Source organism: Meles meles, chromosome 12 (genome assembly GCF_922984935.1).
Source record: "Meles meles chromosome 12, mMelMel3.1 paternal haplotype, whole genome shotgun sequence".
Taxonomy (NCBI): domain Eukaryota; kingdom Metazoa; phylum Chordata; class Mammalia; order Carnivora; family Mustelidae; genus Meles; species Meles meles.
In genome coordinates this window covers 45,188,940-45,307,863 of record NC_060077.1, presented here as the reverse complement: position 1 = coordinate 45,307,863, position 118,924 = coordinate 45,188,940, and the positions used below count along the sequence as shown (strand labels likewise).

At 38.4% G+C, this 118,924-nt stretch overlaps 1 protein-coding gene and 1 non-coding gene across 4 annotated transcripts; one reads left to right on the top strand and one right to left on the bottom strand.

Annotated features, from left to right (window-relative positions):
* Positions 1-9,483: 9,483 nt before the first annotated feature.
* YES1 (YES proto-oncogene 1, Src family tyrosine kinase) lies at positions 9,484-79,758 on the bottom strand. 3 transcript variants are annotated; one of them, XM_046025671.1, is made up of 13 exons: positions 79,558-79,758; positions 41,522-41,605; positions 33,641-33,913; positions 30,433-30,532; positions 27,415-27,513; positions 26,060-26,163; positions 25,825-25,974; positions 23,966-24,121; positions 23,628-23,807; positions 17,272-17,348; positions 16,080-16,233; positions 11,663-11,794; positions 9,484-10,727 (listed from the first exon to the last, which is right to left on the bottom strand). In XM_046025671.1, exons 2-13 carry the CDS (start codon positions 41,526-41,528, stop codon positions 10,519-10,521), a joined length of 1,641 nt encoding a protein of 546 aa, XP_045881627.1. In that variant the 5' UTR covers positions 41,529-41,605; positions 79,558-79,758; the 3' UTR covers positions 9,484-10,518. The 3 variants fall into 3 exon arrangements, with proteins under 3 accessions (XP_045881627.1, XP_045881628.1, XP_045881629.1); XM_046025672.1 differs by lacking the exon at positions 41,522-41,605 and having other exon boundaries at positions 79,558-79,757; XM_046025673.1 differs by lacking the exons at positions 41,522-41,605; positions 79,558-79,758 and adding an exon at positions 79,128-79,240.
* On the top strand, positions 66,987-67,090 carry LOC123954774. The gene has a single exon (XR_006821147.1). It is a non-coding gene; the product is annotated as a U6 spliceosomal RNA (small nuclear RNA).
* Positions 79,759-118,924: the final 39,166 nt, after the last annotated feature.

Below are 118,924 nucleotides of genomic sequence, written 5' to 3'. Positions count from 1 at the left end.
TAAGCTTGGTTCCTTAGGTGTTAATTTTTGGTTGTTGATTTCTTTCCTTTATGGTGGTTTTCCTCACATTAGTGTTCATATGTCCATTAATATTTATTGTTGAGCATCACATTCTGCCTTTCTAGGAAGCTAGGACTTGACGCCCTGTATTTGGTGGTTGTGGAAGAGAGGAACACATGGCCCCACATGTGTGTAGCTTTTCTTCTAGGTGAGGTGGCTTGTGTCCCTTCTGACCTTTCAAAATCATGTTCAGAGCTGGATCCCAGGGATACATTTCAGAATAAACGACTCCATTTTCTGTTGCCCCTGTGGTGATCAGAGTTTACTTTAGAATCTGCTTTCTTTCCTCACCAGCCCCCAGAGTCCGTCTAGGACTCTCCCAAGGCAAACTGTGAACTTTGTTTGGAAAACTGTTAGTACTGTAATCAGCTTATTATACCAGGGCAGGCCTACCCAGCCATTCCAAATGTTGTCCTCTAATTAATGACCCTAAAAACAAAACAAAACAAAACACTACAATTAATAGCTCTGTTACTTCTAGGAAAAATAAAGTAACAGGACAGGATTTATACTACCATCTTAGCCAGAAAACCAGCTCAAATATTTGAAAGGACTTCAGACATGGACCAAGATTGATCTTGGAGAGAGCAATTGTACCAACTCACTATCTATAGGTTACAGTGCAAGGGGCACCAGCGGGGGGAGAGCCAAAGAGAGCCCTGCAGTGTTACTGAGTTGAGGAGACAAAAATGAGTGTTTATTTGTATTAGCCGAGGCCAATGTGGCTATAGTCTGAAAGGCAGAGAACAGAAGGACCCCTTCAAATATTTGATTGAGCACTGACAGACACATGAATAAGAGAAAACTACTCAAATTTGAGAAGAGCCACTAGAAAGGAACAGGCAAGAGAATCTTGGCCCGGGGCGCCTGGGTGATTCAAGTCAGTGAAGCGTCTGCCTTTGGCTCAGGTCGGGATCTCAGGATGGAAGGATTGAGCCCCTTATCACATCAGGCTCAGCAGGGAGTCTGCTTCTCCCTCTCCCCTTCCCCTGCTCATGCTATCTCACAGGCTCTCTCTCAAATAAAATCTTTTTTAAAAAAAAAATTATTGGCAGTTTCACAGGGTTAGAAATAGTTACATGTTCCTAATTGTATATTCTTGGCAACAATACAGGGAACACTAGATAGACTCCTCAGCAAGGTAGAGATAAAGTCTTCTAAGTTTAAAGATTGCTTTGCACCTAACAGACCTTTAATGTAAATCTTGAAAGGAGTCAACTGATTCCAAGTAAGGAATAGATAAAACAATCCTTAGAGGTTGAACAGTGCTTAGAATAATTCCTGACCCCACCAGCCAGATCAGGAAATGTGCAGGAAATCAACATTCAACATTATTTAAAATAATTTTTAAAAAATGTCAGCAACCCAAAACTATAATGTACAGTGTTTAGCACAAGATCAAAATCACCAGGCATATATAAAAATAGAAACACATAGTCCATACAGGAGAAAGTTTAATAAAATAATAAAAACTGACCCAATAGTCCTAACATCCAGATAAAAAACCTTCAAGATGGTAGAGGGAAATGTAAGCATAATAAAGAGAGATAGGAAAGACATAAAAAAAAAAAGCTAGAATTTCTGAGATAAAAAACACATATACCGCATGGGATTGAAAGAATAGACACTACAAAGAAAAGATTAGTGAATATGAAGACAAAGCAAAAGAAACTATCCAGAATGAAGCACAAAGATTAAACAGAAAAAGAAAAATAAAGCATCCATGACCGTGAGACAATATTAAATGGCCTGATACATGTAACTGAAGTCCCAGAAGAAGTGAATTAAAAAAAACAAGTTGTGGGGTGCCTGGGTGGCTCAGTGGGTTAAAGCCTCTGCCTTCCGCTCAGGTCATGATCTCAGGGTCCTGGGATTGAGCCCTGCATTGGGCTCTCTGCTCAGCAGGGAGCCTGCTTTCTCTCTCTCTCTACCTGCCCCTCCGCCTACTTGTGATCTCTGTTTGTCAAATAAATAAAATCTTTTTTAAAAAAAAGTTGAGAAATAATAGGCCTAAATTTTCCAACTTTGATAAAACTGTAAACCCACTGAATTAGGAATCTCAAAGAACCCCAAGTAGAATAATCTTTAAGAAAAGTTGTGCAGGGGCGCCTGGGTGGCTCAGTGGGTTAAGCCGCTGCCTTCGGCTCAGGTCATGATCTCGGGGTCCTGGGATCGAGTCCCGCATGGGGCTCTCTGCTCAGCAGGGAATCTGCTTCCCTCTCTCTCTCTCTCTCTCTCTCTGCCTGCCTCTCTGCCTAGTTGTGATTTCTGTCAAATAAATAAATACTTTAAAAAAAAAAAAAGGTTGTGCAAAGGCATATCACAAATAAACTGTTGAAAACCAAAAATAGACTATATTTTTAAAATACGGGGGCGCCTGGGTGGCTCAGTGGGTTAAGCCGCTGCCTTCGGCTCAGGTCATGATCTCAGGGTCCTGGGATCGAGTCCCGCATCGGGCTCTCTGCTCAGCGGCGAGCCTGCTTCCCTCTCTCTCTCTCTGCCTGCCTCTCTGTCTGCTTGTGATCTCTCTCTGTCAAATAAATAAATAAAATCTTTAAAAAAAATAATAAAATAAAATACGGGGGGAGAAAAACCCTTTATATATAGAAAAATAAAGTTGAGAACAACAGACTTTTCGACAGATATAATCCAACTTAGAAGACAATGAAGAAACTTTTGTAAAAGTACTACAGAAAACTGTCAATCAAGAATTCTTAACTGAGCTAAAACATTTCAAAAAAAGAAGTCAAACAAAACTTTTAAATGCAGTGCTATGTGATTCACAGCTGTGAATCTGTGTACCTAGAAATATTAAAAGGAGCTCTTAAGGAGAAGGGAAATGATACAGATGGAAATTCGGTTTTAGCTAAAGAATATTACCAGGGATAAAGACAGACATTTAATGACGATAAAATGGTCAGTTTATCATGAGCACAACAATCCTAAATGGAAATGGACCCAATAAGGGCTTCATAATACATAAACAGACTGAACTAAAAGGAAAAGTAGAAAAACCTACCAGTATAGTTGAGGATTCTAACATTCCTCTCAGAAAGAAATTGATAGAAAGAATAGGCAGAAAAGCAATATGAATACAGAAGATTAAGCAACACAATCGACCTGACCAAACTGACCCTTTTCCTGAAAACTCTAGCTAACAAAAGAAAGATGCAAAATATGTTCAACTACTCGTGGAACATTCATGAAGGTAGAATATTCTGGACCACAAAACAGAATTTTAATATAATTAATACCTTAAGAAGGCTAAAATTATAAAAAGAATGTTCTTTGACCAAAACAGAAATAAACTATAATTAATAAAAGAAAAATATGTGAGGGCACCTGGGTGCCTCAGTCAGTTAAGCATCTGCCTTTGGCTCAGGTCATGATCCCAGGGTCCTGGGATTGAGCCTTGCACAGGGCTCTTTGCTCAGCAGGGAACCTGCTTCTCCCTCTCCCTCTGCCTGCTGCTCCCCCTGCTTGTACTCTCTTGCTACTTCTCTCTGTCAAATAAATAAAATCTTGAAAAGGAAAAAAAAAGAAAAAGAAAAATATCTGGAAAATCCCCAAATACTTAACAATTAACACACATATAAATACCACGTGGGTCAAAAAAGAACTTGGAAATTAGGAAATATTTTGAACTGAATTATGATAAAAACAAAACACATAAAAATATATGGGAGGCAGTTAAAGCAGTATTTAAAGGAAAATGTACTGCATTAAATGTTCAGATCAGAAAAGATGAAAAATTTCCAATCAATGACCTAAGCTTCCATCTTAAAAAAACTAGAAAAAAGAGGGGCGCCTGGGTGGTTCAGTGGGTTAAAGCCTCTGCCTTCCGCTCAGGTCATGATCCCAGGGTCCTGGGATCGAGCCCCACATCGGGCTCTCTGCTCAGCAGGGAGCCTGCTTCCTCCTCTCTCTCTCTGCCTGCCTCTCTGCCTACTTGTGATCTCTGTCTGTCAAATAAATAAATTTAAAAAAAAAATTAAAAAAAAAATAGAAAAAGAACGGGAACTATACCACAAAAATAATAAAGCAAATAAAACCCAAAAGGATGGATTAGTAAAGATCAGAAATCAATGAAGTAGAACACACTCATGTGCATTCATACAAAGTGGAACAAATCAATGAAATACAATGTTGCTTCTTTGAGAAAAATCACTAAAACTGATAAACCACAAGCTATACTAATGAGAAAAAAGGGGAAGACACAAATTACCAAAATCAGGAATAAAACTGGCAGTATCCATACAGATCATATAAACATTAAAAGGATAATAAGGGAAGATTATGAACAAACACCAAAGCTCATTCAAGAAGGAATAATCAACAAAATGAAAAGGGAACCTAAGGAATGGAAGAAATTATTTGGATTAATATCCAAAACATACAGAAATCCTACAACTTCTTTTTTTCCCCCAAATTTTATTTATTTGAGAGAGAGAGAGAGACAGAGACAGAGATAGCGAGAGAGCATAAGCAGGGAGGAGAGGAAGCAGCAGGCTCCCCCTGAGCAGGGAGCCCGATGTGGGACTCAATCCCAGGACCCTGAGATCATGAATTGAGCTGAAGGCAGATTCTTAACCGACTGAACCACCCAGGCATCCCTTTTTTTAAATTTTATTTATTTGACAGAGAGAGAGAGAGAGAGAGAGAGAGACAGACAGACAGCAAGAGAGGGAACACAAGCAAGGGGAGTGTGACAGGGAGAAGCAGGCTTCCCAAGTAGGGAGCCCAATGCGGGGCTCTATCCCAGGACCCTGGGATCATGATCTGAGCCTAAGGCAGATGCTTAGCAGCTGAGCCACCCAGGCACCCCAAGAAATCTTACAACTTAATAACAAAACAAAAAAACACCACAAATAATCTAATTAAAAAGGATAGTTCTGAATAGTCATTTTTTCCAAAGAAGATATAGATAGATAGATAGCCAATAAGCACATGAAAAGATGCTCAACATCACTAATCATCAGAGAAATGGCAAATGAAAGCACAATGAGACATCACCTCACACCTAATAAAATAGCTATTAACAACAAGACAAGAAGTAACAAGTGTTGGCAAGGATGTGGAGAAAAGGGAACCCTTATACACTGTGGGAATGTAAGTTGGTGCAGCCACTATGGAATTTTTTGGTGCCTCAAAATTTGAGGTGCCTCAAAAAATTAAAAACAGAACTACCATATGACCCAGCAATTACACTTCTGGGTATTTATCTGAAGAAAATAAAAGCATTAACACACCAAAAAAGTATATGCATTCCTATATTCATTGCAGCATTTAGAATAACCAAGATGTGGAAACAACCTGTGTCCATTGATGGATGAATGGATAAATAAAATGTGTTTATATATAATGGAATGTTATTCTCTCAAAGGAATGGAAGACATTTTTCCAGTCAAGACAACATGGATGGGCCTTGAGGGTATTATATTAAGTGAAATAAGTCAGGCAAAGAGAAATACTGTGTGATCTTACTTATAGGTGGAACCAAAAAAGCAAATAAATAAACCAAGCTCAGATACAGAGAACCGACAGGTGGTTACCAGAGGTGGGGGATGGAAAAGGGTGAGGAAAGTCAAAAGATATAAACTTCCAGTTATAAAATAAGTCATCAGGATGTAATGTTCAGCTTGGCGACAATAGTTAATACCACATTACATATTTGAAAGTTGTTGAGATCGATCTTCAAAGTTCTGATCAGAAGAAAAAATGTCTGTAACTACATATGTTGACAGACGTTACTAGACTCACTATGATTTCACAAAATATACAAATACTAAATCATTATACTGTACATCTGAAACATGTTGTCTGTTAACTGTACCTCAATGAAAGAGGTCTCTCTGGTTAATAAGGTCTTGCAGTAATTTTACACTTAATATTTTAAGTTGCTATTACCAATAATGTTACTATTTTGTATAAACTGTCACTTTGATGCAATAATGTAAGTTTGTTATTTTCTACTGATAGTTATTAGTAGCATGAGGAATATCAGTCAGAGTCCTAGCTGGAAACAGCACAAATTAAGAAGAATCAAAGATATTTACAAAAGGGCAGGCAGGATAGGGGAAGCACCCTACCCCTTAAACAGAAAAGATAAGAGATGAGAGCTGTTATCACTCCCCCAAAAGAAAAAAGAGGTATACTGAAAGGAACCTTTGGTTGAAGGACATAGGCAATCCAATCTCAAAAGGAGGAAATAGGGAAATACTTTGATCTTGTCGGTTTCCTCCCATCTTCTGCTAGAGCTCCTCACTGGCTTACCCCAACAGGACTCCAAAATGAGGGAACCCAGTCAGCAGAGTGGATGTGGAGGGGCCAACAGATGAAGAAATACATGAGCGGCTTACTTTAATAAGTATTCCTTTCTGTATTGACAATTTGAACGTTAATCAGGACTGTGGTTGCTGGTGACAGAAACGCAACTTGATGCCATTTAAACAAAAAAAAAAAAAAAAAGGAAAAACTGGAGGAAGGGCTGGAGGAGCTGATTTTCGGGAAACAAATGCTTCTGGGGCACAATTTTCCTCATGTCTACAAGTTGGTTTCTTTTGTAACAAAGTGGTTCTCCCAGTGGAGACCCCAAAGGTCTCCAGCAGTGACTGGGGTGACATCTTTAGAGCAGTATAATGAGACGAGATGAAACTCAGCTTTCAATTCCATAGAGAAAAGTCTTAGAGAAGAACTTTACTAAGAGATGTAAATGAAGATTTGCATAAATGGGCTAAGAAGATGGATTTTAAAGATGTTAATTCTTACCAAGTTATAAGCATAATCTAAACCTAAACATCACTTGAATTTGGGGGTAATATGAAAAATAAAGTCTAAACTTCATCAAGACTTTGCCTCAAAAAAGGAATACCAAAGACAACGTGTTCAATTATTAAAATGCATTATCAAGTGACTGGCAATTTAAAGTGATATTTTGATGGAAGAATGGCAAGTTAACTGAACAAAGCTGGTATGTGTAGGTATGTGCATAATAAAAGTAAAGAACCCAAACAAATGGGATGGGAATGGGTTAACCAATAAATGGTGCTGGGAAAATTAACTATATGGGACAAAACTGTGCTAGACCCTTAAATCACATTTTATACATAGATAACTTAAAAGATAAAGATAACTTAAAGAGAAATGTAAAAAAGGAAAGCATAAAATATAACAGAGAAGATGATTATTTAATCTTGGGATGCAAAAGACTTTTTAAGTATAATAAAGGAGATTTTACAACATACAAAATATACAATTTAACTGAGAAAAAATTACATGTAAAATTAAAAGGCAAACAGCAAACTAGAAAAACATTCTTAAACTGAGGAACTATTACTACACTGTATAAAAATAGTAAACAAATGTTTACTAAATGATGTTTTTGTTGGTTAAATGTACTGTTCTGAAATCATCAGGGAAAAACAAAGCTGATTATTTTAGATAATAGTAAAAGAAAATGATATTACCTTATTGGAAATAAATGCTTTAGATTGACCATTCATAATTTAGTATAATTTTATTTTCATTATACCTATAATAGAAGAGTAAAACACACACAGAAGCAAGGATCACATATTTTTCATTTTTAGAAAATTAAGTCCATTATGGTCAAAAGTGGTCATTTTATGTTATATCCTTCACACATATTCATTGTGAATAGCTTCACTCAAACTACCTAGGTTTTGTTGTACAATACATTTAACTGTAGTTGCTGGTATAATTAAAAAAAAAAAAAAACAGAAGACAAAAAACTTATAAAAATATCACTCACCTGACATGGGATTAAACACACAGAATGAGTTCAATAATGATCTGAATTTAATAAAGAATTGATTCAACTCTGCTCAAGAGTTATAACTGAATACTTTTTTCCTAATGGAAGAACAAATTCAGAATATGCTATAAATACCAATTTTTAAAAAAACTGATGAGAAAATATGAATAGTGGCTGGAAAGATAAATGGGTGCATTCAATGAGAATTTTTATTTCAATTATCCACAAAACAATATTACAATACCTTATAAAAATATTACGTTTTAGGTTACCATTATTCATTTAAAAAAGTGTGCTGTAAAGGTTGTTTTTGTCAACTTCCTTTTCTGGTGAGGGTTGAATTCCACATTAAGACACTGAAGATGAAAAGCTGCTGGAAAAAATAATCTTCAAATGTACAAAGTTCTTTATTTCTCTTGGCAATTTAAAAATACAGAACCATTTAAACTGAATACACATAAAGTTAGTATTTTGTTTCCTTACTATACAATTGATATAAGGAACTGCTCCATTTAGTTAAAACCTAATGAATACCATCAACTTTTCCTGACTTATTTTTCTGAACACAATTAGTACATAATTTTGTTATCCTTTTTTAAATGCTTAGAAAAATTATAATACCATAGTTCACATAAAGCCCTTTAAAAATCTGACATCCCAGGTTGTAGATGTTCTGGGTAAATGATGACAGGAGTCTCAGGAAGACTCTCTTGGAAGAGAGATTCAATACTAAACAGGTTACGTAAACATTAGAAACCTCCACAACTTTTAGTACCAGAGCTATTACCAACCTAAATGAAGCTCATTTGTCACGTTTTAAAATTGTCTGAATTTCAATACAGTTACCATGGCACAGAATTTTAAACTTAATGATGAAATCAGATAAGTGTGGTAGTTAAAAATTGTAATTACAGGGGCTGTTGGTTTTCAAGGTTACAGTGGAACTTGGTTGTGAACAGAGCTAGTACATGACAAAGCTCACTGATCTTACTAAGATTCAACCATTTTTCTTGAATAAATGTTGATCAGAAAAAAAAAGACTTATAATTCTAAAATATGGGAACCTGATGTATTGCTTTAAAAGTGTGACTACAAAAGAGAATATTTTAAGACATAAATACTTTTATTTGTCAGATTCAGTTGCTTTGCTACACTTAAACCAGTAATAATGCTATTTAAATTCCTATTTTGGAATTTCTTTTTGAGTCAGTCATAAAACTTTTGAGTTTCACTTCTACACTTTGGGCAAAAAACCTGTCGCTCCCTTTCCGCCGCTGCTACTATTCTCAGTAAGTTTTTCCCCCCAAATCAACTAAATTCTAAAAAGGGGAAAAATGATCACCATTAAGCATATTTAAAAAGTTAATACAGATTTGAAAACTGGAGTTCTAAAAATGTTTCACATAAAAGCTCTATCACTGGAATTAGTGGGAAGCCTTAACTTAGCTAGTTGAGGCTGAATGCTCATTTAGTGTTTACGTTAAGAAAGATTAGTTTTAGACATACCTTGTAACTCTTAAAATCTCAGAACAAGTGAGTGAGGAGCTGTGAGTGCCAGCAAAGCCATTCATTTGTCACTCCTTAACATGAACATTAAGCATAACATTCCATCCCTCTACCTGTAAAATTTTCACATTTTCTTATATTTCTTTTAAATATTTTCCTCTCTGTCAGTCTATATTCAGGAAGAGCAAAAGTGCATTCAAGTCCCTGATCTAGTGAAATTTCATATTTGTGGCACCCATCACCATAAGTACATACTAGAAATATCTCACAGTACCAGTCTACTTTTTCAAAAGGACTGTTTAAATATCGGGTCTTATTTTTTCATGTTATCTAAATATTAAAAGATTTTTCCCTTGGATTGGACAGTACAACTTCAATTATATAGTGCCTTAAAGAAAATCAATACAACCTTATAAAAGATTAACTCACTTTCTAGTTACCTTCATTATTCTAAACTGAGCTATTCAGAAAATGATTAATCAAAGTGAAAAATTTCTTCTACTTTCCAGTTCCACAAGTATGAGTATTAACATAGTGCATTATACTCTCAAATGTCACTACTGTCATCTAACATTTAATCAAGTTTTAGATGCTGTTTATATTCCTTTTTGCTTCTAAAAACCTGGTGCATTTCCATGCAAAAGAAGGTAGATATTAATAAGATTGTATACTAACTGTTCAACTTCGAAAAAGCTTGTGAGAACAATGAATGGAAGACATCTTTAAAAACTGGAATGGAATTGTTTGGTCCTATAAAGTTCCTTAACTTTAGATTTTATTATGGTATACCTGTTTTTATCTCCCAAGTTTTGTCTATAATGATACACACTTTCCTCTTAACAACTCTGAGTTTGGGGAATAAAAGAAACGAAGTGATTTATAAAGAAGCAGCCTTGCTGCTCTTCATGGTCATGCTATCACTCACACGGTCATCAATATCATAACTATCCTTTCTTTGGACCCTGAAATAAGTTGGAAAATTCATCATTGGTATTTTAGAGTTTAACACTTAGAAAAAAAAAAGCGGTTTGTGCAACCGTATCTGGAATTCCAGTTTACCATTAAAAACATGCAGAGTAAAGAAGACTTTCTTCTTTTGATTCCTGTATGTAAAGTAAGGAAGTCTACACAAGTTCTTTACATTTTGGCAGATCTGTGCATATAAAAGGCTACTTGGATTATAAATTTTCTCCTGGCTGGTACTGTGGCTCTGTAGCAGTGAAGTAGTCTTCTAAGAAGGACTGAATATATTCAAATGTTGGTCTTTCATCAGGGTCCTTCTTCCAACAAAGGTTCATCAATTCATGTAGGGATTCTGGGCAGCCCTGAGGGCAAGGCATCCTGTATCCTCGTTCCACCTGTTCTAGCACTTCACGGTTTACCATACCTAACACACAAGATACAAACATTAGAAAAAATGATCCCTAACACCACTAGCAAGACAGAACAAATCCCCTAGCCACTAACTGATTCAAGGTATAGTAAGTTTATCAAATGAAAGGATACTTTCAACAACAACAAAAATAAATTCTAAATGTCAAGTATATCAAATGCTTAGAAAATGCTAATCTGTTTCAACATGTCTAATTTTTTTTATTCCACCTGAAACCTTAATTTTAACCCTAATGCCTTCAAAACCCAACCCCATTTGATTAATGAGAATTTAGAGTACTACTTTGAAGTACTGATACTTTCTGATATTAACAGTTCACAAGGACCAAATTTGGGTTAATGAGGGGCAGTGGCAAGATAATGTCTGAAAGAACTTCCAAACAAATTCAGAAGAAAGTTCTGGTCCTGGTTTTGCCAAATGTATTAACTATGAAACTATTATCAATGCACTTCCCTGAAAGTTTCCTTATCTCGTATCACCTGTTTGCCTTTCTTCAAGTTATTATATACAATTTCTTTCTTGTATTTCTTTGTAATCCTGCCTCCATTGGTAGCTCACCCTGTGTTATGATAGGCTAAGCAGACCCTCTATTATTGGGGAGGGAAGGAGGTTGCTGGGGGAGATGACCCAGGATATTTAAGATATGCTTATTATCTGAGAGAATAGTAGAAATAAAAGGCCCATTTGGAAAATGTCTTGAGAAAGCTGAGGTGAATATGGGTCACACCTCGTGTGTTTGCCCTATCTCAAGAATCATGATTCTCAAAGGCTGCAGTCTATCCAATGCCAAAATAATGAGAGGAAGAAAGGGAGGGAAGGGAAAACAGAGAACAAATAAAAGTTTTTATTCCCCTTACAGTTTTTGCTCCTAATAAACTCTAATTAAGGATCTTGGAATAACAAAGAGCTAAAATGAAATGTCAGCTTACCTGGATATGGCACTCTGCCCTTTGTTACCAGCTCTGTCTGTAGAATACCAAATGACCATACATCAGACTTTATTGTAAATCGACCATATAGCGCAGCCTCGGGAGCTGTCCATTTGATTGGAAACTTTGCACCTAAAATAATGACGATCTTGCTTAAGTAAATTGTTCATTAAAAATCTATTTTGGGGGCACCTGGGCGGTTCAGTTAAGCGTTTGTCTTTGGTTCAGGTCATGATCCCAGGGTCCTGGGATTGAATCCCACCTTGGGCTCCCTGCTCCTCCTTCTGTCCTCCTTCTCTTTCTGCCTCCCTCGCCTTGTGTTCCCTCTATCTCCCTCTCTCAAATAAATAAAATCTTTAAAAATATATATATTTTTATAAATATGGCATAAGCAGGATTAATCTCTAGTCAATATCTTTGTTGTATGTGCATCAATGTCAGATTCTTCAAAAGTACAAGATACATGGGAAAAATTCTTTAAAATTTAGAATTCATACTACAATAAATCACATTTCTTTCTCATGAATCAATGACATAAGAAAAAGAAATGTTGGGGCACCTGGGTGGCTCAGTGGGTTAAAGCCTCTGCCTTTGGCTCAGGTCATGATCCCAGGGTCCTGGGATCGAGCCCTGCATTGGGCTCTCTGCTCTGCAGGGAGCCTGCTTCCCTTCCTCTCTCTCTACCTGCCTCTCTGCCTACTTGTGATCTCTGTCTGTCAAACAAATAAATAATATATTTAAAAAAAAAAAAGAAAAAGAAATGTTGGTGGGGACAGAAAATTGTTCAAGAAAATAGAGGTAGAAGGGGGCCTGGGTGACTCAGTCAGTTAAACATCTGACTCTTGATCTCAGCTCAGGTCTTGATCTTGGGGTCATCAGTTTAAGCCCCATACTGAGCTCCATGCTGGGCATGAGGTCTACTTAAAAGACAAAAACAAAACAAAAAACAAAAAACAAAAAACCCACAAAGGCAGAAACTCTGATAAGCAACTAAAAACATGATTATAGGATCTGTAACTTTTAAGGAAGTCTAGCACCTATTGGCTATACCTAACTGTTGGTTGATGACGGTCCATTCTGTTGAATTCTAATTTTAAAAGCCTATATTTAGTGTATGTTTCTTATGCACAAGGCATTTGCTAATCATTATGGGAGTCATAAAAACACAGCCTTTGTGAAGCTTAGACATTTAGAGTGGAAATAAGATTACAGGTGTCTTATATACTTAAGCATATACACAACAATATAAAATAGTTCTTTAAATAGGGGCGCCTGGGTGGCTCAGTGGGTTAAGCCTCTGCCTTTGGCTTGGGTCATGGTCTCAGGGTCCTGGGATTGAGCTCTCTGCTCAGCAGGGAGTCTGCTTCCCCCCCAACACTCCCCGCCTGCCTCTCTGCCTGCTTGTGACCTCTCTCTGTCAAACAAATAAAATCTTAAAAAAAAAAAAAAAAAACTTGTGCTAAAAAAATAGTTCTTTAGATATTCAGAAAAACAGATCAATTTTCACTAGCAGTCACTAAAAGTTTCATTTAAAAAGCAGCAGCTAGAGGCGTCCAGGTGGCTCAGTCTGACTTCTGATTTTGGCTCAGGTCATGAACTCAGGGTCATGAGATCAAGCCCCCAGACTCCAGGCCCAGTGTGGGGCTTGCTTAAGATTCTCTCCCTCTCCCTCTGCTCCTCTTCACCCCTCTCTCCCTCTAAAATAAAACAAAAATAAAATAATAAAATAAAATAAAATAAAAATGTAGCAGCTAAGTTAAAGCTTAAAGAATGGTTAGAATGCTTAAAGTATCACAGAAGAAGAGAAGATATTCTAGCTGGTGGGAACTGCACAAAGATATTGAGGCCGAAAGGAAAGCCTTATGTTGAAGGCAGGGTTTCTTAATCTGGCACCACTGGCATTTGGGGCTGGATAATTCTTTGTTTAGGTGGGGGGGTGGGGGCTAGCTAGTTTGTACATGGTAGGATGTTTACCAGTATGCCTGGCCTCTACCCACTAGATGTCAGTAGCTGCCCCAGCTGTAACAACCAGAACTATCTCCAGACATTGCCAAATGTCCCCTGGGGGAGCAATATCACTCCTGGTTGAGAACCTAGTTTAGGCAACAGTTCCTAGTAGTTTATGTACTAATGTAGTCACTGACAAAAGAGACTTTCCCTGTCTGCCGGGGGAAAAAGAGAGAGAGAGAGAGAGAGAATCACATATCAATTCACAAAGCTAAAATTATTACTTTATAGGTATGTCCTTTATCCTGAGATTATGTCCTTCCTACTTGGATAGTATTAAAACACTCATTCTTTTATGAAATAATGGTAATAGTTGATAGCTAAGAAAAAAATTTTTTGGTGTGTCTACTCTTTACTAATCTTTATGTTGGGCTTACTAGATTGTATTGAAATAGTTTGTTTACAACTGAGTCTTAGACATTAGTCAATGAGCTCCTCGATAGCAGAAAACAAGCTCTTCTACAGCGATGCCCTCTTGCCTAGCACAAACATTTGTTAAAGGTGAGCCAGCACCTCTCGGTAGGAGGTGTAGGAGACTTGGCATGCCAAGGCATTTTTTTTTTTTTTTAAGGCCTCTTTCTTTGTAGGTGTGTGGAAGGTGACTGAAGGTTTTCAAGCAGGATCAACAATCTATGTAGTGATTTGTTTTGGATCTTATTCAATCTCTGCCTGTCAAAGTTACTCTCTTTCAGGGTGCCTGGGTAGCTGCTGGTTAAGATCTGACTCTCGATTTCGGCTTGGGTCATGATCTCAGGGCCCTGAGACTGAGCCCTATGTGGGGCTCCGTGCTTAGCACAGTGACAGGGGGTCTGCTTGGGATTCTCTTTCCCCCCTCCCTCGCCCCCTCCCCTCACATGCTCTTCTCTCTGATAAATCTTGGAAAAAAAAAAAATTACTGTCTCTCTCCAAAGCCCTGCTCTCTGAGCCATCCCCTCTATGAAGTCCTTCCTGTTCTTTCCTCTTTTCCACAATACTTTTCATATACTCTTTTGACATCAATTACAAAATAACTTGCTTTATAGTTTTATATATATATTTATATATATTTATATATAATATAATATAATATATATATTTATATATATATATATATAGTGAAATAAAGTATTGTATGTATATTGTGTACATATATATATATATATATATATATATCTCCTATTAAAAGATAGCCTTTATCTACTGGGCATTGACTGTGTTAGGTAATGTCAGGCGCAATACTTTATTTCACTAAAGTTTCACAACAATCTTCAAGAGCAGATATTACCCGGCACCTGGGTGGCTCAGTTGGTTAAGTGACTGCCTTCAGCTCAAGTCATGATCCTGGAGACCCAGGATTGAGTCCCACATCAGGCTCCCTGCTCAGTGGGGAGTCTGCATCTCCATCTGTCCCTCGCCTCTCTCGTACTCTCTCTCATTCTCTCTCTTTCAAATAAGTAAATAAAATCTTAAAAAAAAAAAAAAAACTTTGACTATAAGAGTAGATATTACCATCTAGTTTTTGTAAGTAAGGAGACTGAAGCGCAGTCAAAAAAGTTAGATAACTTGGTTGACATCTCTGGGGTAATAAGAGATGGAACTGGGATTCAAAAACCCATACTCTTTCTGTATGCACATACTGTGTACATGTTCAGTAAATAAGTGCTGGATGAAAGTCTGGAGAACAGACATCAAACAGAAGAGTCAATCTTATATTAATTTCAACAAGTTCCCTTCCCTCTGTACAGTGTCAAGTTTCCAAACATCTTTATTTATCACAACTACAAATATAACATAAAGAATTATTATAAATCTGGTGTAAAGATGATTTCCAAGTCCTTTATAAAACTGTATGTTATTACTCAATTTATTAACTTCAAAATACCTTTTCTGAGCCTTAGTGTAGTAAAATATGGATGGTCCTGAAGTTTATAACAAAAGGAATTTAAAAATATTTATTTGTTGGCATGACAAAAGTAGTAAAGAAAAAAAAAAGAGTGTACTGTTTGCTATATTTATAATGCAAAAAACATCAGGTCGAGTTCTTCCTTAAGGGAAAAAAGTCGTGGCAGCATGTACTATATATGATTTTATGAGTAAGATCAATGTTTCTATGACTCCTCTGAACAGACCTAGAGCTATTCTTATTCTGCAAAACCCTGAATACTCAAAAGAATGGTAAGAAAATCCAGTGACCATTAGGTTACAAGCATTTATTAAAAAGTAATTTTGGAGCGCCTGGGTGGCTCAGTGGGTTAAAGCCTCTGTCTTTGGCTCAGGTCGCGATCCCAGGATCCTGGGATTGAGCCCCACCTCCGGCTCTCTGCTCAGCGGGGAGCCTGGTTCCTCTTCCCTCTCTGCCTGCCTCTCTGCCTACTTGTGATCTCTGTCTGTCATATAAATAAATAAAATCTTAAATAAAAAGTAATTTTACCTTGTCTTGCTGTATATTCATTGTCTTCAATTAACCTTGCTAAACCAAAATCTGCTATTTTGCAAACAAGATTTTCTCCTACAAGAATATTAGCAGCCCGAAGATCTCGGTGAATATAATTCATTCTTTCAATATACGCCATACCATCAGCAATCTTGAAAAGGAAAACAAACAAACACATATGATACAAAGGGAAGGAGGAAAGGGGGAATCAGAAAAGGGAGAACAGGAGAAGAAACAAGAGATGCATATGGCCCACGAAGCCTAAAACATTTATATGGCCCTTCACAAAAATGGTTTGCTGAACCCTACTGTCGTGTTTAAGAGGCTTGAACACAGGGCAATGGACTAGGCTTGGCATTTGCCAAATCCTCACATGGGTAGTTTCTTGGTATAAAGCTTCTCTAAACTGAGAGTCTGTGGACATTTGGATGCTTACCAAAAAAGTGATCTTAGAACTGACAGGTCGACTAAAGCCAATCAAAGGCCCCTCGAACACCTCCCACATTTCTGAACAGAAACTGTTAATAGTTTTCACTCACATTTAAAAACTAAGACTCCAGGGAATAAAAGGCACAGCATAGAGAATACAGTCCATGATGTTGTAATAACATCATATGGTGACAGATGGTAGCAACATTTGCGAACACAGTATAAAGTATAGACTTGTTGAATCACTATGCTATATACCTAAAACTAACATAACACTGTGTCAACTATACTTAAATAAAAATTCTTTTAATATATAAAACTGCTCTACATGGTAATTTAAAATTCAAAAATAAGAACACAAATTCAGAAGAATAAAAATATCCCATTTTTCAGTGTATATTGCCATCTTCATTCTTGTTTTCGACTATATTAAATAAAAAGTTCAGCACATTCTTTAGATTTCCAAAATTTTCTTTGGAATAGCAATCATTCATTATCTTAAAATTTATCTGCTGAAACAGAAATACATATAAATTTCATATTTGTTAAATCAGGTTTCTAAATAATATAATCACATGATACATGACAGCACCATACTGGGAATTACATGCTTGGTTCTAATACTATTAAGTTATATGAATCTGTTAGATACTGCAGGTCTTCAGATACTACGTTATCTGTAACATAGTTCTACTATGATTATTTTACATTTTTATGTACACTATCAATGTAAATTGATGCATGTGCAATACACAAATACCTGAGCAGCCATATCAACCAGTTGTGGGAGCTTCAAATACTTTCCATCTCCCTCCTTCAGGAAATCCAATAAACTCCCTATAAGAGAGAGAAAAATGTTCACAGAAAATAAACAAATCTTTTTTTTTTAAAGATTTTCTTTATTTGACAGAGAAAAAGAGAGATCACAAGTAGGCAGAGAGGCAGGCAGAAAAGGGGCAGGGGAAACAGACTCCCCACTGAGCAGAGAGCCTGACGCAGGGCTCGATCCCAGGACCCTGAGACCATGACCTAGGCCGAAGGCAGAGGCTTAACCCACTGAGCCACCGAGGCGCCCCAGAAAATAAGCAAATCTTAAATTAGGATTGAAATGAACATTCCCCCACCTCCAAACAAATCACTGCATCACAATACAAAACTTAAAACTTGTCGTTCTTTAATATTTATTGCAGCTTTGGAATTTCTGAATAATTAATTTAATATTCTAGAAGAGGTCCCTCAACTGAAATTTTAAAAACTTCTCTGATAACTTAATGGAAAACTGAATAATCTCTCTAGATTGTAGGCATTCCTTCTTTGCTTTGATCATGATCAGCAATCCTGATTTTGATCCAAAAGGCAGTATTAGATACCTGTGTATTTTTAAGTCAATATGAATCAAGGGTGTAGACAACTGGGAATATCTTGGGGTACTTAAAAATAGACCTAGGTGGCTGAGCTGACATGGGAATGTCAGTCGAATTAACTCCTCTCAATTTTAGCAGAAGATACCATGAAACAGCAAACTACTATGAATAATAGCCAACAGAAAGGCTAGAAGTCTAGTTGCTGTTCTTGTAATACTAGTTAAAAACTTCCCATATACCTGAAGTTAATTAAGGAAAAAATAGCAGATAAACCAAAATTAAGGTACATTTTCAAAACAAACATAGTGTTCTTGTCAAAAGTAACAATGTCATCAAAGACGAGAAAAGCTAAGAGAGAGACTGCTCCAGATTAAAGGACACCAAAGAAAACTGACAACTAAAAGAACAGATTAAAACCTGGATGGGGGAAAAGTGCGGTTAATTAAGGACATCACTGGGACAACCGATGAATGTGAAAAATGGACTGGTATCAGATAACAGAATTGTATCCAATTTTGTCTTTAGGAGACAAACATTGAAGTATTTAGCAGTAAAGAATATGTTTGCAATGTGCTCCTCAGTTTCAGAGAAAAATCCTTATATTTTTATGTACTGAAAGATACATATACACTTAACAATTGACAAATCTGGCTGAAATATGTATGAGAATTCTGTGTATTATTTTTACAACTTTTCTCAGGTTTAAAAAAAAGTATTTCAAAATAAAACAAAACAAGACAAGACAAAGAGAGCCCTTTCCACGACAGGATTGTGAAGCAAAGGAGAGCTATGATGTAGTCTCTTCCTTTATAAAGATTCAAAGTCAGAGAATATCTATATTTCTTCTGGTCCATCTACTGCAGATGGAACATGGTATTGTGTCTTTGCCTTTATCTGTCCATTTGAATATGTGCTGAGCATCTACTCCATGTAAGGCACTATTAAAGATACAAAATACAAAGATAAATATGTCATGGTCCCTGACTTTGAAGAGACCTTGACATAGTAAGAAAGTATAATACAAAGATCTAGAAAGTATATAAGTAATATATGAAAACAAATACTGTATAGGAGGTGTGATAAAATGTATTGTAAAACCTATAATTTTACAGACACAATGGATATGGTTAATTCTATGAAGAAGTAGGAAAAGGCTTTATGGAGGAAATCGGTTTCTAAGGAAGAATGGGGGCAGACAGGGAATTCTAAGAAGAAAGATTAACAAGTAAAAAGGCAGTACTGCATGTGACATCACAGTTCATGGAAATGAAAACAGTCCTTCATGTGCAAGAACACAGGGGACAAAGATGGGAACTGATGAGGAAGAGGCTACAGAGGAAAAGAGAACACAGAAGGCAAGCATCAATGGACTTTACATGAAGTTTTATGCTGAAAAGAAATACAATCAGATTTATGTTTAAAAAGCAATCATTCCAACAGTAATATGGAAAATGAAATTGGGCCAAAACTGCATAAAAAGATTAAGTTTAAAAGTTCCTAGAATAGGGGCACCTGGGTGGCTCAGTGGTTTAAGCCGCTGCCTTCGGCTCAGGTCATGATCTCAGGGTCCTGGGATCGAGCCCCGCATCGGGCTCTCTGCTTGGCAGGGAGCCTGCTTCCCTCTCACTCTCTCTGCCTGCCTCTCTGCCTACTTGTGATCTCTCTCTGTCAAATAAATAAATAAATAATCTTTAAAAAAAAAAAAAAAGTTCCTAGAATAGTCTAGGAAAGACAGACTATTAGGTTAAAATCTAGCAATGACAGTGGGAAAGGAGAAAAGGTGGTTCTTCCAGAGAGATGTGACAAATGGGATCAATGGCACTTGTGTGACCGTTATCACACAAGGTGGTGGGGAAGTGAAGACTGGTGGGCCCTCTCACCATAGTTTGCATCTGTAAGTTTCCAGGTGATGTTAATGTTGCTGCCATCCAATGCACTAGAGACTCTTGCACATAGCAAGAAGAGGCAAGCACAAGGACATTCACTGCAGCACTATCTGTTACAGTGACAAACTAGAGGCAACCTAAATGTTCACTGGGAAAGGAATGAATAAACAATGGTATATTCGTACAGAATCTCATCCAACAGTTACAAATAGACAAATTAGATCTTTATCCAGATGAATAAATCTCAAGAACATAATGTTGAATGAAAATAAAGCTAGTTAGGTTTACATAAGTTAAAAACATACAAATACTGTTAATAGACATATATCAATAAAAAGTCCATCAATATGAAAAACACAGATGGAAAAGGTAAGCATCAACTTCAAAATTAAGGTTACTTCTAGAAGGGAAATGGGCCCAAAAGAACTTGAAGGGAAGGCTCAAATGAGAATGGGCTCAAAGAGGGGTAAAAACAAAGATGGAATTAGATCTGTAATGTTTTGCTTTCTTAATAGAGAGAACTGAAGCAAATACGGCAAAGTGTAAACATAAGTTAAATTTGGATGGTAAGGACATGGTTGTTATGGAATTCTCTGTATGTCTGAAATATTCCACAATTTAAAAAAAATCTATGAAAAGTGTTGACATTAAATAAACTTAAGTAGTTTTTAAAAAGAGTATATGGCTGGTTAGGAAGTGAAGACAGAGAGTATTCTTTAAAAAATCTTGGCTGTGAACAGAAGCAAAAAAGCAGAACAGTAGGTGAGAGAAGCAGATATTGAGATCTAAGAAGGATTTTCTTTTTAGATGTAAGAAAGGATTAAAAACACAAGTTGAGAAACTGTCTTTAAACAGAGGAAGAGGTACTTCTTTTCTTCACTTCCTTTCCTGTAAGATAAATTGACATTACATAAATACTCCACATTGTAATGCAGAGTATATAGAAATAAACAGATGATACAGTTCCTTTGTTTTAGGATAAAGAATTTAAATAGGTGGCATGACCGATACATTAAGCAAAATAACATTTTTCAGTGTAACAACTGATAATTGCTAAAATAGTGTAGAACTGCACTGCACAGAATCTAAGACTTGTTACTGTCATTCTGACAATTCCTTTTCTCTGATCTTTAACCAACGACAACAAATCCTACCCCCTCCCATGTGCCTTATACTCTCTTTCCAGGAAACACATATAAATAAGCAAGTTTGACACCTAACTTCAGAGAAGTTCATGGACCCTTTGATGCTCATTCATGACTCTGTCAGAGGATAGGTACTCAATAAGTAATAGTGAAATCAATCAGAGGAGTCTTAAATTTCTCACATACCTCTCCAGCCTTATTTCCAACCAGCTACCTTCTGCACTTTCTACTTCTCATGGTTTTGTTCCCCATTTCCTCATATCTTCTTACCTCTGCAGAAATACCCATACCTTTCCCTTTACACATCCATAGCCTTTATAACCTTAAAGATCAGTTTAAGACTTGACTAATTTTTCTCAATTTATTCCAGCCTATGTGACCTCTTCCTCATCCCTATTCTTAATGAATGTGTTAAACACCTGGAAATTCATTATGCTTGGGCCTATAGCTTATTTGTTTATAGTGAGCTATTATTTACTTTGATACTGAAAATTAACTCATCAGAAGGTTAGGTCTTTTCTCTGCAAATTCAATATAAGTTTTTTCAGTGCTTTAGTTCTTTGATACCTTGTAATGAGTAGGAGAGTGTCCTATAAATTAGAAGTATTTCATACATTTTGGTTGTTAATAATTTATAGAATAGTCTGTTTATAAATATTTCATAGGATATAATGATCACGACAGATATGGATACTAATGAATGGCTTCAAACACTTAAGTATAATATGAAGGAAATATGATTGGTGGCCTGGTTGAGAGACAGGGAAATCAAATTCCATATGAAGGAATCTGAACAGATTCATGGAACCCAGAAGAAGGAAGAAGATCTATATAGCAAGGAAAGTAGGTTTATCTGGGAGCACATGACACAGTGAGTTTGAATGGATTACTGGGAATCAAGTGCTAAGTACCTGAAATAAAATGGGAAGTTATGGAGTTTTAAAACCAGAAGGGTCATTTATGATCTTGCATTCTAACCTTCCAACTAACCCAGCAATCTGACAACATAAGATATCTATTATGTTCCCCCAATTAAATAATTCTTGAAATCAATATACAAAGCTAAATGTACCATTAGCTTTTATCTCCATTATATTCTTATGCTATCAGTATCTTGATTTAAACTTCCTCCTTGTCCCTTTCTTCCCCTCCTTATATAGTTCAACCAGCGCACTCTGGAAGGGATTATTTGGCAGTTGTTTGCATTGAAGAGTCCTTCCAAAAAGTGCCATGTACCTTGGGGCTTTTAGATATGTTTTGGCCACCAATTAACAGGCTACCTCAATTCTTTTTTTTTTTTTTTAAGATTTTATTCATTTATTTGACAGAGAGATAGAGAGTACAAGTAGGCAGAGTGGCAGGCAGAGGGGAAGGGAGAAGCAGGCTCTCCGCTGAGCAGGGAGTCCGACGCGGGGCTTGATCCCAGGACCCCAGGGTGATGACCTGAGCTGAAGACAGCCACTTAACGACTGAGCCACCCAGGTGCCGGGGCTACCTCAATTCTTAACTTTTTGGCTTTTCTATTCCTTTGGGAGGTTTCCTATAGCAAATATGTAGCTTGTAGTTGGCCCTGTCACCACTAGATGGAACTACACTATTGGCCAAAATGGGACTACTGGAGAGGGATGACATAATGGGTAGCTTTAATTATGGAGTGACTCATTAAGAGTTGGGAGTAGGGGCACCTGGGTGACTCAGTTGTTGACATCTGCCTTTGGCTCAGGTCATGATCCCAGGGTCCTGGGATCGAGCTCCACATACGGCTCCCTGCTCAGCAGGAGGCCTGCTTCTCCCTCTCCCACTCCCACTGCTTATGTTCCCTCTCTCACTGTGTCTCTCTCCATCAAATAAATAAATAAAATCTTAAACAAAAACAAAAACAAGAGTTGGGGGTAGAGGGACACCTGGTTGGCTCAGTGTTAGGCGCCTACCTTTGGCTCTGGTCATGGTCTCTGCTCTGCTCTGCTCTGCGGGGCGACCTGCTGGAGGGGAAGTCTGCTTCTCCCTCACCCACTCCCCCTGCTTGTATTCCCTCTCTCACCATGTCTCTCTCTCTCTGTCAAATAAATAAAATCTTAAGATAAATAAATAAAAATAAAAAGAATTGGGTGGGAGAGATAAAATTCAAGAGGGCAAAAGCAGGACTATCAACATACTTAGTGCTTACTGGTTCTTCTTCTAATGTATCACCTGTCCTGGCCCTAACCAATTCTGTTACTAAAGATCTCACCTTAGGGTCTGGAGTTTGAGAGAATAGAGAAATTTTAGTGAAAGATAGTGGAAAAAAGTTTCTAGGAACTCTGACTATGAAGATTGTGTTAAAATAAAATAAGATTTCCTTAACTTGACCTGATTTCTTTGTTTTAGGAATTAAAGATGCAAGCTTCTTTCTAATTGTATTATTTTAATTTGTAGAAATACTTTTTCACTTTCCTAGCTATTTCATTTCCTTTAGTCAAATGGAGTAAAAACCCACTTACTTTCAACATAAATTGAGCTGGCCTAATCTTCCTTTTAAACTTTGAACTATCCTCTGGAATAACTGGAACTAATCACTATTGCATTACACAAAATGTCAGATTTTCTCTTCTCAACATCTACATAAAAATCTTAAGTTAGAGAACACTACACAATAAAAAATTTGTATGGATGAAAATAGAAATGAAGAATAAAAAAAAATTATCAACATGAATACCCTAAAAGAAACTCATATACACATACCTTTTGACATGAACTCAGTGACAATGTAAATTGGCTCTTCAGAAACAACAGCATATAGTGGAACAAGTTTATCATGTCTTAATTTTTTCATTATCTGAGCCTCTTGAAGAAAAGCTTCTGGCATCATTGTACCTGGCTTTAGTGTTTTGATTGCTACTTTCGTGGTTCCATTCCATGTCCCTAGAAAAACACAGTCCACTATTTTAATCTAGAATATTAAGAGATTTTTTTAAGCCAAACCTTAATGAGCAGCAGTTACCTTAAATATTTCAACATAAGTTAATAGTGTTTTAATCTATGGCTAAAGAAATGACAAAAAAACAGTTCAGGGTTCTTACCCATCCATACTTCACCAAAACATCCTTGTCCTAATTTAACCTCTAGTCGCAAAGATTCTCGAGGAATTTCCCAAGCATCTTTCGCTAGACCTTGAGTCTGGGGTTTCACAGTTGGACACACAGTTGTTAACTTATGGCATAAACCATCAGCATGTTCTAGATAAATAAAAAAAAACTATACTATAAAACAAATTAATTACAAAAATTAAGGTACATACAGTATATTAATGTTTTTAAAAGTTTAAATTGAAGAAAACAAAACCAAAAACATGATGTCTCAGTTTTACTCTAAAAGCACAAATACCAAAAAGGGAGCTGTATGTTGTAAGAAGCAAAACATACAAGAGGTGAAACATTCTTTGTTAAATACATTTTTGAAGTTATAATTTAATGAACACTTATTATGTCTCAGCTATTGTGCTAATTCAGTACTTTACAAATATCTCATATAAGTAAGTCTTGAAAAACTTAAGTGACTTTCTTAATGTCACTTACACTACTTACTTATCAGTAAGTAAGTGAAGGAGACGGGATGCAAACCATAGTTCTGGCTGCCCCCTAAGTTCTCTTTTTGATCACTGGGTTTTATTTCTTCCCAAAGAGAATGCTACCATTAACTGTTATTCCTAATAACCATTAATGTAAGAAGCATATCAAAAATTAAGGAGAAAACTTCTTCATTTAAGAGATTGGTTTTCAAATAAGGGAGACACAAAAACAGGAAATCCCAAATTCACAAAGGCTTGACTTGTGAATCCTGCTTATACTCTTTCTTATTATAAATAAGACATGTTCCCTCCCATGTTCAACAAGTAAGCAGACAAATCAAATTCTAAAAAGTGCGATTACAACTGATGCCACTGCTTGGTAACATGTCTGATCAATGTCAAGACTGGTGGTTGACTTGATAGACTGTACCTGTCACTGAAGAAGAGACTGCCATTGCAATCCTCTCCCCTAGTATTAATAATCTAAAAACTTTCAGGGCACCTGCATGGCTCAGTGGGTTAAAGCCCCTGCCTTCGGCTCAGGTCATGATCCCAGGGTCCTGGGATTGAGCCCCGCATCAGGCTCTCTCCTCAGCAGGGAGCCTGCTTCCCCCTCTCTCTGCCTGCCTCTCTGCCTACCTCTCCGCATACTTGTGATCTCTGTCAAATAAATAAATAAAATCTTTAAAAAATAAAAAAAACCCAAAACAAAAAAAAACCACCCAATGTTTAAAAAAAAATAATAATAATAATTTTAAAACTTTTGGATGCATTCATGTATCAAATTGGCAATGCAAAATTTTGAGACAGAAGAATCTAATACTGAATACCTTTCAAAGGTACTTTAAAGACTAGAAGAATGTCTACAGTTGCAATGGGTTAATTTTTCAGGAAAAGAAAAATGCACCTTTAGATTAAATTTCATTGGACTTAAACTTTAGGAAGTTTTATGTGGTCCATTCCATGCAGAAGAAGGTAACCCAAAAGGACATCCGACAGAACTTTTTACATTAAGTATTTAGTTTTAACCACTTAATAAATGTCCCTAAAAAATACAAGCTTTTGTGTTTTTATTTATTGTCAAAATCTATCTTGATACTTAGCCACTATGAAAGTCCAATGTAAACACTATGTCAGTAAGATATAAGGAATCAAATAATGATAGTCATATTTTAGCATATCTAAGAACCTAACTCAGGTAATAAATAAGTACTACCTGCTCCTCATTTTAAACCTAGAATACAACAGATTCTATCGAGCACACTCTTGTGGGTAAAGTACCATACTAAACCTTAACAGACATGAAGACAGAGATTCTGTCCTCATAAAACATACCAGGAAATAATTTTCACGTGTGAAATATTCACATACCTGTGTAGTGTTTTACCAACTTCTGCAGAGTATCAAATTGTGCTCTGGTTGTGATATAGTATCCACCGTTGTCAAGTTTCCTAATTTTATAGTGTTTCACATTGTCACCTCTTACTTCATCCCAATCACGGATAGAGAGAGAATAAGCACCTAGTGGGGGAAACAAATACTTTTTTGTATCTTTCTCAAAATACTGTTCATGAAAATTTTTGTACTTCTATTACATTATAATTACCTTTAGTAGTTTCACTCTCTCTTACTAAGAAAATACCTCGTTGATTCCCAGGATTCAGAAGTAATCTTTCGGCGTCTTTTCTGCCCATTTTGCCAAAATACCATCTGAAAAAAATAGTGTCTGAGTTAGAAATGTGGAAGGTTCAGAAAGATTATAAATAAGGATCAGTAAGAATGGAGTGGCAGGATGACAAGAGAGAGCTACACAGTTTAAAAACACAGCAAAACAAAATAAAGGGTCTTTATTAAATAGAATTATTAAAAATATTGTCAGAATATACTGTGCTAATATTTCCGTGTATTGACTACTCAACCAGTCTCTTCAGTTCCACCTGCAAGTTCCATGATCAGTAAATGGAGAAGGAAAGGCAATAGTAACAGAGAAGCTCCCAGTCACTGACAGATGGAGATATTAAGACTGAAGCAGGAAGAACAGAAGTGGGTCTCTGGTAACAGTGTGATCATCTGTATTCAGTAAGGTGCAAGTGAACTACATCCATATTATTAGCAACTCTACATTAGCATGGCTTTGATTTAATACAGATTTGTGAATAAAAATGAATATCTGCTATGGAGAAGCTCACAGTATAAAACAGGAAGTAATGTGTCAAGCAGAACAGAGTTATGGAGACAAATTATCATAAAAGCAACAAACATTGATAGAGCATCTACTGTGTGCAAGGCACTGTTAAGTGTTGTGATATGAAGACAAAGTAATATTTATGAATCCCAGATAGCCTTGGTTTGACCTAAAAAATATATCACTGAAGGTGAATTTTAATTTTTTTGAAGTTGTGAGAATAGCACACAGAACTCTTATATACCCTCCACACAGATTTCTCAACTGTTAAAATTTTACTTCGTTATATTCTCTTTTCCTGTGTGTATATTTTTTTTCTGAACTGATTGAAAGTAAGTTGCAAACATGCTGAAACATTACCCCTAAATACTTCAGTGCGTGTGTTTCCTAAAGACAAGGGTCCTCTCCTACATAACCAAAGAGCAAGCACCTAAATCAAGAAATCTACACTGATGCAATACTATCAACTGAAGGTAAATTTTTGAAATGAGTCTGCAGAATATAAAAAGGGTTAATGTAATTTTTTAAAGTGAAAATATAAAGGATACAGACCAGGAAAACAGTATTATTATTGCAGATTCATTTATGATCCTGCTGTAAGCAAATACTATGGCATTAATTATTAATTTTCAAGTAACATCTCCTATTAATATGATATATTAGTTGTATTAGGACTGGTATGTAATTGTATGTGTGTAAAATTGTGGCTAAGTAGAATGTGCATTAAAACATTTTTAAAATCAACATAATTAATAAAATATGAAGTAGTGCCATACTCTTCTGCCTGAATGGAATCTGCAGGGGCTACATAATTGCTAGGGATATAGCCATTCTTTCCTGTAGCAATAGATCTTGCTTCCCACCAGTCTCCTTCCCTGCAACACATAAAACAACAATTACCACAAGGTAGACAACTGCTCGAAACACAATTTATGGCAGTGTTGCCTTGTATCTATGTAGAAAAGAGGTTTGTCTAACTTCCATTTTTTTAATGCATTAATTTGATCAAAAATTAAACTCAAAAGAGTAATATTTAAAAATAGGTTAGTTGAATTAGGGAATAAGGCTAAGCAAAAGCACAGTAGCATACATATTTCTGCTCCAAACAAACAAAAAGGTTTAATCTTACTTACAAGATTGCTCTTTTACATACCTATCTTCTTCAACCTAAAACAATAAACAATACTAACTAGAACAATTTGGGAGGTAAATCTTTCAAATTACTCAGTTTCAACTGGATGTTTTCTTTTTTAAAAGTTTTATTGACATAATTTGCATACCATAAAATTCCCACTTTAAGATGTACAATTTAATGGATTTTAATATATTCATACAGTTGTGCAACCATTACCACAATCAATTTTAGAACATTTCATCATCCCCCAACCAAGAAACCCTGTACCCATTAACAGTAACTCTCCACTCCTCCACCCACCTCCCTCTGACATCGCCTAACACTACATCAGCTTTCTGTTCCTATGGATATGACTATTATGGGCATTTCATATAAATGGAATCATACAGTAATCTGGTGTGGTCTTTTGGAATGGTTTCTTTCACTCAGCATAATTTTTTCATAGTTCACCTATATTGCAGTATGTTATCAGTAGTTCATTCTTTTTTACTGTCAAATGCTCTTAACCATATATAAAATGATAATGCTCCTTTTTAGTCATTTTCGGAAAAGTGTCCTAGAACTCCTGTAGCAAAATATTTTCAACAGACAAGAATAAAAAATCTAACTCCTAGAATAAAGTATATTTATTAAAATATTATCCATAAATATTCAAATAAGACTAAAATCAATTCAGAACATGAAAATTATGTGCAGTTTGCAATACATAAGTCTTGACTTTTCCAAAATTAATGTGAAAGAAGCAAATATTATCAGTCTCTAATGAGGAAGATATATATGGGTTCTGCCACTAAAAATTAAATGCATGTTTTGCTTTGCCAGAGAAAAGTACTGAGAGTATCTTATCTAAATTGACATTTTATAAATGATCGAGGGGAATTTGTTCTCTAGAAAATGAGATGAAAAATCCTTTGGCATTTCAAATATTTATACTCATACACTTGGTTTGTAGATTCCTAGTATACATTAAGCACTTTCAGATATACAAACTGAAAACTGCATTTGTGCTAACCATTCATGATTCATTCAAACATTTATTGACAACCCTTTAAGTAACAGACTTTATGAGACAGTGTGCTAGAAATAGAAATAGGTAAAAAGACAGTCTGTAACCTCAAGAAACTCAGCATAGAGCAGAATTTCTCAGCCTCAGCCTCACTGATTCTTTGGGTTAGATGACTGTTGTTGGGGGCTGTCCTGTGCACTATAGGAGGTTCAGCAATATCCCTGGCCTCCACCCACCAGAAAGCAGTGGAGGCACCCTGCCTCCAGACATTACTAAATGTCTCCTGGGCATCTTTCCCTTGGTTGAGAACCACTGGTCTAAAGGAATGACAAGCACACAATAAATTATAATTAGAAGTAGTGATGGCAGCTATGATTGAGGTTTGCACGGGGTGCTACATCAACATGTAAGACAGACACCTAATCCAGTGGGAGAAGGGGTGTGACCAGGAAGGAGAGGAAGAATGTCAAGAAAGGCCTCCTTGAGAAATAACATAGGAATATACATTTTGAAGGATGAACAGGGTTGGACAGATTAAAGAAAAAAAAAAAGCTGAGACAGGAAGTCATGTTCCAGAAAAAAGAAACTGTACGTGTCAAGGCATGGGAAGGTGAGAAATCCTAGTGTATTCATAAAATTACAAGCAACTCAGTATGGCTGGGCAGTTAAATGAGGAAGGGGAAGCAGCTGGATGACTGATGTCTACCATTGTTACTGCTTTTCTTTTATCTTGACAGCAACTGGTAGCTACTGAAAAAGGCTTTTAAAGCAGAGAGCCATGATCATATTTTATATTCTGGAACAATAATGGATAGCAAATGGGAGCAAGAATGTTAGGAAATATGACTGGAAGTAAAGAGACCATAACATACGGGATCTATTTTCTATAAGAAGTACTGAATCTTCAATTCAAACACTGAATTTGTAGTAGGCCACTAAATGGTTTTTATTACTGAGTGGTCCACTAAAAGTCTAAGAGTCATCTCAAACTCAAAGTCTTAGACAAGGGGCTCCTGGGTGGCTCAGTGGGTTGAAGCCTCTTCATGATCTCAGGGTCTTGGGATTGAGCCCCACATTGGGCTCTCTGTTCGCAGGGAGCCTGCCTCCCCCTCTCTCTCCCTGCCTGCCTCTCTGCCCACTTCTGGTCTTTGCCTGTCAAATAAATAAATAAAATCATTAAAAAAAAAAAAAGTCTTAGACAAAAACTCTAAGAGTCACCTAAGGAAAAAGCAACTTAATGTGGTCAGGTTGGGACTGCAGGAGCTCCTTACTTGGCCTTTTCCCTTTTTTGTTAAGAGAAAGAAAGAAGATCCTTAAGTCACCTTATATTCAAATAGGAACAAAGAATCTCTTTATAAAGATTTTTTTTAAAGTGATGTACTTACTTGCATATATTCCCTCAATCTTCACTTTCAAATCTCTACCATTTATGGAAGAACCACACACTACAGCACAATTTGTAGAAGTCATAACTCTGGCTACAAAAGGAATTATTATGCCATGTAGCTAAGGAAACCAAATGCATCATCCAACCCAGTGGGCAGAGACCCATGCTTCACCACTCTCATCTTTAATATCAACCAGCTAAGTAGTTTCAGCATGAAGATTAGATTTCTGTCAGTATTTCTCCCTCAAAATATTCCCAACACTTACGTGTTGTTAATTATTTGAAACCGTTCACCTTTCTTGAATGAAAGGTCTTCTGTAGTTCTAGCTTCATAATCATATAAGGCCACAAATATAGTAACACCACCTATTGGAGGAAAAAAAAACCACAAGGTAAATTATATATATTAACAGAAGAGGAAAAAAAATGTCAGAGCTTAAGCATAATTTTCTTCCTAGTCTCCAAAATCTATTTCTGAATGGAGACTTGGGCAGTTGTAGTTTAAGCTAATAAGATGCTCTCTGAAGACCTTCCATGAAACTGCTGCATGCTACAAATTCTAAAATTCTATACACCTACAGAAACAAATTTAAGTTTGATTTGTAGTAGCAGTATCTCTGACTTGGAATCACAGTTCAAGTATTAACAAGTACTACAAACTGGCACTAATCATCTCAATTACTTATAAACAATGGGTGAACATTTCCATCCTTAAAACTGATCTGTAGCAATAACTAGGGATTTAGCTGGATTAGTTATTATAAAAATACTCAAAAATGGCTTGTTTTTCTTAAAAATTAAATGATATGGCTGATATGAATCATAAGTTCCAAAAATAATTATCATACATAGAATTATACACAGATGCTTAACATACCAGGACACCAAACAACTAAACTATTACCTGCAAACAAAGGAATAGAATGGATTATTTACTATTCTCCCCTGAGTTTCAGTCATGTATTAACTGCCTATTTAACATTGCTACTTGAATGTCTAAGCAAATGGCACTACCATCTACTCAGGTACTCAAGCCAAGTCCCTTTACTAGTACTGTTATTCTACCTCTAAAATACCTCTTTATCTACTTTCTTTCCCATTTCCACAGTTGCCACCCTAATCCAAATCCTTGTTACCTCTGACTGAGTCTGCTGAGAAGTAGTCTCCTAACCCACTTCTGTACCTGCTTGCTATATCCATTCTCCACACAGCTAGTTGCCAGAGTAAGGTTTTTTAAAAAAAGAAAATTCAAGTATGCAAATCCCTTATTAAAAACTCTTCAATTGGGACACCTGGGTGGCTCAGTTGTTAAGCGTCTGCCTTTGGCTCAGGTCATGGTCCCAGGATCCTGGGATCAAGACTCACATCAGGCTCCCTGCTCCACAAGAAACCCACTTCCCCCTCCCCCACTCCCCTTCTTGTGTTCCCTCTCTTGCTGTCTCTCTCTCTGCCAAATAAATAAATGTAATCTTTAAAATGAAACAACAACAACAACAACAAAACCCTCTTCAGTTGCTTCTTCTTGTCTTTGAATAAAACCCAAACTTCTTACCAGAGTATATGAGGTCCTGAGTAATCCTGACTCCTCAATCTCATATTATATAATTCTACCCTCTGGTGTCCTCACTAGTCCTCAAAACCGCCAGGTTCATCTGTACCTCCTAAACTCTGCATTTGTTGTTCTCTCTCCCCAGAAAGCTTTCTTTCCAGCTCTGCCCAAATTTAGGTCAGTCTCATCAATCAAACCTCAGCTTTAAATGATTTCTCTTCAAGACAGCTTTCCTTTATCTTCTAAAGGGCTTTCACCAAATACTTTGGTCAGTTCCTTCAGAGCAGTTAAGAACCATTAATCACCCTGTTTAATTTTTTATTCACTAATTATTGTCCAACTTTTGTTATAACATAAATTCCACTAAGACAAAAACCTTGTTTCTCTTGCTTACAATTCTCTATAAGCAGCACACAGAGACTCCATATGTGTTAACAGACGTATACTATGAATGGACTTTTCACATAAATAAACTGTTTAGGTAAGTATGTCCTTAAGTATCAAAATTTACTTGGATCATTTTGGATTACTGTCTTTCCCAAACATATAATCCTGAAAATAACTTAAACTTGGCTGATCACTGAGGACACTATCGTGGTCATCTATTACTGAGATAGTTAGAGTTGGGGGTTAGAATTAAAGACTGTAATCGGCCTTTTGATGTCCACAACTCCTCAAATGAACAGTCTCATAGAATTCACTTATGGCATTCCTCTAGCACTATTACTCGTCTGGAGGTAAGCAGACTGAAAGGACAAAGTTATAGCCCAAGCCTATAGAATAGATTCCTTTTTTGCCCCCTCTGGTTGATAGTAAGTACATGTGTTGCTCAGTTTGATGCTTGCAGCTGTTTTGCCAAGCCTAAGATTAAAGCTGATACTCTAAGGGCTACCGAAAAGAGATCAAGGACTGGAATCCTTGATGACATCAAGAAACTACTGCTGTATCAAGAAATTCTAGAGCTCACCCTACCTTTTTTAAGCCAGTTATGCTTTGTTACTCAAGGAAAAAGTATCCTGATCTGGAAACCCCACAAAAGAACTCTTTCTAAAGTTTCTGACTACCTTTTTCAGAGCATTTCTGGCTCCATGAAAGGTTGTCAGCTGTCACTTCTTGTTCTCTGAAAGGCGATCATAAAGTGATAAATGGAGTTCTGGCACAGGACATTAAACCGGGGCTCCCCTGCTTATTATCTGTGACTTCGAAAAAAAAGCTTAACTCTGAGCTTCAGGGTTTTCATTATTTTTTTTAATTTTTTTAAAAGATTTTATTCATTTATTTGACAGACAGAGATCACAAGTAGGCAGAGAGGCAGACAGAGAGAGAGGAGGGGAAGCAGGCTCCCCACTGAGCAAAGAGCCTGATTCGGGGCTCGATCCCAGGACCTGAGATCATGACCCAAGCTGAAGGCAGAGGCTTTAACCCACTGAGCCACCCAGGTGCCCCAGGACTTTCATTTTTTAAATCAGTGTCTGATAGAAAAACTGTATTATCATCACAACATTGCCATTTAATTAATATTAAGTAACTACTATAATATTTTAATATTGGATAGTACTTTATAAACCTGAAAACACTGGTAAGTTGTAACATTAACGTTCTCGAGGGAGTGGTACATGTTTTTAATGTTTTTAATGTATGTGGCACTGCCTGCCACATAGTAACCACTCACTACTTGAAAAAAATAAATTAATGAAATAACTAATGGTATAACCAGTAGATAATCACCAGATTATCACCAAATTTTCAGAACAATATTTTGTATAATTTAAGACTATAATTTTTATGTTAGAAGCTTTAATTTTCACATAAACTTTTAAGTCCCCAAGTAAGTTATTTTTCTCACAGCAGGTAAAAACTGGATGCACTGCCTGCCTAAGGTCATACTGTCAAGCTGACAACAGAATTGTCCATTTAGATCTCACCTGTTAAACCAGCAGGATATGAACTTGGCACCACTGAGAATGAAGAAGATGCTCCTCCAAAAGGTGTCACCCCTGAGGATCCTCCAAATGGTGTCATGGAAAGACTACTAAAATTAACAGATGCTCCCTTTGTTGAAGACGATGGTGCCACTGCAGTGTGTTCTGCTCCATAATGGCTGACACTGCTACTGACAGGTTCTGGAGTGTTTTCGGTTCTATATTTAATGGTTGGACTTTTGTTCTCTTTACTTTTAATGCAGCCCATTATCAAATCTACAAGGAGATAGGCAAATATTTTGAGAAGTGGTCAATATAAAGTATACTTCAAAAAAACACAATTGAAAACTTCACTTTAAACAAGGAATTTTTCTCCTGCAAAAAAGTAACATTAATAAAATAAACAAAAAACTAGACAGCAAAAAATGAAGTTTCTTCTCCTCATTTATCTTTATTACAATTCTGCTGAAGTATCATTACAATCATGTCATTCTCCAGCTCAAACACCTTTAATGGTCCAATGACAACATGCCACAAGTGTGCTGGGAAAGCCACTGGGTCTGACGGCAGAGAGGCCTTCGTTTGAATCCTGGCTTCTTACTCAGTAGTGGAGTGATTTCAGATATGTTGCTCGACCTCTCTGCACCCCAGTTACTTGAAAAAGAGGGATAATAATAACACCTACTTCATAAAGTTTTCTATGAAGATTAACTTAAACTTACCACAAGTTCTAGACAATATGTGGTACATAGTAAGTACAAGCAAATATCAGCTGTATTCTATACTAGCCCTCTGAATAGAAATATAATCTGAGTCACATATGTAATTCTCAGTGTTCTAGCGGCTACATTAAAAAAATAAAAAGATAAAATCGATTTTAATAATATATTTTATTTAGCCTAGTACATCTAAAATACAAGTATTTCAACATGTCATCAATATAAAAAAATTTAATGAGTTTTCTTGTACTAAGCCTCAGAAATCTGTTGCATATTTTAAACTTACAGTACATCTCAATTTGGACCAGGTACATTTCAAGTGCTCAATATCCACATGTGGCTAGCAGCTACCATATAAAGGAGCGGGTAGCTCTCTAACTTTTCCTTATCTATAGTCACACTCCCACTGCTTATCAAATTTGATCCCAATCTATCTTTCCAACTGTATCTCCTATTATTTCCTCATGCTTATCTACATACACACACTTTCCTGTTTCCCCAATATATATGACCTGTGCTTTCCCAAGTCTGTGAGAATTTTACACCTAAAACTTTCTACCTGCTAAAGTTCTATCCAATCACTGAAGATCATTACAAATGCTACTTTTCCATTCAAGCTTTTCCCCATAATTGGCAAAATATCGCTTTCCTTAAAACCTCCAATGTACTTTCGGGGAGCTTTTTATATGGGACTCTCTCACCTTATTCTGTTTGGTATCTTGTTTTTTGCTTACTGGCCTATTTCCTACCCTATCCCCAAATTACTGGCACTATCGTTCTTAAAAATCAGGAGTTACTCATCTCTTACACACCATCCAACTTACCAGTGCGACTCATATAATAGGTTACCAATATTACAAAATCTGCATTATAATTCACTTCCTGTGAGAGCACAAATTTTCATTAATTCATTTACTTTTATTTTTTTTTTTTCAAAGATTTATTTAGTTATTTATTTGACAGACAGAGATCACAAGTAGGCAGAGAGGCAGGCAGAGAGGGAGCCAGGAGGGGGGAAGCAGGCTCCCTGCTGAGCAGAGAGCCCAATGTGGGGCTCGATCCCAGGACCCTGGGATCATGACCGGAGCTGAAGGCAGAGAGGAACCCACTGAGCCACCCAGGTGCCCCAATTCATTTACTTTTAAAGATCATTCTCATTTTACAGCTTTTCTTTTTTTATGTGGCATTCAAAAGGGAGTAGAGGAGTGATAAGACAACTGCCTCATAAATTCTCAAAGACTGGACATTTACAACCTTGACTATGGAACATTTAAAATGCAGCTATATGGCAGTGATCAGACAAGAAATAAAGGGCATCCAAATTGGTAAGGAAGAAGTGAAACTGTCACTATTTGCAGATGACATGATACAATATATAGAAAGCTCTGAAGACTCCATCAAAAAACTATTAGAACTAATAAATGAATTCAATAAAGCTGCAGGATACAAATTTAATATACAGAAATCTGTTGCATTTCTACACACTAATAATGAAGTAGCATAAAGAGAAATTAAGAAAACAATCCCATTTATAGTTACACTAAGAAACAAAAATAACTAGGAATAAATTGGCCCAAAGAGGTAAAAGACCTGTACACTGTAAACTATAAAACACTGATGAAAGGAACTGAAGGCAATGCAAACAAGTGGAAAGGTATACCATGCTCATGGATTAGAAGAATTAATATTGATAAAATGTCATAATACCCAAAGCAATCTACAGATTCAATGCAATCCCTATCAAAATACCAATAGCATTTTCCTAATATTTGTTGGATGGAACCACAAAAGACCTGAATAGCCAAAGCAATCTTGAGAAAGAACAACAAAGCTGTGATATCATAATTCCAGATTTCAAGATTGGTTACCAAAGAGTTACAGTACTCAAAATAGTATGTACTGGCACAAAAACAGACACACAGGTCAGTGGAGTAGAATAGAGAGCCCAAAAATAAACGCATGCTTATAAGGTCTATTGATCGATGACAAAAGAGGAAAGAATATACAATGGGGAAAGGACAGTCTTTTTAATAAATGGTTTGGGGAAAACTGGACAGCTCCATGTGAAAGAATAAAACTGGTCCACTTATACAAAACATAAAAATAAACTCAAAATGAAAAAAAAATCCCTCAAAATGGATTAAAAACCTAAATGCGAGACTGAAATCATAAAACTCTTAAAAGAAAAACAACATAAGTGGCAATCTCTTTGACATTAGCTTTAGCAACATATTTTTGGATAGGTCTCCTGCAAGGGAAACAAAAGCAAACATAAACTACTGGGACTACACCAAAACAAAAAGCTTTTTGCACAGCAAAGGAAACCATCAACAAAACAAAAAGGCAACCCAGTGAATGAAAGAGGATATTTGCAAGTTACATATCTGGTAAGGGGTTAGTATCCAAAATATATAAAGAACTTATATAATTCAACACCAAAGTAACAAATAATGGTGGTTGACAAATGGGCAGAACGGAATAGACATTTTCCCAAAGAAGACATACACGTGAAAAGACAAAAGACACATGAAAAGATATTCAACATCCGCTAGTCATCAGGGAAAGGCAAATCAAAACCACAATGAGGTATCACCTCCCAGCAGTTAGAATGATTAGTATCAGAAAGAAATAAAAAGTGTTGGTGAAGATGTAGAGAAAAGAAACCTTTATGCACTGTTGGTGGTAATGAAAACTGGTGCAGCCACTGTAGAAAACAGTATGGAGGTCCCTCTAAAACTTAAAAATACAACTACTATGTGATCTACTTTTTTCACCATGGGGTATGTATCCAAAGAAAACAAACACTAATTCAGAAAGCTTTATGCACCCTTATGTTTACTGCAACATTTTTTACAATAGCCAAGATATGGAAGGAACCTAAGTGTCCATTAATAGATAAATGGGGGCACCTGGGTGGCTCTGTCTTCGGCTCAGGTCATGACTTCAGGGTCCTGGGATCGAGCCCCGCATCGGGCTCTCTGCTCAGTGGGGAGCCTGCCTCCCTCTCTCTGCCTGCCTCTCTGCCTACTTACTTGTGATCTCTGTCAAATGAATAAATAAAATCTTTAAAAAAATAGATAAATGGATAGGGGTGCCTGGGTGGCTCAGTTGGTTGAGCATCTGACTTTTTTTTTTTTTTTAAGATTTTTTATTTATTTATTTGACAGAGAGAGAAATCACAAGTAGAAGTAGGCAGAGAGGCAGGCAGATAAGAGAGGGAGAAGCAGGCTCCCTGCTGAGCAGAAAGCCCAATGTGGGACTCGATCTCAGGACCCCAGGATCATGATCTGAGCCACCCAGACGCCCCGAGCATCTGACTCTTGATCTCAGGTCTTGATCTCCAGACACATGCTGGGCTTCATGCTGGGTGTGGAGCCTACTTAAAAAAATTTCTTTAAATAGATAAATGGATAAAGATGTGACAAAATACACAATGAAGTATCACTCAGACACAAAAAAAGAATGAGATTTTGACATATGCAACAACATCGATGTACCTAGAAGGTATTACACTAAGTGAAATAAATTACCAATTCAATATCTATAACATACATGGCTACTCACGTTCTCAATTTTTGTGACACTTTGTAACTTAGTTTTTGAGATTTGTCTAATTATCCAAAGTGTTAAGTTTATATTAGCATGAAGTTATTCATAACATTTATTAATGTACTTTAGTACCACAGCCCTTGGGGATTTCTATTAAAAGTTCTCAATGGTCAACAAGGACTTTACCCTCTAGCTATAAAAAACTCAAATGCTTCCCCACCCGCTATGACCTTAAAAGGGCTATTAGCTCCTATCAACCTGATCAACTCTTTGCCTGGCTTTATAGTTTCATTCTACACACACATTCCAGAACACAGAGAAAAATAAAAAGTCAGAGACACTCCTATTGGAGCTTTTAGAATTATTTTCCTACACAGTGTCCTTCTTTTGGAATTTTGCCCTGCAACTTTCAGTTGCCTCAGCCTCCATGAATCCTGGTCTCTGTCTCCTCAACTTGTTGAGACCACTGTCCTTTGCCCAAGATTCCTCTCCCTGCTCTGTTATTCAGACTGTGCCTCTAGGCAGGAAGTTGGGGTGATCAGGTGACCATATGGCTCACTTGTTTGTTTCCTTTATTTCAGGAATCACAGTCCTGCACTGTTGTTATCCAGTATCTGAAAACAGTTGTTTCAAATATTTTGCTCAGATTTTCAGTTTTTAGGGTTTTGGGGGGGGGGGGGGACTGGCAAATCCATCATGGCCACTTAAAATGTTCTTAAAAATTAATTCCTAGAAAAAACATTTCACTCCCTGGTTCTAATGTCATTAAAGTGCAGAAAGTATTAATTTCCAAATAAATTTGTACTTCAGTTTGTATAACAGATTTATTCTTTAATAATGATCACTTTAAACAAATGAACATTTTAAATATTTTACTATAATTGGTTAAAGTACTCTGTGGGATTTTCCTTTTAATTTTAAGAAAGAAAAATAATTTTTAAAGTATCATTTTCCTTATGTGCCCCCATGGTAAATCTAAAATTTATTATTATTTTTTTAAAATTTATTTATTTGACAGAGAGAGATCACAAGTAGATAGAGAGGCAGGCAGAGAGAGAGAGAAAGGGAAGCAGGCTCCCTGCTGAGCAGAAAGCCCGATGCGGGACTTGATCCCAGGACCCCGAGATCATAACCTGAGCCGAAGGCAGTGGCTTAACCCACTGAGCCACCCAGGCGCCCGGTAAATCTAAAATTTATACTCAGCTTAAGGCTCAGCAGGCTGTTTTCAACTCAAGAAGGGGTTTTTTCTAAAGATAAAAATGGTAATGGGGAGAAGTTAAAAATCTCATAAAGTCAGAAACTATAGAACAATCTGATCATACAGATTAATCCCAAAAGGCTGGTGTTGCACTCTCAATGCACATCTTGACAGCAGGTTATCATTACTTTATTGCTAGGAGTTTATTACTTCCCTATCATGATGTGGATTCAGCATCGCTATTTCAGTATTCCTAATGCTTTAACCAACTATTTGCTCTGCTGGGATAGCTATTCGTACCTCGTATCTTCTACTTACAATTTTGATTCAATTGTGGTCTATTCCACTTTCCCACAATTTCCCACAGCCACTGCTTGAGGTGCCTATTTCTGAGTGTGCACTGATATGAAGGAGAGTAAAAGCAAAAGTCCTTACTTGGGGCGCCTGGGTGGCTCAGTGGGTTAAGCCGCTGCCTTCGGCTCAGGTCATGGTCTCAGGGTCCTGGGATCGAGTCCCGCATTGGGCTCTCTGCTCCGCAGGGAGCCTGCTTCCCCCTCTCTCTCTGTCTGCTGCTCTACTTGTGATCTCTCTCTCTCTCTCTCTCTCTGTGTCAAATAAATAAATAAAATATTAAAAAAAAAAAAAGTGCTTACTTGAAGACCAGTTATGGTTTGGTCACCAGGTGCCCACCTCATGGTTCTCCTGAAGAGACTGTGAGTCTAGAAGGTACCATCATGTCTGCTCAGCTTAGCATAAGTTCTTGCTTTTAGCTATATATATATAGCTATATATATAGATGCCCATTTTTGTAAAATATACTTAAAGTGAAAACCTTTCAAATTGAAATAAATTTCTGTGTTAGAATCAGGTTAATACAGTTGACTCTTGAACAACACAGGTCTGGTTGTGCAAGTCTACTTATATACAGATTTTTTTTTACAGTTCTGTAAATACTTTCTCTTCCTTATGATTTTCCTAACATTTTTCGTTTTTTTTTTTTACTGTAAGAATACAGTGTTTAATACATGTAACATACAAAATATGTGTTAATTGACTGTTTATGTTATTCTAAAGCTCCTGGTCAACTGTAGACTATTAGTCATTAAGTTTTGGGGGAGTCAAATTTATACATGAATTTTTTAATGTGTTGGGGCTCAGTACCTCCACACCCTAAGTTGTTCAAGGGGCAAATGTATATGCAAAGTTTTACCCTGATTCCTCATCACACCTCAACTACTTTCTCATCTTCCCTGGATAATTGGGCAAGAAAAAGTGTGAAACTAAAAATATTGAGTTTTTCTGATGAGGGAAGTTCTCAGGAGCAGAGAAGTAAAATGGTCCCTTTACTGTTTCTCATATGGCTGTCCTGTCATCCCCCAAAAGAATGTAAATTATTGTACTTGAAAACCAGGGCCATTACATTTGTCTTTTGTCTCAAATTCCTGTAGGAAATAAAGTAGTGACAAAGTAGTGACAACAAGAAATGCTACCAGATTTTTCACTCAGCCATTCTCTTTCTTCAAACCACTAGACTTTGATAATCCTATTTCAACTTTCCCACTTCTTTTCTTTCCATATACCTCCCAAATTATTTTAGCAAAATTTATTCCAACTCCCCTATATTTCACATACTTGCTTAAAATGTTGATTGCTGACTATGTTTGCTGTTTCCACTACATTAAAACTGCCCATTAAGGTCCCCAATAAACTCCACATTGCTAATCCGATAGTCAATTTTCAGTCCTCATCTTACTTGAGCTGTCAGCCATACCGGACACAGGGATCATCTCTTTTCCTAAAAACACTTTTTCTACCTGGTTTTCTAGGACACACACCCCCTGTCCTCCCCCTACTATGTAGCCACAGTTACTTCTCTAACCTCATCTCCTACTAACTTGGTCCAGGGCTGCCACAGAGACTTCTTCCTATCCTTCAGATGGGCCATCTCAGATCACTGCACTTTCTTCTTCCTGCCTAGAAAGCTCTTCTACCAGATACTTACACGGCTTATCCCTCAGCTTAAGTCTTTGTGCTACTGTCACCTTCTCCATGACACCATCTCTGACAAATCTGTATGAAGCAGCAATACAACACACTCCCCAGAACACTGCCTATTCTCCTTTAACCTGGTTTATTTTTCTTGATGTCATTTATCACCATATAAAACACAAAGGTTAAGCACACAGACTGTTTTATTTGTTTACTGGATGTACAGCACAGTAGTTAAGAGCACAGACTTTAGAGACAGAATATCTGGGTTCAAAGTCTGAGTCTGCCACTTAGCTGTGTAAGCTTTGGCAAGTTACTCAACCTTTCTGTACCTCAGTTTCCTCAGCTACAAAATGGAGATAATAAAAGTAAGCCTCCTAGAGTTGTTGAGGGTTAAATGAGTTATTTGTAATGCACCTAAAACAGTACCTGGCATATATTAATGTCTGCTATCATGGTGATGATTTTGATGATAATGATGGCTCCCCTCTCCAGAATATAAGAAAAAGAAAACTGAAAAAAAAAATATTAAAGTGTAACACATGCACAGAAAAGTAAACATAACAAAAGTACACCTCAATGAAGCAGCAGAAACTAAATACCAATGTAACTCAACACTAAGATCAAGAAACGTACTGCCAACAACCAGTCTACTGGAAATACACCTTACAGTAGACTGCTGGGTCAGCATATACACAGCTGAACACTGCTGAACAGAATATACACTGCTGTTTTCCGGGGTGGCTGTACCAGTTTATACTTCCAACAGTAGAGTATGAGAGTGACCATTGCTTCACATCTTCACTAGTGCTTGGCATTTTCAACCTATCTGATGGATGTCACAATTACTAATGAAGCAAGGGCCTTTACATGTTTATTGGCCATTCTCCTTTGTCAGATGCCTGTTCAAGACATTTGTTCACTTTTCTATAGGGTTATCTTTTTCTTATGATCTACAGGCGTCTCCGTATTTTTTAAATATCAGAGGAGTAAAATTTTTATCCCCTTCACTCCTCGATCCCCCTAGTACAAAGCTAAGAACATATGAATGAATGCTTATTTCATCTTCAGATCACCTCCATTTCTACAAGTCTGCTTCATAATCTGCAATTTATGGTGATTCTCAACCTCTAATTCTACTGAAAGAGGTTCTAACATGTTGACTATCTAATAATCTTTACAAAGTAAAGATTTATAAAGACTTTATAAAGATCTACTAAAGTATTTCAGGTTAACCTCCCCAATTTACTTACTAACCTGCTTTCCCCGTCAATACTAAGCTCCCAAAACACAGGCTTAAGGGCTGGGGAAGGTAAAAAATAAAATAAAATAAAAATAAATTAAAAGTTAACTACAGAAATCAAATACTGTGTTTTAGGCAGAAATAGCAGGAAAAGCCCACAGACAAGAGAGAACAAAGTGAATTTTGAAACCATAAGTAGTTCAGTGCTGAAATACAACATAGAAGAATGAGAGGAAAGAGGAGGCCAAAATAAACAGCAACAGAGAACAGAGCCTATATCACAAGGATTTTTTTTTTAAGATTTTATTTATTTATTTGACAGAGAGAGAAATCACAAGTAGGCAGAGAGACAGGCAGAGAGAGGGGGGAAGCAGGCTCCCTGCTGAGCAGAGAGCCCAGTGTGGGGCTCAGTCCCAGGACTCAGAGACATAACCTGAGCCGAAGGCAGAGACTTACTTAACCCACTGAGTCAACCAGACGCCCTACAAGGATCTTTTTTTTAAAGACTTTATTTACTAAGAGAGCTCTAGTGCGCACATGAGTGGGGGGAGGGGCAGAAGGAGAAAGATGCAGGGAACCTCAAGCAGACTTGTGCTGACGTGAAGCCTGACACAGGGCTTGCTCTCACGACCCCAAGATCATAACCTGAGCTGAAATCAAGAGTCAGGCGCTTAAATGACTGAGTCACGCAGGCACCCCATCACAAAGATCTTATATCTCCTTCTAATTAACACAAACTACTTTAGATATAAAGGATATTCATTTCATTTTGTTGAAAGAAATAACTTGGTTCTGAATAATTCTATCCAAAAACCCAACGAATTGTTTTCCCTAAAAGGACCAAGCATAGAAGAGTTCTATAAATACATGCAGGTTTTTCAACCATTTCCTAACTTATCAATTCCATAAGTCAGATAAAAATATATTTCATCTTTATAATATATATAGATGGTCATGTATCAGAATTACCCTATTGAACTTACTGTGTAACAGTGTGACTAACAGAGCTGGAACATACTTAATACATCTCTTAATGCATCTGGCTCAATCATTAGCAGGCAGCACAATGCAGCATGTGTTCAGGTATTTCATTTTAATAATTTTAAACTTTGACAATGCCTTGTTTCCAAAGTACTTTATCACTTAATCTGATCCCATGATAATCCAAACATGTTACCAGCAAAAGAGTAAGGATAATCTCTACATCATATAAGGAACCTGAAGCCTGGGGAGACTGACTTGCTCACAGAGATGAGGCTGAGTCTTCTGAGTTCTAGATTACCTTCTTTCCAATACCCACACAGAGCCTCTAGGGAAGCCTTGTGTATACCATTTTCTGTTCTTTGATAAATTATTAAATATTAGCCCTTCAGAAAATGTTACAAACATGATAACACTATTGGCATTCAGCTTCACTGCCCCACCTATAATACAAGCTAAATGAAAACAGTACCCCACCCCTCTGCACCATGACCATGTTGCTTTATTAATAGTAGTGATTAATATTTCTCAGACAATTTAACATACTTTTGAACTGTTAAAAAAATTAAACGTACATTTTATCTATACACTAATTCTAGGAAGCTAAGCAATTATTACATCATATGCTGTATCCAGTGATGGGGTGGGGGGGGGGGTGGGGAGGATAGTTTGGCATTTTGCCCAGATGGCTCCAGTTTACAACTAAGTTTTAAATCTGTAAGAAATCCCAAAGAAATAAATTAGGTAATAAATAATTATAGAATTAATCATAAGATATGAAATGATCAGTTCTCCACAGGTCACAGTGCTCTATAGACCATAAACATGAGGGATGATTTTTCTTTAACTTTCACTTTTAAATCTCCTCCCTTTAGCATAAAGCACAAAGGCCAGGCAGGACTAGGAAAGAATAGAAAACATGGATGGAAAGGAGGAAACAGCAGACTACTAAAGGGCGTGCACTTTGTCTTGTAAAAGCAAACAAAGAACTTAATTTTCCAAGTCAAAGGAGAACAGAAAATGTGAGCAATGGAAAACTGAGCTTGCAGTGCTCACTGATAGCAATTTTCTACCTTTTGTTTTGTTTTGTTTCATTTTAGATACACTAACAATTGACTTTAAAGAAAAAGTAAGTCTGCTCATTCTAAATTCTTAGTGGTTCCTTATGGTTATTTTAATGAAATCTGGCATAGATCAGCCATAACAAGAATCTGATGTAAAAAATATGTAAAGAATTGTGAAGAAGGGGTGCCTGGGTGGCTCAGTCAGTTAAGCATTTGCCTTTGGTTCAGGTCATGATCTCAGGGTCCTGGCATCAAAACCCAAGTTGGGCTCCCTGCTAAGCAGGAAGCCTGCTTCTCCCTCTTACTCTGCCCACCACTCACCTGGCTTGTGAGTCTCTATCAAATAAATAAAATCTTAAAAAAAAAAAAAGAATTGTAAAGAATACTTTACAGTATTTTACTACTGTAAAAATACTTACAGTATTTTACTACTTTACTACAGTTCCTAATACTGTAGGAACTGTAGTAATAAAAATCACTTACAACTTAATGTAAAGTCCCAAGATTTTTAAAAAATTACTATGTTCAACATGGAACAGATCTGAATTATGAAGATCCCAGGTAAAAGTTAATTACCTTTGGCCACTTCAGGCAATTATTAAAAATAGTTTATTGGTAGAAAAGCACATGTAAATATTTATGAGCCATCATTCCCTCTATAAATTCAGTCAGCTTTGAGGGGGAAAAAAAAAGCTGATTTTATACCTATCATAAAAAGATTTTTTTAAAAGATTTTATTTATTTGAGAGAGAGAGGGAGAGCACAGAGAAGCAGACTCCCTGCTGAGCACAGACTCACCCCTACCCCCATTCCCCATGTGGAGCTCCATTCCAGGACTCAGATACCTGAGCTGAAGGCAGACGCTTAACCAATGAGCCACCCAGGCACCCCCTCTCTTAAAAATTTTTATCCTTTCAGATTTTCACTTTATCTACTACTGTCCTTTACCAAAATTTTATACCTTCAAATTATAGTAAATCATTTGATATTACTTAACACTAAAGAGCAGGAGAATTAGATACACATTTTTAGAAAGTTTATAAAATTGACCTGAGTCTTGTAATTTTCCCCTAAATTCCCACATTTAATTTCTTTTCACCACGCTTTTGCTGTAACAATACCCTGATGTGTTTTGGCCAATACATTTAAAACTTAGAAGCTTAACTGGTAATGTAAATTGAATATATGACTATACACATGAAATTATAATACAGACAATTTGGGGAGAGGAAGCTTTCAGCATTAGAAGTTAACAAGCAAGGAATAATCAGATGTGCTTCAAAAACCAAAAGTCGTCACATGAATCACATGAAGGGAAGCATAGCTGGAGATGAGCTGGGAAGTAAGGCAAGGAGTAATCAATTTAATCTGTTATAGTTCTCAAAAGCTAGGAACCTTCCTGATCTTTGATACCTTTTGGTACAGGTCTTGTATTCTGTTCAACTACTAATCTTTTCTCAGGAATTAGCAGAAGCTATATATTTGCCTCTCATACTCAAGCTAATATTCCTAGTAATAGGAGTAAGAAAGATGTTTTTTTTTTAAAAAGTAAGTTTTGATACCCAAGAATTTAATTTGTGCATATTATATATATCTAAAACCACTTTTTTCCAGTTACAAAAAACTTTGTTTCGAATTTTAGATGTACAGAAGTTATAAACACATTTTTAATGTATGTGCTGCCAAAGAGAACACAAAAAACATTTTTTTTAAAAGATTTTATTCATTTCAGAGAGAGAGAAAGCATGAGCAGGGGTGGGGCAGAAGGAGAAGTAGACTCACCACTGGGCAAGGAGCCAGATGGGGGACTTGATCCCATGGTCCTGGGATCACAACCTGAGCCAAAGACAGATGCTCAACTGACTGAGCCACCCAGGCACCCCTAAACATGTTCTTTTAAAACTGTCCTTATTAGCTTATTTTCTTACATAATACCCTTTCTCAAGCAAGATGATATATTACTACATGTAGTTTATTTTGTTAGAATTTGATACAAATTAAATGCTTCAAAATTTTAATTACCAAATGTTAAAAGATTTTTTAATTAAGAAAATTCTATCCTATCCTCAACAAATAAAAAAGTATGGTTTTGGTATATACTCGGTACTTAAATGTATATTGTTTAATTTTCTTAGCCTGTCTCTCAAAATCAATGCCAATACAATTGCCTGTAGATCTTCCAGGTAATGGATATATTAAATACCAATTCTGCTTTAAACAGCCCTCTTTTTTCTTCTGCAGTCTACAGAATAATGGTAATTATACAGTAGAATGGCAAAGACAAGCAATGACTTTCTAGCAATTTGTTGCAAGAGAACATGGTTTTACTTTTAAATTAGCAGGAAAAGTCTCCCAGATTTTCTAAAATAAAGAAACTTATTACATATGTACCTGCAGGCATTCTCTTCCAAAAATGAAGGGTGAAGATGAAAGATTAGTTCTAGTTTTGCCAAAACACCCATTACTCATTATAGGAGGCTCTTTTAGCTGGGCAGCCATTGGAACACCTTCCAGGAATCTCAAATTTACCATCTCCAAAATGGGACCTGTCATCTTTCCCATCAAAACCCACCCTCCTTCTCTGTCACCATGTTTCAGTGAATGGTAAGTGCATAATGCCTTAAGCAGACTCCTCAGAGTCATTCTTAACTCATACCTCATATATCCAATGAGTCACCAGGACCTGACCATACTACTCTGTAATCTCCAAAATTCTTCCACTTCTCCAACTAATTACTACTTCACTTGGCTACTAGTCATTTACTGTCTGTACTATTGCAAAACTTCCTTAACTGACTTCTATACCCCTAGTGTTTAAAAGTTTCTCTAGTCTTTTATGGTTGCAGTGTTAAGATGCATTTTCTACAAAGAAAATGTGATAAGGAGTGTGAAACTGAATGGAGTTGGGAGGCCAGAGGGGGAATTCTTGGCCTAGGGCTTGAGATTGTGGGTCCCAAGAAGAGACATACCTCACATTCCCAATAGGAAGAAGCTTACTTTACTCCTTCAATAGGAGAAGGGAAGAATTTCTCCATGGCACAGCAACAAACTCAGACAATAAAAATACCACAACTCAGCTATGAGAAACCATCACCACTGACTTCTCAATTTCCTATAAAAGACTTTTGCTCAACTTCCAACTTTCTCCTTTTCTCTACAAAGTAAGGTTCTTTGCCTTTGATCTTGACTTGTCCCTGGTGCCCCAAATTGGAATGCTCTGCTATATCCAAATACACCCATTTTCCTGCTCAAAATAACTGACGGTTTTAAAGGTTAACAGGTGCCTTCAATGGCCCTAACCTCCTCTTGCTCCCCAAATAAAGAACAAATAACTTAATATGAAATAGAAGGCCCTGAATAATTTGATTTATTTACCTCTCCAGTCTCATCTCTTTCCATTCATCTCCTACATTCTATGCTCCCTACATACTAAATTTCTTTTAGATCTTCAAACGCACCATGTTCTTTTCACAAATGTCTGGCAAAACCCACCTTCCCTTATGCTTATGACTACCCAAACTTCAGGCCTTAAACATTCGAGGAATCTTCCCTGACCTCTCAAAGTGCTCTTAAAGCACATTTTATTCCCTCCCCCAACTATTCACTACCCTGAGCTGTCACTGCCTGTTTGTCTCTATTCTCCTCTGAACGGTAAACTCTGGGACAGCAAATTTTTTATCTCTTTTGTAGGTTGGCCTACTGTCTAGCCCACAGCTGATATCCAGTATTTTTAGAGTGAATGAGTTAAGAACTAACTTTGGAGTTAGACCTACATTTCAATCCTGGTTCTTTCACTTTTGAGCTACTGTGATCCTCTATCAGATTACTTAAATTGCTCCTAAACCCTAAGTTCTTTTTCTTTTTCTTTTTTAAAAATCATTAATAATACCTGTCTTGCAAGGTTGTGACAATTAACTGACATATAGGGAACAGCTAACACATACTCGAACAAAGGCAAGTGTTTGCACTGGTTAAGACTCTTCTGGCTACAAAGACAGAATCTGACTAAAGGTAGCTGAAGCAAAAAGGGATACTTTTATAAAGCCTACAGGACTTTCTTGTGGAATTCAAAGTCATAGGGAAAAAGTAGAACCAGGAACTTAATATAAACTACATTTGTTTTCTTTTTTCTGGTCCGTCAGTCTGCCCCACTTCCAAACTTTTCTTCCTCCTCTCCTCCTCTCCTCTCTATTTACTGATTCCTCTCCTCCGTTTCCTTCACATGTGTTTGTTTCACTCTCTCTCCATCTTTCACTTCTGCTACCGTGGTTCATCTGTGTCATTCTTCCTCCGATGGCAAAATGGCTTTTCCAACTTTACAGGGTAGAACATGGCTGCCAATAGTTCCAGAGTTATAGATTTGCATTTTAGAGCTAGACGAGGGATTCTAAATATGAACTCCACATTCCTAAAGGACTCTAGCCCAGAACCCTCAAGCCAATGGGATCACCACTGAAACATGGCAGATGGAGAAAGTCTTAGAAAACGAGGGAGTCTAGGCAACCAAAACACTCAGGGCTTACTACTCCATCCATTAAGTAAATGCTATTAATGTTTCACAAGAATTATTTTACTGCAGTGAATTAGCTATGATAAGAATATATTAGTAGTTAGTCAAGTTTTAAGTTATACTTCTCTGATTTAAGTTCTATATGAATGGGAAATGTGATATTGACATGAAACATGTAAAAAGGATTATTCTCTTTATTTCTAACTCCCTGAACTTCTGATCTAAACAGCTAATGATACAAGACAGACTAAAGGGACACCAGGTGGCTCAGTCTGTTAAGCGTTTAACTCTTTGTTTCTGCTCAGGTCATGATATCAGGGTCATGAGATTGAGCCCCACACTGGGCCCCATACTCACTAGGGGTCTGCTTGAAGATTCTCTCCCTGTGCCCCTTCCCCCACTTGCTATAGTGCTCTCTCTGAAATAAATAAATCTTAAAAAAAAAATGCAGACAGACTATAAAGGTATGTATACTATATATACACATACATACATGTGTATACATATATACATACTATGTATGCATACATATATGTATGTACATGTGTATATATGTATATATACATATATAGTATGTATATATACATATATAGTATGTATATATACATATATATACATACATACGTATACTACACATACATATAGTATACATACTATATGTATATTATGTGTATGTGTGTATATATATACACACATATGTGTGTGTATATATATATGGAAAAACTTAAGGATATTCTAATAAAGTTTCAAATTATATAGTATACTTCCACCTAGAGATCCAATGAGAGTTGGGATTAGATCTCAAAAAACACCCTTTAAAATGTGAAATAGCACACTCTAAATACCTTTCTCCTATCTTGTTCCAAACTGAACAGAAAACCTTACATAAAGCATTTTATATAAACATTTGGGAAAAATCATCACATAATCTTTTATAGTTCTCTAGCAATAAATATAGATCCAAGGTTATAACAAAACTAAATCTGAGAGCTCAACTTATTCAATTGGAAAAATCAGCATAAAACAGAGTGAGTTAACATATCTACTTCCCTGACTCAACACAGATTTTTCTAAGCTTCTTCATGTAGTATCATTTACTGGTTAATTTTTCACCTGATATTAATATTTGTAATATACAATTAACAAAGTTTTTTAGCTGTTTCCTTTAATAATAAACAAAATAAACAGAAGTTGTTTACACTAAAGAAAACAGGAATGCTAAGTTAACTAAGTCTTCCCAAATTTCTTATTGGCAAAAATGCCTATGTTGAGACACATTTTGTCATAAATATGGCCAAACTTTTCTTGCAATTTAAGTGTCTATAGGACATTTATTTATTTATTATTTTTTAAAGATTTTATTTATTTGACAGAGATCACAAGTAGGCAGAGAGGCAGGCAGAGAGAGAGAGCGAGAGAGCGAGAGAGAGAGAGAGAGAGAGAGAGAAGCAGGCTCCCCGCTGAACACAGAGCCTGACACGGGGCTGGATTCCAGGACCCTGAGATCATGACCCGAGCTGAAGGCAGAGGCTTTAACCCACTGAGCCAGCCAGGCCCCCTACAGGATATTTATTAAGCAGAATTTCTAATTTCTTCTTGGATTAAGAGCAAGTTTTTAAATTTTGACTCTTCTGCCTTTCTCTTCCACTCTTAAAACCCCTTGTTACTAAACTGGACCCACCTGGATATATCCAAGCTGCTCTTCCTACTTTAAAATCAGAAATTAGCCACCTTAATTCCATCTACAACTGTAATTCCCCTCGGCTATGTAACCTAATACATTCACAGGTCCTGGGAGTTAGGATATGGATTTTCGGGGGAAGCCATAAATTCTGCCTATCACAGTGCCTATAATCTGTAAGAAACAGAATTAGTATTCACTAATTTGGTGTAATAAAGATGCTACCAAAATCATACTGATCTGTTACAGTTTAGATAGTGAGCATGTTTTGACTCAAAATGTATGTATGTTAATTAGGTACTAAGGAATGTAACTTTTCTAAATTAGGAGCATGGTTTCATTTATTTAGCTCTCAAAGTAAAACAAAGTCAATTTAGTGAACTTCCTCATCTAACCAGGTCTTAGAGGGAATAAGCCAGTCAGAGATACCATCTTCCTCTTCCCCTATCAAACCTCTGAAGAACTAGCCTTGGCGGGAGAAAGAGAAACAAATAAAGTTGGCCTCGTTCTAAGTGGCTGGAAGGACAGAAGCACTTTATGTAAAAGGCCTGAATCCTGGTAACAGGCCTGTGGTTGGCATAAACCCATAAACCTCTTTGGATGACACTGGACCCAACTGTTCTTCAAGTGAATCTTAATGAGAATTCAACAGGAAACTGGTCTCAGCAATGACCAAAACTACTAGGGATTTAAAGATGGGAGACTTTAAGTACATGGATGACTTCCTTCTTTATTACACCAAACATGGAAGGATTTTCCTTTTTTCCTCTCCCTGGAGAGGAATGGGTGATTGATATAAGAGAACTTCATTTGAGGGAGTTATTTGTGAATTAGCCTACTCTAGTGAGATTTATCTGTAAACCCCTAACTCAATGCTCCTGGTGTTTTTATGGTCATTTGCAGATATGTGCAGAGCTGTGAAAATTTAAGTTGCCAGAACCACATGTCCCCCAGCTCAGGTCAAACAAGGCTTTCGTACTGTAAACTAGTGTCCCTTCTGCAGTCTATTTAGTGTCACTTTGGGGTGTGTGTGTGTGTGTGTGTGTTGTGCTAGTGATGTCACTGTTTAAGCACTGAAGTGCTGTCTAGGGTTCTGAAATTAAAAAGGCTGAGGTGTGCCTGATAGAGAATACGTAATACAAGCTTCACTTGGACATCAGTTACAATGCTATTTGTGAGTTCAATGTTAATGAATCAACAGTACACATTAAATAAGCTATCACAGGGGCACCTGGGTGGCTCAGTGGGTTAAGCCGCTGCCTTCGGCTCAGATCATGATCTCGGGGTCCTGGGATCGAGTCCCGCATCGGGCTCTCTGCTCAGCAGGGAGCCTGCTTCCCTCTCTCTCTCTGTGCCTGCATCTCTGCCTACTTGTGATCTCTGTCAAATAAATAAATAAAAATCTTTAAAATAAATAAATAAATAAATAAATAAATAAGCTATCACACATGGAAGAGAAGCACACATGGAACAAGATTATGAATTGATCAGTTGACAGAAACGTGGAACCTAACCTTGTAATTCCTCTAGGAACAATTATTCAGTAGTCATTAATTCGGTGTTAACAGTGACTTGCTAAAATATTACTAGTGCAAATAAGGAAATTGACTATACATGAATACTTCGATAGAAAAGATTTCTAAGAGACAAAAGTTATGCTTTTCTAAAGTTGTGATACATACTAAAAAAAAATCCCTTTAATAACAAAAAATTTTTTAAAAATCTAAAATGTACTTTTAAAATTTTTTTAAAAATATAGCTTCTTGGAGGAGTCAAGATGGCAGAGAAGTAGCAGGCTGAGACTACATCAGGTAGCAGGAGATCAGCTAGATAGCTCATCTAAACATTGCAAACACCTACAAATCCAACGGGAGATCGAAGAGAAGAAGAACAGCAATTCTAGAAACAGAAAATCAACCACTTTCTGAAAGAACTCTACAGAAAGCGTTCAGGGAACAAAAGCTCCCAAAAGCGAACCCAAGTGGATTACTTAGTCCGGCCTGGTAAGGGCAGTGCAATTCCGCCTCGGGCAAAGACACTTGAGAGTCACTACAACAGGCCCCTCCCCCAGAAGATCAACAAAAAATCCAGCCAGGACGAAGTTCATCTATCAAGGAAAGCAGGTTCAATACCTAGGACAGCAGCGGAATTCCAGAGGAGGGGAAAGCAAAGCACGGAACTCATGGTGTTCTCCCCATGATTCTTTAGTCTTGTGGTTAATTTTTTTTTCAATTTTGTTTTCTTTCTTTTTTCTTCTTCTGCTAAATTTTTTAAAACTTTTACCCTTTTCTTTTTTAACATTTTTAACTAGTTTATCTAATATATATATATTTTCTTTCTTTTTTATATTTTTTATTTGTTTTCTTTTTTAATTTTTTTTTCTGAACCTCTTTTTATCCCCTTTCTCCCCCCACAATTTGGGGTCTCTTCTGATTTAGTTAAAGCGCATTTTTCTGGGGTCTTTGCCACTCTTTTAATATTTTACTTACTCCTTCATATTCTCGTATCTGGACAAAATGACAAGGCAGAAAAATTCACCACAAAAAAAAAAAAGAACAAGAGGCAGTACTAAAGGCTAGGGACCTAATCAATACAGACATTGGTAATATGTCAGATCTAGAGTTCAGAATGACAATTCTGAAGGTTCTAGCCAGGCTCGAGAAAGGCATGGAAGATATTAGAGAAACCCTCTCTGGAGATATAAAAGCCCTTTCCGGAGAAATAAAAGAACTAAAGTCTAACCAAGTTGAAATCAAATAAGCTATTAATGAGGTGCAATCAAAAATGGAGGCTCTCACTGCTAGGATAAATGAGGCAGAAGAAAGAATTAGTGATATAGAAGACCAAATGACAGAGAATAAAGAAGCCGAGCAAAAGAGGGACAAACAGATACTGAACCATGAGGGGAGAATTTGAGAGATAAGTGACACCATAAGACGAAACAACATTAGAATAATTGGGATTCCAGAAGAAGAAGAAAGAGAGAGGGGAGCAGAAGGTATATTGGAGAGAATTATTGGAGAGAATTTCCCTAATATGGCAAAGGGAACAAGCATCAAAATCCAGGAGGTGCAGAGAACCCCCCTCAAAATCAACAAGAATAGGTCCACACCCCGTCACCTAATAGTAAAATTTACAAGTCTTAGTGACAAAGAGAAAATCCAGAAAGCAGCCTGGGACAAGAAGTCTGTAACATACAATGGTAAAAATATTAGATTGGTAGCAGACTTATCCACAGAGACATGGCAGGCCAGAAAGAGCTGGCATGATATATTCAGAGCACTAAATGAGAAAAACATGCAGCCAAGAATACTATATCCAGCCAGGCTATCATTGAAAATAAGAGAGATAAAAAGCTTCCAGGACAAACAAAAACTGAAAGAATTTGCAAACACCAAACCAGCTCTACAGGAAATACTGAAAGGGGTCCTCTAAGCAAAGAGAGAGCCTAAAAGTAGTAGATCAGAAAGGTACAGAGACAATATACAATAACAGTCACCTTACAGGCAATATAATGGCACTAAATTCATATCTCTCAATAGTTACCCTGAATGTGAATGGGCTAAATGCCCCAATCAAAAGACACAGGGTATCAGAATGGATAAAAAAACCAAAACCCATCTATATGTCACCTACAAGAAACTCATTTTAGACGCGAAGACACCTCCAGATTTAAAGTGAGGGGGTGGAAAACCATTTACCATGCTAATGGGCATCAGAAGAAAGCTTTTCTGCTAAGGTCAGGAACACAGCAGGGATGTCCATTATCACCCCTGCTATTCAACATAGTACTAGAAGTCTTAGCCTCAGCAATCAGACAACAAAAAGAAATTAAAGGCATCCAAATTGGCAAAGAAGAAGTCAAACTATCACTCTTCACAGATGATATGATACTATATGTGGAAAACCCAAAAGACTCCACTCCAAAACTGCTAGAACTTGTACAGGAATTCAGTAATGTGTCAGGATATAAAATCAATGCACAGAAATCAGTTGCATTTCTCTACACCAACAACAAGACAGAAGAAGGAGAAATTAAGGAGTCAATCCCATTTATAATTGCACTCAAAGCTATAAGATACCTAGGATTAAACCTAACCAAAGAGGCTAAGAATCTATACGCAGAAAACTATAAAGTACTCATGAAAGAAATTGAGGAAGACACAAGGAAATGGAAAAATGTTCCATGCTCCTGGATTGGAAGAATAAATATTGTGAAAATGTCCATGCTACCTAAAGTAATCTACACATTTAATGCAATCCCTATCAAAATACCATCCATTTTTTTCAAAGAAATGGAACAAATAATCCTAAAATTTATATGGAACCAGAAAAGACCTGGAATAGCCAAAGGAATATTGAAAAAGAAAGCCAAAGTTGGTGGCATCACAATTCTGGATTTCAAGCTCTATTACAAAGCTGTCATCATCAAGACAGCATGGTACTGGCATAAAAACAGACACATAGATCAATGGAACAGAATAGAGAGCCCAGAAATAGACCCTCAACTCTATGGTCAACTAATCTTCAACAAAGCAGGAAAGAATGTCCAATGGAAAAAAGACAGCCTCTTCAATAAATGGTGCTGGGAAAATTGGACAGCCACATGCAGAAAAATGAAATTGGACCACTTCCTTACACCACACACAAAAATAGATTCCAAATGGATGAAGGACCTCAATGTGAGAAAGGAATCCATCAAAATCCTTGAGGAGAATGCAGGCAGCAACCTCTTCGACCTCAGCCGCAGCAACATCTTCCTAGGAACAACGGCAAAGGCAAGGGAAGCAAGGGCAAAAATGAACTATTGGGATTTCATCAAGATCAAAAGCTTTTGCACAGCAAAGGAAACAGTTAAGAAAACCAAAAGACAACTGACAGAATGGGAGAAGATACTTGCAAACAACATATCAGATAAAGGGCTAGTGTCCAAAATCTATAAGGAACTTAGCAAACTCAACACCCAAAGAACAAACAATCCAATCAAGAAATGGGCAGAGGACATGAACAGACATTTCTGCAAAGAAGACATCCAAATGGCCAACAGACACATGAAAAAGTGCTCCACATCACTCGGCGTCAGGGAAATACAAATTAAAACCACAATGAGATATCACCTCACACCAGTCAGAATGGCTAAAATTAACAAGTCAGGAAATGACAGATGCTGGCGAGGATGCGGAGAAAGCGGAACCCTCCTACACTGTTGGTGGGAATGCAAGCTGGTGCAACCACTCTGGAAAACAGCATGGAGGTTCCTCAAAGTGTTGAAAATAGAACTACCCTATGACCCAGCAATTGCACTACTGGATATTTACCCTAAAGATACAAACATAGCGATCTGAAGGGGTACGTGCACCCGAATGTTTATAGCAGCAATGTCTACAATAGCCAACCTATGGAAAGTACCTAGATGTCCATCAACAGATGGATGGATAAAGAAGATGTGGTATATATACACAATGGAATACTAAGCAGCCATCAAAAGAAATGAAATCTTGCCATTTGCGACGACATGGATGGAACTAGAGCGTATCATGCTTAGTGAAATAAGTCAATCGGAGAAAGACAACTATCGTATGATCTCCCTGATATGAGGACGTGGAGATGCAACATGGGGTGTTAGGGGGATAGGAGAAAAATAAATGAAACAAAATGGGATTGGGAGGGAGACAAACCATAAGTGACTCTTAATCTCAGAAAACAAACTAAGGGTTGCTGGGGGGGGGGGGGGTTGTGAGAGGGGGAGGGGGTTATGGACATTGGGGAGGGTATGTGCTATGGAGAGTGCTGTGAAGTGTGTAAACCTGGCGATTCACAGACCTGTACCCCTGGGGATAAAAATACATTATATGTTTATGAAAAATAAGAAATAAATAAAAAATTTAAAAATATATATACAGCTTCTTGGGGCGCCTGGGTGGTTCAGTGGGTTAAAGCCTCTGCCTTCAGCTCAGGTCATGATCCCAGGGTCCTGGGATCAAGCTCTGGATTGGGCGGCTTTCTGCTTGGTGGGGACCCTCTCTCTCTCTCTCTCTGCCTACTTGTGATCTCTGTCAAACAAATAAATAAAATCTTTAAATAAATAAATAAATAAATAAAAACATAGCTTCTTGGGGTGCCTGGGTGGCTCAGTCAGTGGAACATCTGCCTTCAGCTCAGGTCATGATTGACAGGGTCCTAGGACAGAGTCCTGCATTGGGCTCCTTGCTCAGTGGGAAGCATGTTTCTCCCTCTGCCTACCACTACCCCTGTCTGAGCATGTTCTCTCTGACAAATAAATAAATAAAATCTTTAAAAATAAAAAATTTAAAAAAGGCATATAGCATCTTGTTTGTTCTATTTTTTTTTTTATTTTTTAAGATTTTGTTTATTTATTTGAGAGAGAGAATGAGAGGGGAGAAGATTAGAGGGAGAAGCAGAATCCCTGCAGATTTGGAGCCCAATGTGGGACTCAATCCCGGGACTCCAGGACCAGGACCTGAGCAGAAGGCAATTGCTTAACCAACTGAGCCACCCACGCGCCCCATATTCTACTTTTAAATTACATCTTCAAATGAATTAAAACCTCTAACAATATCCATACTATCTTTGCATTTTTAAATGAATTAAAACTCATTCAAATGAATTGTTACATTATATTGTTTTGCCTCAAATAGAAAAAGTATTGAATTTGCTAAGCATGTAACTCATCGCCAATTATTAAAACAAATCAGGGGCACCTGGGTGGCTCAGCTGGTTGAATGCCCAACTCTTGATTTCGGTTCAGATCATGATGTCAGGGTCCTGAGATGGAGCCCCACATTGGGCTCCAAGCTTGGTGTAGTCTGCTTGTCCCTTTCCCTCTACTCCTCCCCCAACTCACATGCTCTCTCTTTCTCAAATAAACAAAATCATAAAAAATAAATAAAACAAAAATCAATGTGAGCAAATTAAGAACAAGTAGTTATGACATTCATATTTTATATGTATATTTAATAATGTGGATATTACATTTACTACATATCAAAGGGTTTTGATGAATGAGTGAAGGAAGTAACTGAACACAAGGTAATGCAGCAAGAAGTAGTCTGATGAAGCATGTAGGGTAGAATAACTAACGAGCTGAATATAATCTAGAAAAAAATACATTTCTCTTAATTAGATGACAATGATAGCTACAAAACAACAGATGACACTTAGTGAGCAGTTACTGCATTATAGCCTGCTTAGTACTTAAAATGGTTTATCTCATTTAAGCCTCAAAACATCCTAAAAAGCAATTACTGTTACTTTTCTTATTTACAGATACAGAACCTAATACAGAGGGCTAAGTAACTTGTCCAAGGTCATACACCAAGTGAGGCAATAAGACTCCAGAGTCCCAGTGGCCTACCAGTGTCAAAATGAACATATTTAAAGCTTCAAGTTGTACAAACATGTCCCTACAATAGCCTCAGGTATTTATTAAAAATGAAGATTCCTGGCTCCCAGTCCAGTTTACTAAATTACAATTTCTAGAGGGAGAATTTAGGAGCCTGCATTTCAACAGACAACCCAGGTGATAAAAAGCAACAGTGAAGTCTGAAACCCACCACTTCTAGTATATGACTGACTCCTATTCCTATGCTAGAAGCACATATATTTCTGTGCTAGACGCACCCTATAACCAGAAAGCATCTTGCCTTTGCCATCTTTGTCTTTGTTCATGTTATTTGCTCCCTCTGCAATGTCCATTTTATTTATCCGTCAAAACATACTCAAATCCCACCCCACCATGACTTCCCTGAATGTGTTTCTCTTCTCTTGATTTGCCATTGAACTTTAAATCTCAAATACAAAATTTCTTGCAGGTATATAGTAGTAGTATATTTAATAAACAGGAAACTAATAAACCGTTTCCTTTTTATCTCCTAAAAAGCTTAATTAATTAACATGATGCCTTGCCTGAAACAGACAAAAAATTTTTTTCTTTTAAAGTTTGTTAAGACACCTGAGTGGCTCAGTTGGTTAAGCAACTGCCTTCAGTTCAGGTCACGATCCCAGCATCCTGGGATCGAGTCCTGCATTGGGCTCCCTGCTCAGCAGGAGTCTGCTTTTCCCTCTGACTTCTCCCCTCTCGATCTCTCTCTCTCTCAAATAAATAAATAAATATTAAAGTTTGTTGAAATGAGGGTGGGCATAGGTAGTTCAGTCAGTTAGGCATCTGCACTCAGCTAAGGTCCTGGGATGGAGCCCCACTTTGGGTTCCTTGCTCAGTTGGGGAGCCTGATTCTCCCTTTCCCTCTGCTTGTGGCTCCCCCAGCTTGTGCTCTCTCTGTCAAATAAAAAAACAAAATCTTTAAAGTAGACAAATAAATAAAGTAAGTTTGTTGAAATGAATCCTTTTCCAATCAATGTTTATGACTGGACCCAAAACGTAAATATTAGCCAACAAATTAGTTTGAATCTGGCCTCTTTAACCGAAGGGAGTGTAGATTGAAAAAAACACAGCACATAGGATAAAAAAATAAATAAATTCAACCCACAATAAATTGACATATATCAGGTTAATTCACTAGTTACGTATATCCCATGTAAGCTGTAAAGACTTGATAATTTTGGAGGCGCCTGGGTGGCTCAGTGGGTTAAGCCTCTGCCTTCAGCTCAGGTCATGATCCCAGGGTCCTGGGATCGAGTCCCTACAATCGGGCTCTCTGCTCAGCTGGGAGTCTGCTTCCCCCTCCCTCTCTGCCTGCCTCTCTACTACTTGTGCTCTTTCTCTCTGTCAAATAAATAAATAAAATCTTAAAAAAAAAAAAAGACTTGAAAATTTTATGACTTTAAAAACTGCTTTAGCCTCAAAATATCAGTATAAAGTGGGTGACCAAAAAATAACAGTTATATTAGAAAGGCACATTGCATGGTGACCACTCTGACATCATCTTATCAATTCAGGGTGGCAACAGTAACTGATAATATTAGTTTTCTGCACTGCTTGTTATATAGCAGCAGCTACTATTTCCATGTAGAAATACTATAGATACTTGAATAAATTGAATCTTATGGGAAAAAAGTATTTGGACATATCAAATTTTTATATAATTGAGTTCCATGGACCATATCTGTATCGTAAAATCAAACAGATCTGCAAGACATATGTTCTTAAGAACTTCATTCCATCTACAATTTGAATCTCCAAAGAATATGAAGTTGCCTGCTTTTACTTTTTGAAATAAAAAATTAAAATGGAAATAGTGTGAATGGTTTTGTTCTAGTTTGATGAAGTTGTTGCATTAAAAGGAGATCAAGTTTCTAATTAAAGAACAGTTGATATTTTCTTTCCTTCTACCTTCATATTGTATGATGAGCCTATTCCCCTGAGCTAAGAATTATTATTCTCAGTCTCAAGTTCTTAGCATGACTTAAGAATTAAAGCCAGGGGGCGCCTGGGTGGCTCAGTGGGTTAAGCCGCTGCCTTCGGCTCAGGTCATGATCTCAGGGTCCTGGGATCGAGTCCCGCATCCGGCTCTCTGCTCAGCGGAGAGCCTGCTTCCCTTCCTCTCTCTCTGCCTGCCTCTCTTGTGATTTCTCTCTGTCAAATAAATAAATAAATAAATCTTAAAAAAAAAAAAAGAAAAAAGAATTAAAGCCAGAACACTGGTACAGTATTTCTGAACTATTCCTTACCTTTGTGCCCTACTATTCCAATCCTGATATCATTTTTTAAAAACATGTATATGGCAACTATGTGTAAAACATTCTCTAAAATCTTCTTTAAAAAAAAGAACATGTTTGATTTTTAAGGTTTCTCATATACAGGAGTGGAAGTTTCCAACTATGGAAAACTGTTAGAACTCAACAAGAATATTTTTACTCCCCAATACTATCTTGTGCTATTACCAAAATCTTAACAGCAATATTAGCAGTATTTGCTTGCTCACATCAAGTGTGTAAAAAAGTTTGCTGAACTGAATTACATCAACATTTGTCATGTTATTATGGTCTACATTTTCTATTTCTGGTTTGGGGAAAGATATTTAAAATTCCATATACATGAATACCTTACACCTTACATCAATTTTCTGATTTTTTTTTTTTATCATTTATTGAGTACTGACAACAGAATATATGCTATAAGATCTGAGGTAATAGCAACAAAAGAATGTTGTTTGGAGCCCCTGATTGGCTCTGCCCATACAGCACATGACTCCATCTCTTGGGGTCATGAGTTTCAGCCCTACATCAGGTGTAAAATTTACTGGATTAAGCCGCTGCCTTCGGCTCGGGTCATGATCTCAGGGTCCTGAGATCGAGCCCCGTGTCGGGCTCTCTGCTCCACGGGGAGCCTGCGTCCTCCTCTCTCTCTGCCTGCCTCTCTGGCTACTTGTGATCTCTCTCTGTCAAATAAATAACATAAAATCTTTAAAAAAAATTTTTTTTTCATGTTTTCCTAAATAAGATAAATACATAAAGTTTTTCATGATCTAATACTCTTTGTCAAAGAGGAAACAGACTAAATTATAAAATAAAAAGAGTAACAACTTTCTACCACATCAGTGAGCTGCAGCAAAGGCTGTATTCAGAGCAAAATTCATAGCCTTACACACTTATTACCAAAAAGGAAATAAACAAGGAAAAAATAAAAACCAAAAAAAGTCAAAAGAGGATTTTTATTTGTAAATCATACTGAGATTTCTTTTTCTGTTGTTTCTAATTCATTAACTTTTCTCTTAATTTTCTGTTCCTTCACTATTATAAAAAAAAAAAAAATCCAGTATGGTTTACAAATAAAAATTGGTTAAATAAGTTGCTAGATTTAATCTTAATCAAAAAATAAAAAACAGTATTAGGTATAGGAAGAGTGTTAGAGCCAATGAGGGGTTGAAAAGACTGCAAAAAAAAATACTACGTAACACCCTGCTCAAAAAATTTTAACTAGATGAGGGACACCTAGGTGGCTCAGTCATTTAAGCATCTACTTTCCACTCAGGTCATGATCCCAGGGTCCCACATCAGGCTCCCTGCTCAGTAGGGAGCCTGCTTCTCCCTCTACCTGCCACTCCCCCTACCTGTGCACATGCATGTGCTCTCACTCTCTCTCGCTCTCTCTCTCTGACAAATAAATAAAATCTTTAAAAAACTTTTAAAGGGGCGCCTGTGTGGCTCAGTGGGTTAAGCCTCTGCCTTCAGCTCAGGTCATGATCTCGGGGTCCTGGGATTGAGTCCCGCATCGGGCTCTCTGCTCAGCGGGGAGCCTGCTTCCTCCTCTCTCTCTCTGCCTGCCTCTCTGCCTACTTGTGATCTCTCTCTCTCTGTCAAATAAATAAATAAATGAATCTTTAAAAAAAAAAAAATTAAAAAAAGTTTTTTAACTACATGAAAAGGTTGACTATCTAGGCAAACAGAAAGTAATAAAATTAGTTCAGTTAAAGATAGGAGACCTAAGAAATTAATAAGCATGAAAATACTTTAAACCTTTTTCAAAAATCTATCCAAAAAAGCACCTATTTCATGGGTAAATTAAATTTTCTGACACTTACATGAATAACTTAGTCTTATGCTCTTTAATTTCTTCCAAAGCATTCAGTAAAAAGCTTCCTTCTTATTTTTTGCTAATAGCCCAATCCTGACAGAGACAGAAAGTTGGGGGAACAAGGGCAAGATCTGGTGAAGAGGCTCTGAGTGAGATAAATCTCTCTCCCCCACCCTCAAGAATCTTCTCTTGAATTGCTAGCAAATATAAGCTTTACTTAGTCACTAGTTAATCAGTTTTCCTGGAGAAGTAACTGCATTGAAAGTCCCTAATATTCTATAACCACCAAGGACCAGCAGCAGTTCTCTCCTCTCCCACCATATTTGATCACTGAATATAATCTTTTTTTTTCCAGATCTAGAGTCTAGAACAGTCCTGAAAATGCAGTGCAAATATATGTTTTCATATTTTCTAATCTTAAAACATATCTAATTTGTCCTTCAATTTTTCTCACCTTTTGATATAAAGATTTAGCCTAAGAGAAAAGTCCAGGCCATTTGTCCTTTAGAGATTGCCAATTTTCATGGTTATAGTATTGTTTCTACAGACATTCTGGGTTATCAAAATACCTGCTTCCCAACCACTCATAACGGAGTAAAGGGTGCCAGAAAAATGCCAGAGTCAAGGAGCTCTGGCACAGAACTAAAACCCCTTGGAATTTCCTAAGTGGTAAGAGCAATAAAGGTGAAAGGAACACCTTTCATTATTCATAATAAGTCTCTTTCAACTACATCTGAGTTTATGTTAATGTGGTGATATTTAGAAAGCCCTAAGAGTAGATGGCTGGTCACCAGGGGACCAACTTATGTTATTAGTTGGTTGGGACTTTCAGCCCCACCACACACTCCCATCTCAGGGATGGGAAAAGAACAGTCAATGACTTAACCAGTTATTTCTATGTAAAGGAGCCTCCATAAAAATCCTAACTGAAAGGGTTCAGAGACCTTCCAGGTTGGTGAACACAAGGAGGTGCTAGGAAGGTGGCTTATCTGGAAGTTTATGCCCTTTCCCACATATTTTGCATTATGCATCTTTTCCACCTGGTGGTTCCTGAGTTGTACTCTTTTATAGTAAACCATCAATCTAGTAAGTGAACTGTTTTCCTGAGTTCTGTTAGCCATTCTAGCAGATTATCAAACTTAAGGGCGGAGTTGCAGGAACTCCCAATTTATAACCTTGTTGGACAGAAGCTGTGTGTAACCTGAGAATCCATTATTTGCAACTGGCACCTGAGGTTGGGGGTGAGACAGCAGTCTTGAAAAACTGAGCCCTTAATCTGTGAGATCTAAGGCTAACTCCATGTAAACAGTGTCAGAATTGTACTGAAGAACACTCAGCTGGTGTTGGAAAATTAGCTGGTATGGGAAAAACCCCATGTCTGTTCACCAGAGTATTCTGCGGGTACTGTACAGAGGAAACAGAGTTTTCCTTTAGCTTTTTTTTTCCCCCTTTCACTACTATGCTTGACAGTGCTCATAATCACTGTTGTATACTTCTCTACTAAAAAAAAATTTGTAGTTTATTCTCAGATCTAAGGATAGTTTTATATTAGGATGTCTACTCATAATATTAATTCAACCTATTAAAAAATAAGAAAAGCCATTTATTAAAAAAAAACCCTCAAGAAAAAAATTAAGTCAGCATCCACCCTTACTTGACAGGATAAAACCCTCCACAACACAGAAATAGAAATCCTTCTATCTAGAGCTAAAGCTCAAATAAACTCTGGTATCATGACTTAACAGCAAACCCTAGAAAACAGTCTTACTAAATTTATAACAACATTTTGGTCTGTTCTGAAAGTACTAACCAATGCAATTAGACAAGAGAACCAAATAAGATGCATAAATATTAGAAATGAGTTATGGGGTGCCTGGGTGGCTCAATGGGTTAAAGCCTCTACCTTCAGCTCAGGTCATTATCTCAGGGTTCTGAGATTGAGTCCCGCATCAGGCTCTCTACTCATTGGAGAGCCTGCTTCCTCCTCCTCCTGTCTCTCTGCCTGCCTCTCTGCCTACTTGTGATCTCTGCTAAATAAATTTTAAAAATCTGGGGCGCCTGGGTGGCTCAGTGGGTTAAAGCCTCTGCCTTTGGCTCAGGTCATGATCCCGGGGTCCTGGGATCGAGTCCCGCATCGAACTCTCTGCACCTCAGGGAGCCTGCTTCCTCCTCTCTCTCTGCCTGCCTCTCTGCCTGCTTGTGCTCTCTGTCTCTCAAATAAATAAATAAAATCTTTAAAATAAATAAATAATTAAATAAATTTTTAAAATCTTAAAAAAAAAAAAAGAAATGAGTTAGGGTTAGAATCATTATTTATGCATAATGATTATTTATACAGAAAACCTAAGAGAAATGAAAAACCATCAGAAAGATGTGTATAGAGCAATTACAAAATATATACAGAAATGGGTTTTTTATATACAAAAAATAGTCAATTATAAAAATATACTTTAAAAACAAACCATTCAAAACCACACATACCTGCTAAAAGGAATCAATGCTCTTTTGATAAGTGGCTACAGCAAGGTAGCCTGGTACATCTCACAACAAAAAAAAAATAAAGTAGTACTCAGAAAATGATGGGAATATATCAAAAGTACACAGGAGGGTGCCTGGGTGGTTTAGTTTGTTAAGCAACTGCCTTCACCTCAGATCATGATCCCAGAGTCCTGGGGTCGAGTCCCGAATCGGGCTCCCAGCTCTACGGGGGGTGTCTGCTTCTCCCTCTGACCTTTTCCCCTTTCATGCTCTCTCTCACTGTCTCTCTCAAATAAATAAATAAAATCTTTAAAAAAAAAAAAAGTACACAGGAGCCATCTTGAAGATCTTGCTGGCCAACAACAGAACAAATTTGAGCATCAAAATGAATAAGGACGGGGCACCTGGGTGGCTCAGTTGGTTAAGGGTCTGATTTTGTTTCAGGTCATCATCTCAGGATCCTGGGATGAAGCCCTACATCGGGCGCCCCTGATCAGAAGAGTGTCTGCTTCTTCCTCTCCCCTAACTCATGCACGCTCTCTCTCAAATAAACAAACTCTTTTTAAAAAAAATGAATGAAGATATTAATGGATTATAACCCAGTGACTAAAAAACGGTCTATAAATCATTCTGATAATAAACAAGGAATACAGAAAGGTTTTCTCTTACAGAATCTCAACTCACAAATGTAGAAGGAATTATAGAATTAAAAAAGTATCATTTTGCAACCAACATTACAATAATCAATTCAGCCAATCACTGATAAATGAGCTAAAAGTACTTCCTCACCTACTACTTATTAAAAGGGAAAAATACCAACTTCACAGTGAAGAAGTCAGACAGGTTTCACCTTATCTGAGTTAATACTGCCAAATGCGACAGACTAACAAGAAGTGCCTTTTTGTGGCCTATACTAAGAATGACATGATACCTCTTATATAGCATTGCTGCCCTGAATTCATAATCTGAATCCAATCACGAGAAACACCTAACAAATCCTAAGGAACACTGTACAAAACATGTAGTCTGACTTTTCAAAAACCAGCATCTGACAGAGCTGAACAACTGTTCAAACTAAAGGAGACTAAAAAGATGGGATAACTAAATGCAATGGATTAGATCCTGGACTATTGTTATAAGGAATTACGAGGACAACTGGGAAAATACTGGTTATGGACTGCTGCATTAATTCTTAGGGCTGCTGTAAAAAAAAAAAAAAATGGTTTAGAACAACAGAAATTTATGCTCTCAGACGAGAATTTCAAATTCAAAGGTGTTAGCAGGGCCACGTTCCCTTTGAAACTCTGGAATCGTTTCTTGCCTCCTCTTAGCTTCTGATTGTTGCTGGCAATCCTTGAGGTTCCCTGGCTTGGGCTGGATCACTCCAATCTCTGCCTTTGTTGACACATGGCATTTTCCTCTTCTTAGAAGGACACTGGTGACACTGGATTAGGGCCCACCAGAATCTGGTTTGAATTCATCTTAACTTGATTATATCTACAACTACCCTAATTCTAAATAAGGTCATATTCACAGGTACTGCGGGTTTGGATTAAAACGATCTTTTGGGAAAACATACTTCAACCTACAACTATATATTGGATAACTTTATAATAGAATTGTTAAGATTTCTAAATTTAATAATCATATTGTGGTTGTATAAGAAAATGTTTCTTTTTTTAGGAAATACAGGCTGAAGTACTTAAGGGTGTTGAGACATGATATTTGTAAAGAATCTTCAAATGGCTGGGGATGGAGGTGGAAAGAGTGGGAATACCCATACACATATACATAATGCAGGAATAATAAAATCAAATGTAGCAAAATGTTAACAATTGGTAAATCTGGGTAAGGGAGATCCAGAAGGTCTTTGTACTGTTCTTGCAACTCTTCTGTAACTTTGAAATTATTTCTAAGTAACAAAGTTTTTTCAAACCACACATGAAATAATACCTACAAATAAGTTTGAGGAAAAATGTTTAGAGTCTATATGACAAAAATAAAACCGTGTGATATAAAAAACCTCAATAAATGGAAACCTGTAACTTTTTAGATGGTAAAAGCCATTATTAAAAGATGTCCATTCTTCCTAAATAAACCTTAATAATTAACATTATCTAAACTAAAATCACAATGAACCTCTTACGGATAAGTAAATAAATGCATAATAATAGCTGGGAATTTTTTGAAAAAGAAAATTGAGATTTGTCTTACTAGTAATCACAACCTCATAGTTCAGAGAATGGGCTCTCAAGTTAGCAAGATGGTTGCAGTCCTAGCTTGTACATGAATAAACATAACTCCCTGGGATGCCTGGGTGGCTCAGTCGGTTAAGTGATTGCCTCTTGATCTCAGCTCAGTCTTGAGCTCAAGGTCATGAGTTCAAGCCCCACACTGGGCTTCACACTGCGTGTGGAACCTACTTAAAAAGAATACTGACTTAGTGCTCACTCTGGCAACACATACACTAAAACTGTAAAGATACAAAGATTAGCACAGCCTGTGGACAAGGATGAAACACAAAGTTGTGCAGCATTCCATATTTTTTTTCCATATTTTTTTAAAAAGAAAATCCTTTCATGAAATAAAATGGCTAAATTTCAGAATATTCAAGCCAAATTTTCTAAAGAAAAATACAGAGTTTTGTTAGAAATGAATTAGTTGAAATATTTTAAAGTATTTTTCACCATGACTGGCACATAAGCAGTACTCAACATTAACTGCTCTTCTTGCTATTGTTATCATGGTCCTAATGATTAGGCTATGTGGTACTGGCACAGGAATCAAGAATATCTGGAAAAGAACGAACGCCCAGAAATAGGCCTGAGAGTAAACAAACCTCATTTAAAGTATTATTTTAACAATTTTTTTTTTGAAATGTCTATCTGTCTCCATTGATTTCTCTATCACCGAGGCCCTGGGAATATGAGAAATGTCTTTCAGAACATTCAAACAGAATTCTTTTTTTTTTTTTTTTTTTAAGATTTTATTTATTTATTTGACAGAGAGAGATCACAAGTAGACAGAGAGGCAGGCAGAGAGAGAGAGAGGGAAGCAGGCTCCCTGCTGAGCAGAGAGCCCGATGTGGGACTCGATCCCAGGACCCTGAGATCATGACCTGAGCTGAAGGCAGCGGCTTAACCCACTGAGCCACCCAGGCGCCCTCAAACAGAATTCTTCCGGACCTAGAAGCTTGAAATCAACTGAAGCTAGATGCCCTCTTAACTATTATCTACTTTCTTACTCTCTTTTCTAGCTTTTCTAACTTAAAGAACATGCTATAGAAGCCAGGGGATGAAAAGAAGACATGGTAGGCCTTTCCCACTATCTATTATGTTACCTTCCCTAAGCTGTAGATCTGTGGCTTCCTTCTTACTTCCAGCTTCGAATTTATCTCTAAGAATCATCCACATTGTCATTAGTTTTTTTCTTCTAGGGATCCCATTCTAAAAACCCTATTCATCTTCTGACAATAATATCCTAAGAGGTTCTTGACCCTCTCTTCTACCTGGCCTTTATTATGAGTTCCTCCTTCTTACTTAAGTTCTATTAGTTAAAAAATTGAAATTAAAATTAAAAATATAAACAAGAACTAAGCCCCAGCAGGAGTGGCTAAGGGGGTGAGAAGTAATGAGGTGAGGAGGAGGGAGTAGGGTAGGGCTTGTACTCCATCATGATCCCCACTTGCTACTATCCCCACCAAATTCTTTGATATGGCTAATTACTATCTTTTCTCAATCACTAAAAGGACTACATAAATGCAGAGATAATCCACAATTCTTCTCTGACCCCTTCCCATATCAGAGTGCTTTCTAAGCTCTTCATACAATAAGTCTGGGGGCATTTTTAGACTTTTCATTCCTTTAGGTAGTATACTGCCCATCAGAATCTGAAATCACAGACCCTTACTGGTTTCAAATATGTTTCCTAGCCGCTGCCTTCGGCTCAGGTCATGATCCCAGGGTCCTGGGATCGAGCCCCGCATCGGGCTCTCTGCTCTGCAGGGAGCCTGCTTCCTCCTCTCTCTCTGCCTGCCTCTCTGCCTACTTGTGATCTCTCTCTCTGTCAAATAAATAAATAAAATCTTAAAAAAAATATATATATATGTTTCCTAAAGTCTAGAGCATATATCTTCTTAAAGTCCAAAATTATTTTTCCTGTCACTTTTAATATAAACCCAGGAAAACATGGTCCCTATCTCCAAAAGTTCTTTCTATACTTTGCATATCAGTTTTTTCTACACATCCTAATTAAGTTCAAAACAGCAAATATCTTTACAGCTTCCTTTACCACCTAAACATGAAATAGTAGTTTTCCAGATGCTCTGCTTCTAAAAAGCAAACTTCCAGAAGGTGCTGGGATGTTTGACTTTTCCCATCATAATTAGTTTGCCTCTGTACTAATACGTTGTCTTAAATCAAGAAGATACCATCTTGGGGCACCTAGCTGGCTGGTTCAGTCAGTAGAGCATGCAACTCTTGATCTCGAGGTCATGAGGGCATTCAGCATAGGGCTTACTTTAAAAAAAAAAAAAAAAAAGATATCATCTTTGTCCACAATTTTCAAATACTCTAACCATGTTTCTATAATCAAATAGCGTATTTCTATACAGATGCCTAACTTTTTTTTTAAAGATGTCTAACATTTTTAACATAGGTCAGCAACATAGGTTACTTTCTCTCACCTTCTGGGGCAAAGACAACTACTCTTACACCAAAAATTCATTCCCCCCTTCTAAGGTTGTCACTACAAGGTAGCCTTACCACAGACTATTTTTCTTAGTCTACCTGCAACCAGATATATGCATATAATTCATTTATATCAACATAATGTAAGGGGAACTGGTGTGTGCCAGAGTTTTTAAGAAGCACAGCTGCTAGAGATACAAAGAATAAAATATAAAGAAAAGAAATTCCCTACTGCACATACTTTTTTTACTGGTCTTTAACACAAAGTCAAACCTCAGTTTCTCCATCAGGCTCAAGTACAATGTTTATTTGAATTCACTCTGAAAAACAGCATGAGCTTCTAATGAGGAGCTAGCTATTTGTTGACATTTCTTCCTCCCATGCCCAGGAGAAGCAAATACTGCCAGCGGACTGTTACACCGTCATTGATTTTATAGCATTTATTAAGTGTCTACATTGTGCTACTGCTCCAGATACTTGAGTTAACTTCTGTAACCAAAACAAAGATCACCTCCAACCTTCATGGAGCTTACATTCTAGCAGCAGCCACTCCCATCATTTAGACTTGGCACAACAGTTTAAAACCTATCTGCCAACACTTATGTAGACTTAATAAACATGGGCAATGATGGAACTGCTGGAGTGATGTATGAAGGAATTGCATTCTATGTGGGATAATAATGCTACAAAATCAACCTAGCATTTGCATTAGAAAACAATGCTCCAGCTTATTAAACAGGACAAAGGGTACATTCTTAGATACAACTAAAGAAAGAAAAGGAAGCCAAAGAAGAATAGGCTTCTAAGGTAACCAAGAAAATCTTTGTCAACAGAATTTGACAGTGGTAAATGAGCAGCAAACAAAATTTCCATTTGGAGCTTTAGATGAGACTTTTCATCCAGAGAGTAAGGAATGCATATAACAGTAGATTCATAGGAACAAGCCAGGATGGACGAAACCTACTGTTTTCCTCCAGAAAGAAGGAAAGCTTTGAATGGGTGATGAGTCTGTACCAAGTTGTAGGAAACTGCCATCTTATTGACAAGGCAAATTAAAAAGTATGCTCTCTTTCTGCAGCATATCCAAAATGTGATGTAGGACCATTCAGACAATGCAGACCTTCCAACTATTTCTATGAACTCATCAAGGGAAAAACGGTTTAATTAGTGGAAATAAAGGCAATGCTGCACAACAGAAGTTTGAGCCAGCTTTTGACTCAGAAGGTTCATATTTGAGCAAAAACTCAATTCAGGGGAGGACGAATGACAGGGAAAGAGAGAGAAGCTAACTATATACACATAGACTCCATATACACTTTACAAAACCAAACTTACAAATGGACACCACTTGCTATAGTTTAGTTAGTATAATACCCATCTTTTGTCTGCTTTGTTCTTCTGTTGAATTAAATTTAGATTAAAAAAAAGAAGAAGAAACTTGAATGGAAAAACATTCAAACATTGTATCCTTGTAAATCTGGGCTGAACATCTTGTTATTAAAAGATAAAGAGTGCTTTGGAATTAGTGTATCAATTTTCCATTACAAAGCCAAACCTACAAAAGGAAAGCATTTGCTAGAGTTTAGTGTAATAACCCATCTTTTAAAGTTCATATATCTGACCTTGATTCCCATTATGAAATATGTACTGCAAAGCTACTTCAACTAAAAAGAAAAGTTTAAGTGGTTGGGAATTCTCAGCCCCAATAAAAACGTACAGTTTAAGGATGCCTGGGTGGCTCAGTTGTTGGGCCGCTGCCTTCGGCTCAGGTCATGATCCCAGGGTTCTGGGATCAAGTCCCGCATTGGGCTCCTTGCTCGGCAGGGAGCCTGCTTCTCTCGCTGCCTCTGCCTGCCTCTCTGCCTGCTTGTGTGTACTCTCTCTCTCTGGCAAATAAATAAAATCTTTAAAAAAAAATGTACAGTTTAAGGGAGAAGGAAAAGAAAAGAAATCCTCCCTTCCATCACTGCTCTTTATCCCTAAGGAAGTTGTCTTACAGGGAACAGGCTTCTTGTCAGAGATAAATTCAGTTCTACTAGTCATCACTAGACATATGACCTTAGCAAATTACATATACTTTCTGATACTCAGTTTCTTCACATGTAGTATCATCCACAATTTTTTTTATTTTGAAAAGGCATTTCAAATATTTAACTGCAATAATGCATATGAAACTACACATGTAGCAAGCACACCACCTGCCATAAAACGGGTTTTCTTCCTTCATACCCAATGCCTATGACAGTAAATGGGTGGGAAAAGAAAAAAAAAAAAAAAAAAAAAAAAGCACCAAGGAGGAAATGATAAACTTCCACATTACATTTATTCCTCATTTTCCTAAGCCCTTTTCTACTTTCCTCATTTTTCTTTCTCATTTCCAATCTTTTGAAGCTTTCCCATTCCTCATACTGTCCTATAGGGACAAAGTAGGAAGTAGGCTTACAGTGTCTGGAACAAGCAGGTGGGAGAAGCTACGGACCCTCCTGTACTTAAATTCAGCTTAATGGCAAGGTGTCACCAGGAGGGTCCTGGCATCCTAATATGAAACTCATAACAGAGTGATTTTTAAATGGTGAAGAGCTGGGAAGGTGAGGAGATAGAGTAACTGGCAAGGGAATGAGGTCATTCCCTGTATAATCAGAGCATTTAGTTGATCAAATATTTCATACGTTCCAAGAGCTCAGATTTAAAAAAACAAAAACTTGAAAATCAATTAGAACACATTTACCAATGAAACACTACTACAACTTTGTTAAATTTTTATAAACTCTAACGATCTGCCTAGAAATCTAACCAAAAAGGCTACCCTTCCAGAAAAGACTTCTTCTGGGAAAAGATTTTGATTTTCAAAGACCCAACTGACAAACTTTGGGAACACAAACTACTTATAATTTTAGTGGCTTTTTCATTTTCTTTTTTCTTTTTTACAAAATCTTGTTTGCAAACCTTAAAAAGCTAACCATTTTCTAATGTCTATGCTTATTTCATTCTAACTAGTAACTAAATGTGTTAAAGAAAAAAATCCAGAACACTCTGTGTTTTTATCAATTAAAAAAAATTAAACGACTTAAAGTGGTTATTTTCCTGATATAATGTAGCAAAGCTATCATCCAAATAGTCATGATTATCTATCAACTGACATCACATCTATTTGCTTCAATGAATAAAGCCCTTTTCTTTTTTTTTTTTTTAAGATTTTATTTAACAGACACAGATTACAAGTAGGCAGGGAGGCAGGCAGAGAGAGAGGAGGAAGCAGGCTCCCTGCTGAGCAGAGAGCCCTGTTGCAGGGCTCAATCCTGGGACCATGACCTGAGCCGAAGGCAGAGGCTTTAACCCACTGAGCCACCCAGGCTCCCCAAAGCCATTTTCTTTTTAATTTTACTGCTAAATAAATCTGACATGTTTTTAAAGGCCTTATTTTCAAATGTGTTTCTTACAGTAAAACTTCTAGGTAAGTGTTATGGAACGTGCATATGTATCACATGTATCTGTAACAAATTGTCTAGAAAATCAAATCAAGCCTTCCTGCCTAGAGAATTGAATCAGTTTGCTTGAGGCTACAAGGATCTAGTGCAAAGGGACTCATTAAAGTTTCAGAGGTATCACACACTAATACGATAAAAAACCAGAGAAGTGTTGTACTAGATTATCACACTAAAAAGATCTACCAATCTACAAAGTTTACAACAGTCTCCTAATCCTAGCCAGTATCACCCAACTGTGAATTCCTAAAAGGCAGCAGTCATGCTGCAAACATTTGTATAACATCAAAACTAGCACAGTATTTGTTACACCGCAGGTTTAATAAATAACCACTTAATGAAATAAGTGGATACTATGTTTACTGGAGAAAAGCCCAGTGCCAAGTCTATGGGTCAGTTTTTTACTACAACCTTTACTTACCTGTTACTTAATTTTATTTCAAATTCTAGATTCTGAAAAGTTTCCTTAAAATATTATCAATATAAAAACTTCAACTGTAACAGAACCATACATTTATATAAGGCTGAAAGGATATCGGAAACCATCTGGCCCAACTATGTCCTGTTTCAAATGGTGAAACTGAGGCACAGGGCATTTACTGAACTGACCAACACTACATAGCTCTTCACTGTCCAAAGTGGCATTAGAATCCAGATGGCCTTCTATCTTTTAGTCCTTTCCTTATTATACCATGTAGCCTTCTCTGCTCCTTTTCAAATGCCTGACAGCTATTATTCTAAAAGTGCTCTTATCTGTAAAATGCTACTTGCAAGAGAACGAATGTAAGAAATAAACTTGCTAAAGAACAATTATAAGTACTAAGTTATGCAGCAAAAGCCACCAACTTTCTCTACTCCACTCCCATTTCTACGTAAAGCTAACAAACTGTAAGTTACATTTAAAAACTAGAGAATAACTAACCTCCACAATTAGTTTAAGAAAATCTAGAGTTTACAAACTGCTAAGAACATATGCTGAAACCAGACAATCTTTTAAGTTTCAGTGGTCAGTCCTTTCCTCCCAGTACTTCCTGTCTTCACCCACACCCCGAGTAAGAGCAGACATATCCTATAAAATCACATTCTTTTACACGAATTACATCAAGAAAATCAGGACTTCTTTTTCTTTTTGTCTGGGAAGATATGAACATAAGCCATGATTGTTGCTAGTAACATGATAGGATGACAAATGTATTTTAGAAAACGCTAGGTGTTTTTTCCCCCCCTGTGGATAGCTTGGGCTTTCTATATTCATTAAAACAGTAAAAACCATTTCTTTAAAATAAATCATATTAAAGACTAGTTTAATTTCTCTACAAAGAGTTTCCAGTTTATTAGAAATACCAAAATGACCTTTAAATTCGCATTTGCAAGTGTTTACAAACTGTTTTATAAAATCATTTTCTAGAGCAAAACTCTGAGGTTAAAAATCTAAAGAATTTGTTTTAACATCAGCTTATGAAAAATCACTGTTTTATAGATTTTTTTTAAAGATTTATTTGTTTATTTGACAGAGAGAGAGAGAGAGACAGAGAGGGAATGCAAGCAAGGAGAGTATAAGAGGGAAAAGCAGGCTTCCCACTGAGCAGGTAGCCCAACCTGGGGCTCAATCCCAGGACCCTGGGATCATGACCTGAGCTGAAGGCAGACACTTAACGGCTGAGCCACCCAGGCGCCCTGAAAAAGCACTAAGTTTTATAAAATTTTTGTAGACACAGATCTTTAAAACATGTGTAGCACGAGTCTGTATACTACAGTCATAAAATACACAACCACATCTTTGTACACAACTCAAAATTTATTAAGCATTTATTCTACGAGAGACTGTTCTTAAAGATTCATATAAAACAGTTCCTTGCCACATGTATTACTGTAATGCAAAGAAATAATTATGATATAAGGAAAATGTGCTTTCTTACCAGAGGAGTTTTGTGGGAGCACAAAGATGGGAGCCAATATACCAGTGTTTTGCGAAGTATGTGCCACAACGACAATGTGTACTTGTTAACATTAAGGAGTACAGTCTTCCATATCTCCTCCTTCCTTCCGGTTATACAAGCTGGAGTGCTGATTCTCCCAATGCTCCCCATTACCCATCCCAAATTAGCCAACCCCAAACAAAGTTTCAAAGCAGGAATTAGCAAAAGGAATTGCCTCTGTAGATTTTCTGACAGTCATAGTAAAAGAGAGGACGAGATGCTGCTCCTCTTTGCTTAGCAAGTTTATAAAATGAGAAACATTTCAGAAGTAGAAAAATTTGCCTGTGGCATCCTCCAGTCTGGGGCTTGCCATATATAGCTGATAATGTGTCTGTGTTTGTTGATGTCCATCTTCTCATACCCCAGGAATAAAGAACAACAGAAGAGAATCTAGGGTTCCTACTAGCAAAATTCAGGCAGACACGGGATATACCATATGCAAGTAGCTCTAGAAATTATCCCTCTTGAGGGTCCTCCACTCCCTGGGAAAAAGCAGTATGTCCAAAGAATCTGCACATAAGCTCTCCTGCCACTGCACAAACAGTAATAGGAGCAGCACTTCTAAGTGACCCAGCTTATAGCAGCATGGAATATATGGTATAACTTCAGGGAGGCTGCAGTCACATATATACACTCAAGCATGAGAAACTGAAGGACACTGCTATCCTGGGCACCGAGGCTTGTAACTCGGTCCATCAGTATTATCCTGTACTTTAAAATTACACGATTCTCTCTCTTTCCTGGAGTGAGCTTCAAGATTTTAAAGAGTAACATCAGGTAAACTCGATCCAGACCAGGATATGTTGCCATCAAGTCTGCTAGTTCCAAGACAACAGTAGTGCTGCTGCAGCCAACAATTCCTTGGCAGAGAGATATGTTATAATGATATTGGCAGCAGCACTGGCTCTTCTCTTTCACCCTCTGCTGTTACTATAGCTCCTTTTGCTAAATCTGCCTCTGAGTTTAGACAGGAGCTGGATGGTTCATAATCACCCAGCAGCTGCAGCTGAGCAATACTCAGCCTAATTGTGGCACTGGAGCAGCTGAGAGGAAGAAAAGCGATAATACATACCCTACCATAGCCACACACAAACTGCTGTACACTCTACCAATGAGATACCAAGATACTTTAATAGGAACAGATTATTACCTTTAAGGAAAAGCAGTTGTACTTCTCTGGAAGAACTCTGGATTTGTGTTACAGACCTGTTTAAAATGTGAACTGAAGGTGACCTAAGCCATGTAGAGCACTGAACAATGGAAGATCTTAACTAAAACTTCCTGTAAATATTCACGTAACAAAGCCAGTGCCACAAACATCACCTTTATAACATGACTGAAAGTTCCTGTGATATAAGAATCTGGCACAGATGTGATCTCTTCTTTAACTCTACACTGCAACAATGCAAAGCAACAAAATCAACAACTCAAACAGCAAGCCATTACATAAAGCAAGTAGCATAATACAATGATTCTCAGCATTTTTGAAACTCCAACCCATACTGTCGTCTGCTTTCTTGAAACAAAACATACTCTTGTGTTAGGTGCCATATGGCACATCTTCATAAAGCTTAAGTAAATGAAAACTTCTTATGCTGAGAATTTCATGACATCCTTAAGAATATCAAAACTAAAGCCAAAATTACTGATTCAAGGAATTACTGTTACAGAACACAGAGACTGGGGGGCACCTGGGTAGCTCAGTCAATTAGGCATCTGCCTTTGGCTTGGGTCATAATCTCAGGGTCCTAGCATCCAAGCCTTGCCTCAGACTCCCTGCTCAGTGAGGAGTCTGCTTCTCCCTCTCCCTCTGCCCTCCTGTGTGTGTGTGTGTGTGTGTGTGTGTGTACACACACATACACTCCCTCGCAAATAAAATATTTGAAAAAGGAAAACAAAGTAGTTAAGACTTATTACCTTGATGTGATAGTTTTGTCATTTACATAATTTTATGAAAATAAACTGCATTTATATATTTGATGACAGAATAGCATCCATTAGTTTAATAAACATTTTGACTATCTACTACTTACCATTTACAATATATAAGCTAAAGGATTTAAAGGTAGTAAAATCTGGTGTTCTCCCTCAAAATAGTAACATAATTAACATGTTACTTCTATGTCAAATTAGTGACAAATTAGTGACACTAGCTAGAATATGACAATTATTATTTAATAAGTCTAATCCTGTTTGTAAAGGACAGCCCAGGCAGTGTTCTTAAAGGCAGTCACTAAATGTTAAGTTCTTTATCCAAGCACCTTATATAATATATTACACACAGGCTTCTTAAAAAACAAACAAAACAAAACAAAACATTTTATGTGAACTAAAACAGATACAGAAAAACACACAGAACATATGTATGGCCTAGTGAATATACTAAGAACACCCTTGCAACCACCACCAGGTTAAAACTCTTGTCACTCCTGCAGAAGCTGAGTCCCAATCACAACTTCCTCCCATCTCCCAAATCTTTACTTTTATAGAAATCATTTCCTTGCTAGTTTTTTAAAAATACAGTTTTATTTCCCAAGTTTGCATTCCCAGACACCAGAGCTTAGTATTGCTTTTAAGTTTTTTGATATTAGGCACTTCTTTTAATTGAAGTATAAATGACATACAATACCCTGCCTGTTTTATTATATATCATAGGGACTTGATATTTTTATACGTCATGAAACACACTCCCCCATAAGACTAGTTACCACTTATCACCATACAAAGGTCTTACAATATTATTGACCATATTCACTGTGTTGTACCTTACATTCCCATGACTTATTTAATAACTGGGTTTGTACCTTTTTTTAATATAATCCTAATAGGAACTAATAAATGACGTCTATATTAAACACTAGATTGAGAGTTACATATGTTCATTCAGAAAAATTACTCATGTTAACAAATTATTCACTGCCTAAAAAGATGGAAATTTGGACTTTGGACTAATAAATCTTATACCATGTGTTGGTAATATTTCACTTACACTGGCTTGTTGCTATTAGCTTAGAACATTTATTCTTTTAACATCATATATCAGGAATATTTATTTGCAAGGGCACTGATTTTTAAGCTTGAGATTTTCCTGAATAATAATAAAAAAAAAACTTAAGCCATGTATTAATATTATACTCCAGCCATAAGACAAATTCCACCTCTCCCAGGAAGACTGGTCAAAGCCGTAATTTCACTTTCGGTTGAATAGAAAGGAGTCAATTTTGTGGTTTATGAAGTCAGCAAAAACATACAGCAAAATTAAAAGCTATTATAACATTATGGTGGTTACACCAGAGTATATATTCTAAGAGCCTTTTTATCTTTTATTCTGGAAACATGGATATGAACTGTCTTGTATTTAGTTTCAGATCAAAGGCAATTGTTTCACTTTTTCAAATTTAGGACCCTATGAATTGTCAACCAGCATTCAAAATCTCCACTGAGGTTTAGGTAATGTCCCCAAATTTAAAATAATTTATCTTCCTTTTCTGAAATGTCAACTATGACAGGAGTCTCACATATTAGTAAAACATTATGTATGGTTTAGTGAAATACAGCTTTCTTACAGAATATATGAGAATCATGTTTGATGCACACAAGATCCTCTTTCTCCTAAAGACACTCCTTCATAACCTGCCCATTCTAAATGTTTTCTGTCCACTGTATGCCACTGCCCTCATTATTAGATTTACCAGGTACTATGCCTTAAATGCATAGTTACATGTACACATTTAGTAATATTTTCCTTAGTGTGTAACTTAACTTTAGAGATTTAACAAGATGGTTTAAATATACTCAGAATTATGGAGATACTTCTGGCACTGTAAGTCTACAGTTACAAGGACACAAAATTACCACAATCATATGCATATGTGTAATCATTTAGGTGAAAGCACACCATGAAACACATATACATAATGTCATGAACATAAAGCTGCGGTTCCATTAGATTTCTCACTTCTTTAATAATTTATAAATTGTTAGAATGTGTATTATTCCATGCCTGTTTCAATAATTACGTAGAAAACAATTCAACCAAACGAGAACTATGTTGTGTCCCACTCACTACAAAACAAAAATTAAAGCGAGCCCTGCACTGGATTTATTTTCCACTCACAAAACAAAAATTAGAGAAATCCCTACGTCGGAGTTAGTTTTCGAAGAGCTCCTTAAAACGACGCTGTCCCATGCCCAATAAAGCAAAAACTGGAAGCAATTATCAAGAAAAACACACTTTAAAACAAAAATTTCTGTAACATGTGGACAGAGAACAGAACCAAATGGGAGGCTGAGTGGCATAATACTGTAAAAGTGGATGCTGAATGGCATACTTCCCAACCCCCAACCCAAAACAAAGGAAAACTTTAACATGTTGCGGTTTTCAATCAAACCAAGTAAAGCGAGAGGCTCACCCACTCGCCCCCACACACACCCACGTCCGCTCTCCCAGCACAGTTGCCATCCGGCGTCAGCTAACACGGAGACCCTCAAGCTCCGGGACAGAAAAGGGCCGCCGGTCTCGGCCCTCAGTCCCGCCGACCGAGCCAAAATTAACCTCGCCCCCAGGCACCGACGGGAGGTAGTGTACCGCTCCAAGGACCTTAAGTCGGACTTGGGCGGGACCGGGAAGGACGGGACGGGGCGGAGACGAGTCAGGGGGCAAGCAGGTAGCGCCGGGAAGGAGACACGCCCGCCAGGCGAGCCGGGACGGGGGAGGGGAGAAGTTTCTCCCCAACTTCCCGACTCGGAGCCTGCGGGGGCGGGGAGCGCCGGCGCCTTTCCGCGCGGGCGGGCGCCGGGGCCTAGCACTGCCCGGGCCGGGGTCGGCCGCCTCCGTCCGCGGGGCCCCGTCGGGTCCTTACCTGCCCTCCAGCCGCGCTCTCATGAGTCGCCGCTACCGCGGCTCGGGCTGGCGAGGAGGGGGCGGCGGGCGGAGGCGAGGCCCGCGGGGCCCTCTCCCTCCTCCACCTCCTCGTCCCGAGCGCCCGGCTGCAGCGACGACGGCACAGCCGCCCCGCACTCGTTACTTCAGGAGGAGGGAATTCCCGGGCTCCCCCACCCCTCGGCCTCACTCTCCACCTCCACCGCGCGCGGCGCCCGCCCTCACTCCCGGCTCCGCCCCTCCTCGGCGGGGGCGGGACGGGGGCGAGGGCGGGGGCGAGGGCGGGGGCTGCGGATACCTGCGCGCGCGGCCGGCCTGCTCACCGGAACTCGCGCCGCGCCCGCCAGGGCTCGAGCGCCCCCCGCCTTCCGGCGCCGGCGCGCTCGGCGAGCTGCGGGCTGTCCCCTCTCCGTCCCCGTCGGCTGCTTGTCCGAATCACTTATCCGGACCCAACATGGCGGCGGGGTCCGGGGCGGATTCCCGAGGCGGCGCAGGCTGAGGGGGCGTGAGGAGGTGGCGCTTCTTGCTCACGGAGAGCGGACCACAGCGCCCCCTCCCCTTCCGCGGACCTTGAGGCCGCGGACTTGCCTGCCCCTGGAAGACGGAGTGAGGGGCGCAGTTTCCGCCCCCTCTGCCTTTCTCCATTCCCTTTGCCCCATTCTCCAGTGCCGAGGGCTTTAGGGCTTTGTTTTAGTGGGGGAGGACAGGGTTGAGTTATTTTGGTTGACTGTTTGCTTTTTAGTACTATGCTTCCGCACCCTTTGTCGCTGATAGTAAAATCTCAGCCCAGCCGCGTGAGCCAGGGTGGCGTTCCTAACGCTCTCACCACCTGCCCGATCGCCGTCTGAAAACGCTCGCGTCTGGCCTCCTTCCGAGCGGGTGATCCTGTCCCAACCCCTGGAGCTTCCTGTTGACTGTTGGTTGAACTAGCCTTGCGGGGAGAGAGAACCGAAGCCGAGTTCCCTTGGCGACTCTCCCAGTAATGGTGGCCTTGGCTTATCTGGAGACAACGTATTCTGGTGTGGTCCCAGCAACTCCCCAGTGAGGGACAGGTGTCAAACAGGATATTAATACTGTTTGACAGCTGTGGAAACTGAGGCTGCGACCCTGAAAAGCGAAGCAGCCACAACTAGAATTCTGCTAATCCCAATCCAAGCACCTTTCCTGCCCACCCAGTAGCCAGTCCCTGATGGAGAAGGGAGAGAGGATCCAGAAGCAACAGGGATAAAGATGAGGATTAGTCAGTGTCGGAACAGGCTGAATATTGAGGTCTTCTGCTAAAATCACTTCTGCCCTATGAAACTTGTAGATTAACTTCCTCTCTGTATTTCCTCCTTGGTGGGGTTATCAGAACTATTAATGTGGGTCTGTCGGTTTCCTTTGTGGTTTTCAGTGAAATTCAGAATCATCTCTGACAAGAAATAGTACAATCATATGTCAGTAATCTGGCATTCTAGGAATTTAGGAAATGCATATAAGGGTTTGAATTATTTTTTTCAGCTCACTAAATGAACCAAAGGTAGGTAGAGACATTCACCTTAACAAAAAGGCACAATATGGGATGGTGCTTTAATTTGACTTAGCTACTAAAATTTCATTTGCCCTTAGCCATAGAGGGGATTAAACATTTTCATGCAGATTTATGTTCAGCTTTTTTTTTTTAAACTGGAAAATAGTTTTAGCTGTTACTTTCCTAAACTAGATAAAATAGAGATGTTTTTGTTGTTCTAAACCCGCAGCCTCAAAAAATGAATTCTAAAATCCTAGTATGGGGTGGCTGGGTGGTTCAGCGGGTTAAGTCTCTGCCTTTGGCTCAGGTCATGGTCTCAGGGTCCTTGGATGGAGCCCCACATCCGGCTCTCTGCTCAACAGGGAGCCTGCTTCCCCCCCTCTCTCTGCCTGCCTCTCTGTCAAATAAATAAATAAAAATCTTTTTAAAAAATAAAATAAAATCCTAGTTTACCCCAGTTTAAGGAATGAGGTGGCTTTGAAAATGTTCTATATGGAGTTTTAAAAGTGGGAAGTGGTGTCAAAATCTCCTACATATTGTTAACTTACTGAGTTTTCTACTATTTACCCTCATTTTGATTCCTTTTGTTACCTCATTCCCTGTTTTGTCTTTTGGAATATTCATCTACAGTGTCAAGTTTTACTCTGTAAGTAACTTGGAGACTTCAATTTTAGACTCAATGGCTCACTTATTTCCAAGGATATTTAAAACAACAACAAACCAAAACCAACAACAGAACACCAACCAAAAGCCAACACTAACACCACCAAAAGCAAACAAAGTGAGATAGAGAATCTCTAAAGTCTTGCTGAGTTTGATATAATACAAATTGCTTTTATTTTTTATTTTTTTAAAGATTTTATTTATTTGACAGGCAGAGATCACAAGTAGGCAGAGAGAGGAGGCAGCAGGCTCCCTGCTGAGCAGACACCCTGATGCAGGGCTTGATCCCAGGACCCTGGGATCATGACTGGAACCCAAAGCCGAAGGCAGTGGGTTAAGCCTCTGCCTTTGGCTCAGGGCATGATCTCAGGGTCCTGCGATGGAGCCTCACATCTGGCTTTCTGCTCAGCGGGTAGCCTGCTTTCCCTCTCTCCCTGCCTCTCTGCCTACTTGTGATCTCTCTCTCTCTGTCAAATAAAATCTTTAAATAAATAAATAAATAAATAAAAGATCCGTTCATTCAGAAAGACAAATGAAGCGCAACCCTGTATCCCTCCCACATAGCACAGACGTCTGGTATGTATGTGTTAAGTAATGGTAGGTCTTGGAATCCCTGGGAGAGTCTGCTGGGTGAGGAAGCTAGGGGAATGCATGAAACAAAACTAATGAAATATATTAAGTCCCCACAGAAGTGAAATGTATCATTTATTCAAGTTTATTAATGCTTGCTGAATGCTTTGAAAGTTTAAAAGATTCAGAGTTTAGCTAGGGCACATTCACTCTCACCCTAGAACATGTGATTTTGCCAGGAAATATTTGTGTTTAGGATAAAGCTACCTGCTGCTGCTGCTTCCATAACTGAGGCTGTGGTGATGATTTTCTTTTCCTGATAACTAGAAAGTCCTACATGGCATGCATGCACTGGTCTCTGCTCTCTAATTATCATCGCATTACAACCATCCTCAAAATGCCTCCACTAGACTTGTTCTAACTACTCGAAGCCTGGATCTCCTTATGTCCACTCTATGTCTGAAGTTACCTATAGCACATTAACCTTGCCTCCTCTACCTGGCCAAAACTGCTCCCAGGCCCAGTTAGGAAGAATATGAGGACCCCTCTAAACAAAGAGCTAAAAAATCAGGCAAATGGGAAGTATTCATCCTTGAATGTTAGGCTAATTTTGCCAAGCTTAGGAAGAGGTGCAATAACCCATCAATTTTTGAATGCTCCTGATACCTTCATTGCCTCAAGGACTGGTGCTAGTGTATCATATTTTACTTCCCCTCACTCAATTGGGCAAGGCCTAAAGGAACCAATTCATTGGATGTGTAAGGATACATCCTATAATGAATAGATGTAATGCCAATCTTATATAAGCTTCAGCAAATCCAGCCCATGTTTCTGCTCTGTTCTGTTGTTCTCTCCAGCTTCTAAACCTGGCTACCTGGTCTAGAATTTTTTTTTTTTTAAATTTAAGATTCCATCTATCCATCCGACAGACCGAGATCACAAGTAGGCAGAGAGGCAAGCAGAAAGAGAGGAAGAGAAGCAGACCTCCCGCTGAGCAGAGAGCCCGATGCGGGGCTCCATCCCAGGACCCTGGGATCATGACCCAAGCCGAAAGCAGAGGCCCCAACCCACTGAGCCACCCAGGTGCCCCTTGGCTACCTGGTCTAAAATAGAATTCCATGGTGTATCCCGTGTGCCTCCGCAGTTCCAGGACTGCTTTTTGGAAGTCTGGTCTTCGCATTGGAATCTACTTTGGGATCATCTCTTAGTTCATTTCTCTAACTCAGGTTCTTTGCAGTTCTCCCACAATTTGGTCCCAGGACTATTATATCTAGCAAAATCCCTAGTTTCTGCTCTAGCTCCTCCTGGTACCCACTCTGCCTATTCCTAGGCAGCCTTACCTATTACTTTAAACTTTCACACAACTCAACTTAGTTCTGTGTCAGCGATTTCTAAGCTGTGATCTGAATACCACTATTCCCAAGCTTCAGCTTGGAATTTTGAATTTTGAAGGAGTGACGCAAAGGTGACTCAGTGATTATTCATCGTGGCTGTGGTATTGAGAATCCAGTGGCAGAAGACTGAAGTCTAGGGGTAAGGGAGCCCAGTCGCTGTAGGCAAGTGTCCAGTACTGATGGTGCCTACATCCTAAGCAGACCGTCCCTATGGCAGAACCTGGACTCTGTGCTGCTTCCTTGGCTCCTGCCTGAGTGTGCTCCACCAATCTCCCTGTTCCTTCTCTGAACTTCCAAAAGAAAATTCTCTTTCTGCTTAAATTAAATATGGAACTCTGTTCTTTGCAAATAAAAACCACTACTTAGTCTCTGCTACTTGTTTGTACTACTGACAGGAAACTCAAATGCTGTAAGGGAAGCATCTCCTGTCTCATGCACATAGAGGGGGTGGGTCTGGGATGGGGAAACCGGTTTTCAGAGAAGATGAAGTAGATGTACAGTGAAAAGCAGGTATAATGTATTGTAGGACCCCAAGGCTAACTCTAATTGCCTTGAGCCATATGTAACACCCCAAACCTAGAACACAGCTGGCAGATCCTGCCTGCCCAGGGTAGTCATTGACATTAGATCACAACATAGTATAAACCTTTTCTTCCAGAGCACGAACTCCCATCCTCAAAATCCTCAACACAATTCAGGCAACTAACACCTGAAATTGGTGTTAGATGTTGAAACTCATTTGCTATCTCTGCCCTACAGGCTTGTAATTTCCTCCCAAGATCTATATTTGTAATTCCTATAGCCATTACCAAGTATTTGGCCCTTACTTTTCTGTTACATTAAGCTGATGTGTGGTCATAATATGTCAGTGTCTCTGACATTGAGTTTAAGCACGACTAAAATTGCTACCAGATTGCTACTTCCTGGAAATCTTTACAAATGGGTTACGAAAAGTAGAACATAACTTTGCTTGAAGGCAAGAAGTTAAAGTTTGAATGTTTACCTACATCAAAGGTTTGGAAAAGAAACTATAAATCAGGCATGCTCTTATCTCTTAAATTAACTGACATCAGATTATGAAACATACATACAGGGTTAGTAATAGGGAACCTATGGTTAGATATTTTAAAAGCTAACACTGTGGTTGGCTTTTTAAAAAAAATACGTTGAAAATAAATCTATGCTTTTTGAAAACCTTTAATATCCTTTTTAAACTAAATCTTCTTTCTGTGTATTCGGTGGTATAGATAATTATTTTTCACATTTGTGAATAGTAAATTAAATCTGAGCAAATTAAAATCTGACCAGATTTTATGTTATGTAAACCATAATGCATTTAATCCTTTAGAAAAGTGTATTTACACTCCTTTTGATTTGTATATAAATAAGGCTTTCGAGTACTTAAAATAGCTACTTAATTTTTCTTCTTTCTAAGGGAATAACATAGGCAACAAATAAGATCTATGCTTTGGTGAAATGTTTTAGGTCATGTGAATGAATCAGTGAGACTGGCAATATAGACACAGGACTGATAACAAGGACAACAATGCTTATCTTTTATTAAACCCTCACTGCATGGATGACAAGTGCTTTACCTACATCATTCACTAAATCCTCATAATCACCCTGGAGGTTGATAGTATTATTCCCGATTACAGATTGGATTCCTCCAGCTTGGAGAGGGTAAGCAGCACACTGCTAATAAGAGGAAAGTTTCCAAACCTATTCCACTGAAAGTCTTTGGATTACAAAAAGAAAATTATTTTCAAATGTTTTTTCAATGGCCATGAAAACAGCATATATTTCTCCAAATTCTGGAATAATTAAAATTGGTAAATTGTTTGTATAAATAGGAGTCTATAAATAAGAAATGTGGAATTCTACAGATTTCTAGGAAATTATTTTATCATCTTGTATCTCTAAGAAAGGTTTGGGGGCCAACTGAAAAATATGTATGAGACTCACCTAAAAAGAATGAGTTCAGTTCAGAAAAACAACATGTGTTAAGTATAACTTTCTGGAAATTAGCATTTGGCATCTATTTTCAATCTTCCAATGACACCTCCCCCAAACCATGGTCTTTGGACAGAGAACCAAATGTCTGAGAAATGACTACATGTACAACATAATCACTTTGCCAATACAAAACATCTAGGTTAAGTCAATGTTAAGGTTTATATTTTAATCGGCCATGGCTTGGTAATTGTAGTTAAGCCTTCCCTAGTAACCATAACTCAGTGATTAGAGTCAGTACACAGTTAATAACCTAACACTAGGAAAGGTTGTTTAATATTTTAAATCAACTTATTCATTCATTCATAAAGCATCTATACAATATTTCCTGGTGAATTCTGTATATTTTAGTTTATATTGTATTTAAAAGGTCTTAGGACTTGGAGAACTTGAAATTAATGGTAGGATATTTCCTTTGTGTTGAAATTCAAGGAATATAAACATTAATAGATTTTCAAAACTCTTAGTGGGTTTTTTTTTTTGGAGAAAAGGGAATTAATATCCTACCAATTTGACATAAAATACATAGTTTTCTTTTGAAAATTTTCATTAGAGACTAAAGATCAGTTTTTATAGTTTATACCTAATTTGATTAATTTTTAAATTTTGTTTAAAAGAACTAGAAGCTATATTTTTAAAATTATTTTTTGGCTTTATTGTCATTATCATTATTTTCATTTCTTTCTAGTGCACTAATCTACAACCATTTCAAATTTTTGAACCCTGAGTTCTTTTTTTTGAGCCCTCAGTTCTGAATCATTAATTTGCATGGGTTTATGTCCTTATGAATACTTGAAACTGTGTTTACTAAAGAATCAACAACCCTGCACTGGAGAACCAAAAAATATACAATGACTCACACTTTAGAGAATACTATTTAAATAATCCAAATGTGACAGAGATTTTTCTTTTAGAGATCTGGTAATTTTGGCATAAAATAGAAAATAGGCACTCATGTTCATTTTATGTGAAATTCCAACAGGTTAAAATAGAAGCAAAACCAGAGACCCAGGAATGGATATTTTAAAAACCAGAATGAAAATTTTGGTTTATATTACCGTGAGGCACTTTTAAAATTTATTTGAACTCCTGTTCAAGAAAATATATAGGTTCTCCTTAGACAGCTGAAGAGCCCATTGTCTGGTTGTGAATTTTATTTGAAAACCTTGAAATAGAAAAAAAAAATTCTTCTTTTGTGAAAAGCTCCAAGTCTCACATATTCTCCAGAAGTCGCTAGTCTCATTTCCTTTGAGATGATGAGCTATACATCCAAAAAACAAAACATTTCCTGAGTCTGTTTAGAATACATAGGATCTGTTCCCAAGTGTTTGTCGTGTACCGTTAAGGATATGGTAGATATTTTTTAAAAAAGGATATAGAAATTTATATAAAATCTTAAGATAGTTAATGGCACAGACTCATGTAAAGTCCAAGCATGTATTTGATAAATTTGGTCATTTAGACATATTAACCCTTATTAAATTTACTTACCTTAAGATAATTAATTTGGGAATTCATATAAAGCTTTGACAGTGGAAAGATCTTTGGTCTGGGAGTGAATACTAATTCTGGTTCCACTGCTAGTGGGTATGGGGTTTCTTTTGGGGTTATGAAAATATTCTGGAATTGGATAGAGGTAACAATTAGACAACTATGTGACTATACCAAAAACCACTGAATTATACATTTTAAAGGGTGAATTTTGTGATATGTAAATTATATTTCAAAAGAAATTCTGGTTCCAGAATTTTATGCCTTTATATACTTATGTAATCTTCATCCTCAGCTTTACTGAGATATAATTGACATATAACACATATAAGTTTAAGGTACAGAACATGAAGATTTAATACACATATCTATTATGAAATGATTACCACAATAAGGCCAGTTAGCATATCCATCACCATTTATACTATATAGAATTGATCAAAAGTATAAAGTACATAAATATAAGGAAATAAAACACTACTAATGTAATTTCCAAGAATAGGACACTGGGACATCTACTGTCCATCTGAAGAAAGAAAAATTTGCCTAGATAATTTGTGGACATTTATTGGCCATTCATATTTCTAATTTTATGAATTGTCCTTTACCAACTTTGCAGTTACATGTGACTGTTCTTTCTTTATGGATTTGTAAATATTCTTTGTATTTTGAATGTTTGAATTCCTTGTTTTTCATCAACAACGGCAACATTTCCCCCATGTTTTCATGTGCCATTTAAATGTATTTGCAGATTTTCTTTTTAATACAAAAAAATTGAAAATTATTTTAATCTTTTTATTGATCTCTTTGGTTTCTTTTAAATTGACAGTCTTAAAATTTCCTTTCTAATCCTAAATTTATTTATATATTTTTCTAGGGTTTTTGTGATTTCCTTTTACATTAAAATATTCAGTGCATTTGAATAAGTTTGCTATTGACACAGAATAGGAAGTAGTGACCTAATTTTCCCCTTTTTCCAAATAGATGGCCAGTTGTCCCTGTATCCTATTCTTTCCAATGGAAATTACACTTATTTGTTTTTCTTGCCTAATTGCTCTGACTAGGACTTCCAGTATTATGTTGAATAGGAGCTGTGAGAATGGGTACTTTGTCTCATTCCTGAATTTAGAGGAAAGCTTTCTGCTCTTCATCACTGAGTGCGATGTTAGCTGTGGGCTTGTCACATAGAGACTTTATGTTCCTTCTATTCTTGATTTGTTCAGAACTTTTATCATGAAATGGTGTGAAGTTTTGTCAAATGCTTTTTCTTCATCTATTGAGAGGATTATATAATTTTTATCCTTTATTCCATTAATGTGGTGAAACGTGTTTTCTAGCTATGTAATCTTAAATGACTTTCCCAAGTTCTTAAGACTCCAGTTTTCTACACTGTAAAGTGAAGGCATTTTATTAGATTAACTTTTTCACACAGTGTATTGTAATTCCTTAGAAACTAGCAAAACAATTTAGTAGATGGCAACCAACATCTTTTAGAAAATGAAACAAAGAAATATGAACATGAACCGCATATAAAAAGTATTATTTTACCAAACTCTTGTTTCCCTTATGATGTTTACGTTCTGAGTCATGATGTAAAATATTTTTTTTCACCATGTGTTACAATTAAGTCTGCAATCCACTGTATTAGCTGATTTTTAATGTCTCTCCTTCTATAAAATTCTGTCAATTTATACTATTTGATTTGGTATTAGCAAAATCTCTACCTGATCTTGTAAAACTTGCAGGTAACATTCTTTGAACACTTACAGTATATCAGAAGTTCCTGTCCTATAAGCAAAGAAAATGAAAGAAAAAGAAGGTCCTAACTAAGACAAAAACATATAGCTGAAAGTGGTAGAGCTGGTAATTAAATCCAAATAGTTTAATTTTTGAATCAACAGTTTTAACCACTATGTCATTCTATTAAAAATTCTGGCAAAAGACTTCAAAGTTTTAAATTGATCTACAATTTTATCGTCATTCTCCACTTCATATTATAAAATTACACGTTTTGGGTGGTGAATATTGACTTAAAAAAAAAAGTTTCCTTGATATTAACAAAACCACATTTGAGAAAGCATTAAAAGAGTGGGATTAGGGTGCCTGGGTGGCTCAGTGGGTTAAGCCTCTGCCTTCAGCTCGGGTCATGATCTCAGGGTCCTGGGATCGAGCCCCGCATCGGGCTGGGCTCTCTTCTCAATGGGGAGCCTGCTTCCCCCTCTCTCTCTCTGCCTGCCTCTGCCTACCTGTGATCTCTCTCTGTCAAATAAATAAATAAAACCTTAAAAAAAAAAAGAGGTAGGGTTTAGTCAACATATTATTTCAGACCATCAACTCTCTTCCCAGAACCTTCCATAAATCTTAAGGTTTTGACCAAGTAGCAGAAAATGTTCACTTAAAAAGAGAGAGGGGCGCCTGGGTGGCTCAGTGGGTTAAAGCCTCTGCCTTCGGCTCAGGTCATGATCCCAGGGTCCTGGGATCGAGCCCCACATCAGGCTCTCTGCTCCGAGGGGAGCCTGCTTCCTCCTCTCTCTCTGCCTGCCTCTCTGCCTAGTTGTGATTTCTCACTGTCAAAAAAAAAAAAAAAAAAAAAGAGACAGAGACAGAGAGAAAGAGAGAGAGAGATTTCTTTGCAATAAATAGTCTTCCCTTAAGAAAAAATACACTTGGGTGCCTTGGTGGCTCAGTTGGTTAAGCAACTGCCTTTAGCTCAGGTCATGATCCCAGGGTCCTGGGATCAACTGCCGAATTGGCCTCCCTGCTCAGCGGGGAGCTGGCCTCTCCCTCTCTCTCTGCCCCTCCCCCTGCTTCTAGTCTCCCTCTCTCTCTGTCAAATAAATAAATAAAATCTTAAAAAAAACATAACACTTTAATTCCTTTGTTTCATTCTATTACTATAAAGATTTCTTCAACTTTAGTTCAGTTGAATTTGGTCACAAAAATGTCTAGTGTCTTTCCACATCTCAGAATTGTTCTAATTATCTTCTAAAAAAGGCAAATAATAATAAGATGCATGAGAAATGAGAAACAGAATTTAAATGAATGGCTGAAGTCAATGCAATTAAAACAACAGCAACAAATGCTAGATTCTCTGTCTTCCTATTTTTTTCCTTTTGATGATAGCTATATTCTGTGGCACACATACATACTCACTCTTCTACTAATTCAGTAAACATAATAATTATTTTGACATGGTCCCTGCTTCTCAAGGAGCTTCCAATCTCTTGGCAATAAAAATTGGAAATTATTTGGAGCACCTGGGTGGCTCAGTGGGTTAAGTCTCTGCCTTTGGCTCAGATCATGATCTCGGGGTCCTGGGATCGAGTCCCTCAGCAGGGAGCCTGCTTCCCCCTCTCTCTCTGCCTACCTCTCTGCATACTTGTGATCTCTGTCTGTCAAATAAATAAATAAAATCTTAAAAAAAAAATTGGAAACTATTGCTGGCTATTTGAACATAATAAAAAAAATTTAAAAATTTCAAAAACCCCACAAAATAGAAAATAAATTGGAAACTATTATTTGATGAATGTTTGTTCTTTACCAGGCACTTGCCCTGATTTACATGCTAATTCACTTTCATTTGTCTTCTCCACCATCTCTGTGAAGTTACTCCCCCCCCCTTTTAAACTGAAACTTAATTAAAATAATTTGATATTAAAAGATCCATCTTGAGTTAAGCCCCAGATTCTCTGAGCCACACCTGGTAGTTTTTCTTACTAAAACCCTGAAGTGTTGCTCTTTCCCCCTCTAGTATACATGTATTTAGTATGTTTTCTGTTGTTGAAATAAATATAATACTCTCATTCTTTGGCTTCCATCTGCTATGGGATCTATTTTATTATTCCAGTCTATTTAGAAGTTTTAGTTTAACTATAGGGAACATTATTATTATTATTTTTTTACCTTTGGTTCAGCTCTAATCATTTCCTTTATATTTACAATCATATGTACATTTTTCACATTTCTTTTTTAATGCTTCACTGTGAATTATTAAATTTAAATCCTGCTGCTAATGCCTAATGGACCAGGAACAATGCAGCTATTTAGATGGAATTTTGCAAATTCATCACAGAACTTAAAGAGGAAGGGAGACCTCTGGTTGGGTTTCTTTTAATCAAAACCTCTATAATCATACCTTTGGTGCAATGCTTGAGATAATGATCCCCACAAAGAACATTAAATAATGTAAAGTAAAAGCTTTTATATAAAGCATAACAGAGAGATAAACTTCTAACCTATAAAGCCTATTTTGGAAAAACCAGATTACGAATTTTTTTAAGGAAGAGGAAGAACACATTTAACAGACAGGTACCTGGGTGGCTCAGTTGGTCAAGTATCTGCCTTCGGCTCAGGTCATGATCCTGGGGTCCCAGGATCAAGCCCTGCATGGCATCAGTGGGGAGTCTGCTTCTCCCCCTTCCTGTACTCCTTCCCATGTTCATGCTCTGTCTCTCTCTCAAAAATAAATAAGATCTTAAAAAAAAGATACACATTTAACAGAGATTTTAGCCACATGGAAATAATGCAGAACTAGTATTTAAGAACTTAGTGTGACGAGCCACATATAAGCTTCTGGCCACTTATTTTCTAAGTCATGTTTAAAAAAATTCAACTGGGTAAATTTAAAGATTTATTTATTCAGCAATTCCCGAATCAAGCAGCATCCCATCTAGCAAATAGAGAGACACTCTGAGGAACTGAACAAAATAGGAGACTTTCACTTATTTTTATTTTTTAAGATCTTTTTAAAAAGATGTTATTTTAAAGTAATATTTACCTCCAATGTGGGGCTCAAACTCACAACCCTGAGATCAAGAGTCACATGCTTTATCAACTGAGCCAGCCAGGCACCCCATGGGGGTTGTCAGACAGATTACCTCACTACTGCTGGCCAGGAAAGCGGATTCCCTAGTTCAAGATTACATTCCTAGGAGAGGTTGAAATTGCAATTAAGTTGGGTATCAAGTCTTGGTGTGCTGAGGTAAGTGTAGCACAAGTTACTCCATTTTGGATTTTTGTCTCTTCTTAATAGCAGGTACCATTTATTTCACAATCACTAAGTACCGGGCAAATTACCAGTACTTCAATCATCATAGCTCATTTAATCCCTCATAAGAGCCCTACAAATTTGGGTATTGATGAGGTTCAAATGTCCTGGGAATCAGGAATATTCTTCTGTGATGAATATCCTTTTCTTATCCCAAATAAAAAGAGAATAAAATTCTAATTTATGAATTTTCATTGTGAGATTTTGTAAGGCTAGTGTGTCCAAGTTTGTGCTCTTATAACTGGTAGCATCACTTTTATAATCTGAGTCTAATTCATAATCACTTTTCTCCAGTTCTGCCACAAATTAAAAGGAGCTCCTAGCCCTACCTGTTTTCTTAGGGAGCTCAGTTCCTTAACCACATATCATTATATTTGAACAGCAGATTGTATCTGGCTTAAGCATTTTTCAAAAATTAGAATTTAACTATTGAATATAGATTAGAATCCTTACATAGGGAATACTTTTGGATATTTGTTATGGATAGAAAATATCTAATCTCAGTAATAGAGTTGATTAATTTCCTTATTGTCATAATGACATTATGAATAGATTATTCTATTTGTAACCTACTTAATCTTTTTCTCTCTTGGTAACAAAAAATACTTTACATAAAATTCCCATTGTCAAGTATTTTTTTCATTGTATAAATTATGAAAAATCAGGACATTGAAAAGAGGTGATTCTCCAGTTTCTCTTCACTAGTCAATAGTAGAAATCATTAGTGTTACTCAAGAAATGCTCATTGTACTGAATGAAACAAAGAAATACAAGGATATATTCTGTTTTTAGAAGCGTAACACCTAAAATATTATACACAAAGATGGATACTAGCTCATATCTAATATATGTTAATGAAGAGCATAGAAAATAAAAACTTTGGGAGATTATAGTAGAGGGAGATCTTACTAGCAGTTGAAAAGAACTTTGAAAAGGCAGTGGGACATAATGGAGAAATCTGTTCCATAAAGACATTTCTCAAAGTGAAGGATATAACTGAGGCAGAGTTTCAGAGCCTAAAATGTATGTGGAGATAGAGTACAAACAATGCCAGAAGTACAGAGTTTGTGTGGGGAATAGATAGGAAATAAAGGAGTCTGATGATTCAATATTTATGACTCCTGACCTTGGGCATGAATTTTTCTATCAAATGCCTCCAGCTCTCCTTCTACTGAATTTTTTAAGAGTGGAGACTTTATCTTATCTACCCTGATATCTTCAGTGCTTAACACAGTATACTTGGTGCCTTCTGAAAGTGTTTGGTGATTGAATGAATGAATGAATGAATGAATAAATGAGTCTCAGATTAAGTGAATTACTCAAGGTCAAACAACTAGAAAATGATGGAGTTATGACTGGAACAGACCATTTGTTTTTATCCTATTCAGACACGATATGTAAAATGTTATATAATCATTATTTTTCCATTCTTCTTGGCTTTTTGAACATTTTCTTGAGTGATCCTTAAGTTTGTATTAGTCAAAGTTCTCCAGACAAACTGAGAAACAGAACCAATAGAAAATGTATGTGTGTATATGTATTGAGGCAGAATGAAAGAGAGAGATTTTGAGGAATTGGCTCATGCAGTTATGGAGGCTGGCAAGTTCCCAAATCTGCAGGTTATGTCAGCAAGCTGGAGACTTGGATGAGCCAATGCTATAGTTTCAGTATGATTCTCAAGGCCTGAGAACCATGACAAACTGATATTTTAGTTGTAGTTTGAAGGGAAAAGTCCCAGTTTGAAGTTATCCAGGCAGGAGCAATTCTTTTTACTTAGGAGACAGCCAGCCATTTTGTTCTGGACAGACCTTCCACTGCTTAGATGAGGCCCACCCACACCAGGGAGGACAATCTGTTTTACTCACTCTACCAATTTAAATGTTAATCTCATTTAGGAGCACCCACACAGACACACCCAGAATAATATCTGACCAAATATCTTGGGATCACATGGCCCAGGTAAGGTGACACATAAAATTAACCATCATAAAGCTTCACTATTCACAAGTAATGTGATCAGTTGAATATTCCAAATCTATTCCATTAAAATGTCATGGTTAGGGCAGGGGGTCATGGGGAAAGGGAGGGAAAAATGAAACAAGATGAGACCGGGGAGGGAGATAAACCATAAGAGACTCTTAATCTCAGGAAACAAACTGAGGGTTGCTGGGGGTGGTGGGGAAGGGATAGAGTGGCTGGGTGATGGATATTGGGGAGGGTATGTGTTATGGTGAGTGCTGTGAATTGTTTAAGACTGATGATTCATAGACCTGTACCCCTGAAACAAATAATACATTATACTTTAAATAAATAAATAAATAAATAAATAAATAAATAAATAAATGTATGTCATGGTCTATAAATTTAATTCTAATTGTAGATTTTACAGCAGTTCCTTTGGCTGAAGTAGTATAGCATGGTGGTGAAGAACACCTCTGCTTGGGGTCAAATTCCAGTTACTAGATGTGGGACCTTCATAAGTTACTTCTTTTTTTTTTTTTTTTTTAAAGATTTTATTTATTTATTTGACAGAGAGAGATACAAGTAGGCAGAGAGGCTGAGAGGGAAGCAGGCTCCCTGCCGAGCAGAGAGCCCGATGCGGGACTTGATCCCAGGACCCTGAGATCATGACCTGAGCCGAAGGCAGCGGCCCAAACCACTGAGCCACCCAGGCGCCCCATAAGTTACTTCTGTTGTGTCAGTTTCTTCATCTATAAATTGGGAATAGTAATTTTTCCTCAATCACATAGCTGTTTTGAGAATGAAATAAAATAAGTGCATAAAGCACTTAGCACAGTGCATGGCTCATAGTAGTCACTGAATAAGTGACAGTTACTATTAAAAAATATTAATAATTAAAATAAACTTTTAATTTATATTTATATTATATTTAATTAAAATATAAAAATTAAACTTTGAGGCATACCACTACTACTCCCTTGAGTCTATCACAGAAATATTATTTTAAAATGCCAAATTATATCTTTAATTTTAAACACTCAAGTGGAATAATAATACTCTCCCTGGCAGATAATATTCATATATATTTCTATTTTTAATTCCTAGATCATGCCTGATACATAGTAAGTACATGACAAAAACTTTAGGAATAGTTAATACTGTTATGTAGGAAAAATGTGATTTGGGGCATTTGAATTCTGTAACTCTAAAAATAAACAGTTTGAGAGTAACTAATATTTTCTTATTAACAAATGCTAATGTGATTTTAAAATGAAACATTTGGAGAAGTTGTAATGGCAGAAGGCAGGTACTTTCGTTTATTTCCTATCTGTTAATTATGTTGCCTTAGAAACTTATATGTCTAAAACAGTTTCCATTGAGCAACAACATGAACTTTAAGTTGACTCGATCAGTAAAGTATATAATTTGTATCACAACACCTTTAAATCTCGGGGGCATAAATGTAATAGTAATGCTTTACACTTAATAACAGTTTATAGTTTTCAAATTAATTGATCATATGAACACATTTGACTCTTAGAATGATCTTGAAGATGATAAGGTAAGTAGATGTCAGTCACTATCCCTGTTTCACAGGTAAGGAAACTGAGAAATGAGATATCCAAACATTAGTATGCAAACCATCACACATCAAATTAATGACTGAGCTAGAACCCACTAACTTAGTGTGCTTTCTAATAACCAGACTTCATTAGACTAAATTTCAAATTCCTAAGTATAAAATATCAGCACAATCTTTAATTAGGAAGTGATTTTCCTCTAATACATATGATTATTAGGCAGTATTTATCCCATGTTAAAAATCTCAAAATTGTCTATTAATAGGAATGCAATATAATAAACCTTTTATATATCACACCAATAATAGGAGATTATAAGTACAGTAACTAATTTTCTACTTTTGAGTATTAGTTAAGGTAGTTTGGTTTACTAAATAAAATAATGTACTCTAGCTTTTCTCATGTAAGACAGTCTTGGGCTATGCACAGCTGCCTTTTTCTACATTACTGTAATATATTTTTCCTGTTGATATGATACTATTTACTGTGGTCTTAAACTCAGTTAAAAATTTTTTAAACAGGAGCTTGGTTTGCAGTGGAAAGAATAGTTTTTGTGATTTTTCATATTCTTTTTTTTTTAAGATTTATTTATTTGTTAGAGAGAGAGAGAGGGAGAGAGAGCACAAGCAGGCAAAGTGGCAGGCAGAGACAGAGACAGAAGCAGGCTCCCCGCTGAGCAGAGAGCCCGATGCGGGGCTCCATCCCGATGGGATCATGACCTGAGCCGAAGGTAGTGGCTTAACTGACTGAGCCACCTAGGCTTCCCGGGATTCATATTCTTAACACCAATTTAAGACTCAAATTTGTAAGTGAAGATATAGTCCTTTTTATTTTTATTTTTTTAAAGTAAACTCTATGTCCAACATGGGGCTCGAACTCGCAACCCCCAGATCAAGAGTCTCATGCTCTATTGACTGAGCCAGCCAGGCCCCCCTGAACTTACAGTTTGACAAGATGATACAATAATTAGAATTACCCCAAATCTGCCACTCTGGTGGTATATTGGTATCCTTACATAATTTCCTCCTGCAATTCTGTCCCCTTAGTGTCTAAAGGAGAGTGAATTCCAGTTGGATTCACAAAGACCCAACTTGAATGGCTTCCTGGTAGTTCTACTATGTTTATACCCCTTCTTACAGTGCCCAGAACAATGCCTGGCAGGCAGAAGGTGTACACTATGTTCTTGAGCAATGAATATATAAATGGAATTGGTTTAGAAGAAAAATGGGATGTCTGGGATGGGAGAATGGGAAGACTCTTTGTTAGAAGTAAAGATGGATAGACACCTCAACACTGGGACATCAAAAATGACAATCCTTTGTAGCAACTGATGAAGAGAAGCCAAAAATAAGGGGGAAATGAAGTACAGGCAGGCAGAGAGGCAGTCCAAGGAAATAAAGGCAAACTTTGACCATGAGACGAAAGACAAGGGTGTGTTGGGGAAGGGAATGATGTCATCAGAACAACAATAGAGGAAGACAGTTTGGGCAGCAGCTTTTGAATAGACTTTGAAGAAAAAAATTAGAGAGAGGGGAAAAAGGAAACGGGAAAAGGAAGTCTGCTCAGAACTCAGCATGACATTTGGAGTGGGTGGGGAGCTTCCTGTCACAGCTTGATGTTTGGAACATCTGGTCACCTCTTATAATAACTGGGCCTTAGAAACTTCAGCTTTCTCAAGTGACCAGGTTAGAAAATGTATGGATTCCATGGCTTAATGGTCATCGCTGGTAGACTGGCATATCTGAAGAAAAAAGAAATACAGATGGGAGACGAACTCTTCTCTTGCCCTGAGAATACTCCCACTAGTTTTTCAAGGTAAGTATTCATATTTGTAATTGTACATGCTTTATGTGTTTTGGGGATTTATTGGTTTTGTATTAAAATTAAAGTGTTGCAAGTTCACTTTTAATTAAATGATCTCAAATGGTGAAATGTAGCTAACAGGTTTACAAAGAAGACAACTGTTTCAAAAGCTAATGATTTTCACCACTCATTTTTCTGTTGCATTGTTTAATTTTTATAAGATTGCGTGCCTTGCTTCCTTTACCACAGTGACCAAAAATTTCTACAACTCAATTGTGCCCTCTAGTGTTTCATAGTATTTAATGCAGGGCTACTTTGGAATTTTTAAAAATTGGTCACAGGAATGTGTAAGACTGACAATTCACAGACCTGTACCCCTGGGGCAAATAATACATTATATGTTCATAAAAATAATTAATTTAAAAAGTGGTCACAGGTAAAACCAACCCTTGCAATGAGAAGGGATGCTAATAATGATTCCGGCTTTATCAACTGTAGTCGTTCTGCTATAATAGCCCATATCAGGGGCCTATGCTTTGGTAACAAACCCCCAAATCTCAGTGGCTCAAAAAACAAAAATTGTTTTCTCACAAAAGTTCCAGTGCAGGCTGGCCAGGACTGTCAGTGTGTTGGACTTTGGGGATGCAGAATTCCTTCTTCCTGTGATTCTGTCACTTTCTTACCTGCTAAAGTCACCAGGGCAGGAGAAGGTGAGTCACACTGACTTTGATGTGCTCCAGCCTGGAAGTGACATGTCACCCTGCTACTTTCTACTGACCAGAATGTAACCTGCCCCAGCCCGACCCCATGTAGGGCTCAAACTCACAATCCCAAGATTGAGAGTTGCACGCTCCTCCAGCTGAGCCAGCCAGGTGCCCCAAATCTCCACTTTTCAAAGGAGGTTTTCTACACTGTAACTAATGGTGCTCTGGGAATAGTTGACCACATACACGGCCTCCAGTATAAACACGTTACATCATTAAACTTCTAAACTTTTTCTTTTCTATCTTGATCCTTAAGAGACTGATTTTGTTGAAGTTATCTTATATAGAGATGCTATAAGGTGACAGGCATTTAACCACCAGCTTCACCATTTTTTTAAAGTCTTTGTCATAATTCTATTCCTATAATTCTATTGCTAATTATATTATGAACCTTCATATAATAATAGCTACTGAGTACAGTACTATTTGAAAAGGACAGTATGTACTGATGCTAGTTTTTTTTTTTTTTTTTTAAAGATTTCATCTATTTGAGAGAGAGAGAGAGCATGAGAGAGCACAAGCAGGGTGAGGGGCAGAGGGAGAAACAGAATCACTACTGAGCAGGGATCCTGACGTAGGACTCGATGCCAGGACCCGGGATCACAATCTCAGCCGAAGGCAGATGCTTAACCAACTGAGCCACTCAGGTATCCCTGATGCTAGTTTTGAAATAGAAAACACAGGAGGAAAAGCAGGGTGGAAAGGAGGAAAATGAGAGCTTGAGTTTTGGACATGCAGGGTTTAAGGTACCTGAGGAACAAGTATTATTGTGAAAGACAGCCTGTGGAAAACGTGAATTTGCGTCAAAATTCAGGAGCACTGCCAGGGCTGGAGGTAGATTTGGGGATGAACAATATGTAGGCAAGAGCTGCAGCTGCAGAACAAATGACGTTTCAAAGGGAGAGAAGACTGCGGAGTTTCTACTTAGCCCAACACAAGCCCTGAGCTGAGCCCAAGGCATGAGCAGGAATTAGTCAGGTAGGAAAGCAGGTAGGGACGTTTCAGGTGGAACAAACAGTTCCCGGTAACCCCTGTTCTTCTTTTCATCTCCATGAATGTGACCACCTGCGTACCTTTTATAAGTGGAACCATTGCATATTTACCTGTTGTGGCTGGCTTATTGGGAACAGTAGTTGTTAACCTGGCTTTGAGCCAAATCACCTGAGATGCTTTGAGAAACGACAAATGCCTGAACTTCTGAGCCAGGAGTTCTGAGTTGTGTGGTCTGAGGAGGAGTTCAGCATCTGCACTGAAACAAACAAACAACAACAACAAAACAAGTGAGAACATCTGCTGTTGAAGTAGAAGGTCAGGGGAGGGCAGTGTCACTTACACTAAAGGGGGCAAGGCTCCAGGTCAGGGGACTGCCTGACAGAGAAAAAGGGCTTCCTGGGGGCTTAGCAGGGAGAGGACTCTGGAGCAGCCATGGGTTTGGCAAACAAGGTTTTACCAGAAGCTTCCATGGAATACTTTCAGTAGAGGGATACAGGAAAAATAATTGGCAGAGCGAATCTTCTGGGACACCGAGGGAAATTGGGATCAAAATTATGGGTAGAAAGGGAAGGATTCAAGGACATGTGGAGATACAGGTTAATGAAGAGATGGGCTGAGAGGTGGGAGGAGGGCATGGAGGGACCCACCCCTGAGAGTTTCTGTTTTCTAAGGGGAGACCACACCAGGGGTGATGAGAACACACACTCAAATTCTGCCTCCGCCATTTCCCCGGCCTGTGATCTCCGTGCCCCAGATTTCTCATCTGTAAAATGGGGATTTCAAGTACTATTTCCCGCCGGGTAGAACTGTAGTGAATGTTCTTCGGACAGGGCGTGGCGCACAGTGAGGACACATAGTCATTCACAGATGTGGAGGTGAAGGTTGGGCTTGACGACCACCCGCTCTCAGGCGAATGGAAAAGAAACCAACCTGGGCTGAAAAGGGAAGTTGTGGGGGTCAGTGATGCTGGCGCAGCCCAAGCTGGAAACCATTGATCTGTAGCAGAATAGTTCAGTTTTCGCTTGACTTCCTTCGCCCAATTCAGCAGCAGGAAGCAGCGAAGGCGGGACATTAGCAAAGGAGGGGCAGGAGGCGGGGCCAAGAGCCACAGACACTGCCCAGACTGTTTGGGGGTTCGCCCCCCAAACCAGGAGGGGCTGTGGGACCCGGGATCAGGAAGGACTTCCGGTGCCTGCACCCCGCAAAAGTTCCAGAGGAAGCTGCTTGTGCCTGCGAAACCGGTGGACATGCGGCAGGGGAGGAACTTAGGGTTTGAGAGAGAAATTCTATAAGGAAAGCACGTTTTAGGACTTCTAAGTTTATTCCGCCCCATCAATCACTTTCAAACTCCTCTTAAGATAAGGAAACTGAAGGGACCCCATAGAGGACTGCTTGTTTTGCTCATTTTCCTGCTAGGATCTGCACCCATGCTTTACACATGCCTCGTACACAAATAATGTGTGTCCTCCTTGTAAAGGATAAGGAGTTAAAGATTTCTTTGGAGTGTTCCAGCATAATAAATAACGACTAAGAAGCCACTGGTGGGTGATTATGTACGTTCATCTAAGATCGCTGACTCCAGACACCTTGATGCCAGGACCCCTGGCTCCAGGACATAAGTGAGTTGTGGAGGACACCTGAGCACTTGTCCTTGTTTTGACCAGTTCCTGGATGCCTGAGAGGACACGCACACTGGACCACAATCCTCAGTAAAAACCCCAGACCCCAAGCAAAGAGGAGACTCTCTCTCCCTTTCCTTTGAGTTTCCCAGGTGCTCTGGCTGTATTTGTTCTCTCTCTACATCTTCAATAAACTCTACTCTCATTTCTTCTCTGCATGTGTTTGATTTCCATCTTGCACAAAGCCGAGGACCCCCTCTTTCCTGGTTCCCAGGGACCCCTCTGGGTCCTCGAAGCCCTGCCAGCCTATATCACTTTGAGGAGGATGTCAGAACGACTCCATTGCCATTTGTCTAGACAAGTAAGAGGGAAGGGTGTGGAAGGCTAGAAGAAATAATATTTTTGGTAAACTTTTGTTTTTGTTGTTTGCTTGGGTTTGAAAACCATGGCCCTTTGGTGGAATGAATTTGGGATTGGCAGTGTAGAGACATGGACCTGATCGTGCCCTCGTGAAAGTAGTCGTGTGGTTTGGGCTGGGTCATTTACCTTCTTTGGGTCTCAGTTTTGTCATTTGCTAAATCACAGGCTGCACTAAGTGACCCTTTCTGCTCTAACATCCCCTTCTGGCTGGTGAGGGCTGGGATTCGGCCACTCCGGCGCACAGCGCCTGCGGAGGTTGCTGCCGCCACCTTGTGGTACAAATGGATAGTGCTGTCCGCATACTCTGGCCAGACTTAAGACCCAGGGACCCACGCCACTCACTCACTCTTTCTTTCTTTCTCTCTTTCTCTCTTTCTTTCTTTCTTTCTTTCTTTCTTTCTTTCTTTCTTTCTTTCTTTCTTTCTTTCTTTCTTTCTTTCTTTCTTTCTTTCTTTCTTTCTTTCTTTCTTCCTTCCTTCCTTCCTTCCTTCCTTTCCTTTCATTTTATTTATTTATTTGATAGACAGAGATCACAAGTAGGCAGAGAGGCAGGCAGAGAGAGAGGAGGAAGCAGGCTCCCCGCTGGGCAGAGAGCCGGATGCGGGGCGTGATCCCAGGACTCTGGGATCATGACCTGAGCGAAAGGCAGAGGCTTTAACCCACTGAGCCACCCAGGCGCCCCACCACGCCACTTTCTCCATGGACTTTTATTTACATACAGAAAAATCTCTCCAGGGACAGGGAGCCCTATTCGGGGAGGAGTGCTCTCTTGTTAGGATAAATTGAGGATGAGCTGGTCATAGCACAGTGGCCAGAATCTCATCACAATGACCAGAATAACTCATCAACACACGTGAATAATTTATGGCATGCTCAGCCTGTTGGAGAAAGAAGGCAAATAACGTTAGCCAAAACTTACTCCGAGTCTGCTTACTTCGATTAATTTTTTCTTTATTGAAACAGTGACCTTGAAAATAACTCCATCATCGTATTCAGGCCCATCTCCCAAGTTTCCCAGTAGAGTTGCAAAACTGCTCTGTGTTTGCTGTTTATGTCACCGTACCTGCTGAGTTGAAATGAAGTCAGGGTCACTCTGTAATGAGCCACAACAGCCTCGTTGGTCTCTGAAGGATTTTTAATATGACTGATGAGTAATAATGGAGAGCCAGGTATTGATTCAGAAGGGTTGTTGGGACAATAGTTTCTGGGAATGGACTTAGATTATGAATTTCTTATCCATGGGCAGAAAGGGTGTCTGACATGAAGGTTGTCAGGAAACAGATACAATAAACTGATAAGAGAGTAGAAATCGGAGGGAATATGTCTGTCATTGTGCTCGTCCTTGAACCCTCAACTAATGAGATCCATGCCTCTGGTTTCAGATTGCACATACTCTAAGTTTAACCTCATTTTTTTTTTTTTTAACAGCAAAGCTTAAGCTTTTCCCTCCCAAGAGCTGGCTTCAAACTGTATTGGAGGGGGATCTGGGTGGCTCAGTTCAGCATCTGCCTTTGGCTCAGGTCTTGATCCCAGGGTCCTGGAATTGAGCCCCACATTGCGGAGAGCCTGTTTCTCCCTCTCCCTCTGCCTTCCCCCCTGCTTGTGCTCTCTGTGTGTGTGTGTGTGTCAAATAAATAAATAAATCTTTTAAAAATGTGTTCCTTTATATTTTGGGTTATTTCATTTCCTCTATGAAGAAATTTATAGATTAAAAATTATAGTATCCAAAATTTATTATAGGCAGATACCAAACCAGTCACCTACTTTAATAATTCTGTAGGTCAATCCTATACTCCTGCCTCGGTCTCAGATCTAACTTCCAGCACACTGTGAGAAATCTAAACTCTCGACTTCTATCCCCCAAAGTCTACAACATTTATACTCCTTCATTTCACAGCAAAAGTAAGTGCCCTTACTCATGTCCTGGATCCTAGGACCGCTGACCTCCTCCATGTACATCCACTATCATTGTCTTCTGTTTGTCCAGCTTCTCCTCCAGAGTATGTCACTATGCATACGTAGATGACCAACATCTTTAGACAAAGAATCAAACTTGACCTTATTCTCTGCTTTGGTTACTGTCTTCAGCCTCCTCTTCTGGTCTGAGCCAATCCTCTTAACAGAACAGGGTGTGTTCTCTATCTCCAGTCCCACATCTTATAATAATTCCTCAGATGATAGTAATAAGGCTTCCAACTCAACCATGCTACTGAAACTGCTCTGCGGGAGTGACCACAGCCAGATTCAGTGGATTGTCTTCTGGCCCCTCTTGCCCTCTCTGTGGCATTTATACCTCTGACTGCCTTCATTTCTTAGCTCTTTCCTCAACCAGCTTTGGTGACACCACTCTCCCAGATGCTCCTTCCTCTTGAGAAACCCCCTCTTAGTTTCCTATTCAGGCTTATGCTGTGTGTGTGCAAGAGGGAGAGAGAGAGAGAGAGAAGGAGAGAGAAAGAGAGATGCGTGCCTTTCACTGAGGCCTCCTAAGTGCCAGGCCCTATAACAATTTGCATATATTATCTCCTTGAATATTCAGAACAACCTTATATATAAGGTAGGTGTTTTTAATTCCCATTTTATATGAGGATCTCAAGACTCAGAGAGTTAAATAACTCCCCGAGTAACATACAGAAACCCAGTGTCATCTGCCTTCTGAGGCTAAGCTCTTTCCCTCTGATGTTACAGTGCTACTTCTTCATCGGGCCTCTATTTTATTTTTAAGATTTTACTTATTTATTAGAGAGACTGAGTATGAGTGGGGGAAGGGGCAGAGGGGGAGGGGCAAAGGGAGAGGGAGAAGCAGATTCCCCACTGAGCAGGGAACCCAATGTGGGGCTTGATTCCAGGACCCCGAGATCATGACCTGAGCTGAAGACAGACACTTCACCTACTGAATGACCCAGTCACCCCTTCATTCAAGCCTCTTAAAGCCCCCCGTGCTTGAACACTCTGTCCACAGTTCCCTCGCCTTCCTCGGGATGTATCATTCCCACCCCGGGCTTTGATGACTGCTTCTATGCTGATCCATGTGAAGTCACTGTGTGCAGTCACTCCCTGTAACTAAAATCCACGTCCCACAGGTCTCTCAGCCTTAACTTTTCAGTCTTTGTTAATTACGGAAAGAACCCTTAATATGAGATTCAGCCTCTTATTAAAATTTTGAATGTACACTATGTTATTGCTGACTGCAGTCATATCTTATCAAGCCCAGAGACCTACAGGCAGGAACCTCACCACCTCCAGCCTCACTGCTTCCTGCTCCGCTCCCGCGTGTGGCGCTCCAGACACACCCACCTACTTGCTGTTCTTCCCGTCTGAGTATGTCCTACTTGGCGCTGCCTCAAGGCCACTGTCCGTGCTGTGGTCTTTTTTTTTTTTTTTTAAAGATTTTATTTGCTTATTTGACAGACAGAGATCACAAGTAAGCAGAGCTGCAGGCAGAGAGAGAGAGAGGAGGAAGCAGGCTCCCTGCTGAGCAGAGAGCCGGATGTGGGGCTCAATCCCAGGACCCTGGGATCATGACCTGAACCGAAGGCAGAGGCTTTAACCCACTGAGCCACCCAGGCGCCCCTTGCTGCAACATTCTTAACCATAGCTTATCTCGCAGTTGGCTCCTTCTTATACTTGATGTCTCAGCTCATTTACTCTCTCTGCAGAGAAAGTCTCCTGACTGTCCCTGACAGTCCTATCTATAGAAGTCTTTCTTCAGTTTTTCTTGATCATATCATCCTCTCTACTTATCTAGTGTTTACCCGGTCATTGTCTGTCTGCTCCCACCATAACAGAAGCCCTTTGAAGTCAAGTGACTTGTCCAGGGCCACCACGAATATTTATACAGGGCATGCGCTATAGGAGGGTGCCCAGCAGAGGTGAATAAAGGTGCTCAAATCTGATCTACCTCTACTTACGTGCCAGAAGATTTCCCTTTAAAAAAACTGTCCAAAGATACCATCCAGGCTGGCTATAGTCTTTAACATTTGAAAATCTTCCATTGGGTTCCATGCTGCATAGAGTAAGATACAAATTCTTTATGTGGCCCATTGGGTTGGGCACGCCCTGCCACCAGTCTCTGTCTGCAGCCTCATTGCACACACCTTCCCCGTGAAATTGTTATGACCAATGGCTGTCATTCTGACCTGCTTCATAACAGACAAACCACCAGAAATCTTTTGCTAATCAAACTCTGATTACAAGTCCAGAGCCTACAAAACATAGGGAAAGCTGTTTCTTGCTAAGTTTCAGCTTGTATGAAGGGATAGTTTGTATTCCAGGACTCAGCTGAAGATGTCTTCAACCCTTGCATTTTCTCCCCATCATAGGAACCCGTTTGGTTGAGACTCCTCACCAAAAACTGTCGAGTAACATCAGTTCCCTCAGGTTATGGGAGCCTGAAAATATTTACCCACGAATGCTTCCTTATTAATTCTTACATGAATATCCACAGAAGTGGGAATTCTGTACCAATTCTGGAAGTTCTTTGACACTCTCTTCGATAGCTATCTCTAGCCACTTGGTTTCTTAAAGTAATTTCTCCTTCGATTTCTGCTGTTGTACTAGATTCTCATCTTCACTGAATTCTGTTATACCCATTATATTATGGCTGCTTCTGGCTGTCTCATTGTGTCATGTCTCCTCTCCATTTTCACAAGTGTTGCCCACTGGTCCAGGGGACACCTCTGATTCTGGCGGTAATAGTAATGAAGCAACTGTAGAATCGTTCCTGTCAGGCTTTCCAGGCAAATGATGAGTTGGGTGTGTGTGTGTGTTTCCCTAGTCTTGAAGGTGACTGGAAATTCATATCTTACTGACTAACTTCCTTTTTTGGGTAACGTGACAGGAAGGGAAGCAAGGCAAAGACCCCAACCTCTAAACTCCCTCCTGGGCTTTCGTAAGATGTGTTTACACAGGAACAATTTTAGAACACCAAACCAAGCCAAACAAAATCCCATGGCCAATGTTTCAGATTATTCCTTATTCACTCATGTAGGAACGTAAGTGGTGGTGATGGGGGTGGGGAATGGCTAGGATGACCTTAGTTAACACCAAGAACACGTGATTGCTCTTAGTCCAAATTTCTGCGTAGTCCTGCTCTAATATGCTGTGTACTTGAAACTCTTGGATCTCTGGAACAAATGTGACAGCCTCCTAAGCCCTCATTAGAAGCTCAATAATTTTAGGAAACTGTGGCACTGGCGTGCTCCAAGCTCCAACCGCAGGAAGCCTGGTGTGGAGAGACTGCTTTTCCAGGGGCCATTTCTCTGGGTTTCCAAATGGAAACCATGTGGCCAAGCGAATTTACTGTCATGAGCTAATAATACCGTATATTTTCATTTCGATTTAAAGGGCTTGGCTTCTGAAAAAAAAATGGCACTTTAATAGTCTGTCATTCTTATTTCAGTTTGGTGTAGATATTTGAAAAATAAATTTTTAAAAAAGATTTTATTTATTTTTTTTTAGATAAAGAGAGAGAATGGGAGCATGAGCGGGGAGGGGGGGAGCAGAGGGAGGAGAAGTAGACTCCCCACTGAGCAGGGGCTCTATCCCAGGACCCTGAGACCATGACCTGAGCCAACATTTAACTGACTGAACCACCCAAGCTCTCTGAAAATTAAAATTTGAATTGAATTAGAGATGGGGCACCTGGTTGGCTCAGTCTCTAGAGTGTGTGACTCTTGATCTATAGGTTGTGGTTTCAAGCCTCGTATTGGGTATAGAGATAAGTCCAAAATAAGACCTTTAAAAAAAAAAAGATTTTATTTATTTATTTGACACAGAGAGAGAGAGAGAGAGAAAGAGAGAGAGAACACAAGCAGTGGAAGTGGGAGAGGAAGAAGCAGGTTTCCCACTGAGGAGAGAGCCAATGTGGGACTCGATCCCAGAACCCTGAGATCATGACCTGAGCTGAAGGCAGTTGCTTAACAACTGAGCCACCCAGGTGCCACAAAATAAAACCTTTTAAAAATAAATTTAGATAGTGATAAAACTAAAAGTGATCATTTTTCTTTGAAAATATATTCTGCCCCCTGTATGGTTGCTTTTCAAGAATGCATCTGACCATCCTTAACTCAAATGGTAAGATAATGATGACAAAGTGTTAAGAATAAGTAGGCATCTTTCCAATCCCATGAGAAACTTTCCATCGAAAGGGTTTTTGAAAGAGGATTCCCTTGTATACAGTACACATTTTAGATAGTCTGGAAGCAGACTAGATGATTGAGGTAATAATGGTAATAAGAGCTATCGATTATTAAGCATAAAATACATGCCATACTAAATATATATGTTAGGTATTTTATACAGAGAGTATAGTTACCAATTTTATTTTATAAAGTAAGTAAAGCTCAGAGGAACGAAGAAACTTGCCCCAGGCATGACAGGTGGTAGGCAGCAAAGTGGGAGTTCAGCTAAGTTCTGTCTGACGCCAAACACACATTCGACAGGATATGTCCAGACAGTATAGATAACTGCTCGTATTTTCTTGACTTAAAACTGTCACAGTGTTAAAATAAATCCTAATCTTGTGAAATCATTCCTCAAGTGGAACTGAAGGTTAAAAACCAATTTGTTAAGTTCTAGTCCTTTTAAAAAAAAACTTCTTCTGGGGTGCCTGCATGGCTCAGTGGGTTAAGCCTTTGCCTTCGTCTCAGGTCTTGGTCTCTGGGTCCTGAGATCAAGCCCTACATCGGGCTCTCTGCTTGGTAGGGAGCCTGCTTCCTCCTCTCTCTCTCTCTGCCTGCCTCTCTGCCTACTTGTAATCTGTCACATAAATAAATAAAATCTTAAAAAAAAAACAAACCACACACAACTTCTTCTGGAAAAGTGGGCTCATAGTGAGAGGATTAGGACTTATTTGTTAGGGCCAATTCTACCCACATATTGAGATGACGGTTACTCATGCTAGGCCTAGCCAGGAGGAATCGTAGAAATCCATCTTTCTATTCACTCTGCCATCCTTCTATTTCTTTGGCTTCCTCTCTGTTTTCGGTAGATTCCAGGGTTCCTTTTTGCTAGAATTCAGCACCCATCAACTAAAACATACCAGTCAATTAAAATAAAATTTAAAAATCAGCCATCAGAACTCTTTTATGGCCAGAATTGTTTCAGTGATGGCTTCTATTCATCTGAATTCTTTTAGTGATGGTGACAGACACCCAACTCACATCAGCTTAGGGAAATAGCAATGATTTCAAGACTCATGCAGCTGAGAAGGAGTCTGGGCTAGTTCCTGGGATGGAAGGCAGAGCTTCAGGGACAAGGGCTTAGGCCCTGGGACTGGGGCGCAACCCCATGAGGTCTCTCCTCATGGATGTGTGTCTTCCATCTCTCTTGCCCCTGCCCAGCTTCCGTCCACAGACAGGCTCTCTCCACAGGATGGGAAAGGAGATCCCTAGAAGTCTCAGCTGCACTCCCATCTTGGCCACCCCAGGGGAAGAGCCTGACCTGCCTCATGTGATGCCTTCCCTTCACTGTGTGCAGGTATGAAGATCGGCCAGGCTGGTGAGCACACCCTCCCCGGGGTGAAGGGCTGGGGCCAGGCACAGATACTTGACAAAGGGGAATGGGGAAAACATGAGCTGGGCAGCCAAGAGCAAGCATCACCACAGCACTCTGCTTGCCCTGCATAGTATATACCCCGTTCCTCACCAGACGAACCTCTTTAGTTAATGAGACATAATTCCTTCAGAATGGAATCTAAGTACTATCTACCTTTGTACTAGTCAGATTAGATGACATAGTTTTCCAAAATAAACAGCTCCAAGATCACAGTGGCTCACAAAATCAAAGATTTATTTCCCCCTCCTGGTATATGTTGGTGAGATTCAGTAACTTGTCTCCTTCTGTTCTGGTTTGTCCCCAGCTGGGTGCACTGCCATATGTGTCTGATGTGCACCACTGGGAGATTGGGTCATTCCTTAGAAGTTAAGGGCTCGGTTCTCCACAAGACTGTCCTTATTTGAGACACTGGACCCACTTCAGAGTTTCCAAGGACACCCACACTTCTGAAGGACTGGCTATAAATTCAGGGGTTTCCACAGATCTCTCAGATTTGATAATTTGCTAGAACGACTCATAGAGCTCAAGAAAGGGCTATACTTAATTTATTTTGTTTATTTTTTTTTAGTCAACTCTACACCCAACATGGGGCTCAAACTCACAACCAAGAGTTGCATACTCTTCCGACTGAACCAGCCAGGTGCCCCCAAAGTGCTATACTTACAATTACAGTTATATAATAAAGGGTCCTCAGAGGGTGAGGTCTGGGAGGGAAGGCAGAGCTGCTATGCCCTCTCCTTGGGGAAGCAGCGGGCAGCTTACTCCGAGCATTTCACCCTGTTCACCAACCAGGAAGCTCCAGTGGGCTCTGGTGTCCAGAGTCTCACATGATTCAACTCAGTCTTCAGATCCCCTCTGCTTCGGGGAGGTCGGGCTGACCCAGAGTTGCAACCCTCTAGTCACATGGTTGGTCTTTCTGGTATCCTGAAAGCTATCTAGGTGTCTGCTGCAGATAACACAGACACTCCTGTCACTCAGGAAATTCCAAGCATTTTAGAAGCTCTGTGCCAGGAACCCTGGAAAACAGCCACACAAATTCTTTATTATACCACATCTTCACTCCAGGATTGAGGCTGAAGGAGCAGCTCCTTTCTGGGACAGTGAGAGAAGGAAAGAACGATGTTGGAACTTCATGTTGGCTCTTGAAGCTTCGGCCTACGAATGGAGTGATTTATTTCCATTCTTGTCACCTTGGCTTGCTTAAGTCACATGGCTGGCTCTGACATCCTTGAGATGAGGAGATACAATCTTCCCCCAGTGAGGGGCAACAAATATTTGGACAGACAATGCCAAATACCACAAAGCTAAAGCATTCTGAAATGAAATTTTTTTAGTTTGATAAATCTTTTCTTAGTTTCATAGTTAATTTTTCTTAGTTTTCTTCCTGGGTAGGAAAGCAGAATTTATACTAAGTGCCTATAGAAAGCAATCGCTTTCTATATGCTGTATTATATAATTAACATATTGATTATATAAGGTGTGTATTGTTATTATTATTTTATTATATGATTTTATTATTATTATTAGGTATGTGTACCCATTTTACAGGTATGGAAACTAAGTGTCAAAGATAACTTATCACAGAATTATTGAGTCAGATGCAAATCCAGGTCTGTCCAGTTGTAAAGGTTCTTCCTAGGAGTTTATTAGATGCTGAATCCCAGGGCCCATCCCCCCACCCTCACCAGCAAAATGAGAATCAGCATTTTATCAAGATTTCAGGTGATTAGTATGCATACTAATGTCTGGGAATAGATAACATGGAGATTTTAGAAGCTGAGGCTCCTTTTACTGCCTCCCCTATTTTCCGCCCCTCATGTGTTAAAATAACCTAGGAAAAATATCTGTTTAGCTGCTGTCACTCACCAATACCTGACAGACAGTCTCATGTAAGCCTCATTAAAACCCCATACTGTCAATACCATCACCCTCTCTTTAGAGGTAAAGAAATTGAGCTTTGGGGAGACTGGAGCACTTAATGTGGGAATTGGAAAAGAATAATAATTCCTCTCTGGTAAAATCTGAGTTCAAAATAGTATAAAGTATTGCTGCTTTTGACTTTCCTTTTTACAAATATCTAATAATCAAATAAAGCTGATAATGGCACTAACAAAGAAAACCATAGGGGCACCTGGGTGGGTTAAAGCCTCTGCCTTCGGCTCAGGTCGTGATCTCAGGGTCCTGGGATCCAGCCCTGCATCGGGCTCTCTGCTCAGCGGGGAGCCTGCTTCCTCCTCCCTCTCTCTCTTTCTCTGCCTACTTGTGATCTCTGTCTGTCAAATAAATAAATAAAATCTTAAAAAAAAAAAGAAAAAGAAAATCATAGCTATTTCTCGAGTGCTCACATTTACTAGGCATTGTACTAAGTGCTTTACTTTAAATATGTAAAATCATTACGTAAATGGAGTGTATTCTCTCTGACCATAATAAGTAGAAAGACAAATATCATGAAAACATTTGGCTCATTTAACAGGTACTCATGGCTTAAAACAAGGAATACAAGCTGTTGATTAACTATTGTCAGCAAGACCATCTGATCATCAGCCAGTGATTTCAGTCAGGTGTGGGGCACCTTCCAAGGGACATTTGGAACTATGTAGGGGCCCCTTTTGTTGTCACACTGAGTGGGAGGTACAACTGATATTTAATGTGATGGAACAAGGGATGCTAAATGTTCTGCGAAGTGTGGGATCTCAGCATAACCAAATATTGTCTGTCCCCAAATGGCACTAGCACCCTCCTTGAGGAATGAAGAACTTTTTTTTTTTGTATATTTTTTGTATTTATAAAATATTTTTATAAATTAAAATTTATTTTTATAAATTTTTGTATTTATAAAACAAATTCCATCTTTGAGGAGAACAATACTAATCATTCCCACCTCAAAGAGTTTAACACATTCAGCTACTAACTCATTGTGATAAACCTTCTAGGACACAGCTGTACTGAAAACCCAGGGGCTTTGAGGCAAGGAGAGATCCTTAAAGGTCAGGACAGAGCCCTCCTCCTATGTCTAGGATTCCGTGGCAGCACACACCTGCCCTTGGATTTGCAGGTGAAACAAGTGGGGAAGGACGGGAAGCAGTCAGAAGCTCCGCTCTACCCTCAGGCCTGAGCCTTTCTCCAGTCCGGAGCAGAATGTCTGTGAAACTCAGTTATTAACAAAGAATCACTGTCTTTACTTCGTGTTCCTTCCCCTGGTGCTGGCTCCCTCAGCCTGCAGGAAGGAGCTGGAGGGAGGCTGCCTGGAGGGGGCCAAAGGGGGTATGGAGGGAGGAGGGTCTGGAGAGAGGGGGGCTGGTGGGAGGCTAGATAGAGGAGCCTGAAGGGAAGGGATCGGAGGGTGGGGCTCTGGAGGGAGAAGGGGCTGGAGGGAGGGAGTTGGACCTTGAGCAGGCGGCGGTAGTAGCTGCCATCTATGAAATCTTTACAGAGTGCTGAGCACTTTATTTACAGTATTTCCTTTACTCAAAACACTCTGAGGGGCGCCTGGGTGGATCAGTCGGTTAAGCCTCTGCCTTGGGCTCAGGTCATGTTCCCAGGGTCCTGGATTGCTCAGAGATGAGCCTGATTCTCCCTCTCCCTCTGCCTGCTGCTACCTCTGCTTATGCTCTCTCTCTGTCAAATAAATAAATAAAATCTTTTAAAACAAACAAACAAAACAAAACAAAATAACTCTGAGAAATAGGTTTTATCCCTAAAATGGAAGCAGAGACTTGGAAGCTGTAGTAACTTGCTCAGGAGTACTTAATTAGCAAGTACTAGAGTTTTAATTAAAATATCATCTGGACTCTGGAGACCATACTTAAAGCATTTTATTTTTTAAGATTTTATTTATTTATTTGACACACAGAGAGAGAGATCACAAGTAGACAGAGAGGCAGGCAGAGAGAGAAAGGGAAGCAGGCTCCCCACTGAGCAGAGAGCCCAATGCAGGGCTCGATCCCAGGATCCTGAGATCATGACCTGAGCTAAAGGCAGAGGCTTAACCCACTGAGCCACCCAGGCGCCCCATGTAAAGCATTTTAAAAGACAAAGCAATTTCTTCCATGTTTTATGATATAGACTTACCAACAATACACTTTTTTCTTTGAGCTTGTAAGTAGATCTGAAGCTTTTTTTTTTTAAAGATTTTATTTATTTATTTGAACGACAAAGATCACAAGTAGGCAGAGAGGCAGGCAGAGAGAGAGGAGGAAGCAGGCTTCTGCTGAGCAGAGAGCCGGACGTGGGGCTCGATCCCAGGACCCTGGGATCATGACCTGAGCCGAAGGCAGAGGCTTTAACCCACTGAGCCACCCAGGCGCCCTCTTTTCTTTTTTTTAATTGAGAAAAAATATTGTGGTCCTGGTAGCTTCTCTGAGAAAGTAGGATGCTCTGTCTCTGGCAAGAATATAAATCAGGTTCCTACATTTCTCCAACACTTTAAACCATGCCATCTGCATGTCTAGGATCTGAAACATATGTGTTTTCCTCCACTCAACAACACAGAAGACTGGCATTCTAGTCATTTGTCACTATGAATTTATTGCAAATATAGCACTTGCCAGAAGTTTGCTTGTGACATCTGATGAGAGAGAGACAAAGAAAGAGAGAGAGAGATGGAGAAAGGAACCATGTGAAAAAAGATTTGTGGAAATTGTTTATCTGCTTTTCCAGGGTCTCTAAGTTGTTTGACGGTATTATAGGAGATGATCAGAAAATAACATTCTTAGCAGTGTGTGCGCGTGTGTGTGTGTGTGTGTGTGTGTGTGTGTGTGTGTGTAATCATAGTTCCCCTAGAAATAGCTTTATAAGAGTAATCAAACAAAACTGTTAGGCAAATCTGTCTTTTTACTAATTTCTAAGGGTGCTTTAATTGATCTGGCAGGAATTACAGGTGTCCCTTTTCTCACTGTTTGGAATGTGTCTATAAATGAGCCCCTCAATTCTTAAATTTTAAATGTTGGTTTAACTCTTAATGAACTTATTCATATGTCCAAGCAATTATTTTTCCATACAAGTATTTTACCAGGGCTTTTGCACACATGATGGCACCTTCCTTTAATTTTCCCAAACAAACAAAAAATCTGGCCAGACATAATTTTCTCCAACTATACACTTTTCTCTACAGGCAGTGTTAGCATCAATCTGTTTTCTTCCAGTATCCATAGAAGTCTAAGCCCATGATTTGTTCCTTCTAAAACATCTGTTTTTCTCTGCCTGGGCCTTTGCAGTATTTCCTCTCTGCCTATGTTGAAAGGATGAAATCTCTTTGAAGTGACTAAGATGTGGTGCGAGGTCTCTGTGAGGTAGGGTACACAAGTCTTGGAAACAAAAAGTAGAAGCAGTTCCTGTCCTTGCAATTTTAGGCTCCCCTTGACTGCAGAGACACCTCTGAGGGATTAAGCAATCATTCTTCTGGAGGGAAAGATCTGATCGCCGTTGGGAGCTTCTCATGCTGGTAGATCAGAAAGTAGAGTGGATCTGCTGGGTGGTGGAAGTAGGTGACCCAGATATGGTGAGGAAATAAGATTGCTGGTGCATCGTCGGGGCAGGGAAGGATATATCAGCAACTTAGGGATTCGCCTGGTCACTGCTTGTCATCTCCAGACCCCTCCAGGAAAGGGTTTGGATTTCCCCACTTATCAAGCAACCTAGACCAGCAGAAAGATGAGCTAAGGATGGGGAGAGTCTAGAATGGTGGCAGATGAAGGAGGTGGTGATTAGCTGCAGTCTGGGGACCAACTACAGCAGAGAAATCTGTAGCAAGAGCTTTTAATCATCCTGTTACAAGTGTATTTTTTAGAAAATTTGGCCAATGCAGAAGAACTGGTGACAGGTTGCCATGAACCTGATGGGCGGGGGCGGGGTGGGGGGGTGTGGTGCGGGATGAATGGATCAGAGTGGTGTAAGTATGGACTTGCCCTCAAGGCAGGACCCACAGCTCCCTCTCAATACTGCAGTGCACTCTGTCCCATTTCCCACTGCTGGCACCCACGCTGCCCCCTGCAGGCCAGAGGTGCCCCAGAAATGATGCCTTAGGGGAAAAGATTCAACCAGTGACTGACTAGAGATAGTGTACACAAACACACCCCAGTCCCTTGCCTTCAAGTGAGGAAGCCTGAGCTTCATATTCGAAGCTATGTCCTAGTTCCCTGGGTGAGGAGTGAGGACATTCCTTGACTTACGGTTCTTCTCTCTCTCATTCCCATCCATTACCAGTACTGCCTGGGATTATTTCCCATGCATTCACACCTTCATCCCGGGTCTTCTTGTGGGGAAATCCAAACAGCACCTGAGCAAATTTACCACAAAGCTGACGAAGCATCAGGATCAGAACCCCCCACTGGAAGCGCCCCAGAAGCATAGTCACACAATCATATTTTTGCAAAATTTGCCATGAAAGATTGTTTCGTTTTTATTTTTGTAACGATTTTTCCAAATGTGTGTATAACCTCATAAAACCTGGGTCCACTCCCAATTATTTGATATTCCATATATACCATTCACTTGTATATTATTATTTGTCTTCCTTCACTAGAATGTAAGCTCCAATTAGGCAGGAATTTTAGCTGATTTCTTCACTACTGAATGACTCCCCAATACCTTTTTCAGTACCAAGTACTAAATAATTTTTGTTAAATAAATAAGTGAGTAAGCTCCAAATGAACCTTGCCCTGTCCTGTTGCTACCTATATCTGTTCTTTCCTCTGATTAGAATCTCTTCTGCTCCCTCCCAGTGGCTTCTCACTCAGGACCTATCTCAAATTCCAAGAATTACATGGGTGGAAGTGTAGACATGAACTGAAGGAGAGACTTATAACCACCCCAAATGCCTATTTTCTTTTCCAGGTATGCTTCCTCCTATATGCCTACTTTAATTTCTCATTTAAAATTTTTCAAACACACAGAAAATAAAAATAGTGCAATAAATCATCATACAGGCACCATTTGAATATAATTGTTAACATTTTGCCATATCGCTCTACCCATATACTTTTTTTTTTTTTTACCCATATACTTTTAATTATATCTCTACATATTATTAGCATAAAACAATTTATTATGTCTCATGATTCATGGATCGGCTGGTGCTTCCTCGGTTACATATTATTAGCATAAAACAATTTATTATGTCTCATGATTCATGGATCGGCTGGTGCTTCCTCGGTTGTTCCTCCTTATATTGAAAACAGCTGGGCTGGAAGATTCACGATGGCCTCATTCCCAGGTGCAGTGGTTGGTGCTGGCCATTGGGTAGGCACCTCAGTTCTCTTCCATGACAGTCTCAGGGAAGGTTTCAGTAGGGCAAAGTGAAATCTGTAAGGTCTCTGGAGGTCTAGGATCACATACCATCACTTCTGCCATATTCTTCTTTTTTTTTTTTTTTTAAGATTTATTTATTTATTATTTTTTAGGGAGAGAGAGTGAGCTTGCACCAGCAGGGGAGGGATAAAGGCAGAGGGAGAAGGAGAGAAGCAGACTCGCTGCTGAGTGCAGAGTCCAAAACCAGTCTTGATCTCACAACCTCAAGATCATGACCTGAGCCAAAAGCAAGAGTCCAATGACCAACCAAATGAGCCACCCAGGTGTATGTATATATATATATATATAATTTAAGAATTTAAAGATCATGGCAAGAAGGACTGGTAATAGATATTAAAACCATTTAAACTTAAGGTTAGACTACAAAACCAAAAGCAAATTTTATTGGAAACCTTGAGGAAGACCTAAATTAATGGAGAGATAAATGACTTTGAGAGAGGAGAGCTATGTATTTATCCCACTTACTGACTCCTCTGTTGACAGACACTGAATTTGTTTTCCTATTACAAATAAGGCTGACGTGAATATTCTCTTATTCTTCCTGTGCACAAAGGCCAGAGTTCCTCTATTACATGGATTTTAAAGTGGAATTCCTGATTTGAAAGACGTTCCTGTATTCAATTTAATGTTCCTAGATCATTCTCCAAAGGGGTTGTGCACATTCTCCCACCAATAGGACCTGAAATTCCTTGTTACTTCACATTCTTTCTAATATTTAGGACTTTATTCTTATTGAAATTCACATAAATACTAGTGAGATTAGGCACCCATTCATATGTTCTGGCTATTTGACTTTCCCTGTCTAACAATTATCTGTTTATATCTTCTGTTCATTTTTCTGTTGGGTTATTTGTTGTTTTTGTTGTTATTGTCTTTGATGAGCAGGGTTTCTCAATACATTCTAGATATTAATTATTGTTAATTTATATGGATTACAGACTTCTGCCAGTTTATGGTGTGTCGTTTGATTTTATTTATGATTTCCTTTTGGGAGTTTGTTTTGTATGGTTTGAGCCTTGGGGCATCTACCACGGGTGTCTGAGTAGTAAAGATCTGGGGATTTTTAGCAGGATGATGAATGATGTGCATGAGTGTGGGTAGACTCTTATGCCAGACTTTGGCATTTAAGTCCTTTGAGCAAGTTATTTGTCTTTCTGCCTCATTTTTCTTATTTGTAAAGTGATGATATTAATAGTACATGTCTCATAGGGCTGTTGTAAGGATTAAATGAGCATATTTTTTTTCTATTGTTGCATAACAAATTTCCACAAATTCAGCTGCTTAAAACACCATGAACTTATTATCTTACAGTTTCTGTGGGTCAGGAGTTGAATCAGTTTTCCTTTCACAAGACCACCACATTCACAGCACATCTGAGACCAGGCACGTGAGCTTTCCCCCCACTGAGCAATTCTCTGTGATGCTAGCTGGCTGTCCTAGAGTTTAACTCAGATCAGACACCATCTACCTGGAGATGACATGAAACCCCGCAGGTTAAGGGCTCAGTCCTATAAGATGGACGCCCATTCTCACTCCTATAAGATGGACGCCCATTCTCACTTCAGATGCCAATTGCGAGTCTAGGTTGTCACTTGTGCTTCTCACCAATAGGCTATAAATCCAAGGTTTCCGTGACTCCCTTTTTGGGTTCGAGTAATTTACTAGAGTGACACACACAACTCAGGAAACCAGTTTTCTTAGTGTTTACCAGTTTATTAGGAAAAGGATCTGAGGAAAGATACAGATGAACATCCAGATAGAACAGGTGCATAGAGCAAGGTGTGTGTAAGGGCACAGAGCTTCCATCTTTCTGAGGGCATCACTCTCCCCCATCCTCCACATGTTCACCAACCTGGAAGCTCTCAGAGACCTGTACTTTGGGATTTTTATAGAGGCTTCATCACATAGGAATAAATCATTAGCTCCATTTCTATCCCTTCTCTGCTTTCTACAGAATGGGCATGGGGCTGAAAATTCCAAGTTGCTTCTCTTGGATTGGTGACAAGCCCCCTTCCAGGAGCTCCCAGTCACTGCATTAGAACAAAAGACACTTCTATCACCTTGAAATTCCAAGGGATTGAGGAGCTTTGTTCCTGGAGTCAAAGCCCAAATATCAGAACAAAAGATGTTTCTAGTGTTATCATTTAGAAAGTCACAAAAGTTTTCGGAGCTCTGTGCCAGAAACTGGGGACAGAGGTCAATATATATATATATATTTTTTTTTTTCTATTATTTGATGGGATTCCAAGCATGTTTTGACTCAATCCTATGCTTTCACAAAGCTGAAATCAGGGTTTTGGCCAGGGTTTCAATCTCCCCTGGAGTTGGGGTCTTTTTTCTAAGCTCATTGGTTGTTGGCAGAATTCAGTTCCTTATGGTTGTAGGACACTTTCCTGCTGTGGGTCAGCTGGGCATCCTTCTCATTTTCTAGAGGCTGCCTGCCTTCCCTGCCATGTGGTCCTCTCCCCAGCATAGCAGTTTGTCCCTATGAGGGCAGCAGGACAATCTCTCTCATCTTCCAAATTTCTACCTTCAGAAAGGGCTCAATGACTTTTAAGAGCTTGTATGATTAGATCAGGCCCACTCAGGATGATTTCCATTTTGATTAACTCAAAGTAAACTGATGAGGGACCTTTATTATATCTCTTCTGTCATG

Coding starts and splice junctions, on each gene's coding strand:
- YES1 (XM_046025671.1), bottom strand. Junction 30,533..33,640: donor ATATCCTGCTGGTTTAACAG/GTGAGATCTAAA, acceptor TTCCTCCAATAG/GTGGTGTTACTATATTTGTG. Junction 25,975..26,059: donor AGAGAGTGAAACTACTAAAG/GTAATTATAATG, acceptor TTCCCCCACTAG/GTGCTTATTCTCTCTCTATC.